Source organism: Aquarana catesbeiana, linkage group LG06 (assembly GCF_042186555.1).
Source record: "Aquarana catesbeiana isolate 2022-GZ linkage group LG06, ASM4218655v1, whole genome shotgun sequence".
NCBI lineage: Eukaryota > Metazoa > Chordata > Amphibia > Anura > Ranidae > Aquarana > Aquarana catesbeiana.
Window position 1 is genome coordinate 58,596,919 of NC_133329.1, and position 118,361 is coordinate 58,715,279.

A 118,361-nucleotide genomic window follows, 5' to 3' on the forward strand; every position below is an offset into this window, starting at 1 on the left:
ACACTTGTTTCTGCTTTGCGTCTGTATTTGTAACTACTTGCAATTGAAATGTGTTATTCTACCTGCAGGAAGGTGGAGAAATGTTGGCTGATGTTCAAGTTTGTGGGTTCAAAGCAATTTACTTATCCCTGAAGAGCTAATAGAAACATACGCGTACCTCAATCAAGACAAGACGCTTTGAAATTCCTACTTCTGTGCGTGCAGATCATGTATTTTTCGAGACTTTAACACAGCCTTTCTCGACTTATCTACCCTGGAGGAAGGCTTGAAATATTTTTTAGATCTCAGGGAACCCAGATGAAAATGATATCTGCAGCTCAAGGTGCATTATGGTCAGTAAGTTGCAGAAGTTTTAACGAAAATAATTAAGAATGTGGCATATGTAGTATATTTGACTCCCACAGCGCATTATTTTTAACACCCTCCTGCTCTCTTAGACAAATACTAATAATTCAGAAGTGCATCAAATAGAAAAGAAGCATTGGTGTAAATAGAAAGATGCCACTTTACATTGGTGGTCAATGAGAAGAATGCCCCTTTACATCGGTGGTCATTGGAGACATACAGTACCTTGTTCCATTGGTGGTCAGTTGAGAAACACCCCCTTATATGGGTAGTAAGTAGAAGAAGAACCCTCTACATTGGTGGACAGTGGACGATTTTCACACCTTAATTGGGGATCAGTGGACCAGTAGACAAATAATAAACAAAAGAAGAACATATGTCAATAGCAAGATGCCCCTTTCTTTGGTAGTCAGTGGAGAAATTACCCTTACATTGATGGTCAGTAGAAGAGAGCCCCTCATGTTGGTGGACTGGAGGTGGTTTTCACCCTGGGGATCAGTGGAAAAGTGGACAAATAGTAAACAGAAATTGTCACAGACATCAATAGAAAGATGCCCCTTACATTGGTGGTCAGTGGAGTAATGCCCCCTTACAATGGTGGTCAGTAGAGTAATGCCCCCTTACTTTGGTAGTCAGTGAAAACATTACCTTTACACTGGTGGTCAGTAGAAAAAAGAGCCCCTTACATTATTGGACAGTGGAAACTTTTCACCCTAAAATTGGGGATCATTGTAGAAGTAAATCCTTACATTGGATGGCAAGTGACAATAATCTGCTTTTGCTCAAGGAAGCCCTAGCAATCTCTAGAGCAGTGGTCTTTAATCTGTGGCCTTTTTCTTGCCTTTATCCAACCTTTGGGGCTCTCTTCCTCCCACTGATACCAACAATGGGACACTATATCTACCACTGATAGGAATGTTGTGGCACTATTTCTCTCTCTGACACCAATGATGGGGCACCATTCCTCCCACTGATGCCAATGATGGCACACTATTCCGCCCATTGATACCAACAACGGGGCACTTTTTTCTCCCACTGATACCAAAGGGGGGCACTATTCCTCTCACTGATACCAACGATGTGGCACTATTTCTCCCACTAATACCAATGATGGGGTACTATTCCTCTCACTGATACCAATGATGGGGCACCATTTCTTCCACTGACACCAATGATGGGGCGCTATTCCTCCCACCGATACCAATGATGGGGCACTATTTCTCCCACTGATATCAATGATGGGGTACTATTCCTCTCGCTGATACCATTGATGGGGCACTATTCCCCCCCCCCCCCCTACTGATACCATTGATGGGGCACTATTCCTCCCACTAATATCAATGATGGGACACTGTTCCTCCCACTGATCCCAATGATGGGACACTATTCCTGCCACTGATACCAATGATGGGACATTACTCCACCTACTGACCACCATCCCCAAGGCAATGTTTCTTCTCATGGATGCTGGGCCTGGGCCATTTTCCACCCCCTCTGGCCAAAATCTACCAGAAGTGCATTTGTGAGGTCAGTCACTGATGTGGACGAGAAGGCCTGACTTGTAGTCTCCGCTCGAATTCATCCCAAAGGTGTTCTGTTGGGTTGAGGTCAGGACTCTGTGCAGGCCAGTCAAGTTCCTCCACCCCAAACTCGCTCATCCATGTCTTTATGGACCTTGCTTTGTGCACTGGTGTGCAGTCATGTTGGAACAGGAAGGGGCCATCTCCAAACTGTTCCCACAAAGTTGGGATCATGAAATTGTCCAAAATGTCTTGGAATGCTGAAGCCTTAAGAGTTTCCTTCACTGGAACTAATAGGCCAAGCCCAACCCCTGAAAAACAACCCCCACACCATAATCCCCCCCCTCCACCAAATGATTTGGACCAGTGTACAAAGCAAGGTCCACAAAGACATGGATGAGCGAGTTTGGGATGGAGGAACTTGACTGGCCTGCACAGAGTTCTGACCTCAACCTGATAGAACACCTTTGGAATTCGGAAAGCCAGTAATTTCCATCGCTAAAGGTTTTTTTTTAAAGTGAAGGGCAACAGGGACATCGGTATCTCAGGACTGGGTGGATGCTGCCTTCCTCAGATGGGGTGATCTGATAGATACTACAAAAAAAAAAAAAAAAAATGGAAGGCGTGCACACCTAGTGCATTACCAATGACATTTAATGAATAATAAAGTTCATAAAAGGTGGGTACTCACAAAAAGCCATTCAGTTGAGCCATAAAAACACACAGTATGGAACCATGTGCCATATACCATCACAAGGTATAAGCTAACATGTTTTGGGGGTGCACCCCCTTCCTTTGGAATTAGAATTAGAATGAATTAGAGTGGAGACTGCGAGCCAGGCCTTCTCGTCCAACATCAGTGCCTGACCTCACAAATGCGCTTCTGGAAGAATGGTCAAACATTCCCATAGACACACTCCTAAACCTTGTGGACGGCCTTCCTAGAAGAGTTGAAGCTGTTATAGCTGCAAAGGGTGGGCCAACTCAATATTGAACCCTACGGACTAAGACTGGGATGCCATTAAAGTTCATGTGCGTGTAAAGGCAGGCGTCCCAATACTTTTGACAACATAGTGTATCGGTATAAAAACCCAGTAACCTTTATAGCTTGCATTCTCTTTGGTGACCACTGGGTGGCAGTATCTGAGCACACAAGTAGCAATTGGTGGCATGCCACCAAGCTGAGTCGCCGTCTCAGCGCAGAGATGCTTCCCAAGTAGCATCATACCTTTTAAAAAAACACACAAAGGCTTTGTTCTAAAATGTTTCTGAAATAAAAACTATTGAGGTTACCTTTTGGTATTCAGACAAAGTCAAACTTTTGTTGTAGTAGTGTAAGGTGTGTTATCTTGCCAGGCTTTTGTTGCCACCTGTGACCCCTGCCTGGGAAATTGACCTTCACGTTTTATCTCTGTGACACCAGGAATCTGTATTCTGTGAATCCGGTCAGGCTGCCTGTAATGTAACATCAAGCTCTGTGCAAGGCTTTGGAGAAGGCAGTGAGCCCCCTAAAGGCCACCTAAAGTATATACTGAATAAAGCCAAAAAACAAAATTGTAATATATTGCAGCTTAGTCATAGTAGGTGAGGTTGAAAAAAGACACAAGTCCAACCTATGTGTGTGATTATATGTCAGTATTACATTGTATATCCCTGTATGTTGATGTCATTCGGGTGCTTATCTAATAGTTTTTTTGAACTATCAATGCCCCCCGCTGAGACCACCGCCTGTGGAAGGGAATTCCACATCCTTGCCGCTCTTACAGTAAAGAACCCTCTACGTAGTTTAAGGTTAAACCTTTTCTCTTCTAATTTTAATGAGTGGCCGCGAGTCTTATTAAACTCCCTTCCGCAAAAAAGTTTTATCCCTATTGTGGGGTCATCAGTACGGTATTTGTATATTGAAATCATATCCCCTCTCAAGGGTCTCTTCTCCAGAGAGAATAAGTTCAGTGCTCACAACCTTTCCTCATAACTAAGATCCTCCAGACCCTTTATTAGCTTTGTTGCCCTTCCTTGTACTCGCTCCATTTCCAGTACATCCCTCCTGAGGACTGGTGCCCAGAACTGGACAGCATACTCCAGGTGCGGCCGGACCAGAGTCTTGTAGAGCGCGAGAATTATCGTTTTATCTCCTTTTTAATGCATGCCAATATTCTGTTTGCTTTGTTAGCAGCAGCTTGGCATTGCTGAGCCTCTCATCTACTAGGACCCCCAGGTCCTTTTCCATCCTAGATTCCCCCAGAGGTTCTCCCCCCAGTGTATAGATTGCATTCAGATTTTTGCCTCCCAAATGCATTATTTTACATTTTTCTACATAGTCCTTAGATACAATGGCTGCATGTGTTTTGTATTTTTCTTTTTCATCTGGTAATTCAGATAATAACACACATCCTGGTCCTTGTCTACCAACTTGCCAACTGCTCCTTAGCAAATAACAGGGTGACCGTTCTGTGCAGAATCACGTATATATATATATATATATATATGATTCTCTACTTTCCAAATAGGGGCGCGCGCCGCTGAGGCGCCACTTCTGCTGTGATTAGTCACAGCAGAAACCGATCAGCGGTTGCCGGCCAATGGATGTTCACCGGCACCCGTCGATCGTCGAGGAGAGAGGCTGGACTGAGCTCTAAACAACGCAGATCTCTGTCCTGTTAGCAGGGATTTCATGGATTGTGTTTCCCTGCAAAGCAGGGAAAGAAAATCTATCAGATCCTTTAGTGAAAGTACAGAACATAGTACACAAAAACACTGGCTAGGCACACATTTATTCTTTTGATCGCCTTAGATGTTTAACCCCTTCCCAATTAGTGTCAGTACAGTGGCAGTGCATGTTTTTTTTTAGCACTGATCACTTTATTAGTGTCACTGGTTCCGACAAAGTGTCAGATTGACCGCCAAAATATCGCAGTCCCGCTATAAGTCACTGATCGCCGCCATTACTAGTATAAAAAATGGTCTAGGTTAACAGCTTGCCAACCGCATCACTTAGGTCAGGGGTAGGCGGCAACCTGGGGCCCTCCAGCTGTTGTGGAACTACATTTCCCATGAGGCATTTGCAAGTCTGGCAGTTACAATTACTCCCAGAGGCATGATGGGACTTGTAGTTCTGCAACAGCTGGAGAGCCCCAGGTTGCCTACCCCTGACTTAGATGTACAGCAGGCAAGGTGGCTCTCCTACGCTGGATCACATAGCCAGTAAGTGAGCAGAAAGTGACCATTCATAGAATGCTGTTGCACTTTCTCCGTGAATGTAGCGTTCTCTGATTGGACGAGCTGGAGAGGCGGGGTGGTATGTCAGGCTCTCAATCAGATAATGCTTTGCATTCATTTAGAGAATGTAAAGTATTCTCCCGAATGGCGCCTGTGCCAATTGGGGCGAATTCCTGTATTTAGTAAGCAGAAGTGTAGCTGCTCGATGCTGGCCCTGTAAGCCAATGGAGATCACTGAAATATTGGTATCTACTTCAACAATTGCCAGCTTCCAGGAGCATCGAGCAGGTGTGGTATATGGATAGTTACATTGGTCCAAGCTGGACCAATGTAACTATGTATTAAAATATCCATAGCTGGAATTCCTTGTTATGGGGGGGACACGTGTTCTGAGAAATTCTGTTTGGCGGAGTACTGTTGCTGTGGCTGCAAGGAAAAGCTTCTTTTTTTTTTTTTTTTTTTTTTTCCTTCTTTTATTAAATGAGTCTCTTAAAGCGGCGCTAGTAAACCGCAGTTGCTGAAAAAAAAAAAAACTTTGCATACTAGCACATTATGAGAGACTTACCTTAGAATGAACCCCCCCCAGCTCCGCGCTGAGAGGGCTGACATCTTCCCCCGGTCTTCCTTCCGGGTTCACGTCCTCCAGGCTACATGGGAAAAATTTGGGTGGCCTCTAAAAAATTAGTCTCTTAAAGCGCTAGTAAACCGCAGTTGCTGAAAAAAAAAAAAAAAAAACTTCCTGCAAGGCAATGTCGTAATGTGCTAGTATGCATTGCCTTGCATATTAGCACATTATGAGAGACTTACCTTAGAATAAAACCCCTCCAGCGTTGCGCTGTCACCGCTGAGAGGGCTGACATCTTCCCCCGGTTTTCCTTCCGGGTTCACGTCCTCCAGGCTACATGGGAAAAATTTGGGTGGCCTCTAAAAACAATGTCAGAGGGCACATGATTTAGAACAGAGGTTGTACCATCATCCAAAACTTAATGAAATAGAGGTTTGGGAGCCTGGTCCCCAGCCGAGGCTCACCAAGGACAAGAAAGGAAGCAAGTGGACAATACAAGAGGGATACAATGGAATATGTAGACAGTCATAAAAATGTAAGAAAAATGTATTAATAGTACATGACAGTAAAATTAAAACAAAGGTGACTTGGTCATAAACAGTGTTTCGACTAGTTTTTGCGGGATAAACCGCTTCATCAGGGAATACATCTGTAATTTAATAGACACAGGATCAATGACAATGTAGTAAAACAAATATGGAAAAATATATACATTGTACAAATGTTTCCATATATGTTTTGACTACATTGCCATTGACCCTGTGTCTATTAAATTACAGATGTATTCCCTGATGAAGCGGTTTATCCCGCAAAAACTAGTCGAAACACTGTTTATGACCAAGTCACCTTTGTTTTAATTTTACTGTCATGTACTATTAATACATTTTTCTTACAGTTTTATGACTGTCTACATATTCCATTGTATCCCTCTTGTATTGTACCGAGATATTCCACTTGCTTCCTTCCTTGTCCTTGGTGAGCCTTAGCTGTGGACCAGGCTCCCAAACCTCTATTTCTCCATGCTGCATGAGTAGCTGGGGGTGCAATGACGTCACTGCCGCGTATGCACGCGGGAGCTGCCGTTTACGGCACTGTATGCCAGACCTTCAGAGCGCATGCACCGGTAACACCACTGGCTGCATGCATTCTGAATGTCTCCTAAACGGCGGAAGTTTAGGAGACATTCACAGTACCTACAGGTAAGCCTTACTATAGGATTGCCTGGAGGTACAAGTGGTAGAACTGAGTTTACTATCACTTTAAATTAGCTGTCTGCAGCTCATTATAGGAAGGGTAACCTTTAAAGATGATCTCCAGATATGGCAATTTTTACGGTTCTCCTGTGTTTAGTAAGCAGCAGGACAGGCACTCAGCACAGGGCCCGGAAGATGGCGGTGATTGCTGTACTAGCAGTGCCTACTACGTTGATCAGTAGCGGCCCGTCCATTAGGGGTGCCGGAGCGCCACCCCCTCGATCCACGGCCGCTATTTTGACAGGACACCGCCACCCCCTAATCATGCATTCTGCCCCTTTCAGGGCGCCTGAATTACAGCGGTAGGGGCGTTTTCTTTGAAGCACCTGATTAGAGCCAGAGGCTCTAATTGGCTTCAAAATAGGGTGGACTCGTGGCACAGAGCCCACCCAGGTGTTACGACAGCGAATGAATATTCGCTATTGAAACACTGATCCTCAATCCGGCCAATCAGAAGCACGTCTGAGACCCTTTTTCCACTTGGCCTGAGGAGAGAGGAAATGGAAGCCACCGCGACGCCCATGGAGAACAGAGGAAGGGAAAGCCGTCGCCGCCACCGAGCAAGGGAAGCCACCGGTGAAGCCCAGGAGAAGCTCTGCCCACCATAAATGGGTTAAGTGCACCAGACCCGACCGGCCGCCACTGACGGTGATCTCCAGCTTACGCAGGTATCCCAGTCCACCAGACCCGACCGGCCGCCATTGACGGTGATCTCCAGCTTACGCAGGTATCCCAGTCCACCAGACCCGACCGGCCGCCACTGACGGTGATCTCCAGCTTACGCAGGTATCCCAGTCCACCAGACCCGACCGGCCGCCATTGACGGTGATCTCCAGCTTACGCAGGTATCCCAGTCCACCAGACCCGACTGGCCGCCACTGACGGTGATCTCCAGCTTACGCAGGTATCCCAGTCCACCAGACCCGACTGGCCGCCACTGGCGGTGATCTCCAGCTTACGCAAGTATCCCAGTCCACCAGACCTGACCGTCCGCCATTGATGGTGATCTCCAGCTTACGCAGGTATCCCACAGGTACGGCGCATATTTACATTGGTCCAAGCCAGAAGAATGCAACTATGTAAGAACTGGCATACCCAGAATTCAGCTTCAACAATGCCAGATAATACAATGACCCAATGCAGCAACTGTTTGTGAATTTCATACCCTGCAGTTCTCCTTTTAAAAGTTTTAAACTTTTTGAAAGCTGAAACTTTGATCCAGGATCCTCCTTTTAACTGGCCAGCAAAGCCCGGGATGAGGAGAGAGCAGTACGGTCATTTGCATCTTCCTGTCTGGCCAGGGCAGATGTTTGGCTACTGTGAAGGGGGTGGGGAGGTGTGAAAACAGGCAATCTGATGCAAGATGGGGCAGACAAATGGTGTCTGAGATGTGGAAAGGGGGTGCAGGTGCAAACAGGATTGTTGTGCGAACAGGAAGATCTTTTTATCTTTTATTCATCTGGAGGGTGGGGTGCAGCTACACTATATTATCAAAAGTATTGGGACGCCTGCCTTTACACGCACATGAAGTTCAGTGGTATCCCAGTCTTAGTCCGTAGGGTTCAATATTGAGTTGGCCCACCTTTTACAGCTATAACAGCTTCAACTCTTCTGGGAAGGCCGTCCACAAGGTTTAGGAGTGTGTCTATGGGAATGTTTGGCCATTCTTCCAGAAGTGCATTTGTGAGGACAGGCACCGATGTTGGACACAATAGCTACCTCCAAAAAGCTTGCAGCACAGGGCGTGGTGGGGGCCTATTAGTTATCCATCGCAGGTGGAGCTATCTCGACAACCATTACCCGAATTGTCTTCATTTGAATGCCTTGCATTTAAATGTAAGTCCCCTTCCCCTGTGTTGTTCCTCCTTATTTATTGACCTCCAAAACCATACCCATTATTTATCACTGAGATGTCAAATCTCACAACTTTCTGCACATTCTCTGCTGATGTTATAATCTTGGGTGATATGAACACTCACGTTCACACTCCCTGTTGCCGTTTTGCGGCTAAATTTCTTCAACTATTGGATTGCTTTCATTTAAAACAATTTGTTGATGTGCCTACACACACCAGGGAGCATACCTTGGATCTGGTCATTACAAATTCTGCTCCTCTTACCAACGTGCAGGTGTATGACCTAGGTGTGTCTGATCACAAGGCCATTTCCGTGGATTTGCCATCCCCATCTAGCCTCTACAAGCGTTAGCGGAATATCTGTTTCAGAAACCTAAAAAACATGAACCCAGAACTTTTGGCAGCAGATTTTCATCATCTTTCCACACTTTTTTTTATCAGCCGACGAAGCAGTGGATTATTACAACAGTCAACTTAGCAGCCTTTTGGACCTCCATGCCCCTGTTAAAACAAGAACAGTCACTTTCACCCGCTCAGCTTCCTGGTTCACAGATCAGATGAGCTTCGTAAGATGAAGGCAGCAGGGCGGGTCCTTGAGTGGCGTTTCAAAGCATCTGGCCTTACTGTCCATAAACAAATTTATCGGGAGCAACGACAAAAATATGCACAGTCCCTCAAAGAGGCAAGATCACAGTTTTATTCCAATGTCATCAGAAACAGTCCAGGAAATTCTCACCTCCTCAAACAAAAATCCCCTCCCCTTACTGCAATTACAGAAGAGCAGTGCAATAAATTTATGGATTTTTTCACATCAAAAATCGCACATATTTGTTCTGCCCTTTCTGGTCCTCCCACTCAAATTGTTCCCCCATCATATACCAGCTCCCAACTCCTAAACTGCTTTCCTGAGGTGTCATCAGAAGAGGTGCAGAATATTGTCAGGAAGATAAAACCCTCCACCTGTCCCCTGGACCCTTTCCCAACCTCTCTGGTAAAAACTAATATCACTGTCCTGAGTCCCCTGATTACTGCTGTTAAAATCATTCCCTCTAAACTGGTCACGTTTCCCCTGTTTTAAAAAAATTCCATTATTAGACCATTGCTTAAAAAGCCCACTCTTGATCCGGAAGTCCTATCTAATTATAGGCCTATCTCCAATCTCCCTTTCATATCAAAAGTATTTGAGAAAGCCGTTGCTACTTACCTTCAGGGCCATCTTAAACATAATAACCTTTTTTGAAAAATTTCAGTCAGGTTTCCGCTTTGCTCACAGTACAGAGACTGTCCTGGTCAGAGTTACAAATGACCTCCTTATATCATCTGATGCTGGCTCTCCCTCCCTCCTCATCCTCCTGGACCCTTCTGCTGCATTCGATACTGTTGACCATGCTATTCTTTTAAACTGGCTCCATCTTACCACTGGATTAAATGATACAGCTCTCAGTTGGTTCAAATCATACCTCACTAACCAGACAGAATACATTTCTCTGGGTCATTTCAAATCAAATCCACATACAGTTACTTGCGGTGTCCCCCAGGGGTCAGTTCTTGGCCCCATCCTTTTTATCCTCTATCTTGCCCCCCTTGGCCAAATTATCAGCCGCCACAAAATTTCGTTCCACTGCTATGCTGATGACACACAGCTATATGTAAATGCAACAGCTGAAACTGCATCTTCACAGTCATCCCTATCAGTACTCACAACCTGTCTGGAGGAGATAAAGGTATGGATGGAGCACAATTTTCTTCAACTAAACCGTTCTAAAACTGATGTTATCCTGATTGGCGCCCCTCACAAGACCAAATCATCATCCATTACCAGCAACACCTTTTCTGGTTCTAACATTCCTTTTTCATCAATAGTCACAAATCTTGGTGTAAAAATGGACTCCGAACTCACTTTTGAGGCCCATATAAATCACCTATACAAGACTTCTTTCTATCACCTCCATAACATCTCTACACTCTGTTTCATTCTCTCCTTCTCAGATGCCGAAAAGCTGGTTCATGCTTTTGTCTCCTCCAGACTGGACTACTGTAACGCACTTCTCATTGGGATTCCTAGAAAGAGTCTGCAGAGGCTTCAGTACATCCAAAACTCTGCATCAAGGATCCTGATGAGAGTGCGGAAACCTGAGCACATTACCCCCATTCTCCACTCACTCCATTGGCTTCCTGTCTCCGCCAGGATTGAGTACAAGGTTTCTCTCCTCACACACCAATATATCCATGGACATGCCCCTCCCTATCTTAAAGAACTTCTCAAACCATTAAACTCAACACGTCACCTCCGATCCACGCACTCAAACCTTCTTCATATACTGAGAACTTGACTCAGGACAATGGGAGACAGGGCCTTTTGTGCAGCTGCCCCGCGCCTGTGGAATGCACTACCTGACACCTTGAAGATAGGACATCTCAAAGGTGTTCTATCTGGTTGAGGTTAGGAATCTCAATAATGTAATTAATAATCCCTCTCTTCATGCCAGGGTACTAGGTATAATCCTAGACTCTGATCTCTCCTTTCAGCCCCAAATCCAATCATTGTCAAAAGCTTGTAGACTTCACCTCCATAACATCTCTAAAATGTGCCCCTTTTAACTAATGAAACCACCAAGCTCCTCATTCACTCCCTTATCTCTCACCTTGACTATGGCAATGCCCTTCTCATAGGCCTACCTCTCCTCTTCAGTCTGTCATGAATGCTGCTGCCAGACTCATCCACCTTACCAACTGTTCAGTGTCTGCCATCCCTCTCCACCAATCCCTACACTGGCTCCCAATCACCCAGCGAATTAAATTCAAAATACCAGCAACATGCAAAGCCATTCACAACTCTGCCCCGAGCTACATCATCAATCTTGTCTCTAAGTATCACCCAAACTGTCCTCTCCGCTCCTCCCAAGATCTTCTGCTCTCTAGCTCCCTTGTCTCCTCCTCCCATGGCCTTCTCCAGAGCCTCTCCCATCCTCTGGAGCTCTCTACCTCAATCTCTCCGGCTATTCCCTACTCTGGCTGCCTTTAGGCGATCCCTGAAAACTCATCTCTTCAGGGAAGCCTATCACGCCTACAACTAACTGAACTTTTATCACTTCCATCAGCTCATCCCCACAGGTATAACCTTTTGTACCACTTGCCCCACCCTATTAGACTGTAAGCTCTTATGAGCAGGGCCCTTTTAAAGTGGTAGTAAACTCATTTTTTGATCTTGTACCTACAGGTAAGCCTATAATAAGGCTTACCTGTAGGTACAGTGAATATCTCCTAAACTTGCAGTGTTTAGAAGATATTCACCTTGGATGCAGCTGGTGAGGTCACCGGGCACATGGGCTCTGAGGGTCCGGCATACCTTGCTGGATCTTCAGAGCTCTGTGCCAGAGCCAAGGGCATGCGAGTGACGTTATCGCAGTCTGAGGCCACTCACAGCTGGAGCCCACCAACCTGGAAGGAAGTCCGGGGGAAAGATGGAAGCGCTGTCAGCAGTAACCGTGCACCGCTGGAGGGCTTCATTCTAAGGTAAATATTTCATAATGTGCTTGTAAGCAATGCTTATGCAATTATGCACATTATGCCATTTTTTTTTTTTGGAAAGCCGTGGTTTACTACCACTTTATTCGTCTTGTATTTTTTGTATTGTAACTGTACTGTCTCCCTTTATATTGTAAAGCGCTGCACAAACTGTTATATAAATCCTGTATAATAATATTTGGTGGCTAGTGGGAGGAATGCCCTTTACATTGGTAGTCAGTGGTAAGAATACCCCTTACATTGGTGGTTAGTGGGAAGAATGCCCCTTATATTGGTGATCAGTGGGAAGAATGTTCCTTACATTGGTGATCAGTGGGAAGAATGTTCCTTACATTGGTGATCAGTGGGAAGAATGTTACTTACATTGGTGATCAGTGACAAGAATGCTTCTTACATTGGTGATGAGTGGGAAGAATGGTCTTTATATTGGTGGTCAGAGGAAAGAATGCTTCTTACATTGGTGATTAGAGGGAAGAATGCTGCCCCCCCCCCAAAAGAAGATGATAAAATACGTTTTTGACTTTTTCCCATTATATTCATAACTTGAAGTTACTTTATACACAGTACATTATGGGGTTGATTTACAATATCAGTAGGGTTGATGTCAGGGCTCTGTGCAGGCTGCTCAAGGTCCTCCACACCAAACTCATCAAACCATGTCTCTATAGTCTTTGTACACAGGGGCACTGTCCTGCTGGAACAGAAAAGAGTCTTCATCCAACTGTTACCACAAGGTTGGAAGAGCATAGTCTTCAATGTATGCTGTTTTAATAACCATGCCCTTTATTGGAAACTTCTGAACTCAATCATTTGGTGGGGATTCCACATAATTTTGGTTTAATGGTCAGGTGTCCACAAACGTTTAGCCATATACTGTCAGGTATCACTTTTTCAGTGTCTGCATTGGAATACCTTAACTTTTGCTATCAATCCCCCTCAGTTGTACTTAACAGAGCATCAGTTTTTCCTTTTGTACCTCAAAAATGTTGAACTTTTATTGCAACATATAAAAAAAAATGTACATCAAGGGAAGCTAGTCGGTACACAAAGGCTGATAAATAATTGTTCAAGGCACTAACAGTAAAGAGTAAGAATAGCTGTGAAATAGTTGGGGACAGGGTGACAAAAACCATACACTCAAATCAATTACTACAAAAAATGTGTCAACTTTAAAAACACAAACCGTAGAATCAGGAAAAGCTTGAAATAGTCTCTTTCTCTTTAATTTAAAAGTGTTTCCAACTACCAATCACTTTTATAATCTCCTCCTCCCTGGACAACTTCATGAGAAAACAGAAGGGTTGTCTATATTATCAGGCAGAGAAGAGAATGTATGGATCTTTCAAATGCTTTGTAGTTGGTCACTTGATTTGTAGAGGTAGACGTGGCACCTAACTTGCATGGTGGCATAGTTCCTCATGTCATGTATGAACTTCTACTTGGAGCTATTCTGCCATTCTAGTAAGTAGACTCTGTTTACCACTGTGTTACCTTCCAGGACAGCACATGAGACAGAGGCTTCTCCCACCAGGAACAGGAAACATATCTCAAAAGTCCTTCTGCAGAACTTGTCATACGCCTGGGGTCACCATATCTGTAATGCTCATGGTCAGGGGCGTTGCTAGGTCTACAAAAGATCTGGATCTAGAGCCCATAGCAGCGTAGTAAAGTCATATGCTTGGGCTGGCATACACATGTATATATGGTAATATATGTGTGTGTTTGCATATCCCCAGAAAGCCCCCCCACTTACATCAGGGTCCCCAGAGAGCCTGCCCTTTAAAATCAGGGTCCCCAGAGAGCCTCCCCCTTGCATCAGGGTTTCCAGAGAACCCCCCCCACTTACATCAGGGTGCCCATAGAGCCTCCCCTCCCCTTGGGGATCCCTGCAGAGACTCGGGGCTATGGGCCCCAGATTCGAGGCTATAGCCCCAAAAGCCACCCCCTAGCGACGCCACTGCTCATGGTCATCCCTCTGAGAGGAGTCACTAGTGCTTTCCCAGAAGAGGACTTGGAAACCTGGAATTAGACTTCTCAACAATGCGGTTTTCAGGACAGAAAGCTTTCTGCCTTTAGGTTAAGTTTGTTTTATTGTATATATATATCTTTAATTTACTCCCTTTTGGCTCTTGTTTACTGCTGACCAGTTCTGCAGTAGTTTTTTTTTTTACAGTGTTTTTGTTCACTCATGTTCCTCTCTTGTGTGGTTCTGGAAACAGTTACCGAAAAATCGAACTCTGGTTTTTAGTACAACTTCCCTCTAAGCAATTTTGCATTGATGTTTTGCCCCAACTTGTGCAAATGAGTACCTTTTTACTTGTCAAATATATGAACTTCAAGATGTTGTCAGGTGTCAAGATGTTGCACCTACTTCCACATCTCAGGTGAATGTCTTATTAGTGTTCGTTAATTAAAGCAAAAAAAGGATTTTAAAGGTGCCACCCTTAACCCCAAAGAAGTGAATATTCGGTTAGTATAAAATTGAAATAATTTTATTCATTACAAAAATTCCTTAAAAATACCTATATCCATAAAAACATTTCAATACAGTTATATATTGCATATTAAAGGCGCTCATTCTTCTAATCCATAGCCCATAGGTATACAATTATAAAGTGATATTCAATATACATTTGATATAACAACTGTATTAGGCAGAAGACAATCAGTCGCTGGTCTCTACACGTTTCACCACGTTTTGGCTTCCTCAGAAGACCATACATATAGCCAAGATCTTGTGACACTATATTCAGATGGGAAAGATGACCCAGGTCGCCTCAAAGTATGGAAGCAGCACATTGCAATTAGGCGGCTAACCCCAAGAGAGCAGTGCATAACACTGTTTCAATAGATGGAGATTGTACTAAAGAGTGACAGGGTCGTGGAGACATGCTGTTGGACCAGCTAACAAATCTTTGAACATTTTAAGCATATCCTAAGCTGCTTGGCTTTCGGCCTTTTTGGGAGAAGGGCTTACCACTCTTGTACAATATCCATCTATTAGAAGTGTTATGCACTGCTGTCTTGGGGTTCCTGTTAGCCGCTTATTTGCAACATGCCCCCTCCATGCTTTGAGGTGACCTGGGTCATCTTTCCCATCTGGATATAGTGTCACAAGATCTTAGTTATATGTATGGTCTCCTGAGGAAGCCAATAAACAGCAAAACCTGTAGAGACCAGCACATAATTGTCTTCTGCAGTCTGGCCTAAAACAGTTGTTGTATCGAAATGTATATTGAATATCCCTTTCTAATTGTATACCCATGGGATATGGCTTAGTACAATGTGTATCTGTTTTAGGGAGCCTCTTATACGTAGTTGCAATAAAATGTTTTTATGGGATATAGGTATTTTGAATTGTTTTTGTAACAAATACAATTATTCATTTTTTTATACTGACCGAGTTCTTCTTTGGGGTCAAGAGTGGCAACTTTAAAATCCATTTTTCTTCATTTTTGCTTTCTCACATGCTCATGGAGGTGGTGTCACTTCAGTGAATTGTGCTCCATCTTCTTCTAATGTTAATTATTAATAAGCCATCCTGACATCTTGAAGTACTCATAATAGAAAAGGAAAAAGTGAACCTTCTCTTAGAGGTCCTTACAGCTCTTGAATTCATTTACGTTTGTCTTAAATGGAGACAAACAATAAGAGGTGGTCTTAATATTGGCAGCTTCTTTCAGTAAATGTAGGCATAAAGGGAGCAAGTGACCACAATAGGATCATGGGAAATATGGTGTATGTCCAGGGCTGGTCCATAGGCACAGGCCTAGAGTTTCAAGACTTCATACCCTTTTGTACCTGACAAATGAAACACCAAATTGTCTCTTCTGTAGTTGCGTTCCAGTTTTGGCCTTAAAAGTCCATCTGACAATGCTGGTGGCTCAGGCTCTCTTGAAGGGTATCTTACATCCAGCCTCCCCCCGTGTAGAGGCGTTGAAGCTGAGCTCCTGAGAACTGCAGTCCTGGCTTGGGCCCAGAATTTGGTAAGAAGTGTTGAAAGCGCACATCAGAGTTTTTGGAGTAACCTCTGCTAGACTCTTCATCTGCTCCAGGAGGAGTCCCAGAGCAGGTTGGGGAGCCGTAATTTCCTGTGCAGCTCATTTCCTGCCCATACAGCCTAAAATCGACTTGTCCATCATAGAGCGGAGCGGTGTCCTGAGAGGCCTGAAACGACGGGGTGAACCTCTGCAAGGAAGGAGGACGAGGGACCACTTGACCCTGAGAGACAGCAGGTTCTGATTGGCTGGTGGGAGAATAAATGATGTGGTTAGGGTCTAGTGTTAATGTCTAATGCTATACAATGGCTACAATGCAAAAGGCATGGGCAGCTGTGGGATCTTCAGTTGGTGATTGTGTGGAGTCATGCAAACTATTCTACAATCATTACAGCTATTTTATAGCACAAATAAAGCCTAGATCTCATCAGCACAAGATGCAGATATGAGTTCTGAAGAGTTGGGTCATATTCATGGGATTTAACTGGAAGTCTTTTTATTTTGATAATCTGGTGGGTCGTACTACCATGTTGCTTCAGTTCTACTCTGAAAAATCCATGATTTCTAAATCTTGCACTGATGAGGTTCAACAAGAACAAGCCCAACAAAGCTTTATATAGTATTGCAAAAATCACTGAGTACCTGAGAATCACAGTGTGTGTGTGTCACCTTTAAAATCCCGTTCTTTCTTTGGTATTTGCATATTTCCGAAAGCTTTGTATAGCCTGAATAATGGCTCCCTAATTTAGGCTTCCTTAATGCCAATGGCCATTACCCACCTCCTACAAGCTACTCACTGGGACATGTCCCCTTCCTGAAATGTAGTAGATCCTTTTTGGGCATTTATGATATGTTAGCACTCAAGAACACCTAGATACAAGTATGTAATAAATCCAATAACCAAAAATTGTGGCACTGCACCTTTTAAATTCAGATCATATACTACTATATATGTATATGAACCCAATAGTGGAAAGAAAAATCAAAGTACATAAATCCACCAAAAATTAAATATAATCAGGTGACACTTGAAATCTTCCAACCACTTTGTGATTTTCACCGCCACCTCAAAAATTAAGCCTCTTACCAAAAAGAAAGATGCCAAAAATTGAGAGGTCAGATAGATGTCTGAGGAATTTAAAACTGGTCCCTTGAGAACGTCTCCTATGACAAAACCCCCTGGGGTGGAACTTGTGCTGACGTCACCCCACCCCCCAGATCGAGCGGCGGCTAGTTTGTTTGCTGTTTTTTGTAAATGTTTCTAAATGTGAGTATCTTTCTCTCATGTCAATAAAGAACATAGTGGTTTTACACTATGAAGCCTTGAAGATCGAAATTTTAACCCGCTGTTTTTTTATGTCTTTAAAATGTGATAATCTCCAGTGGACTTTTCAAGGTCTGTGCATCTGCTGCCTCTATTATGAAGGACTTACATCATGAAGCATAGCATACTACATGAGAAGTGAAGAAGAGCAGAGCTGGGCCCCAAAGATTAAACATAGTTAGACTTTTTTTTTTCGGTACTTACCATGTGTACATGTTGCCAACTCCCGCTGATGGCATCTTTGGGTAGGCCTGTCTTTCTGGAGGCAGATAGGTCTCTGTAGTTTGGGGGTTCATGTCCAGGCTGGCTCCTTGATCCTGATTGGCTGTTATGGGTAGTGTTGAGGGCTCAGTGGCTTCGGTAGAGGGCGGTGTTGGGTTGGGGGGTGTGATGGGGTGGAAGGAGCAGTCAGGACTGGGGAGCGGGAGAGCCAGGCCACTACTGATGTCCAGGGTGGAGTCGCAGGGTCCTGAGTAAAGGGGTCTCTTACATTCAGCTAGAGCGCAGAGTTGGAGTAAAGAAAGCAACAGAGAAGACGAGAACATACAGTCAGTAAACAAATAGACCATACAGTACAGCGTTCAGATTTTCTACTAAAAGAAGAACATCTACTTGACGTTTAGGAAACTCTTTTTGGGTAAACTGTGCCATATATGTCCAATCAAGTCTTCCTGTACAATAGTTTCTTCTCCGATGATCTGCTGAGTATGACTATGCTATCCATCTCACAAGGTGCTTTATTTGGAGATCCACTGGCAGAGAAGTGAACTAGTAAAAGCACATGTGTAAAACACAAGGCCCACGAGCTGACTTTGGCCCACCAGGCCTTTTCATGTGACCCCCCACACCTTTCCTACAGCTGTGGCACCCCCCTTGTCTCCAACCAACCATGTCTCAGCAGTCAGCAGCAGAGAGGAGGACAAAACTCTTCCACCAGATCCTCCGATTCTCAGGGCAGCCGCAGCACCCTCTCATCTCCAACTCCCTTGGTTTTAGCATTGATTAGACTCCGGCAGCTGATTATAGTCCTCCTCCAGACCCTGCCCTTTCTGCTTTCCAGTTCTGCCCCCAGCTTCTTCCCAGAAGCAGCTCAAGGTAAGGGGGGTGCACTGTGATTTAAGGGTTGGTGGGGGACTCTTAACTTCTGATGGTGGGGGGAGTCTTGACATCTGATGTAAGGGGGGAGTGTTCACCCGGCCCTTTGAAGGCAACCGTAATGCTGATGCGGCCCACAATGAAATTGAGTTTGACACCCCTATAAAGGGTTCTTTGGACCCCTTTATCAGTTCCCTTCCACATCCATACCTGGGAATGGAGTGCAGTATATGAAATGCCTACCTGGCTGGAAGGACTCCTGGTCTTGTTCTGTGTTCGCTGGTTTCCTCTTGGCTCTGTTTGAGCGATCTCTGTAATGAAACAATGAGTTTTATTACTTTTGTATCAACGTGCAGTAAAAAAAGAATAATCTCTTCTACATTTGGGTTAAAACATCAAAAACAGCTCCATCGGAAAATATTCCATTCGTGTTTAGATTGCACTGGCATGCTGAACCTACTCTAGAAATGCCAACAGTGTTTTGTGTATCTCTTCCCCCTTTTGCAACGCAACCACACAACACAGAAGGGAGGATGAAGCACAAATGCATGCATGTTGCTTTGCTAAACCTTCAGAAGGTTAAACAGTTCCTAAATATGTTTTTACCCTATGGAGCTAGGTGTTTGCCTAGAGTTCTCCTTTACTTGCAAGAGTACATTTTGGCATCTGGTGCATGATTGACTTTGCACATTGTTGCTGGAAAAAACTATGAGAAACTTGAGGTGTACTTCGTCCCTACCTCTTATTCTTCAGTCCCTCTTCCCGAAACCCTTTTGCAAAGGGGTTGGTCTGGATTTTCAGCTGTGTGATCTGCAAGCAAGAAAGTAGAAAATTGATTTTAAAATTGCTGATAGAATGTCACCAAAAAAGAAGGTGTCCACTCGACCCAGAGGAGGTACCCACCCCCCTCCTTTTCACCACATCAATCCCAACATCTAGAGTGCTAACTTACCATCAAGTCCTATTAGCTCTACTGTGACCCACCTGAGATGACCCCATCAACCTTTTCATAGTGGGACTAAAGCCAGACACCAACAAAAACTTTATCTTCAGTTTTAAATAAATATGGTCATGACTGACCTAGAGTCAAAGGTCAATTATGATAGAGCCCTTTAAGTGCTGTCAGATGGCCACCCACCATAACAGCCGTGACACTTCCTCCCGAAATGCATTGGCTCTTCACATCATCTGTGAACTGTCAATTTCAATAAACAATTTAATGTTAGCCTCGAATGTGACGATCTTCTATACCCAGCACCTCCTCTACACCTATCCAGGGCTACCTTACAGAGCACCTTTCTGTCGCTACCAGAGAGGCAGCAGTCAAGACCCCAGCAAGGCTCACCTACATTAGACCTTCACTGGCTTCATAAACCCTTGAAGGACAACCTAATCCCAGATCACCTCCAGTGATGCCGGACCACATACTAGTCCAACCCTGTCACACACACATTTGATGGGGACACAGACATTCATGAGTATGAAAAGGGGCAAGTGTCAAAAGCAGAACATATAAAGTCCAGATATAATTTTTTTTCCGACTCTTATATCATAAAAAAACAGCATGTTTCTGGGGTCCAAAGATCTTCCCAGTTATTAGAACATGGTGCTATTGAACAAAGCATCTACTGGACTGATAAAGGGGACCTGGCTTAACTGGCACCTCTGGGCATCACCGCTCAGGATCCCTTGGGTTTATCAGTCCAGTGCACACTTTGTTCAACAGTACCAAGCCCTGATCAAGGAGGACCCTTTGAACCACCAAAATGCATTGGATTTTTATATTATAAAAGAGTCTGAATAGAATTAAATCTGGACTTTTTACATTCTGCTTTTTGCATGGTCCTCCATGAACACCCAGTCCCTACTCAAGCAAAGAGATGACCTTTGACCACCACTTCCTGGTTCTTCTGACATCCAGCAAGTAGACAGGAAGTGAGGATAAAATTTCCCCAAGCGGACACAGATAACATTAAGTTCACAAAGGTTATAATATAACATCTGTTGTAAAGAATAATTGGGTTCGGGCTTTAAAACATTCCCTTACACACCTACAAATGTGTTTTCTTTCAATCTAAATTGTCTCATGAGGACGATATCCAACCAGCAGAAGTAATATCTAGAATTACTTTAAAGTTCCGCATTGCAGTTATGCATGAAATTCATTTATTTTGAATGGCACCCCATTGCCCTTGCATTAGAAAAAAGGATCATGTGCAATTTTAGACACGTTTGAGTGCGTTGGCAGCCTATTCATTTTAAATAGGCTCGCTCAACAAGAAAAGACAGCCAAACACGCCCAGGGCTCAGTGGTCCTCATCAGAGGGGTGGCCAAACCAGTCACACATCACATACACGGTCCAATGCCGGTGGATGCAGCCCTCCCCGGATAGGGGTATCCAATGTGGAACTACAAAAACAAAAAAAAAAGGGAAGGCGCAAGCCGCTGGTGCATTACCCAAGTAAAAAAGTATTTATTAAAATAAAAGGAAACCAATAGAATGCATACTGACAAAAGTACAGAGGTGCACAGCATATAAATGGAAGGACACCATGAAGTAGAAAGTGCAAGTGCTTCTACAACCTCTCATTAAGCACGCTGACGCATTTGGGGTGGCAGGCACAGGAGTCAGTAGTTACATTTTATGCAGAAACTACAATGCTCTGCTAGTAATCTGCCTGCTATAAGCTATCCAAAACTGAAATATGAGTTTTTGGGGGTGCTCACCCTTTAACACCACCCTTGATCTCACCTTTTCGTTCTGGTAGGCGGTGACGGTCAGGAAGAGGGTCTCTGGGAAGGTGAAAGATGAACACCCTCCCCATCGGCGGCTGTAGACATCCTGAGCTCGGACGATATGGAAACGGGGCTGGTAGCGGTGCATGGAGTGCAGGATGATCTAGACGAGAGACAAAGTCACAGGACCCAATGTGTATAATGCTTTCAACTTACAAATACCACTGTACTTTATACCCCATCCATACTGATGAATTTCTTATATGTTTATAGTGTATCTAGAGCCAAAACATTTTATAGATCTTTAGTGGGTAATCCATACAGGTGGAAAAATATTATTGTTCATATGCAGTTTTATCTACATCCATCCAAACCACCCTCTGTGCTGGTGCCCTCCCATGCGTGCCTTACATGTCCCATCTGGTCCAGGGTGTTGTTGGTAAGTTTGATCTTGTGGAAGGAGATTGGCTGCTTCATCCAGTGTGACCCAGGGGCCGGAGAATCCGGGTGGATGTACACTCGCTCCGGCAGCCGCGGTTCCGCTCGTCCGCTGGGCTCCCAGTGGTCTTCCTGCCATTTGTAGCGACTGTTGTCCACTGGGACGATGTCGGCCAGAAGGACATACTTACCATCTGGCTCCAGACCACTGATGCTGACCTTACACTGAGGGAACATCCGTCTGCAAGAGAGAGAATGATAAAGGGGAGGAATTAAACATTTTAAAAGGATTTTCCAGCTTCACTTTACTTAATATGTTATAACCCTGGTATAAATCACATCTCTGTTTTGGGTTACATTTCTGGCCACTGCACTGTAAGAAGGACATGGGAATTGGAGAGTTTAAAAGTGGGCAACTGCATTTATCAAAGTGATGAAAGGTCTTACAAGAAAAGTTTGTAAATGTATAGAACAGGCTTTCTCAAACTCTTAACCCTAGAGGAACCCCAAAAATAATTTTAAGGTCTCGAGGAACCCTTACAATTCATCAGGGGTCAATAGAACAATGCCCCTTATACTGGTGGTCAATAGGAAGAATGTTCCCCTTAAAATGGTGCTCGGAATGCCACCATTAAACACAGCTAAAAATATATTTTGTGTCATGCTGCTGGCTTTGCTAAGTGATGCTGAACCTTGAACTCTGTAGGCACCATCAAAAAGGTGGTTCATCAGCCACAGCTCAAGGAACCCCTAGCAACCTCTGGAGGAACCCCAGGGCTCCACGGAACCCTGGTTGAGAATGGCTGGTATAGAATTTAACTAAATATGGATTAAACCCAACTCCAGGCACATTGTGATTTAAAGAAAATAGTCCCCCAGCAGAAAAAAAAAAAGAAGCTGTCTTCTGAAGTACATCTTCTCTGCCACAAGATGTCCTCAGTCTTATCAGTTGAATGACATCCATTGTCATTCGACCTGGAAGAGTGAGGACTTTGTGTGAGTACAGGGTGTCATGGACCCGTCCCCTAAAGGGAAGTCACCATGGCTCCCTGCACCCATAGTGTAATGATGCAGAGATTGACGATAATGTCATCACATCAGCATTGCTTTCTGCATCATTGAGGACCACCAAAATGTCCGGCCTGAAGACTTCTGGAAAAGGTAGGTATATTAAAGGAAGATACGGCCAGAGGGACCTCCAGGGCCAGAGGGGGAGTCTAAATTGGGCTATAAAGTGCATCTATAGCAAAACCTTTTTTTTTGGATGGAGTATGGAAGGGTTTTATTATAACTGTATGGGTCTCCACTTGGGGGATGCACCCTCTCGATTTATCCTGTTGACAACAGAAAGTTATGGGAAATCCCAAATATTACAGTTTTCATAACAATACTAGGAACAATACTAGGATGTGCCACTTTTTTATCTAGGGTGTTTTGATTGCCACCGCATGGTCTAACAATCAATCTCTTTTCTTCATAAAAATACAAGGTGAAGGGACATCTTCCAACAGGAACACCTCTTTCAGCAATGGCTAATAGAAGATTTGTATCTATAACCTTTCTATTTGCAATATGCGTCCCATCGGAGAGATTTATTCTTGTCTCGAAGGCACAACAGGAAGTGAGAGGAAAATCTCTCCACAGAGAGGTAAATCCCCTCCTAGACTATGGTTACCAGGACAAATTGAGAAGGTAAATCTCCCCAACAAGCACATAGACAGCAATAAAAACTTGTCAGAGGACCTAACCTTTCTCTATACTATCCAAAACTAAAATAACTATTAAGACTTTAGGTACTTGAGGCTGCATTCACACTACTGCGAATTCTCAGCATCCAATTCGCATAGCAGGAGATTGTGACTGGCTCTCTATGGAGCCGGTTCACATATCTCCGCAGCGGCTCCGGTGCGAATTGCACAGGAGCCCGGTGCGTCTTTTGGTCCGTTTCAGGTCCGAATTCAGCCCAAAAATGGAGACACTCCGGACTCCTACTGTGATCTCCAGTGTGAACCCAGCCCTAAACTGTGAATAACAGGAGGTAGAAGTGACTTGGTATTCACAATAATCATTATTGGAGGTCCTGGAAACCATTAGAGGTTTGCAGCTCTTGCAGGGTAGGACTTTTGTATTCAATTGTGCAAAACAGGCCCAAAAAATATTGATTCTCCTCCCCCAATTTTTCTCACCTGCCAGATTTAGTGATAATCATTTCCGTTCCAATAGCGTGGAATTGTTTCCAGAGCTCTCTGTTCTCCAGTATCATCTTGACGTTTCCAGGCAGACGAGGTGCATCACATGGGGGTTGCGGCTGCCCAAACCCCAGGGCAGGACCAGGGGGCAATGAGAGAGGCGTGAGCGGGGCGGCTCCCAGAATCCTCTGGGAAGGGTCCAGCGTTGGGAATAGGCCATCATACCTCTGACTAGCGGGGACCTCAAATTCTGCAAAAAAAAAAAAGGCACATTTCATTTCTTAGCACTCTAAAACCAGTGCCAGGACAAGGTAATCTAGAGCCCAGGCAAACATTCACAATTCCCCCCCTCCTCAAGATGTATGAGCAAAAATCAACCCAAAAAATTGAGCACTAAGCATAAATCCCCCGAGTACAAATATGCCCCCCTGCTGAAATACCCCTTCTCAGCATAAATCTTTGCCCCCCCATCCCCCAAATCCCCAAACACAAATACCCTCCCCCCAAAAAAGGTCACCCCCTCCTAGCACAAATCCTCTACCCCTCAAAATTAGAAAATTCAGAAGTTTGAAAATTTGAAGTAATAACTAACTAACTAATAATAACTAACTATTAAATTATAGGTATTGGAATTTCCTTTAAAATTTGGCTGTTAGTCCACGTAACGAATATGAATTTATCCAAAGTTACGAATTATCCAAAATAACGAATGCCGCATCTAAACAAATGGAACGGAATGAATTAATAATTATAATAATAAAAAGTTTTTATTATTATTGTTGTTATTTATTATTATTTCTTTGTTACGTTCTATTCATTTCGATACGGCATTCGTTATTTCGAATAAATTTGTATTCGTTACGTTCTCTAACAGTCAAATTTGAAAGGAAATTCCAATACCTATAATTTAATAGTTAGTAATAGTTATTATTTTTTATTATAAAAGTTATTTTTCCGAATTTCCGAAATTTCGGACTTAGAATTTCCTAATATTCTACTTTACGAATGTTTGAATATTCGAATATTTGAATATTCTAATTTATGAATTTTTGAATTTACGAATATTTGGAAAAATTTGTTAAATGGGTTTTCGTTAATTTGGATAATTTATAAATTTGTTAAAAAACGAATTTGGAACGAAATGAATTGCAGATGTCTATCTCCTAGCACAAATCCCCCCCAAACAAAACAAACGTTTGCCCTCCTAGCACAATTCTCCCCCCCTTCACCACATCACCCCTTTTAGCACAAACCCCCAGAATCCCCCCCAATTCACCAGTCCTAGCAATTTTTACCCCCTTCGGCCCCCCAAATTGCCCCTCCCAACACAAATCCCCCCCCAATCTCCCCACAGTGCCCTCCACCTCACATGAAACCACAGTGCCCAGGGGAACCATCCCTTATCCTGGCCCTGTCTGTAATTGTTATGGTTGGACAGCCCATGGTATATCAAACGGGAGTAACTAGTGTCCTGTAGTTGGGTATTCTAGGGCTTATACTGTTTAAAATTGTTTGGCTATATCAATTACTTTCAACGACCTCTGAATTACATACTTTATCAATACAACCATCACCAACAGTACCGATCGCTTCCTTAGTTTGACTTGGGTCATCACGTGTGATGGCTGGTTGAATTTGGCACAAAATGACCTAGTGCATGCCCAGCATAGACTTTAGGATAAGAGTTAAGGTTAGGTAAAGGAATAGGGTTGTGTTAGAATGAGATTTAATGATATGTAAATCTATCATAGGGTCCCTATAGTAAAGAAAAACTGTTGCCTTGCCTAATATGAGCAAAGTATAGATTCACTTTAAGGGGTATAATTATTAAAAAAAAAAGTTGGAAGAATATCACAGATATTTGCCCAGCCATCATGAATTCTGTCTGTATGTTACTTAATACATTGATTTCCTATGATCATCAGTGACATCTAGTGGCCATAATGTGCTTCTTTCCCTGAAATATCTCAATCAGGAAAATTCCACACTATGGCCACTAGATGGAGCTGATGATCATGGGAAATCAACATTATAAGCAAAATATGGTCAGAATTCTTGATGACTGGGTGCATACTTGTGGCATTCGTCCACTGATTTTTTAAAAATAAAAAAACCTGTAAGACTAATTTTAAGAGTTAAGTGTTTCGATGTGTATAAGGTTTACATCTATATGTTAAGTAAGTGGTTAAGATTTAGTATTAATACTATTTTAGGAGCCGTTGTAATGAGTGTTAAGGGTTCAGGCAGGGTTTACAATTTGGGATATTTTGGTAAGGACACTTGGTGAAGCTTCAGGATAGACTGTACCATCATCTACCATGGTGCTGTACAAAACAACAAAGAGAGTAACAAACGAAAAGATGAACCCATGTTGGTGGTGTTTTTAAGAGCCACTTTTGCTCCACAGATTTCTCCTCTGGTTTTTAATCAATTCCTGGAAGGAAGGAATAGACACTAGGCATTTTCCATAGGCATAACAAACATTAAGGCTAGCTTTATTCAAAGTCTACAAGACTTATTATGAAATGTTCCCATTGTACTTATCATAAGTTATGATAAAAGGGTTGGCCGGTGTTTCATCTGGCAAAGTCCAGTTCTTCTCACAAGCCTCAAGTCAGTCACAAGCTGCTCTGTTTGACAGCTAGGTGCTAAATAGCCCTCATGTCCTGCTAATTGGAACCCTGCAGAGGAGCTATGTTAACGAGATGGGTGGATTCCCTCCTGTTCCCTAATAAATTTAACACAGACCATATACACACAACATCCTAAATATAAAGGAACCTCAACAAATATATGAGAACCATAAGACGAACGTCAATAGAACTTCACTAATATTCAAGGACATAGATAGTATTTCAGAGCTCTACAGAAAGCCACCAAAACCTCATTTATTTATCAGAATCCCCCTAGAAGCCTTCTATAGTCCCCACAACCTCTAAAATGCTCCAGAACCTTCTGTGGTACAGGCCTACTCCTCCTAAAACCTATAAGTACACCAGAACCACACAACTGTATCCCCTGACCTTGATAGACTCTCTGGTTGTACAATAGAACTAAAATAACCAAACTAGAAATAAAACTGAATTCTTGAGAAACCTTCAGCAGAACATGAGGTCTATCGGATCTAAACAGTAGAATAAGAACTTAAACTTATCCCTCTTCACAGGATATCAGGGGTCTACAAAAAGCCATCAGAACCTCATTAATTGATAGTAATCTCCCTAGAAGCTTTCTATAGTCTCTACAACCTCTAAAATGTTTCAGAAGAATCATGTGCAATATGGCCCAACTCTCCCAAAATCCTTAAGCATACCAGAACCAAATCACTGCATCCCATGACCTTGATAGAGTCTCTGATTGTACAATAGAACTTCAGAAAGAAAACATAATTCTTGAGAAACCTCCTGCAGAACATAAGGTGTATCTAATCCAAACAGGAGAATAAGAACATAAACATAAAATAGCCCTCCTCATAGAATCTCTATAATCTCTCTAATATTCAAGAGCATGGTCTACAGAAAGCTACAGAAAGGTCACCAGAACCTCATTCATTTATCAGAATCTCCCTAGAAGCCTTTTATAGTCTCCACAACCTCTAATATGCTCCAGAACCTTCTGCAGAATACCCCAACTCCTTCCAAGGCCCATACGCACATCAGAACCACACAACTGCATCCCATGACCTTGACAGACTTTCTGGTTGTACAATATAACTTCACAAATAAAACTGAATTCTTGAGAAACTACATCAGAACATGAGGTCTGTTGGATCCATACTGGAGAATAAGAACCTAAAAGTAAAATATCCCTCTTCATAAGATCTCAGGGGTCTACAGAAAGCCAATAGAACCTCATTCATTTATAGTAATCTCCCTAGAAGCCTTTTATAGTCTCCACAATTTCTAAAATGCTCCAGAACCATCTGCAATATAGCCCAACTCCTCCCAAAACCAATAAGCACACCAGAACCACACAACTGCATCCTATAGCCTTGACAGATTCTCCAGCTGTACAAAAGAACTTCACAAATAAAACTGAATTCTTGAGAAACCTTCAACAGAACATGAGGTCTATTGGATCCAAACAGGAGAATAAGAAGCTAAACAAAAAATATCCCTCTTCATAGGATCTCAGAGGTCTACGAGGTCTACAGAAAGCCACCAGAACCTCATTCAGTTATCATAATTTCCCTAGAAGCCCTCCACAATCTCCACAGCTTTTAAAATGTTCCAGAACCCAACTCCTCCCAAAACACATAGCACACTAGAACCACACAACTGCATCATATGACCTTGCTAGACTCTGTTGTACAAAGGAACTTCAGCAGTACATGAAGTATATCCGATCCAAACAGGAAAATTAACAACCAGAAGCTCATTCATTTATCAGAATCTCCCTAGAAGAAATCCATCATCTCCACAACTGCATCTAATGACCTTGCTAAACTCTCTAGTTGTACAAAAGAATGTCTCAAATAAAACAGAATTCTTGAAAAACATTCAGCAGAACATGAGGTCTATCTGATCCAAACTGAAAAATAAGAACTTAAAGTTAAAATAAAATACCACTCTTCGTAGGATCCCTCTCCCTATGGAATGCCAGCTCTTGTCATCCTCAATAGACAAAGTGTGACCAACGTTTTGCCTACGTTTGAAGCGCGTCCTAATTTGCCCTTGTCTACATGATCTAAACCTCATCAGTAATTACTTACCTCTAGTTATCTGTATATGGGCACAACATCATTTTTTTTTGCTCCAGTTTTCATATTTTGAGCTCTATAAATTGAATCCCTGTGCTGAGTTCCCGGGCCTCTACACCTGCTGTGCCCTAAATGGGGGTTTCTCACCATCCCTGTGCTGAGTTCCCAGTTCTGCACACCTGCTGTGCCCATTATGAGGGGTCCCACTATCCCTGTGCTGAGTTCCCAGTTCTGGGCACCTGCTGTGTCCATTATGAGTGGTGTCCACCATCCCTGTGCTGAGTTCCCAGGTCTGTACACCTGTTGTGCTCACTATAAGGGGTTCCCACCATCCCTGTGCTGAGTTCCCGGGTCTGTACACCTGCTGTGCCCATTATGAAGGGTTCCCACCATCCCTGTGCTAAGTTCTCAGTTCTGCGCACCTGCTGTGTCCATTATGAGGGGTGTCCACCATCCCTGTGCTGGGTTCTTGGGTCTGTACACCCGCTGTGTCCATTATGAGGGGTTCTCACCATCCTTGTGCTGAGGTTCCAGGTCTGTACACCTGCTATGTCATTATGAGGGGTTCCCACCATCCCTGTACTGAGTTCCCGGGTCTGTACAATTGCTGTTCCCATTATGAGGGGTTCCCACCATCCCTGTGCTGAGTTCCGGGGTCTGTACACCTGCTGTGCCCATTATGAGGGGTTCCCACCATCCCTGTGCTGAGTTCCCGGGTCTGTACACCTGCTGTGCCCATTATGAGGGGTTTCCACCATCCCTGTGCTGAGTTCTGGGTCTGTACACCTGCTGTGCCCATTATGAGGGGTTCCCACCATCCCTGTGCTGAGTTTCCAGGTCTGCACACATGTTGTGCTCACCAAGGGGGGGGGGGGTTCCCTCCATCCCTGCTCAATTTTATAATAATTATTGTGAGAATGTAAGGGGTAGGAACGTTAAGGGGTGAGCGAGAACACAACTTGAAAGTAGATAGAAATAGGAACAGAAACACCACTGGGGCCCGTAAGAGATATAATAATTCAGTTTCATTAAATATCAGCTGTGGATGGATCCGGCCTTTAATTGCAATACTTTCATCTTAAAGTGTAACTATCATCTTCTGTGTTGTGGTCGAAAAGTAGTCTCAGAATGGTCCTTAAATAGTCACATGACTTACAGTGCAGGGTTCCCAAGGCAGATAATAAGCAACACCTTAAAAATGAATTCTGACTTTTATAATAAATTCTAATTATCTTTACAGTTAGTTAAAGTATTACTAAAGGTAAAACTTTTTTTTTTCAGTTTTGGATGGAGTGAAGATGGATTAGAACACCTGTCAGATTTTATTGCCATCTGTGCCCCCGTTAAGGAAATTCATCCTCTCTATTTGTTCTGTTTACCATTATCATTGAAAGTGAAAGTATAAGAAAACCCCAAAATTTTGGGTTGACCCTAGAAAAGTAACAGAGGGGAAATCTTCCAATGGGGACGCTAGTTCTGATGATGGGGGGGTCCCTAAGGAATCCCCCTAATTTGCAGGGATTTCCTCTCACTTCCTGTTTTGGCTATGGGACAGGAAGTGAAGGGAAATCTCCGCAATGGGACACAGGTGGTGAAAAAAAAATCTGACAGAGGTTATAACTCTCCCATACGCTATCCAAAATAGAATAATAAAGTTTTGCCTATAGTTCTACTTTAGATATCAAAAGGTAGAAGAGGAGACTGAGAGGAAGAATAAAATAATAGCAAAGTATAACTTTTCCACCTATAAAAGAGGGTAATATAAACATCCATCCAATCCATAGTACATCAACAGGACCATGGGGGGAGAGTCATAACCAACAGCAATTAGCTGCTACAACAGCCAATAAGGATAAATGCCAATAGAATGATGAAAAAAAAAACAATACAACTGTCAGAATCTCAGACAGTTCAACCCATACCCAAGCCAATTATTCATATAGATTTTCAAACAAACGTTTGTATAAAAAATTCTCATCAGTACAAACGATATTGCCAACAGAGACTTGAATTTCATTCAAAAATATTTCAAAGTTTAGTTCAGTTTTAAATTTCGATTTTGGATTGAATGGAATTTCTCAAACAAAAGGATCATACGCTATTAGAAATTGTCCATCCTACTCCTTCAAATTTTTTTGGTCACTACAGTTGAAAACGATCACCATCATTTGACCTCATTAACTATTAAAAAAATCAAACAAATGTTTCAAAGCTGAAAGTTTTCAAAGGAAATTCTACTGGTGTATGGCCAACTCTATCTGTCCCGCATTGTATATCTAAACATTACGATCTGATTGTATGTACAATCTTCTGTAGATCTACCACCAACTACAAGAGACTTCTTGAATGGGTACATGTTGGATTGTTTGGGTGGGCTCTAATTTTGCACAATTTTGGTAAATCTAAAGGAGAGTGTACAGAAGTGGTAATACATATGGCCAGCTTGTTCAGTTCTATCTTTAACACAGTACAACGCATTGATTCGGTTGGAGGGCTTTGGATTCCTTTAGTCCCGTCTCACCATAACCTGTATGGTTCTACAATCTTTGACAACACATATAAACCATGAGCCGCTCTTAAACAATGCACTTTGATTGGTCCTAAATTGTCACGGTTGTGTTCAAAACTGGTAAGAATGACCAATCGAAATCATTCAACATATGGCCAGAATAACAAGATCAGTCAACATTATTAAAAGGCAAGTTTCCCAGGGACTGGTCCTCCTCGTCAGGGCAGTAATACATCTTTCTGAACAGCGAGGATTTGAGACCTCACCCCAAGAACCATAAATACTGCAGCACTCAACTTCTTGTTTGAGATGTAGGGAAGAGATAGAAGAAGCGAGAGCCCAACGTCTAAATAGACCCCAACATGCTCTCTTACCTGGGTATCTGTAGGCATCATGATGGGCGCTGGTGGTGGGGTAGGTGGGCGGCAGGGAGTGCGGCGGTCTAACGGCATAGGTCGGTCCGTATTGCTGGAATAAATCGGAGTGGTACATGGTCTTCAGAGACCAGGTATCAGAACATGAGACCTTTCCCGGTAAGACCAGAGACGTGCCAACTAAGATCCTTCCCAACTGGTGTGAGGACAACACATTGACTGATCCTTGAAGGCCCAGCCTACATCTTTTGATGTGGGACCCTCCTGCTAGGTGAGAGGGAATGCTGGGGGGAGGTCCCTTCACACATTAGGACTGAATTAAACTTTATTAAGGACCGTTTATGGCTGCCAAGGGGCCTCAGTTTGTCCAGTTGTCAGGAAATGCAGAAATCAGGGACGGAGATAGAGAGACAGGAGGGGGGCCGGGAACCCACCACCAGCCAAGTGCTGTCGGAGTTGGATGACGAGTGCGTTATTCATGAAGAGGATTTGTTACTTTTTAGCATTTAAAAAGATACCTGGTAATTTCAAAGAAAAAAAAAATGAAAAATAAAAAACCCAAAATGTTATAATTTTCTAACAGGTCACTTCTTTATTTTCTTCTTTTTAGAGTTAGGGCCCCTTTGCATTTTGACGCACTAAAACAAGTGTGTCCAGGTTCCCCATAATAAAAATAGTTCCTGTTCCCGTCTTTGCTGTGCAATGCATTTTGAAAAATACATAATTTCTTTCTCTTTTCTGCATTTTAGAGCATTGGGAGGCCCATATATGCCAATGACAACGCATCAAAATGTGTATACCATGGTATAACAAGTATTAACCCGGCTTGGTCAATGGTGGTATGTACATGTAAAAAAAATATATAATTTTTTTTTCTAGAAGACGACTTAGAATCCCCAAACATTATGTATTTTTTTTTCAGCAAAGGCCCTACAGAATAAAATGGTGGGCATTGCATATTTTTATGTCACACGATATTTGCGCAACTGTTTTTCAAACGCAAATTTTTTGGACAAAATATACTATAGTGGATTGTAATGCACAAAAACACAATATAATACCCAATTGTTTGCTTTAATATAAAAGATGATGTTATGCTGAGTAAATAGCTACCAAACATGTCATGCTTTAAAATTGCGTACGCCCGTAGAATGGTGCTCTGACATTCGTGGTGATACCTCACATATGTAGTGCGATGGGCAAAAAAAATTTTATGTTATTTTTATTTACATTTTTTTTTAACGTTGTAACTTTCCATTCGTCAATTCAGAAGCACGTGATACCAGTTGATATTGTCCAATCAGCTCATGCCATTTCTCTTGGTGGGTTGGACTAACTTCTGAAAATATTGTATCCTTCTGATTTGAATCCGTACAATTCGATAATATATATAGAAAATATAACAATCTTCTGGAAAAACTGCAACATTTTTCAAATCCACCTGGACCAATAAATATATGAAACGAATGCCAAAAATGAATCTGTTAAACGTAACAAATATAACAAAACAAACAAATGCATCCAAAACTAAACGAAGTTTCCAGCGTGCACACGTCTAGTCTAGACATTTGCAGAATGAAAAAAAAAATTGTTTCATTTCGATTCATTAACTAACTTATTTTGTTTAGATATATTTGTTTTCTGAAATTGTTTTGTTTATTCGTTTTCTAATTCGATTTGAATTTTTCTGAATTCTACCGAATTTAATTCAATTAGGCCGAAACGTGGAGAAGCACTGTGACCCACTGAGACGCCACATTTCTCAAGGGGTTTTCATTGTTGTGTCAAGTCCCATCCTGAGTCGCAGATTTTTCCAAGATGCTGATATAAGTCTGGGCACTACACTTGGTTCTGTTTCGGCCCGTGTTGGTGTTTTGAATGTTCCCACTCAATGTTTCTTGTTACAGCTCCTACAGTTCTCTATTATATAAAATTCAACAGGGATGGTGGGAACCCCTCATAATGGGCACAGCAGGTGTACAGACCTGGGAACTCAGTACAGGGATGGTGGGAACCCCTCATAATGGGCACAGCAGGTGTACAAACCTGGGGACTCAGAACAGGGATGGTGGAAACCCCTCATAATGGGCACAGCAGGTGTACAGACCCAGGAACTCAGCACAGGGATGGTGGAAACCCCTCATAATGGGCACAGCAGGTGTACAGACCCAGGAACTCAGCACGGAGATAGTGGGAACCCCTCATAATGGGCCCCTCAGGTATACAGACCCAGGAAATTAGTACAGGGGTGGTGGGAACCCCTCATAATGGGCACAGTAGGAGTACACACCCAGGAACTCAGTACAGGGATGGTGAGAACCCCTCATAATGGGCATAGCAGGTGTACAAACCTGGGAACTCAGAACATGGATGGTGGAAACACCTCATAATAGGCCCCTCAGGTGTACAGACCCAGGAATTTAGTACTGGGGTGGTGGGAACCCCTCATAATGGGCACAGTAGGAGTACAGACCCAGGAACTCAGTACAGCAGGGATGGTGGGAACCCCTCATAATGGGCACAGTAGGAGTACAGACTCAGGAACTCAGTACAGCAGGGATGGTGGGAACCCCTCATAATGGGCACAGCAGGTGTACAGACCTGGGAACTCAGCACAGGTATGGTGGGAACCCCTCATAATGGGCACAGCAGGTGTTCAGACCCAGGAACTCAGCACAAGGATGGTGAAAACCCCTCATAATGGGCACAGCAGGTGTAGAGACCCAGGAACTTAGCAAAGGGGATGGTGGGAACCCCTCATAATGGGCACAGAAGGTGTACAGACCTGGGAACTCAGCACAGGGATGGTGGGAACCCCTCATAATGGGCACAGCAGGTGTACAGACCCGGGAACTCAGCACAGGGATGGTGGGAACCCCTCACAATGGGCCCACTGGGTCCCCCTTAGAACTTAGTGCAGAGATCTCACCAATAGCCCCTGAGAGCCAATCTACCAAAAACTGAATAGATCGGATGAACTGATCTTTGAGTCTTGCCCAGGGAGCTTACAATCTAAGTCCGACCAGCAATATCAGTCATTGGTGGGTATGAGGAGTTTGTTGTCCTTATGAACCCCATCCCTGCCAAATAAAGGCAGGTCCTCACAGATGGCGTGGATAACGAGGTGACATGAGGGTGCAGACACCAAACTCCTCTTTGTACTCAAAGTAGCAGGGTGGTGCGAAGATTGTCCTGGCCCCGGTTAACCCCTCGCAGCCCGCATTCCCACACACAGGCACTTGCACGCTGCGCAATGACGGCCAAAATTAGGAGGAATTTAGCAGGGTGACACACAGCCACCTGCCCCTCGCTGCCAGGAACACATTTTAAACAATTTGTCGGAAGAAGCCATTTCCCCTATAAACGCCTCCACGAAAAAAACAAAACAGTGTTGTGATCGATGCGTTCCGTTTTCAGTGGTAAAATATTTTTTTAAAAATGTAATGTTTTCCCTTTAGGACCCGATTACAATAACGTGACGTGGTAACGCGCGAGTTACCGCAACACAAATAACATGGGTTGCTGTATTGCTGTGACATTCATTTTGGATGGCAACCCAACATGCTAAGGCAACACACTTGTGCTGTAGACATGTTCCCCCAAAAAAAATTAAAAAAATGAGTCTCAGATGGGTGTCCCCATTAGATGATTACCTTCACTTCCTATTCTGGTGACAACTCTTAACATTTTGGATTTCCCATCACTGTACCGGTGACAACAGTACAGTGGAGGGTGAATCTCCATAGGCAGTATTGAAAACCTAACAAGGGGGCCAATCATTGTTGACGCCATCCAGAACTAAAATGAACTGGCGATGTATACCCTTTGGGGAATATTTATATAACAGTTAACTTGACATTTACTGAACATTCACTGCAGATGAATCTTCCTGGTACCCATATTTGCCGCCCCCCTCTGTATCATTTCCCCTATCTCCCGATGAACGTGAAACTGGTCCTGCCATGGCATGGGGTGCCCCATAATTCTCTGCATTGCATGCTGGGAGTAAGGACCCCGTGGTGTTCTCAGGAAAGCAGTGCAATTACACAGGGAGACAATTCCAAAGAATGTCAGCAGGGGGCGCAGCCCTGGGGCCGTGAGCACACGCCAGGACCCTATCGCACACCAGGTGGAGCTATTTGCAGTAATTAGCGCGTCATTGCCGCTTTGTTCACACTTTCTCCTTTTTCTCAGTGCTGTGTGTCATGTGACCAATAAAAGACCCCCATCTCGCCGTATTCCCACCTGCAGCACAATGGCCCCAATGATGGCAGGGACACAGGAAAAAAAATCAGTAAATGGCAGAGGAATATTATAATTAAAGAGCAGCTCCACTCAAAACTTATATATAAATGTGTTGTTGATGGAAAGTTGTGTCACATGCTGGCCGCAGTGTAGAGACGTGTCTACCAGACAGGGTTTTTTATTCTATGCTAAATAAACAAATAGAGACCGAAAAGTTTGAAAAAACAAAAACAAAATATTTTTCATAGTTTGTTATAAAATTTTGCAAACGTAATTTTTCTCCTTCGCTGATGGGCACTGATAGGCTGCACTGATGGGCACTGATGAGGCGGCACTGGTGGGCACTGATGAGGAGGCACTGATAGGTGGCACTGCTGAGCACTGATAGGTGGCATCGATGGCCACTGATAGGTAGCACTGATGGGCACTGAGGAGGCAGCACTGGTGGGCACTGATGAGGCTGCACTGATAGGCGGCACTGGAGGGCACTGATAAGGCTGCACTGATAGGTGGCACTGGTGGACACTGATAAGGCGGCACTGATGAGGCTGCACTGATAGGTGGCACTGATGAGGCTACACTGATGGGCACTGATGAGGAGGCACTGATAGGTGGCACTGATGAGCACTGATAGGTGGCATCAATGGCTACTGATAGGTGGCATGGATGGCCACTGATAGGCAGGTCCGGACTGGCTTACCAGGATACCGGGAAATTTCCCGGTAGGCCAGCTGCCCCGGGGCCGCTTTAAACGGCGGCTGCAGTGCTCCCCTCCCTTCCTCTGTCCTCCGGCTCCTCCTCTTGTATAGCACGGAGCTGGGTCTGTGTGTGTAAGGCGGCACTGTAATAAGGTCCCACCCCCCTAGACCGTCTTGTGTCATAGTCTTCTAGATGGAAAACTGATTGAATCAGTGTTCAGCCTGGTAGGCACAGAGGCAGCAATGGCTGGCACACAGAGGCTGCAATGTTGGGCACACAGGGGCTGCAATGGCTGGCACACAGAAGCTGCAATGGTGGGCACACAGAGGCTGCAATGGCTGGCACACAGAGGCTGTAATGGCAGGCACACAGAGGCTGCAATGGTGGGCATACAGAGGCTGCAATGGCTGGCACACAGAGGCTGTAATGGCGGGCACACAGAGGCTGCAATGGTGGGCACACAGAGGCTGCAATGGCTGGCACACAGAGGCCGCAATGGTGGGCACACAGAGGCTGCAATGGCTGGCACACAGAGGCTGTAATAGCGGGCACACAGAGGCTTCAATGGCTGGCACACAGAGGCTGCAATGGTTAGCACACCGAGGCTGCAATGGCTGGCACACAGAGGCTGCAATGGCTGGCACACAGAGGCTGCAATGGTGGGCACACAGAGGCTGCAATGGCTGGTACACAGAGGCTGCAATGGTGGGCACACAGAGGCTGCATTGATGGGCACAACAAGGCTGCATTGATGGGCATAGCGAGGCTGCAATTATGGGCACAGTGAGGCTCCATTGATGAACACCACAAACCTGCATTTGATGGGCACCATAAAGCTGCATTTGATGGGCACAGTGAGGCTGAACTGATGGGCACAGTGAGGCTGCATTGATGGGCACAGTGAGGCTGCATTGATGGGCACAGTGAGGCTGCATTTGATGGGCACTGATGAGGCTGTATTGATCTCTTGTACCATGTCTGCAGTCTCTGACCATCTTTAGTATGATGTCCTCAGTCACTAACCATCTCCTGTACTATGCCCGCAGCCTCTGACACCTACTGTATCATGTCCACAGCCTCTGACATCTACTTTATCATGCTTGCAGCCTCTGACCATCTCTTGTATAATGTCCTCAGTCTCTGGCCATCTCTTGTGTCATGTCCTCAGTCTGTAACCATCTTCTGTACCATATTCGCAACCTCTGACCATCTCTTGTCTTATATCATGTCTGCAGTCTCTGAGGGGGAGTCTGGAGAGAAGTCAAGAGCGGGAGTGCCGCCAGGATGGGGGTCATGAGAAGTAAAACGTGTGGACTGTGGAGAGGAGACTATGGGATAAAACCAGAGTCACCAACCTGGAGCCGTCCCTGCACAGTGCACCTGAGAGGAGGTCAGTGACAGTGCCGCCAGGCAAGTCTGGGGGGGGGGGGGGGGTGAATACAATAATATAAGGGGGTTCTGATATAAAGGTTTCCCCCTCATATCAGTAACCCCCCCCCATTCTTTCTGTGGAAGGTGGTCTCTGGAAACCAGAGTCCCCTCCACGTTCCTGGGGTGCCAATGGACCAATTTTACTACATTTAACTGGAATTTGCTTTATATATATATATATATATATATATATATATATATATATATATATACTTAAAGTGGTTGTAAACCTCAGACATGAAATATGAACAAAGCATACCCCTCTATAGTGTGTACTTGTCTCATTCCAGAGCACTGTCATTTCTGTCTGCTACTTCCCTCCTCTGCTATCAGCATAAATCACTTCTGACAAGTTCTCCTGACACCAATAGAAAAATGGTGACAGGGGAGGGACCTCCAGGTGATTGACAGCCTCACCTATGTTCCCGTGTGCTGTGTAAAGAGGGCGTGCCCCTTCCCTCCAATCAACTGTCAGAGCTCTCCCCACTGAGCTCTGCAGTGTGTAACCTCAGTTCTCTGCCCCTTTTTTTCTAAACCATCAGACAAGCAACACTTTACGGATGTAGAGAAAAGAAGACTACAGATAAATAGGTACAACTTATGTAAGAGGATTTGTTTCATCTCCGTGTATCACCCGAGGCCAGTCACTTCACTGGGTATATGGAAGGATTTACAGCCACTTTAAAGCTGAACTTCAATCAAAATTAAGTGTTGAGATGCATTCTTGGAGAACAACCTACCTGCTTTGTGTTATAGTGAATTGGGCCAACCCAGCGCCTTTCGTTGCTGTCTGGAGATCTGGGAACCTGTGCTTGTGGTGTAAGACCAACATTCCTGGCCACGCCCACAGCAGACTCCTCCCCTATCTCTCACATCCAGAAATTCCTTTTTTTTTTTTAATACAACCTAAGCAGATTCAGCTGTGCCTTGGAAGTAAGAATGTGATTGGATACAAGAAGAGGAAGTGACAGCTCAGGGTTGCAGGAAGTACATACCCAGTGACCCTGTGAGGTGCTCTCTGAATTCTGTTTGCAGTGGGTTACACACAGTTTGCTCTGTGTTTGCAGTATTTGCTTATAGAGCGCTGGCAACTCAGTGATTGGCTGCCTAGAACTGCGCTTAATATATCTAAATCTATGTTTTTAAAGCTCACCTGTTATCTGGTAGAACAGGCTTCCATTACTCACCCCCTTCTGAAAAAAAAACAATCCTGTTTCCTGATATACAAATGACCACCAGAGGGAGCCCAACCTAAATGTAAGAAAATAAAAATGTTAAAGTGACATAAAACATTACTTTCAAACAAATGTTACAATATAACCCATATACTGACAACTACTACTACTAATAATAATTTAAAAAATTACTACTAATAATAATGACTTTCTGACAAATGTTACGATATAACTTTGTTCACTGACAAATAATAATAGTAATATTAATAACTAATAAAATAATGACTATTTGTAATAATTACTTCTACTAATAATAATGCTTTTCGGGAAAAATGGTACAATATAGAGTGCATCCGGAAAGTATTCACTTTTTCCACATTTTGTTATGTTACAGCCTTTTTTTAAAATGGATTAAATTCATTATTTTCCTCAAAATTCTACAAACAATACCCCATAATGACAACGTGAAAAGAGTTTGTTCGAAATATTTGTAAATGTATTAAAAATGTCAAAAACAAAAAAAAAATCCCATGTACATAAGTATTCACAGCCTTTGCTCAATACTTTGGTGAAGCTCCTTTGGCACCAATTACAGCCTCAAGTCTTTTGGAGTATGATACTACAAGCTTGGCACACCTATTTTTGGGCAGTTTCTCCTATTCTTCTTTGCTGGACCTCTCAAGCTCCATCAGGTTGGATGGGGAGCATCAGTGCACAGCCATTATCAGATCTCTCCAGAGATGTTCAATTGGGTTCCGGTCTGGGCTCTGGCTGGGCCACCCAAGGACATTCACAGAGTTGTCCCATAGCCACTCCTTTGTTATCTTGGCTGTGTGCTTAGGGTCGTTGTCCTGTTGGAAGATGAACCTTCACCCCAGTCTGAGGTCCAGAGCGCTCTGGAGCAGGTTTTCATCAAGAATGTCTCTGTACATTGCTGCATTCATCTTTCCCTCGATCCTGACTAGTCTCCCAGTTCCTGTCGCTGAAAAACATCCCCACAGCATGATGCTGCCACCACCATGCTTCACTGTAGGGATGGTATTGGCCAGGTGATGAGTGGTGCCTGGTTTCCTCCAGACATGACGCTTGCCATTCAGGACAAAGAGTTCAATCTTTGTTTCATCCTCTATGGGGAGGAAGAGGAGAAGGGGTCGTATAAACACTGTTTTTCACCAATCAAGGAAATCTGCCAACATCTCAAAATGACTTGTAGAGACAACAATGATACCCCAAATGGGACCTTAGAGGCAGACAAACGAGGCGATAAGACAGTATAGCAAGAGTATAATAAGGGATAACAACATTTTTTTGTTGTACAATCATAAAGCATAAGCATTTAAGCATTTAGATAAATAAAAACAGATCATATAGGGACATGCTGATTAAAAACAAATAGCAAATAGCACCCACTAACTCAAAAATATTGGAGCACCAGGCTGGCCAATATGAAGTATAAGGCCAGATCCTACATGGTATTCACAGAACAATCCAACACGTTTCCGAACAATGTTTTTTCCTTCTTCAGGGAAAGAGAAGAGGGTGCAGGACAATCTACAATGTGATGGTATACAGGTAAGATAAATAATGATTAAAATAATTTTCTACATATCGGATCATTGGACCGATGCTACATGCAATGATTGTGCGTACCACCTGTATATATATATATATTTTATTAACTCAATGGGCATGTGTTTTTTTTTCATCCTGAATAATTATGGATGAAGGATTATATATGGTATATATATATATATATATATATATATATATATATATATATATACCTATATATACACCCGGCACATTTTTGTAAATATTTTATTATATCTTGACAACACTTATATGTGGCAACACTGAAGAAAAAGTAAATATATATATATATATATATATATATATGTATATATATATATATATATATATATATATATATATATTTTTTTTTTTATATTTATTAATTTAATTTTTAACTCAATGGTCTTTTTTCATCCATTATGGATGAAAGATTATATACACTATATATTTATTCTATATTATATACTGTGTATATATATATATATATATATATATATATATATATTTTTTTTTTTTTTTTTTTTATTAAGTCAGTGAACATGTGTTTTATTTCATCCTGAATAATTGTGGATGAAGGATTTTATACAGTATATATATATATATATATATATATATATATATATACCTGTATATGCACCCAATATTTTATTGTATCTTTTCATGTGACAACACTGAAGAAAAAATAAACAAACAAATAAATAAATAAATAAATAAATAAATATATATATATATATATATATATATATATATATATATATATATATATATATATATATATATATATATATATATATATCTCAATGGGCATGTGTTTTTTTTTCGTCCTGAATAATTATGGATGAAGTATTATATATGGTATATAATTGTTATATATATATATATATATATATATATATATATATATATATATATATATATATACCTGTATATACACCCCTCGCATTTTTGTAAATATTTTATTTTATCTTTTCATGTGACAACACTGAAGAAATATATATAGATATATATATATATATATAAAATTTCTTTTTTTATATTTATTAATTTATTTTTTAACTCAATGGTCTTTTTTCATCCATTATGGGTGGAAGATTATATACAGTATATATATATATATATGTGTGTATTTATATTTATATGTCATTTATTTTTATTTTTTCCACAGTTAATATCAGTCCATAGGTATGATTGCTCTAATAGATCAGTATGGCTGGTGTGTGGTGTGTCCAGGTCACCAGTGCAGCACCGGCTAGGTGGCACATGGCTGGGCCCTGAGTGTGTGTGGGCAGATGACACCCCGGTGACACCCCCCCATCTGACAGATGGACCCTGTGCACTGTATTAGTGCCTTCACACACACACATAATGAGTGCCGTTATGGTGCCCTGGTGCTAATTGGTGCACGTTATCACGTGTGAAATCACTCTGATGGAATGGGTGGCGTGGGCCCAGAGTACCGGGGTCATGGCGGGTCTATTCTGGACCCAACGGAGGGATGATATCTAATCACATGACTGGGGTGTAATGGCAATCATTAATTTGAAAACTGCACGTGGGGCCAATGACAACCAATCAGGAGTCTGAAGATAACAAAACTGTTCCTTTAAAAGCATTTTTTGTCTTATTTATGGGTCATCACCAGAATTATTATTATTTTAAGTTCCTTGTAAAGTATGTAATGATATATTCATGTGCTGGCAGCCATATTTGCTCATTATATATGCAGCCTGTTGTGGCTGTGCTTTACCGTTCATCTTTCATATATACATAATGAGTTGTGATTGATCGCAGTTGAATAATCATAGATATAAAGATCACTGGGCATCTCTAGGCAACTCACTAATCCTCGTTTCACACTATAACCCGCATGTGAATCGCACCACATTCCTGTGCAATTCAAATGCGATTCAGTGCTGTGCGATTTGAGCCCATTCATTCTGAGGTTTTTTTTTGCAACCTCACTGCAACCTGAATCGCACGGTCACTTTGTACCATGCAATCCAGTGCAGGCAAACCGCACTGCGTTTGTGATCTGTTTTGGGGTGTCATTGACTTTGACACCCGCAGCGGATTGCAAGGGCAGCAAGATTGCAGAAATGTGCAGAGATTGCGGCGTTTCCCGCACCGCAAATGTGTGAACCTAGGCTAAACCTAAAAAATTTTTCTGTTTTTTTTTACAAATTTTAAACAATCAACATGTGTTTATACATAAATGTTACAATGTTATAAAAACAAACAAACAATATAAGCAAGATATCTTCAAAGTGAATCAATATTACAGTATGATGAGTGAGACCACCAAGCTTTGCGGTTGGCCACTTATGATCGGTGGTAGACATGCGCACTGCCAAAAAATTCCTTCATTTTTGTTTCATTAGTGTTTTTGTTTTTGCTTTTTCGTTTTTCGGGTCATTCGTTATGATCGCCATTCGTAAATTAGAAAATTAGTAAATTCGTAAATTTGAAAATTCGAAAATCCAAAGATAAGAAAGAAAATTCGAAAGAATAGCTAACTGACTAATAATAAGTAACTATTAAATTATAGGTGAGCTATAAGCTCTCTGACGCCATTTTGGACTCCTCCAATGTATTTTCAGGGCTTCATTGCCCCAGAATTGCAACCCCCTATGGTCTTTATTATGGACATTTTTTTAAATGTAATAATAAATGATGTTTAATATTAGAAATGTGCACTGCAGAAAAATTTTAGTTTTCATTTCATTCGTTTTTGTTTTTTTTTTTGGAAATTCGAAAACTCTAAAAATTCAAAAAATTCGGAAATTCGAAAATCCGAAAATAAGAAAGTACGAAAATCCAAGAATTCGAAAGAATAACTAACTAACTGACTAATAATAACTAACTACTAAATTATAGGTATTGGGATTTCCTTTCAAAATTTGGCTTTTAGTGAACGTAACGAATACGTGTTACGAGTTATCCGAAATAAGTGCCGCATCTAAACCAATGTAACGGAACTAATTAATAATAAATAATAATACATTTTTATTATTATTATCGTTATTTATTACTATTAATTTGTTACGTTCCATTCATTTAGATGCGGCATTCGTTACATCGGATAATTCATAACTTCGGATAAATTCGTATTCGTTACGTTCACTAACAGCCAAATTTGAAAGGAAATTCCAATACCTATAATTTCATAGTTAGTAATAGTTAAGTTCTCATTTCAGATTTTTGAATTTTCGGGTTTTCGAATTTCCGAATTTTAACAATTTCGAATATTGGGGAAAAATTTGTAAAACGCGTTTTTCGTTAATTCGGAAATATCCGAATTAACAAATTTGGCGAATTTCGTTAAAAATATTTTTTTAGAACAAATAATGTGCACATGTCCAATTGGTGGTGTGCAGTGACACCTTCCTGGCTGGTTGGATATAAACATTGCTGTGCGGCGCTAGAAGGGAGACTCCCTAAACCAAAAATATACATTTTTACAAATCTTACAAACCGCTTCCTGACCGCTCATGCAGATATACTGTGGCAGAAAGACACGTACAGGCAGATTAACGTACCTGTCCCTTTAAGAGGCGGCTTGAGAGCGCACGTGCGCCGCCGGGAGCTCCGTGACCATGATCGCGAGTACCAAGGACTCGATGTCCGCGGGGATACCCGCGATCGTCTCACGGAGAGGAAGAACGGGGAGATGCTGATGTAAACAAGCATTTTCCCGTTCTGCCTAGTGACACTGTCACAGCTCCCTGTCATCGGGAGCGGTGATCAGCGTCGTGTCACACATAGCCCCTCCCCCCCACACACTTAGAATCACTCCCTAGGACACACTTAACCCCTACAGCGCCACCTAGTGGTTACCCCCTTCACTGCCAGCCACATTTACACAGTAATCAATGCATTTTGAATCGCACTCGTTACTGTATAAGTGTGAATGGTCCCAAAATCGCACAAAAATTGTCCGATGTGACCGCCATAATGTCGCAGTCACAATAAAAATCGCTGATCACCGCCATTACTAGTAAAAAAAAATTATTAATAAAAATGCCATAAAACTATCCCCTATTTTGTAGACGCTATAACTTTTGCCCAAAACCAATCAATAAACGCTTATTGCGATTTTTTTTTTTACCAAAAATATGTAGAAGAATACGTATCGGCCTAAACTGAGGAAAAAAAATGTTTTTTTATATATTTTTTGGGGATATTTATTACAGCAAAAAGTAAAAAATATTGCTTTTTTTTCAAAATTGTCGCTATTTTTTTGTTTATAGCGCAAAAAATAAAAACCGCAGAGGTGATCAAATACCACCAAAAGGAAGCTCTATTTGTGGGGAAAAAAGGACGTCAATTTTTGTTTGTGAGCCACGTCGCACGACCGCGCAATTGTCAGTTAAAGCGACGCAGTGCCGAATCGCAAAAAGTGCTCAGCCAAATGGCCCGGGGCTTAAGTGGTTAACATGTGTTTCAACACAAATATTCATGAATATTACAACGTTATGACATGTTTATTGTATGGATGTTTCTTTGATCAATCTACGTTAAGATCGTTTCTCTGACACGCAGATATGCGTTCGATCGATCAGAAGTGATTAGCACAAATCTGCCATGGCTGACCGATCGTTCAAGAGCTCATTCAATTGGGATCTGTGGTTTATTATTCTGATTTGATTTAATCATTTTATTTGCATTGAATAATCGACTGAATGATCATATTGATATGTGTGGCCAACTTTAGCCTTTCAGATAGATTGAAGACAATGGGCTCCATTCAAAAGCGGTATCTAACCGTATACGATCATGCGGTAAGATACCGCTCAGCGTTTTTTCAAAAAGTTTTTTGGAATTCACTAAAAAAAGCTACTAAAATATTGAGTTATTTTATGAAGTCATGCAGTATTTTAGTAGTGAAAACATGGAGATCTAAAGCCTGGTGGTAGCCGGCGTATTTATTACCAGTAGTAAATACAACCGATGAGTTATCAGCTGTCAGTGGGGTTTGCCAGCAATAAAAATTGGAAAAAAAAAAGGTCTGCCCCCCCCCCCCCCCCCAATACATACCAGTAGGGCCGGGACAAGGGGTGGGCAGGAGGGGGCAGCTGCCCTGGGCACTGTAGTATTATGTGAGGTGGGAAGGTGCCACAAGGAGATGGGGGGATTTGTTTTGAGAGGGGGGAATTTGGGATGCAGCAGGGGGTAGGAATTGTTCTAGGAGCGCAAATTTGGTGAGGGGGTTGCCAGGAGTTGTGATTTGGGGGGATTTGTGTTGGGAAGGGGGATGGGGGGAGAGGATGTGTGCTGGGAAGGGGGAATTGTGCTAGAAGAGGTGATATGGTAGAGGAGGGAGGGAATTTTTGCTTGGAGAGGAATTTATTTGGGGGTGGAGGGGTGTTTCAGCTAGTAGGAATGATTTTGGGGGGGGGATTTATGTTAGGTAGGGGGTTTAGCAAGGGGGGGGGGGGTTGCAGGGAGGAGGGATTTGGAATGCGGGAAAGAGGATGTATAGTATCGTTTTTTTTGGGGGGGGGTTGTGCTGTGGGTATTTGAGGAGAGGATTGGAGCTGAAAGTGGGTATGGGGGGGCAAAGATTTGTGCTGGGAGAGGGGATTTCAGCAGGGGGGGGACTTTTCCTAAGAGGAGGGGAAATGTATTCTTAGAGGGTAAACATGCGGGTTAGTGCTCACTTTTATTTTGGGGGGGGGGGATTTTTGTTGGCACATAATGCTCATACTTGGGGAGGGGGGACACACGGTTTGGTATGTTTGCCCTGGGCTCTAGATGATCTTGTCCCAGCACTGCATACCAGACCTTTATCCAAGCATGCAGCCCGGCAAGTCAGGAAAGGGGGGGGGACAAGCGAGTGCCCCCCCCCATCCTGAACCATACCAGGCCACATGCCCTCAACATGGCGGGTGCTTTGCGAGCGCCCCTCCCCAAAGTACCTTGTCCCCATGTTGATGGGGGCAAAAGCCTCTTCCCTACAACCCTGGCAGGTGGTTTTGGGGGTCTGTGGGCGGGGGGGGGCTTATTGGAATCTGAAAGCTCCCTTTAACCGCTTGCCGACCGGCTCATGCCGATATACGTCGGCAGAAGGGCAGATTAACGTACCTGTACGTTGCCCTTTAAAAAGCAGTTTGCGGGCACGCTGCCGCAACCTCCGTGAGTGTGATTGCGGGTCCTGCGGACTCGATGTCCGTGGGGATACCCGCGATTGTCTCACGGAGAGGAAGAACGGGGAAATGCTATTGTAAAGAAGCATTTCCCCATTCTCCCTAGTGGCAGGACACTGATCACAGCTCCCTGTAATCGGGAGCGGTGATCAGTGTCATGTCACACGTAGCCCCTCCCCCCCACAGTTAGAATCACTCCCTAGGGCTCACTTAACCCCTTCACTGCCCCCTAGTGGTTAACCCCTTCACTGCCAGTCACATTTACACAGTAATCAATGCATTTTTAATTGCACTGATCGCTGTATAAACGTGAATGGTCCCAAAATTGCGCCAAAAGTGTCCGATCTGTCCGTTATAATGTCGCAGTCACAATAAAAATAGCTGATTTCCGCCATTACTAGTAAAAAAAAAAAAAAATAATAAAAATACCATAAAACTATCCCCTATTTTGTAGACGCTATAACTTTTGCGCAAACCAATCAATAAAAGCTTAATGCAATTTTTTTACCAAAAATATGTAGAAGAATACATATCGGCCTAAACTGAGGAAAAAAAATGTTTTTTTTTTTAATATATTTTTTGGGGATATTTATCATAGCAAAAAGTAAAAAATAATGCGTTTTTTTTCAAAATTGTCGCTATTTTTTTGTTTATAGCGCAAAAAATAAAAACCGCAGAGGCGATCAAATACCACCAAAAGAAAGATCTATTTGTGGGGAAAAAAGGACATCAATCACGTCGCAGGACCGCGCAATTGTCAGTTAAAGCGACGCAGTGCAGAATCGCAAAAAGTGTTTTGGTCTTTGGGCAGTCAAATGGTCTGGGGCTGAAGTGGTTAACAAGGGGGCCCCCAGGTCCCGCCACCCCATGTGAATGGGTAGGGGTACATAGTACCCCTATTCATTCACTAAAAAAAGAAGTGATTTTTTTATTTTTTTGCACTAACATACCCCGGTTTCCTCTTCTTCAGCGGGCGGTCCACTTTCAGGCAAAAGTGGTCTTTGCGGCGGATTCACCGCAAGATCATTTTTATCAGTGGCGGGAGAGGGGCCCCCCCGCCTTCCGCCACGCTCCAGTGCCCTCCGCCCATAGCTCTTAAAGGGACATTTTTTTTTTTTTCCAAATGAAATTAGATTTTTTTTTTTCTTAATTGCATTTTAGTGTAAATATGAGATCTGATGTCTCTTTGACCCCAGATCTCATATTTAAGAGGTCCTGTCATGCTTTTTTTTCTATTACAAGGGATGTGTACATTCCTTGTAATAGGAATAAAAGTGACACTTTTTTTTTTTTTTTTTAAAGAACAATGTAAAAATAAAAAATAAAAGGTAAAATAAATAAGAAAAAAAAATAAAAACCGCGCCCCGTCCCACTGAGCTTGCATGCAGAAGCATACGCACACGTGAGTGGCGCCCGCATATGGAAACAGTGTTCAAACCACACATGTGAGGCATCACCACGATCGGTATAGCGAGAGCAATAATTCTAGCCCTAGACCTCCTCTGTAACGCAAAACATGCAACCTGTAGAATTTTTTAACATCACCTATGGAGATTTTTAAGGGTAAAAGTTTGTCACCATTCCACGAGCGGGCGCAACTTTGAAGCGTGACATGTTGAGTATCAATTTATTCGGCGTACCATTATCTTTCACAAGATAAAAAAAAATTGGGCTAACGTTACTGTTGTCTTATTTTTTTAAATTCAAAAAAGTGAGTCCACCCAGTCCCAGGTGTGTTAGAAAAGCAAATAAATATTTGCTTTTCTAATGCCGCGTACACACGATCGGAAATTCGGCCAGCAAAAGACCGATGAGAGCGTTTGGTCGGAAAATGCGCCCGCGTGTATGCTCTATCGGACTTTTGCTGGCCGAATTTCAACCAGCAAAAGATTGAGAGCAGGTTCTCTATTTTTTGGTCGAAAAAAGTTCCTATTCGAAAATGCGATAGTCTGTAGCAATTCTGACTTCTAAGTCTTGTCTTCTAGTTAGAGTTCGCACTGATGGCCTCAATAGATTCTGGTAGTACCTACATCATTTTAGTGCATGGTGGATTCTCGGCAATGTCACCAGTATCTTCCAGTTAGTAGAGTCTGCAATGGCTACCTCAAAGGATTCTTTTAGATTCTACACATTTAATGGTCAAAGGATTCTGGTAGATCCTACATAATTTTAGTGTACAAAGGATCCTGGGAAGCTCACCAGTATATTCCACTTAGTAGAGTCTGCAATGGCTGCACCAAAGGACTCTGGGAGGTCTCTGGTATTTTGTATCCATCAGCTATGCACCATACAGCCAAGATCAGAGGCTTTCATCCCAGGCAGAAAGGGGGACCTGGTGTGATTCTGCTCCTGGGATTGGGGGGGTGGGGCAGTGGACATTTGCACTGTCTTGCTGGGGCAGGTGCAGAAAGCGACACTTGGGGCGTCGGGCAGATTAAAGGGCCCTGCGCACCCAGCAACATCCCAGCAGAGAAGGACCTCTGATCACAGGCTGGGATAACACGACAGAGAGAGAAAGCAAAATACTAAGAGGAAGCTGGGGAGAGAGGACATGGAGAGAGGGGACAAATGGGAAACACTTTGTATTTACACAGGCTACGTGTCACACGGACAGCTATTTATTGTCATCGCTGGGTGTGAACCAAGAAGATGACATCTACATGTCAAATCATGTTCTATACATCTCTGGGATATTAATGCTCCAACTACTGTCTACCCATATGCCTTTAATGGGACGGTAATGGAGCTCTTAGGGCCCAGCGCTCCATTGCATTGCGTTAAGACAATGAATAGGCTGCCAACGCACCACGCCAAAAGAAAAAACACGCATTACTAATGTATTTTTTTTAACAATGCAGTGCACAACAACGCAGAGTATATCTGTTTTGGAGCCCTGTAGTGCATTGGGCTCTATTGTGCAATACATTGGGGTGTCATTCACAATGAACTGCACTGCAACACGCCACACATACAGCAGGTGTATTGCCATGCATTGCCATTTACTTCTTTGCGGTGTGTTACCTCACGTGCGTTAATGCCGATTGAGTCATGCATTAATGTGCATTGGGTTAAGACAGCCCATTGAAATACAACACAACACACTACCATGCATGGAGGGCAGGTGTGTTGGTGGTCCTTTCAAAATACATGGCACCACTATTCAGTAAGACCGTATGTGCATTACCATGTGTTGCGTCAAACACGTTACTCTAGGGAAATGTAAATGGGCCCCAAAACTTCTGCCAATAGATGCCAGATTACCTTCTATTCCTTGGATCTGTTATAGGGCTGCGAAATGTATGGTTACAGCTTGCAGCCCATATGGGGCTACTACATTTACAAAAATTCATGTTACATCCCATTAATTTCAATCAATTCTAAATTGTTATTTTCAACTTTTTTTGATTGCTACTTTACTATTATTTTTTTTTTTTAATTTTTAAAAAAAAATGAGATCAGATATTAAATAAACAATGTACCTGGCGTCAACTGGAATGACCAATCAAAATTCTAAAAAAATTCTAGAATTTTTTCTAATTTCTAATTCTAAAAATAAAGAAAACAGCAGCTGAAAAAGGGATTTGGAAACAGGAAATCAATGTTTTTTGTTTGTTTTGTTTTTTCTTTAGAGAAAGTCCCACATACAATCCGACCGTAATAAGTCCAATCTATGTCGGGTACAATGTATGGGGCAGAATCTCCCAGCAGATGTTGTGGGACAGCTGGGACATTATAGGGACTAAGAGACATTAGAGGAGGGGGGAGGGGGCAGGAAACAAGGTGATAATTGTGTAATGAAGGAGATTAAGTCTATATAAACAGAGAGGGACAGTGTGTACAGACACCCCCCACCACCACCACCACACTATAATATATTCATTATATGTCATTATATACTGCTAATTCTACATCATCATATAGACAGTGTACAGATACTGCACCCCCCACTATATGTCATAATACACTGCTAATTCTACATCATTCTATGGACAGTGTACAGAAGACACTGCACCCAACCACCACTATAATATATTCATTATATGTCATTATATACCCCCCCACTACTATAATATATTCATTATATATCCAACCACTATAATATATTCATTATATGCCATTATATACCCCCCCCCCACTATAATTTATTCGTTATATGTCATTATATACCCCCCACTATAATATATGCATTTTATATACCCCCACTATAATATATGCATTATATGTCATTATATACCCCCCCACTATAATAAAGTCATTATATGTCATTAAATAACCCCCCCCCCACTATAATATATTCATTATATGTCATTATATACCCCCCACTATAATATATGCATTATATGTCATTATATACCCCCCACTATAATATATTCATTATATGTCATTATATACCCCCCCCACTATAATTTATTTATTATATGTCATTATATACCCCCACTATAATATATGCATTTTATATACCCCCACTATAATATATTCATTATATATCATTATATACCCCCCACTATAATATATTCATTATATGTCATTATATACCCCCCCTCACTATAATTTATTTATTATATGTCATTATATACCCCCACTATAATATATGCATTTTATATACCCCCACTATAATATATGCATTATATGTCATTATATATCCCCCCATAATATATTCATTATATGTCATTATATGCTCCCACTCAAAAAAAAAAAAAAAAAAAAAAGTATATATATATATATATATATATATATATATATATATATATATATATATATATATGTCATATGCCCCCACTATAATATATTTATTATATATCATTATATGCTTCTAATTCTACATCATCATATTATGAAGGTAGAAAGTCACAAGAGGTTCAGAGATGAGGAGAATAGATACTATAGATAGATATTCACATTGCAAATTATTAAGTCAAATAACTCATTGGGATAAGTCATAATTGACTTTTTACTGGTCTACCCATGTGGAGTGAATATTGGTTGGGATGGGTTAGCATAGTCTTGTTAGGTGTGGAATGGTTTGGGTGATTCTCACACCATAATTTGTGGTATTTTGTTTTCTTTCCCTTAAAGTGATGAGTACACCTCTCCCAGCTGTATATTGTCACCCCACCCCCTGTATATAACATCCATCCTCTGCCCCCGGGGCTAGACCACACCATGCACAACACGTTGACACTAGGCTGCTGCCTGACCACACCTGCCCCGCTCAGCCGGGATATGGGTGAGTATCTATCTATCTATCTATCTATCTATCTATCTATCTATCTATCTATCTATCTATCTATCTATCTATCTATCTATCTATCTATCTAATTTATTCATCTAGAAAAGCTTTTCTCAACCTTTTTACCCCAGAGGAACATTTAAAATAACTTTCTGGTCTCAGGGAACCCCTGCTTAAATAAATTAATTGGGGGTCATTAAGTAAACACCCCTTTCCATTTATGACCAGTGGGAACTATGCAGGCACCATCAGATGGGAGGTCAATCAGCCACAGTTTAAGGAACCTCTAGCAATCTCTGGAGGAACCCTAAATAAGAATCTCTGATCTTCCTATCTTCTTTCCTGCCTTCCTTCACTTCCTTATTTCCTTCCTTCTCTTTACTTATTCTGTCATTAGATCAGTCAATGAATAAATGCATGCTAATGTAAACCTGTAGTGCTCAACTGAAAAGGTGATTGATGAATTTCCTTACTCCAATTTCCATTATTTAGCGTCTTTTGTGAAACCAAAGCAGACCTGTTTCCCATAGCAATGTTCCAGCCTAATTTGGGAAGGTGATGATGGAATGCGATTGCGATGGGTAACAGTGATCCCTTTTGGGTTGCAGTAGGGGGCAGACATTATCACTTTGTATATGAAGTATTTAGGATCCCAAGTCATAGAGATGGTGATGTAACTTTTTACATTTTTTACTATTCAGGTACAAACCTCCCCCCATCGTCTGGCTACTATTTGCCCCCTCAGTATTGCTCTTCTGCCTTGCCACCACCTACCTCTCCACAGATTAGCGCCCGGCTGGAGAACAAGGAACTGTGGGAAAAGTTCAACTCTGTGGGAACAGAAATGATACTCACTAAAAATGGCAGGTGAGCTACTACCATGGGAAGGAGGCAGGTCACCGCCGTGAGAGGGGGGGCAGGCTACCTCTGAATGAGATGGGCAGACCCCCTCCAAGAAAGGGGCCAGGCCATCACTGAGAGAGGTGGATGGACTACCACCAAAAAAGGGGGACAGGCTACTGCCAAGGGAAGTGGACAGGCTACCACCAAGAGAGGGGAGAGGCTACCGATGAGAGCAGGGGACAGACTATCACTGACCACCAAGAGAGGGGAGTGGGCTACTGCCAAGGGAGGCCTACAGGCTACTGCTAAGGGAGGGGGGCGTACTACTACTCAGAGAAGGGGGGAGGCTGCCACAAAGAGAAGGCAATGGACTACAACCAAGAAAGGGGGAACAAGCTACTACCAAAAGAGGGGAACAGGCTACCACTGAGAGATGGGGATAGACTACCACTGAGAGATGGGGACAGGCTACCACCAAGAGAGGGAAGTGGACTTCTGCCAAGGGAGGCCTACAGGCTACTGCTAAGGGAGGGAGACATACTACTACTCAGGGAGGGGGGCAGGCTACCACTTAGAGAGGGAGATGGACTACATCCAAGAAAAGGGGACGAGCTACCATCAAGAGATGGGGACAGGCTGCCACTGAGAGAAGGAGTTGGACTACAACCAAGAGAGGGGGACGAGCTACCACCAAGAAAGGGGGACAGGCTACCACAGAGAGAGGGAGATGGACTGCATCCAAGAAAAGGGGACTAGCTACCACCAAGAGAGGGGGACAGGCTACCACTGAGAGAGAGAGATGGACTACAACCATGAGAGGGGGGCGAGCAACCACCAAGAAAGGGGGACAGGCTACCACAGAGAGAGGGAGATGGACTGCTTCCAAGAAAAGGGGATGAGCTACCACCAAGAGAGGGGGACAGGCTACCACTGAGAGAGATGGACTACAACCATGAGAGGGGGACGAGCTACCACCAAGAAAGGGGGACAGGCTACCACATAGTGAGGGAGATGGACTGCATCCAGGAAAAGGGGATGAGCTACCACCAAGAGAGGGGGACAGGCTACCACAGAGAGAGAGAGATGGACTACAACCATGAGAGGGGGACGAGCTACCACCAAGAAAGGGGGACAGGCTACCACAGAGAGAGGGAGATGGACTGCATCCAGGAAAAGGGGACGAGCTACCACCAAGAGAGGGGGACAGGCTACCACTGAGAGAGGGAGATGGACTACAACCAAGAGAAGGGGACGAGCTACCACAGAGAGAGGGGGACTGGGCTAGAGGGGTATGAGCTACCATTAAGAAGAAGGGCGGGTGGTTGACAAAGTCATATAAAAAAAGGAGAATGCACTGATTTAGTTACTTTTTATAGTCATTTTTGATGTGACTGTTATGTGCGCTCTGCACTATATTTCCATCACGGCATTATATATATTTATAGATTGGTTACCAGAGGGAGAGAGGTATACCTCTGTAAACACTCCCTGATCAACAACTCCTGATATGTCAGCCAGGCGCAGAGATTACATTGTTTTCAGTGAGCCGGGTCTGTCCCTTACACTGAGACTGCAATGGGCAGCAATGCACAACCATTGTGCAGCACTACTAAGAAGGAAGCAGTGTCTGCATATATAATGAACAAACATACCAGACTCATGTATATTTGCAGACTATATAGAGAAGGTTTTTGAAAACATTAGTAGACATTGATAAGAATAATATGTAATGTACAGTATATGTAAAAAAACATATAAACATTGTAGTGTATTTGGATCATGTTAGTGACGTCGGATGAATCGATCTCACTCCTCTTTCCATCAGGCGCATGTTCCCAGAATTCTTGGTTTCCCTTTCCGGCTTGGATCCGCACCGTCTCTACTCCCTGTGTGTCCAGGCTGTGCCCGAGGGTGAGAACCGCTACAAGTGGAGGGATGGAGTATGGAGCAGGAGCGGCCGAGCAGAACCAGGACCACCAACCCGCTTTTACCTTCATCCAGAATCTCCGGCTCCCGGCCACCGGTGGATGGAGAGACCCATCTGCTTCAACAAGATCCGACTAACCAACAACACCCTGAGTCAGGGGGGGCAGGTAAGAAGTAGGGATGAGCGGAGAAGTTTCAGTGAAATTTATTTTGCTGCAAAATTTTGCTGGAATTTTGGCAAAATTTTGCTGGAATTTTGGCAAAATTTGCCTCTAATTTCACCAGATTTTATGCTTAGGCGAAATTTGCTTGGAAAACAAATACACCTTAAAAATTATTTCTATGCCACTCTGTGAAGTGTTTTGTGTTTATTTCCCCCACTTTGAGTACTTTTCTTCTTCCCTCATTTTGAGTACTTTATTTTTTTTTCTGGTGTTTTCCCTCATTTCGAGTATTTTATCATTATATTTTTTTTCTTATTTTGTTAGTGTATTTAAAAAAAAAATCTAATTTGTTTTATTATTTTTGTTTTTATGTTTTTTCCCCCCATTTTATTTTGGTAATATATAGATTTTTCGGGGCTTTTTTCCCTCATTTTTTTTAGTTTTTATATCTATGTTTTTTTCCTCATTTTATTTGAGCATTTTTAAAAGATGTTTACCTTCATTTTGTTTGACATTTTTATGGTGTTTTATATATTTCCTCCTTTTGTTTGAATATTTTATTGTATTTTATATTTTCTTCATTTTCACTGAATATTTTATTTTTTCATGTTTTTTTTCTTCATTTTGTTTAAGTACTTTGTTGTTCTTTTATGTTTATTTCCTCTTTTTGTTTGGCTATTTTATTGTTTTTTTTTCCCTCATTTTTCTTAAGTATTTTATCCTTTTTTTTCCCCATTTTCGTTTGTTTAATTTTTTAAGTTTTTTTTATTTGCATATATTATTTTTTCATTTTGTGTTAGTATTTTTTTAAATGATTTTTTGTTTTTTTTTATGTTTTTTTCCCTCGTTTTGTTTATTACACTTTTTAATTTAAATTTTTTTTTAGTTTGAACATGTTATTTTTTCATGTTTTTTTTTAAAATGTTATAGTTTTTTTTTAATGTTTTTTTTTTTACCTTATTTTACTTGAACATTTTATCTTCTTTATATTTTATTTCTTTATTTTGTTTGTTTCATCTTTTTAGCGTTTTTTTCCTATTTTTGTTTCAATATTTTCTTTTTCTTTTCGTTGTTTATCGTGGATCCTTAGATTGACTTCTCTCTAGCAGGAATGGCCATAGATGGAACGAAATTTGGGCAGTCCCTGCTGAACCAATCGAATTTTGATCCATCTCTGGCCAGCGTTAGGTTTTATAATGGAGATGCGGTAGAGTGCTCAGCTCTCGTTTTGGGCTCATGTGATGTTTGTGTCTCCCCCAGATGGTTCTTCAGTCCATGCACCGCTACTCCTTGCGCCTCTACATCATCCCCACCTCCAACGGCGGATCACCACCCCGGCCGGCAACTTCCGTCTCCTTCCCTGAGACGTCTTTCATTGCGGTGACCAGCTACCAGAACCCCAGGGTCAGAGAAGTCCCCACCACCCCTCCTTCTTCCCACCAATCTTTACAAGGCCAACTCACCAAACCTATTTGGCCACACCCCTTACAATCTGTACAATCTCCTCGAGACCTAACAAAAAACGATTTAGTCCAAGGGCACTGCCTGATTAGATAAAGATTGGAAACATGTTTTGACCACTTCTCATTGTTACATAGTTGTTGGTAAATCCTAAGATTGGTAAATACTTTGAATTTCCCTGTTTTTACGTTGGCTCCGCACGCGTTTCGTCACGCTAAATGAAGCGAAGCATGCGTGTACAGTGCAGCTCACAGCAAACTCAGGATAGGAATCTAAAGCTTGTTGATTATGGTTTTATTCACAGCATTAGGGCCATCTTTAACCTCTTCAGCCCTGGAAAATTTTAGCAGAGCACTTTTTGCAATTCGGCACTGCATCGTTTTAACTGACAATTGCGCGGTCGTGCGATGTTGCACCCAAACAAAATTGACGTCCTTTTTTTCCCACAAATAGAGTTTCTTTTGGTGGTATTTGATCACCTCTGCGGTTTTTATTTTTTGCGCTATAAACAAAAAAAAGAGCGACAATTTTGAAAAAAAAGCTATATTTTTTACATTTTGCTCTAATAAATATCCCCCAAAAATATTAAAAAAAATTTTTTTTTTCCTCAGTTTAGGCCGATATGTATTCTTCTACATATTTTTGGTAAAAGAAAATCACAATAAGCGTATAGTGATTGGTTTGCGCAAAAGTTATAGCGTCTACAAAATAGGGGATAGATTTATGGCATTTTTATTATTAATTTTTTAAAATTAGTAATGGCGGCAATCTGCGATTTTTATCGGGACTGCGACATTATGGCGGACACATCGGACACTTTTGACAGTATTTTGGGACCATTTTAATTTATACAGCGATCAGTGCTATAAAAATGCACTGATTACTGTGTACATGACACTGGCAGGGAAGGGGCTAACACTAGGGGGCGATCAAGAGCTTAAGTGTATCCTAGGGAGTGATTCTAACTGTGGGGGGGGGGGATGGGCTACCACTGACATGACAGTGATCACTGCTCCCGATGACAGGGAACAGTAGACCTATGTCATGTCACTAAGCAAAATGGGGAAATGCCTTGCTTACATAGGCATTTCCCCGTTCTGCGGGTCCGGCGGGCATGGATACACAGTACACGGCGGGCGCGCGCGTGCCCGCTAGCCCCGCCAAATAAAGGGGAAGTACAGGTAAGCCCATTTGCCCACCGATGCCATTGTGCCGACGTATATTGGCATGCAGCGGTTGCAAGTGGTTAGCACAGGACAAAAGGGGCAGCTGCCCCGGGCCCAGTCATTTTTGCAAGGCTAAAAGCAGCTGCCCCCATGAGCACGCACCGGCCGCACATAGTTGATAAGTGGATTCGGCCCAAGAAAATGTTTGGCAAGGCTCCAATCAATGTTAAAGGCGGCCCTGCATAGCATGCTCCACCCACAAAGATAAAATAATCATAGGATATTATTTAGCGACCCCCAATTAATTTCATAAATTAGTCCTTCCTTCTGTCATAGACCCCTCCCACTTATATTCAAACCCCTCCCCCTTACCCTCCTCTCTCTCTGCTCTCTCCCCAACAGCTCTCCCTGCTGAAGATTGAGGAGAACCCATTCGCCAAAGGAATAAAATACTTCAAAAATCAACAAGAAAGGTAAACGGGTCTTCTATTGTTTTCTGTAATGTGTCTATAATAATAATCTAACTGCCAGATACCAGTGTGGGAATTCAAATTTTAGTTCCCCCCATGTGACCCCCCCCCCCTCGGCTGACCTACCCAGAAACAGGATACAAAAGCTCAGCTCCCATAATGCAATGGGACCCTTCCTTGCTGTGGGGTCACTCAGCAGGCTGTAGTGGAAGAGTCAGCCAACAGACACACAGGGGGGGGGGGGGGTCTATGTATAAGATGTTCACTGAACGAATGTGAGACACATCCACACAACTCTGACGAAACTCGCCCGTATTCCCGTATTCTGTGTTATATAATTATCTTGTATCATTGTATGCGCCATCTAGTGGACAATTTTATTTTTTTTGTTGATTGAGGTACAGTAAAACCTTGGTTTGAGAGCGCTTTGCAAGACAAGCTACATTTTTAAATACATTTTTACTTGATATACAAGCGATGTCTTGATATACAAGTAGCGTCATGTCACAACTGAGTATAAAAGAGAAGAGAGGCGCCTCTAAGTGTAGCAATATGGTTACATTTAATGAAGGTACAACGTTTAGCAACATATTGCTACACTTAGAGGCGCCTCTCTTCTCTTTTATACTCTGGAGCTCCTGATGGATTTTGCTTCTAATCCCCTTGTGGAGGCTTCCATGTGTGGATGGACATTTTATGGTTACACAACCTGGTCACATTGCTATAATCTTTTTATATGGACTATAAACTGAAGGACTTCTGAATAAATGGTTGTGGAACGAATCATCTGAGTTTCCATTATTTCTTATGGGGAAATTTTGGTTTGATATACAAGTGCTTTGGATTTACAAGCAGGTTTCTGGAACGAATTATGCTCGCAAACCAAGGTTTTACAAAAAAACAAATGGCGCTTTATGGCCACTGGATGGCGCTTATGATCATACTAGGTATTTATACCCATAGACAGAATATGGCAGGTTTCTTTGGAGCTGTGCGGATGTGTGTCACATTCGTTTAGCGAACCTCTTATACATAAACCCCACAGTGTGTGTGAAGGTGTCAGGCACTCAGTGTGCATATTGGCTGATCTTCCATTATAAGCATGGGTTTCTTGGGAAAGATATAGGGGTCATTCTTTATCTTTAAAGCTGCAGTTTATTCTGCATGTATTTTGACTTTCCCCTCATACATACTAATAAATGTAAAAAAAAACATATTTTTTTTATCACAGTGATGTCATCACTGGGTCTCTGTGCTTCTCTGTGCAATGCAGGCAGATCATGGTTGGCTTCAAGCCAAAATGTGCATAAAAAAACCAAAACATTGAAATCCATGCGTCCGGCACCCTGCATGTAGATTAGGAGGCTGGACGCATGGATAGGGGGGATGGCGCCCTGCATGTAGATTAGCAGGCTGGACGCATGGATAGGGGGGGGCTGCGCCCTGCATGTAGATTAGGGGGCTGGACGCATGGATAGGGGGGAATGGCGCTCTGCATGTAGATTAGGGGGCTGGACGCATGGATAGGGGAGACGGCGCCCTGCATGTAGATTAGGGGGCTGGACGCATGGATAGGGGGGAATGGCGCTCTGCATGTAGATTAGGGGGCTGGACGCATGGATAGGGGGGGACGGCGCTCTGCATGTAGATTAGGGGGCTGGACGCATGGATAGGGGGGATGGCGCTCTGCATGTAGATTAGGGGGCTGGACACATGGATAGGGGGGGCGGCGCCCTGCATGTAGATTAGGAGGCTGGGCGCATGGATAGGGGGGATGGCGCCCTGCATATAGATTAGGGGGCTGGATGCATGGATGGGGGGGCGGCGCCCTGCATGTAGATTAGGGGGCTGGACGCATGGATAGGGGGATGGTGCCCTGCATGTAGATTAGGGGGCTGGATGCATGGATAGGGGGGGTGGCGCCCTGCATGTAGATTAGGGGGCTGGATGCATGGATAGGGGGGGTGGCGCCCTGCATGTAGATTAGGGGGCTGGATGCATGGATGGGGGGGTGGCGCCCTGCATGTAGATTAGGGGGCTGGATGCATGGATAGGGGGGGTGGCGCCCTGCATGTAGATTAGGGGGCTGGATGCATGGATGGGGGGGTGGCGCCCTGCATGTAGATTAGGGGGCTGGACGCATGGATAGGGGGGGTGGCGCCCTGCATGTAGATTAGGGGGCTGGATGCATGGATGGGGGGGGGTGGCGCCCTGCATGTAGATTAGGGGGCTGGACGCATGGATGGGGGGGCGCCCTGCATGAGCGGCTGCCATTGCTCACAAGAGCTCCCAGCACTGATACAAGCAGTGGGCCGGCTCTTGGGAGGAGCTATGCAAATATCAAAATGTGTTTATGGATGGGTGTTCCTAGGCAGGGTACATCTGCATGCAGGCCGCCCTTGTTTATGCCCACATGTGACGCTGAGCCTCCATGATTAAAAGAACTGGAACCCAATGAATGAAAGGGGCGTGCCAGGGAGCAGTCAGGCTGGGAGGAAAGCATTAGATGACGTTGGACTTCCTCCAGCCAGAAAAAAAGGCGGGGCTGTTATCTGTGTGCAGTGAAATCAGAGTAAGCCATTTCGGTCAAGGAGAGGAGCCGGTACAACTGTGCAAGACTGAAGGGAAGGCCGGAGGTCAGATAAAAAGTAGTTGTAAAAGCTGAAGGATTTCTATCTTCATACAGGGGTGGCCCGTCCATTAAGGGTGCATGGGCGCCGCCCCCCCATCCATGCGTCCAGCCCCTTTCAGGACACCAGAGCATTTTTTTGAAGCACCGATTAGAGCCAGAGGTTCTAATAGGCTTCAATATAGGGTGGGCTCGGGGCACAGAGAGTGTTCTCCGATCCCACCCAGGTGTGTTACAACAGCGAATCAATATTCGCTATTGTAACACTGATCCTCCTCCCAGCCAATCAGGAAGCGGGTTTTGACATCGGTCACACGAATTGGCTGAAAGGACAGACGATCCTATTGGAACGCCAAGGAGGGGAGGAGCTGGAAGCCACCATAGAGAGGACACTGAGCCTCTGCATCACGCTGCCTACCACCCGCCACGATGGGGTAAGTGCAGGACTGACCACCGAACAGCAGGGGGGGGTGGGTGCTGCTCGGGGGAGGGGGTGGGGGGAGAACCAAAAAAAAACTACCAGCCGCCACTGCTATCATGCTTAACAAAAACAACATTATTTCCAAATGGTACTCTAATAACACGCACAGTCTTTGATTTCCAGAAATTTGTTTACAGTTCGAATTCGAATGGAGTTTGATGTAAAATTCGATTCGAATTTCAATTTGAAATTTCGGAAATTCGGATGAATTTTGTTTCTTTATTCGGAGCATCCGGTAAACTTTGTGTAATTCGGGTATTCAGATATATCCAAAACTCTGAATAACAAAAAATTTCAAAACGAAGCGCACATGTCCAACACTAACCCTCCCCCTGACGCTCGAGCACACCAGACCCCCCACCCTGTTTGCCATACCCCCCACACCATACCCCCCACCCTCGCTTGCTCTCTGGCCCAACAGGCCCCCCGTCAGCCCTGCACTTACCCCATGCAGGTCACGGCGACTGCAGCTACCCCTCTCTGTCTCCCCCCGTGTCCCGCCCGTCGCGTCTCCTCCCGGCCAATGGGTTCTCAGGATCCGCTTCCTGGTTGGTTGGGAGGAGAATCAGGAAGACATTAGTGAATATTAATTTGCTAATGACACACAACAGGGTGGGCTGAGGGCGCAGTGCCCTGCGCCCCGAGCCCACCCTTTTTTAAAGCCAATTAGAGCCTCCGGCTCTAATCACGTGCTTCAAAAGAAGAAAAAAACCCTATTGGAATCCATGCTTTCGGCGCCCTGCATCAAGATTAGGGGCCGGGCGCATGGATTGGTGGGGCGGCGCCCCTGCTCCCCTAATGATCCACTGCTTTGGAGTCACTCTGCACACGATCAGTTTGGTATTTTGTATTGCTAGAGAGTTTTTTTTTTTTCTTGGGTGACTCCATGTGATCAGCACAGAGCTAATCAGCACTGTCTAGACAGAGGGTCAGGGGTCCTACAGCCTCATAGGAAAATCAGAGGAGAATAAAAACTCCTCCTATAAGCTTTAACCAGACACTGATAGACAGTCACAAGACTGCTATATACTGCTGATGAGAAAAAGGTATTTAGCAGTTTATATTTACTAAAATAATATAATTTCCATGTTCTGTGTACTGTGTGGAGACCAGATATAGTGAATGCAGAGTCCTGGGTTTAGTAACACTTTAAGTGTAGAAATTTTTGTAATAGCCACTAAGCAAAGCTCTCACTAGCTCAGTGCAATTACTGTCTCTCTTCTAATAACTGATACATTGGAAGGTTGTGCATTGTTTTCAGTGAGTTAGCTGACATAAGAAGGAGCAGTAAAGCACAACCTTTGTGTAGAGCTGCAAAGCAGAAGTATGTAGTGAGCAAATATGTCTTCCGCCACCTACATATATAAGAACAAATTGTACATAGGAATAACATTTTTTCAAATAATAATATGAATCTTTTTTAAATGTATATCTTGAAAGAAATCATAAAAAAAAAACAAAAAAAAAAACTGCACGTTCTTTTTAAGCAGCAATTTTGGCTTGTTCTCTTTTTCAGCCACACACCCAAAAAAAGGATCTGTGGGCTGAAAATAAATGACAGAGACTCAGGTAAGGAATAAATGGCAAAGGCAGGCCTGGACTGTACAGGCAAGCCATTCTGCATCCTGCTTTTGTATTCAAGAGAACAGATTGCATGCAATATGTCTATTGAAAATCATTTTCATGCATTACCAATATTTACCACAAGATGGTGCTGTCATGTGTGTGTGTGTGTGTGTATATATATATATATATATATATATATATATATATATACACATATAGGGACAATGGGGTTCATTTACTAAAAGCAAATACCATATGCAATACAAGTGCACTTGGAGGTGCAGTCGCTGTAGATCTGAGGGGACGATCTGAAATGAGGAGAAGCTCTGCTGACTTCTATCATCCAATCACATGCAAGCAAAAATGCTGTTTTTTTTTTAAATTTTCCTTGCATGTAGTGACAAGTGGATTTGCCTTTAGTAAATCAACCTCAATGTCTTTGTATTTTGTAGCTGATTAGATGGTAAAGGTTTATGCGAGCCATAGATTATGCTATTTTCTTTCCTTCTACCAGTGGCTGGTCATCCATTAGGGGGCATAGGGGCGCTGCCCCCCTAATCCATGCACCCGACCCCTAATCTCCATGTGAGGTGCCGGCGCATGGATTTGAATGTTTTTTTTATTTTTTTATATAAGCTCATGATTGGAGCCAGAGGCTCTAATTGGCTTCAAAAAAATGGTGGGCTCGGGGGGCGCAGAGCACTGCGTCCTGAGCCCACCCAGTTGTGTGACATTAGCAAATTAATATTCGCTATTGTCTACTTGATTCTCCTCCCAGCCAATCATGAAGCGGGTCTTAAGACCCGATTGGCCGAGAGGAGAAGCGATCGTATTGGCCGCCGAGGGAAGGCGGAGGGCGAAGCCGCCGAGCAGGAAGAAGCCAGAGCTGCCTAGATGGGGTAGGTGCAGGCGGTCTGGCGTTTTGACACTGAGCGACTGACTGCGACCGGGGGGGGGGGGAGTTCTGGCGTTGGGTGTCTTGTGTGCCCTCCCCCCCCCCAAATATACAGCATCAGCCGCCACTGGTAAAGGATAATACATGCCTGGAAGTGTTATACTGCCACATGACTTCCATGCACTTAGCATGAAATAATATAACAGTTGACAGGTCCACTTTAGAGTGTGCCTCCTGTGCAGGGAGAACTGTAGACACAGTGCAGTTGCAAAGCTCCCAACTGTCCCTGATTTGGAGCAATGTCCCTCTGTTCCTGATTCCTCCTCATTGGTCCCTCATTTTGGTCTGATCTATATAACTGTATAAAAAATGCACTTTTTACCTATCAAAAAGTGTTTTCCAGTGCTAAACCTTTCATCCAAATTCTAAATTGCTGCATTTGTAAATTCCAAAGAAAATAAGTACCCCCCCCCCCCCGGGGTTACTGTGGGACTTTAAGGGCAAACTTTTGAAGACACAGTATTTTAGAAACATAGAAAAGTTTATTATTTCATAAAACAGTATGACGATCTGAGACAACACCATACACAAAGTAGTACATGATATCCATATATAATATGAGAAAAAAGCACTTATCCTATGGACCGACGCGTTTCGGAAAATTCAGGGTAAATCTTCTTCAGGGTCATGGAGGAGGTGATAGTTGGAGATACTCTGGCATAGAGAAAACAAAGTCTAGACTTCTAGAATACAACAGGGCAAACATTGTGTTAAACATGGAAGCATCACAGACAAAAAACACATGCACATACCAGTGCTATATTCATGGAATGTTTGTTAAAAAGATTGTTGGGATGGCGCTGAATGCTAATGCTAATTCAACGCCACCCCAACAATATTTTTAACAAACATTCGACTCCATGAATATAGTACTGGTATGTGCATGTGTTTTTCGGCTGTAATGCTTCCATGTTTAACACATGTTTAATTCGAGAAGTCTAGACTGTGTTTTCTCTATTCCAGAGTATCTCCAACTATCACCTCCTCCATTGCCCTGAAGAAGGGATTTACCCTGAATTTTCCGAAACGCATCAGTCCATAAGAGAAGTGCTTTTTTTATCATATTATATATGGATATCCTGTACTACTTTGTGTATGGTGTTGTCTCAGACCATCATACTGTTTTATGAAATAATTAACTTTTCTATGTTTCTAAAATACTGTGTCTTCAAAAGTTCGCCAATATAAAGGAATAGTAGTGGTTAAAAAAAAACACTTGAGGATTTAACCAATCATTTTTTTTGTACAATTCTTCTTTAAGGGGGCGTGGCAAGGGGTGTGTCCTATGCCTGCATACTTTTGCTGATAGGTGTCCCTCATTCCCATCTGAAAAAGTTGGGAGGGATGCAGTTGTTGTCTATAGGATGGTTAACAAGCTGTCTAGATCTCACCTTTTATCCCCACATATTTCCAGTCTTCGTGTTTGTGGTCTGCTTGCTGCCCTGTTTCCTAAGCCTCACGTGTAACAAAGTGTCCCGTGTGTCCTTCCAGAATGTAAGCGCTTTAAAGAGAGCGCACAAGTCCCAGTGAGCCCGGCTGGAGGCGACACAGAGGAGTCACAAGTGGTCTCAGAAGAGAGTTCCGAGGAAGCGGAGGAAAAGCAAGAATACGTAGAGGAGACCGAGGAGGAGAGAGCGGAGACACAGCCGCCTGGAAAAGACACTTCAAGAGTCAGCAAGAAAAGAAGTCCGGGAGGGGACAGAAATCCGGAATGCAGGAGAGATCAGGCTGTACATGAGAGCGCAGAGAAAAGAGAAGACGGGGGACAAAGGACGGACATGATTGTACAATGGGGGTCCCTGACACAGAGAACACCATGGCTGCCAACCCCTGCGTTCTCTCCGCTAGCCCTGACACCGTACACTCCCTCCGCCTGTCTGATGGGACACAGGTAACCAGAAGCTACACAGGGTGCTTTGCATCTTTGGAGCTTATTTTTTATATGTTTTAAAAAAAAGAATGTTTATTCATAAATGTTTTCACCTAGGATTATTATTATTATACAGGATTTATATAGCGCCAACAGTTTACGCAGCGCTTTACAATATAAAAGGGAGACAATACAGTTATAATACAATAAGATACAAGAGGATTAAGAAGGCCCTGCTCAGAAGAGCTTACAATCTAATAAGATCAACACATTTTACACCTGAACCCAATGAGAAAAAAATCTGCACGCTGGCATAATATTCAAGAGAGACTGTACTGTCTATTGAAAATAATAGTCAAATGATATTCCTGCATTAACAATATTTACCACAAGATGGTGCTGTAATAAAGCACAGACCATATGTTAAGATCATGTTTTAAAAATGAGTTGCCTGATTAGATGTTGTGTCCATAAAAGAGAAGTGGGGGACTTAAAAAAAAATATTATTATTATTTAAAGCAGAGTTCCACCAAAAAGTGGAACTTCCGCTTTAAGCACTATCCCCCCCCCCTTACATTTGGCATGTAATTTTTTTGGGGGGGGGAGTGGGTGACTTCTTCCGCCCACGGACCGCCTAGGCGACTCCTCCTCTCCCCTAGGCGGTCCCTCCCTCTCGGCAATCTTCTGGGACAGGTCCCAAAGGATTGCCTGTCCACTGGGAGAACGCAGCGTGACTCTCGCACGCACAGTGCGCGCCCGGCCGTGAAGCCGCAAGCTGCCACGGTCGGGTGCCCACAGTTCCAATGGATGCGCCGAGGAGAGGAGAGGGAGAGGAGCGGGGCTTCGTGCGCCCACATCGCGGGACCGTGGAACAGGTGAGTGTCTGTTTATTAAAAGTTGGCAGCTAAACTTTTTGTAGCTGCTGACTTTTAATTAGAAAAAAAGCCTGGAACTCCGCTTTAAGGTACTTATATAGCGCCGTCAATTTACGCATCGCTTTACATAAACAGGAGGTCCCTGAGTTATGAACCTCCGACTTGCGAACAACACCTACTTATGAACGGGAGGCGGAGTCGGCGAGCACATCAGAAAACATCAGAAAACATCATCAGAAAGCAACGTCTCCGCATGCGCTTCGACTTATGAACAAACAGGCAGTCCCTAACCTGTTCGTAACTCGGGGACTGCCTGTACATTGTACATTCATAATGGTCCCTACCCTCAAGGAGCTTACAATCTAAGGTCCCTAACTCACATTCATATACTAGGGCCAATTTAGACAGAAGCCAATTAACCTACCAGCATGTCTTTGGAGTGTGGGAGGAAACCGGAGTACCCGGAGGAAACCCACACAGGCACAGGGAGAACATGCAAACTCCAGGCAGGTAGTGTCGTGGTTGGGATTCAAACCAGCAACCCCTTTTCACTGCTAGGCGAGAGAGCTACCCACTACTCCACTGTGCCACCCTACACATATATACATTCTCACCTAGGTGGATGCTGCATCTTTCCCCCACCGCCTCTAGGACTGAGAACTAAGGGATCAAAGATGGCTGATGACTCAGTATTCGGTCTTCAGTGTGCAGAGAGCCGTGACTGTCAGTCACCGGCTCTCAACTATGTCCCCCTCCAGCACTCACTGGAGCGCCGGGCTGTGGAGGGGGGCGGGAGCGGCTGGTTCAGGCTCCCAGCAGCTCGCTGAGAAGGCTGAGCCAGCTGTCGGTCAGGAATCTAGGTGAATCCCGACATTAGAGTCGGGATCTCTTTAGAGTCTGGACCGGCTGACTGACAACAGTATACTGAATACGGGTCACAGAACCTAAATGCACTCTTGTGATTTACAGGAGAAGTAGGGCCAAAAGAGCTTTGCCCAACTTTTATTCAATTGTGTGCTTATTGTCATCTTTGCATCTCCTTGTTTTTTTGCTTTTCGTGTTGATTACTGTAGAAAACAGAGTTTTACCTGGATTGGCTGAAAAGAGTTATTCATTTTATAGCCTTTAAACCAATTCATGTATATGTATTTCAAATGAATATTTAGCAGTTCTGCTTGTCTCTTTGTCCCCCCCCCCCTCCTCTACACGCTTCATTCTGCTGCTTTTCACATTGTCGCTGTTTGTAGTCGCAGTCATGTGACTGTCTGCTCTTTTATATTTTCCACAGATTTGCCCAGCCTGTACACTCCACTATGGCCCCCTTCCCTGCTCTGCCCCCCGTTCCTCCTCCCGCTGCCCCCTACTTCCTCGGCTCTTGGACTCCATCACCGGGCAGGTTTAGTCATCCCCACCCCGGACTTCCTCCCCAGTTCTTTCAGCAGCAAGTGTGTGTTTCACCCTGGTACCTGTCCCCGCAGATTACCTCCAGAGGACTCTGAATCTAAGAGTGTGGAGGAAGCCTAAGCGCAGAACGATGGACGTATGATGGAATCTGGCAGAGCCCCCTCTGGAGCTGTGAAAACTCTGCTGGGTTAGCAGGACTTGCAACACAGCACCCTGCTGGAGTGATTAGTGGACCTGCCGCACAGCACTCTCCTGGAGTGATTAGTGGGCCTGCCGCACAGCACTCTCCTGGAGTGATTAGTGGACCTGCCGCACAGCACTCTCCTGGCTTAATTAGTGGACCTGCTGCACAGCACCCTGCTGGAGTGATTAGTGGGCCTGCTGCACAGCACCCTGCTGGAGTGATTAGTGGGCCTGCCGCACAGCACGCTGCTGGAGTGATTAGTGGACCTGCCGCACAGCACCCTGCCGGAGTGATTAGTGGGCCTGCCGCACAGCACCCTGCCGGAGTGATTAGTGGGCCTGGTGCACAGCACCCTGCTGGAGTGATTAGTGGACCTGCCGCACAGCACCCTGCTGGAGTGATTAGTGGACCTGCCGCACAGCACCCTGCTGGAGTGATTAGTGGGGCTTGGGGTTTTTTTTGCTGAAGAAAGCTGCTAATTGGTGCGCAGACATGGGATTATGCACCCTTGCAATCCCAGAATCCTTCCGGTTTTCAAAATGGTCTTTACTGAGAAGCCTTCGCTGAGAATAGAACTTCTCCTGAGTCAGGAAGCATGAAACCCAGAGACAGGCAGGCAGGATAGCTTCGTCAGGTCAGCAATGGCAACCCTTGTACTTCACTCAATGTAGGGGCTGCTTACTTATTGGTGGAATTCAGGGGTTGTAGGGTGAGATCTCCCTAACATAATTCCTGATTGTTTTCGTTTATTTTTTTGTTTTGTGTGTTACATTGTCCATATTTTTAAATATATAAAGGGATGGTGGGGGCCCCTTATAATGGGCACAGCAGATGGACAGACCCAGGAACTCCACCCAGGGATGGTGGGAACCTGTTTCAGTAGGCACAGGAGGTGTACAGACCTGGAACTCAGCTGAAGGATGGTGGGAACTCCTTAAACCAGGGTATAGCATGGGTGCAGACTCGGGAACTCAGTACAGGGATGGTGGGAACCCCTCATAATGGGCACAGCAGGTATACAGACCCAGGAACTCAGCACAGAGATCTAAAACTAGAGCCCCTGAAAGATAGAAGCCTGATTGGTGGCTCAGGGGGATAATTCAGTCAGTACTTGACCTAAAGGGACGTCCTGTTCGCAGGTTGTCAGGAAGTGACCGCAGCCACACAGGAGGCCAAAACTGTCACTTTATTGGAAAACTAGAAGCAATTTATTGATAAAGCTCCATATTTACAAAACACAAGCAGTAGCAGCATTGTGTCCTTCAGCATCGATGTTGTTGCTGCTCTTCTTCTTCTGCTGCTGCAGGCTCTTGAGTTTCCGGGTCCCGGGCCCTCTGCCCCCCTTCATATTTCTGTAGAAAGCGGTGCAGTTTGGAGGGGTAATCTGTCATAATGCCGGTGACCCCGTAATCAAAGGCTCGCTGGAAATCTGACTCCTGGTTCAATACCCAGAGGTAGACCTGTAGAGATGGGAGAGAGATTATTATATTGACTGTCTGCATTGCCCACAGCAACCAATCCTTCTTTAGTCAGTCTGACTTGCTGCAGCTTCTAATGCACATTGTGAGAAGCTCACAGTGTGCAGTGAAATCAGAGTAAGTCATTTCAGTCCAGGAGAGGAGCCGGTACAACTGTACAAGACTGAAGGGAAGACCGGATGTCAGATTTCATTTTATTTTTTTCCTCGTATTGCCCCTCCCCCCGGGATGACGGCTCTGTGCACACACCTGTACCAGCTCAATGTTCATGTTCTGTGCAGACGCTTCCCACGCAGGCCTTGGATGACCAGTAATAATTGACTAGAATACTCCATTCCTCAACGATCGCTTCCTTCCTCTGACACGGGTCGGGTCTGCCATAGATATGCAGGCATTTCCAAAGCCACCCATTATCAGCTTTGGTCTTGTGTCTAGGGGTAGCCCAACATTTATAAATGTTTTCACACCTGAATTGAATAGGAAAATGGGTGAAAACTTTTATAAATGGGCCCCTTGGTGTCCTCCTCGCCTTACCTGAATGCCCCGGGCCTGTAGGTGCTTGAAGAGACTTTTCCTCATCATTAATCTGCAAAAGAGGCAAACATGGATCTCTCATTACTTCATCGTAGTACACATTACTACACGTAGTACTACTACAACTGTAGATGTTCTTTAACCAAGTACACAAGTAGAATAGAGGGAAGGGTGGCTGACTGCTGTCCATGACTGTAGCTGAATGGAGATCCAACCAACCCTTTTAGGCAGAGGTCTCTAAACTGCGGCCCTTTTCTTGCTCTTATCCGGCCCTTGGGGCACTATTTCCTTCACTGACACCAACAAAGGGGCACAATTCCTCCCAATGATACCAACAATGGGGTGCAATCAGACCAATGATGGCTCACAATTCCTACCAATGATGGGTCATAGTTCCTCCCAATTATACCAACAATGGGGTGCAATGACACCAATGATGGGGCAGAATTCCTTCCAATGACACCAACATTGGGGCAGAATTCTTTTCATTGACACCAATGATCGGGGCACAGTTCCTCCCAATTATAACAATGGGGTGCAATGACACCAATGATGGAGCACAATTCCTCCCAATGACATTAATGGCCACAATTCCTCCCAATGACACCAACAGAGGGGCACAATTCCTACCAATGACACCAACGATGGGGCACAGTTCCCAATCATACAAACAATCGGGCACTATTCTTCCCAATGTCACCAATAATGGGGCACAATTCCTCCCAATGACACAGCTGATGGGGCACTATTCTTCCCAATGACACCAACAATGGGGCCCAATGACACCAATGATAGGGCACAATTCCATTTAATGACACAACCGATGGGGCACTATTCTTCCCAATGACACCAACAATGGGGCACAGTTCCCAATGATACAAACAATGGGGCACTATTCTTCCCAATGTCACCAATAATGGGGCACAATTCCTCCCAATGACACAACCGATGGGGCACTATTCTTCCCAATGACACCAATGATAGGGCACAATTCCATTTAATGACACAACCGATGGGGCGCTATTCTTTCCAATGACACCAACAATAGGGCACAGTTCCCAATGATACAAACAATGGGGCACTATCCTTCCCAATGTCACCAATAATGGGGCACAATTCCTCCCAATGACACAACCGATGGGGCACTATTCTTCCCAACGACACCAACGATGGGGCCCAATGACCCCAATGATAGGTCACAATTCCATTTAATGACACAAACCATGGGGCACAATTCCTCTCATTGACACCAAAGATGGGGCATAGTTTACTCCAACTAATGCTGGGACATTTTCTACTCCTGAAGACCGCAGTCCGGCCCCCCCCCAAAAGTCTGAAGGACAGTAAACTGCCCTTTATTTAAAAAGTTGGGAGACCTCTGCTTTAAAGGTTTCACATGACAGGACAGGCAGACCCAACCGGGCTGAGGCCTGGGGGCCCCCCCCAGCTGACGGGGCCTGGGTCCAGTAGGGGCGTACCCGTCTGTACCTCCCGTATTGCCATCCCTGTCCATAACCAATAAATCTACAGATACAAAATCATTGAGAGAGCAAGCAAAGATTTTATGCTTATGCTACTTCAACCCGGGCGATATTTTGATGCGTTTCCGAGGATATTTCTTGGTTTGAATGGAAATGGAATAAAGTTGTCAGTTTGTAAAAGTCTGATTGTGTTCAATGTAATTGGATCGTGTGTGGTAGAACTGACTCATTTCTCTTTATTTATTTGATCTTTCAAAGCACGCAAGCAAAAAAAAAAAAAAAAAAAAAGAATGCAAAACGAATCTATTTGATCACGATTTAGAATAAACTGAAAAATAAGCAGCAAATTTGTATAGCTAAAAAAATAAAATAAATAAAAGCCCTCAAATGTGATCCGTATTTCCTATTACATTTGAAAGGTCGATGCAGAGTTGGTTGTGTGTGATCGGTGTTATCGTTCGTTATAAGGTTTGTCTTACCCGTGTGTATATATGTACAGTATACAATCATCTGCTCTGTACAGACCAATAAATATATATTTTCTAAAACTGTGTTTTATTCCTTTACTGGCTTAGCGATCAAAGGCAATCTATTTTAAAGGTTTTCACATATTTTTCTAATTGATCACAACGCTCCAGGCAAACACATCCACCGCGGCCTGCCGCAAGTGCAGGGGCTTCCCGGGATCTGCATTCTGCCCTCCTGGCATACAAATACATAAGGCAAACACTACGCTGTATTTTTAAAATTTTTTTTTTGCTAAATTGCAACAAGCTTTATTGATGCCAGATTAGGTGAGACAGACTCTTTCTTTCCTGTCAGATGTGATTTTGCTTTTGATGCATTTCATCTAGTGGGCTTAACCATAGAGAGTCAGCAAAGGGATCTTATAGGTGACCTCCTATGGGTAAACCCATTGGATCAATTGCAGCAGAGGGTGCCCTCTACTGACGCATTTCACCCAATGGGCTTAAAATGGACGTCGGGACTCATAATATCTAAACTTAGACCTATTCTAAGTCCTATCCTAACTATACTGTAAAGTAAAGATGTTTCTAGTTTCTACTTATCTATACTGAAGGTACTCCGGTCCAGTCACTTGATTTTCCCAGAGGCCGGCTTCAGTGAAGAGAAGAGATCGCCGACAATGGCTGCAGTGCCTGTGTGGTGACATCACCCATAGACTTACTATGGGGCATCTGTTGTCTGCTGTCCCTCCTCTCCCATGAAGCCCGCACTGGGATACAATCATTTAACTGGACTGGAGCGCCCTGAGATTAAGTAAGTACAAACATCTTTCTATTACAACAGCGGTCTCCAAACTGCGGCCCTTTGCTTGCCTTTATCCGGCCCTAGGGCACTATTCTATCCACTGACACCAAGATGGGGCACTATTCCTCCTACTGACATGAGCATTAGGGCACTATTCCATCCACTGACACCAAGATGGGGCACTATTCCTCCTACTGACATGAGCAATAGGGCACTATTCCTTCCGTTGACACCAATGATGGGGCAGAATTCCTTCCAATGAAGCCAACAATGGGGCAGAATTCCTTCCAATGAAGCCAACAATGGGGCAGAATTCCTTCCAATGAAGCCAACAATGGGGCAGAATTCCTTCCAATGAAACCAACAATAGGGCAGAATTCTTTTCATTGACATCAATTATGGGGCACTATTCCTCCCACTGACACCACAGATAGGGTATTGTTTACTCCCACTGAACGCCAGGACATTTTCTACTCCCACTGGCCCTAGTCTCGCCCCCCTAAAGTCTGAAGAACAACAAACTGGCCCCTTAGTTTGGAGACCCCTGCTTTACAGGATAGTTACAATTGGGCTTAGAATAGGGGTGGGAGAAGGTTTAAGCTGAGATAGTATTTTCCTGGACTTCTGCATTAAACATAGGAGGTGATTAAGTCCATCAATTCCCTCCTACGAGGTGTACGGCTTTTTGATAGCGACAAACATAATTATGTGAAAGAAGGATTGTGCAGATAAAGCAGAAGCATACTGGAGGCTGTGTTAAGACACAGAAGGAGGCGCACAGGGTCCACTGGAGTCAGTAGATGACATGGGATGCTCTGGGGGTCATAGGTAGGGTTGCCACCTCATCCCTTTAAACTCGAATACACATTAATGACACAGGTTCTGTGGTTGATTAAGGTGGTAATTAAACTCACTTGGTGCCTTATCTGCATTAAATTAGCCCCAGAACCTTTGTAATTCATAAGTGTTCGGGTTTAAAGGGATGAGGTGGCAACCCTAGTCATAGGACATATGAGACATTGCATAGTACTGGATATTTAGGGGAGTCACAGGTTACACAGGAGTCACTGTATAACACTGGATGCAAAGAGGTGTCACTGAATCATGGGGTGCACAGGAGTCACTGGATCACATTGGATACTCAGGGCTGTCGCACAGTCATGGGGCAAACAGGAGTCCCTGGAATAAAGTTGGACGGTCAAAGGTGTCACAGAGTCACAGGATAACAATGGATAATCAGGGGTGTCACGGAGTCATGGGGCACAGAGGAGTCACTGGATAACACTGGATGCAAAGAGTTGTCTTAGAATCATTGGGGGGGGGACAGCTGCACAGGAGTCCCTGGATGACATTGGATACAGAGTCATGTGACACACGTGAATCATTGAATGATCACATTTAGATGCTCAAGGGTCTCATGGAGTCATTGGGGCACACAGGTGTCAACAGGAATGGTGCAAGGATTTTTGACACCCTAGACGAAACCTCATTCTGCCCCCTCCTGGCTCCACCCCTGACTCCACCCCTTTTCCTTGCCAATGTAAACCCCACCTTTTTAATGAAGCGTCCATCAAATGCAGCCCACCAGCGCCCATCAATGCAGCCTTACCAACGCCCATCAATGCAGCCTCACCAGCACCCATCAATGCAGCCTCACCAGCGCCCATCAAACGCAGCCTCACCAGCGCCCATCAAACACAGCCTCACCAGTGCCCATCAATGCAGCCTCACCAATGCCCATAAAATGTAGCATCACCAGCGCCCATCAATGCAGCCTCACCAGCGCCCATCAAATGCAGCTTACCAGCGCCCATCAATGCAGCTTACCAGCGCCCATCAATGCAGCCTCACCAGTGCCCATCAATGCAGTCTCACCAGCGCCCATCAAATGCAGCCTCACCAGCGCCCATCAAACACAGCCTCACCAGTGCCCATCATTGCAGCCTCACCAACGCCCATAAAATTTAGCCTCACCAGCGCCCATCAATGTAGCCTCACCAGCGCCCATCAAATGCAGCCTACCAGCGCCCATCAATGCAGCCTCACCAGTTCCCATCAATGCAGCCTCACTAGCGCCCATCAAACGCAGCCTTACCAGCGCCCATCAATGCAGCCTCATCAGCGCCCAGCAAATTCAGCCTCACCAGTGCCCATCAATGTAGCCTCACCAACGCCCATCAACTGTAGCCTCACCAGCGCCCATCAAACGCAGCCTCATCAGTGCCCATCAATGCAGCCTCACCAGTGCCCATCAATGCAGCCTCATCAACGCCTATCAAATGTAGCCTCACCAGCGCTCATCAATGCAGCCTCACCAGTGCCCATCAAATGTAGCCTCACCATGGCCATCAATGAATGTTTGCTTGCATTCGTTCATTCCAGAGTCAGGACACAGACCTGCTGATAGTTGCTTGCTGCAAAGAGAAGAGAGTAGAAACCCCCATGGCTGGGCGCCCTAGGCAGCAGGGTGCCCTAGGCGGCTGCCTAGTTTGCCTAGTGGTGGCATCGGCCCTTGGTGTCAATGGATAACACTTGGATGCTCAGGGATGTACTGAGCCCACTAGGAGTCATGGGGTACTCAGAGGCTGGATTGGAGGGCCAAGGAGGTATGAGGAAACAGGCGCCTGTGGCAAGGTTTAGCTGTAGCATGTTAACGCAAAGCCTCGCAATTTCAGGTGGCGCCAATCAGAAAAACAGTTTTCTGAGTGGCAGCAGCGCAGGCAGTGCTGGCAATTGCATGCTGAAGAGGAGACCAGGTGCTGGATTCCCAGAGAGGTGAGTGTGACAGTTGGGATGTTAAATTTGCCATTTTTAAACCCACAAAAAATTTTTATGAGCTAAAAAGTCAGCACACTCACATTAGCACCATGCGGGGGTAGTAAGTGAGCTATCATGGGGAGGAAGGGACAGCTGATTAAACTGTATGGCCCAGAGTCTGTGGGCATCTGACCACCACACCTATATGAGCTTGTTGGACATTTTCTTTCAAGTTCCCCATCCCTACCCTTTTGGTATAACATCTCTTGACACTCTGGAAGCCTCCACTCTTCTGGGAAGGCTTTCCACAAGATTTTGGAATGTGTCGGTGGGAACATTTGTAAAGGTCAGGGTACTGATGTTGGACCTGAGTCGCATTGCATTGCTATTCGTCCCAAAGGTGTTCAGTAGGGTTGAGGATGGGGCTCAGGCCTTCTGAACCGCTAGAGTTCCTTCACACCAAACTGATCAGACCATGTCTTTATGGAGCTGGCTTTGTGCACCAGAATTCAACAATTCGGAGGCGGCAGGGAGTCCACATACTGTCCATACAGAGTACATGTCAGGTATTGTATACTAAGTTGATTACACAGCGTGCACTTACTTGTCCTGCAGACGGACCAGAAACCGGTTCCTCATGAGCTGATTGTGGGGGAAATACGTCCTGTGATGAGACAAGTGTTAGTACCGAGACCTGTTTATCCTGTTAATACAACACAATGGTCTGAATCTAGCCAGGGGAAAGTGAGATGGCCCAGTGCTGGTGTTCATCACCGTCAGGTATTTGCCAATGGACAGGAAACCCCCATACCCAGGGAATGGACCACGAGAGATGATAGCTCAGACTGACCTGTTTATAATGGACGGCATGTAGGTTTCCACCACGGACTCTGGCAACGGCACGAAGGGAAGGAGGCCAGTATAGTAGAGGACAAGGAGGATGATCCCTCGACGGGGTGTGAACATGAAAGGCATGTCGGAGTTCTGGAGACGGAAAGACCAGGATGAGACAAGGAGGACAGGAGATAAGGGGGGGGGGAGCGCAAATAAAATTGGGAATAGTCAGGGGGGTGGGGATTGTGGGCACGGTTCTGTTTGGTGTTTTTTCACCAAACCTAAGAAGCCCGGTATAGTAATCCGTGGTCACATCCCGTCCAATTATTGGCCAGGGATTACATAGAAGTGTTTTGGGTGGATGTGGGGAGGTGAAGGTTGGGGGTGGGGGGTCTGTTTAGTAGTTTTTCTTGGGACGTTTCTTTACCTCCTGCCGACATTTCTTCATGACTGGATCGCTGGTACTGGCCCAGATTGTCCTTTCTGTCCTCTGGTACTTCTTCACCAGGTCTGACACCTACAGGAGCACAGTATAGCCGCATTACATATTCTGACCACAGAGTGGCGCAGTGACCACACTAAGGGTCTGTGCGCAGCATTTTACATGCACCTTTTTAGGTGCAATACTTTTTAACTCTATATAACGTGCATTTTTTTTTTCAATGCGCACAAAGGTGTGAACAGAGGCTTAACACTCTTTTTCATTAAGTACCTTTTTAATCAGCTCATCACAGTCTCGCTTTATCTCTATGTTGATGGGTTTCTCGGGGAATCTCTGGAAGACTTCCTCCAGCAGCGGCATTTGACGATCGTGTCCTGATGACATGTGACCTGAAACACACAAACATGTGACTGTCGGCAATACTGGGAAAGGTCATGTGACTTCTCATCAACTGCCATTGAGTCCTAAGTTGTCCTGTATAGTAATCCGGGGACACATCCCATCCAATCATTGAACAGTGATTGGATGGGACAATGCGAAGGGCTTACAGAAAATAAATAGAGACCATCTTTGATCATGACCAGCCCCAAGGTTGGCCAGCAACAGCTATATGATTGGCCAATGGGAGGCGATAAGGAGTGACTGTGACTTATAACCCCTTATATGTGTGTGTGTGTATTGCTTACATCGCAGTAGCCATTACACACAATGCACCTCACCCAAGCCCATGGAGCCCAGTATACAATTTCTAGCTCAGTTACCCCTAATGCAATTATACAGTTTAAGGCAGTGATGGCGAACCTTGGCACCCCAGATTGTCAGTTAAAGCGACGCAGTGCCGTATCGCAAAAAATGGCCTGGTCATTAAGGGGGTAAATCCTTCAGTGGTTAAATATGTGTGCAAAAAAAAAATGAAAAGACTAAATGAACCCCTTAAACCAGTGATGGCGAACCTTGGCACCCCAGATGTTTTGGAACTACATTTCCCATGATGCTCAAGTACACTGCAGAGTGCATGAGCATCATGGGAAATGTAGTTCCAAAACATCTGGGGTGCCAAGGTTCGCCATCACTGGTTTAAGGGGTTCATTTAGTCTTTTCATTTTTTTTTTGCACACATATTTAACCACTGAAGGATTTACCCCCTTAATGACCAGGCCATTTTTTGCGATACGGCACTGCGTCGCTTTAACTGACAATTGCGCCGTTGTGTGACGTTGTACCCCAAATAAAATTCATGTCCTTTTTTTCCCACAAATAGAGCTTTCTTTTGGTGGTATTTGATCACCTCTGTGGTTTTAATTTTTTGCGCTAAAAACAAAAAAAGAGCGCCAATTTTGAAAAAAAGCTATATTTTTTTAACTTTTTGATATAATAAATATCCCCCCCCCCCCCCCCCCAATAAAAATAAATTTCTTTCTCAGTTTAGGCCGACATGTATTCTTCTACATATTTTTGGTAAAAAAAAATCACAATAAGCAAATATTGAATTTATTTGCGCAAAAGTTATAGTGTCTACATAATAGGGGATAGATTTATGGCATTTTTATTATTTTTTTTTTTTTTTACTAGTAATGGTGGTGATCAGCGATTTTTAGCGGGACTGCGACATTGTGGTGGACAGATTGCAAACCTAACTGACATTTTTTACACTTTTTTGGGAACCAGTGACATTATTACAGTAATCAGTGTTAAAAATATGAACTGTTAATGTACTAATGACACAATGGCAGGGAAGGGGTTAACACCAGGGGCGATCAAATGGGTTAAATGCGTTCCCTGCAGGTGTTTTCTAACTGCATAAGGGGGGATGGGCTGCCTGGGGCAACACACAGATCCGTCTTCCTGCATAGCTCCCAACTGTCCCTGATTTGGAGGGACTGTCCCTGATTTGGATCAATGTCCCTCTGTCCCTCTTTCCTCCTCATTTGTCCCTCATTTTGGTCTGATCTATATAGTTGTATATAAAATGTACTTTTTATCCTTCAAAAAGTGTTCCCCAGTGCTAAACCTTTCACCCTAAATTGCTGCATTTGTCAATTTTAAAAGGCAATATGAAGGAATAGTAATGGTAAAAAAAAACACTTGTGGATCTAATTAACCTTTTTTGTTTTTTTTTATTTTTTTGGTCATTTCCCCTTTAAGGGGGCGTGGTAGTGGGCGTGGCCAATGCCTACATATGTTTGCTAATAGGTGTCCCTCATTTCCATCTCAGAATGTTGGGAGGTATGGATCTGTGTGATCTCCCCTTTCAGAACAGAGATCTGCCTTGGTTTACACAGGCAGATCCCCGTTCTGTCACTGCGGGGGAACGATCGCGGGTGGCTGGCGGACATCGAGTCCACCCCAACCCAGCTGATTGGCTCCCCCCCCCCCCCCACTGGCCAGTGGGCACACGCGCGGGCCCACAAAATAGAGTTCCCGAGCCGACGTACAATGACGGCGATTCGCGGGAACGAGCCGACCTGCCTGCGGCTGGTTGGCAAGTGGTTAAAAAAATAATTTTAGGCCTGAAGATGGAATAAAACCCCAAAGCGTTACATCATTTCTGAAAGCGTTAAAGAATAAAATAGTGGTAGTTTGAATTTTTTTTAATGTCACACGATATTACCGCAAAGGTCTAGGGAACGCAAAATTTCAGTAAAAAAAAAAATACACCAAAATAATTTTAGGCCACACAAATGCAATAGATTACCAAATTTTTGGGGGTAAAATATAAAAGCCAAGGTTGCTCGGAATAAATAGATACCCAACATGTCAAACCTTATGTAGCGCTGGTAGATTTATGATCTACCAACTGGTAAATTTAGTAAATTGCTCGTTAGAGGAGTTAGATTTGCCTCTGTTCCAGCTTGGCTGACGTTGCGTGTGGTTCCACACTGAGCCGGTGGGTGTCGCTGTTACCATTGGCTGGTGTTGGAAAGGCAATGTGTCAAAGCGTATAGATGCTCCTCTGTCCCGGAGACAACTCGGTGGAGGTGGTCCTCCGAGTTGCATTCTGGGAGAGGGTATTTATGGGACAGACGCCATGTTTTGGGGTTCGTTTTACAGCCACCTGCTGGCCCTCCTGGCCGACAGGTATGCGTTAGAGTACCACCTCGTGGTCCTCCTTTCCAGAGGCCCGCGCCGTTGCAGCGCGTGGATGGGCCCAGAAGCATGTCTGGGGCCTACCACAGCAGCCGAGGAATGGTCCTGAGCTGTCTATCCTGAGTGAAGAAGCTGGACAACCGAGAAGATCCTAGGGGAGGACCCATCATGGAAGGATCATGCAGAGTGCTGGCCTGGAGAGGGGCCTGGTGACTCAGTTGGAGGACGTATCCTACAGTAGTTCTACAGCATAGTACTGCCGGGTTGGCTTAGCGGTCCAAGTACTGTGTCTGACATTCACTGCAAAGTTTAATACATCCTGTGGCAGAGGATCGTACGGGTTTATTTCAAGCGAGTCTGTGGCAGAGACTTTTGTTCGTGCTACGTACTGGCTGCTAGGCTAGTGAGAGAGGCCTATCCAGGTGAGCAAAGAGTGTGTCCCACAAGGGGAGTGCATTCAATTACACTATTCAACTTTAAAGGACATGCTCAAGAATCCTAAAGAAAGGTATTTGAGCTTCCCTGTAGCTTCCTTCCTGCCTCTTTCCTGCTACTTCCTTCATTACTTGGTTCAATAAAGCATTGAAAACGTACTCAAGTGTTGGTGCTTTTATTGTCCAGAAGTAAACTCAACGGAACCCTAGACCCGGTGCCGGTGAAGCAGGGGTGTCGAGAGTGAAGGTAACAAGCCCGCTTAAACCACTTAAGGACCAGCCTCGTTTTGGATTTTAGGTGTTTACATGTTTAAAACAGGTTTTTCTGCTAGAAAATTACTTAGAACCCCCAAACATTATATATGGTTTTTCTTCTAACACCCTAGAAAATAAAATGGCGGTCATTGCAATACTTTTTTTTGCACCGTATTTGCGCAGTGGTCTTAAAAGCGCACTTTTTTTGGAAAAAAATCACTTTTTTGAATAAAAAAATAAGACAACAGTAAAGTTAGCCCAATTTTTTTTTATATTGTGAAAGATAATTTTACGCCGAGTAAATTGATACCCAACATGTCACGCTTGAAAATTGCGCCCGCTCGTGGAATGGCGTCAAACTTTTACCCTCAAAAATCTCCATAGGCGACGTTTAAAAAATTCTACAGGTTGCATATTTTGCAGTACAGAGGAGGGCTAGAATTATTGCTCTCGCTCTACCAGTCGCGGCGATACCTCACATATGTGGTTTGACCACCGTTTTCATATGCGGGCGCTACTCGCGTTTGCGTTCGCTTCTGTGCGCAAGCTCGTCGGGACAGGGGGGTTTAAAAAAAATTTTTTTTAATTTTTATTATTTACTTTACAAAATTTTATTTATTTTTACACTGTTTTAAAAAAAAAAAAAAATGGTGTCACTTTTATTCCTATTACAAGGAATGTAAACATCCCTTGTAATAGAAAAAAGCATGACAGGACCTCTTAAATATGAGATCTGGGGTCAAAAAGACCTCAGATCTCATATTTACACTAAAATGCAATAAAAAAAAAAAAAAAAGTCATTTAGAAAAATGACATTTGAAAAAATGTGCCTTTAAGAGGTGTGGACGGAAGTGACGTATTGACGTCGCTTCCGCCCAGCAGTGTATTGGAGACGAGTGAGTGCCATCTTGGCCTCACTTGTCTCCAGACACACCACAGGACAGGACGCGATCGCCTCCGCTGCTGTCGACGGCTCCGGTAAGCGGCGGAGGGCACCGGATCGCGGCGGGAGGGGGGGGCCCCTCTCCCGCCACCGATAAAAGTGATCTCGCTGCGAATCTGCCGCAGGGACCACTTTTATCTGAAACACGGCCGCCGCACGAAAACGGGGATACCGGGTTTATGGCAGCTAGCTGCTGCCATAACAACGATATCCCCGTTCAAAGTTTGGACGTATATAGTCGTGCGGCGGTCCTTAAGTGGTTAAACCAGCAGCTCCACCGAGAGTTATTGCTACACTTAAATTTGCATGGGCCTGTAAAATGGCAACAAGCTTCAGTACCCTATATTTTCTATGGGCAATGCTTTAAAAGCCCCCTATAGTATACTTGTTTTTACATGTGACTGTTAAACTCCGCCCCCCCGTGTGGTCAAACAGTGCGCTTGTCCTGTTTACTTTAAAAATTCAATAAATATATTGAAACAGAAAAGCCCCCTATAGGTCATCAGTTTAGTGTTACGGTGGGGTTTTTAACGCATCTGTAACAAGTGTATCGCAATAAACGTTTTCATGTGTAGGTGCCCCCCACCCCGATGCGTGCGTTTACGTTGGTACGTTGGTATATGTGGGACCTAAAAAAAATTTGGGAGGGATTTTATATGCTTGGGTGTAACTTGAATTTTTTACAATTATCCGCTCCTCATTATACTGCGGCAGGTCGGCTCGTCCCCGCAAATCACCGTAGCTGTGCGTCGGTCCCTTTAACAGACATAGCAGGCGCGTCCGCTGCACAGCGGAGGAGCTGATGGGCGTGGGCACGATGCCCGCCAGCCACCCGCAATCTCTCCACAGGGAACCAGAACGGGGGATCTGTCAATGCAAACAAACAGATCCCCGTTCTGACAGGGAAGTACTGAGTGATCCTGGTGATCAGGAACAGCGATCTCTCTCTCTACTCCTAGTCAGTCCCCTCCCCCCCACAATTAGAAACACCTCCCAGAGAACACATTTAACCCCTTGATCGCCCCCTAGTGTTAACCCCTTCCATTCCAATGACATTTATACAGTAATCAGTTTTTTTTTTAATAGCTCTGATCGCTGTATAAATGTCAATGGTTCCAAAAAAGTGTCAAAAATGTCCGATCTGTCTGCCGTAATGTCGCAGTCCCATTACTAGAAAAAAAAAATGATAATAAAAATGCCATAAATCTATCCCCTATTTTGTAGACGCTATAACTTTTGCGCAAACCAGTAAATATACGCTCACTGCGATTTTTTTTTTTTACCAAAAATGTGTAGAAGAATACATATCGACCTAAATTGATGAAGACATTTTTTTTTTTTTGGATATTTATTATAGCAAAAAGTAAAAAATTGTCGGTCTTTTTTTGTTTATCGCGCAAAAAATAAAAACCGCAGAGGTGATCAAATACCACCAAAAGAAAGCTCTATTTGTGGGGAAAAAAATACATCAATTTTGTTTGGGTACGTCACACAACCGCGCAATTGTCAGTTAAAGCGACGCAGTGCCGTATCGCAAAGAAAAAAAAAAGGCCTTGGTCATTAAGGGGGAAAATCTTCCGGGGCTGAAGTGGTTATACATTTCAGTCCAGGAGAGGAGCCGGTACAACTGTACAAGACTGAGGTGAAGGATGGAGGTCAGATTTAAATAGGAGGTCCATAGGGGGGCCATCAGGACTTACCTGGGAAAAATGTCACCTCCAGAGTCTCCTTATACTGCGGAAGGTCCTGATGGGAAGGAAAGAGAATATATACATTACAGGAAGGTCACTGACTTCTGTCATCTACAACAGGGGTCTCCAAACTTTTCAAATAAAGGGCTGTTTTTTTTGTTTTTCAGACTTTAGGGGGGCCGGACTGTGGCCTTTAGGAGTACAAAATGTCCCAGTGTCAGTGGAAGGAATTTTGCCCCATCATTGGTGTCATTGGGCCCCATTGTTGGTGTCATTGGAAGGAATTGTGCCCCATCATTTGGTGTCATTGGGCCCCATTGTTGGTGTCATTGGAAGGAATTGTGCCCCATCATATGGTGTCATTGAGCCCCATTGTTGGTGTCATTGGAAGGAATTGTGCCCTATCATTTGGTGTCATTGGGCCCCATTGTTGGTGTCATTGGAAGGAATTGTGCCCTATGATTTGGTGTCATTGGGCCCCATTGTTGGTGTCATTGGAAGGAATTGTGACCCAACGTTGTTGTCATTGGGCCCCATTGTTGGTGTCATTGGGAGGAATTGCACCCCATCATTGGGGTCATTAGGCCCAATTGTTGGTGTCATCGGGAGGAATTGCACCCCATCGTTGGTGTCACTGGGCCCCATTTCTGGTGTCATTGGGAGAAATTGTGCCCCTCATTGGTGTCAGTGAATAAAATAGCACCCCAAGGGCCGGGATAAAAGAACACAAAGGGCAACATCTGGCCCCCGGGCCGCAGTTTGGAGACCACTGATCTACAACAAAAAGGTGTACAGCACTACAGGATCAGACAATCTATAGAAATACACTGGTTCGGTCACATGGTCATTACCTCGTATTTGACGTCACATATGTTGACATCGTGTCCCGCCTGCCGCAGCAAATTGTCGTCATGTGACACCACAACCTGCCCGTCCTTGGTCAGGTGACAGTCCAGCTCCAAGAGGTCCGTGTGATTGGCTGTGGCACTGCAGTGGGCAGAAAAAGTTTAACCAATTACAGAGCTGCCTCTGAAAATGACCCCACCCACTCCACACCCCTCGGAGTTATAGGCAAAGAGTGTCATGCAAAGTACAATGGCCCATGGTGGCAAATCAATCAGAAATCATCTTTCCTAGTTCTGATCGCCTTAAGGCAATGAAAGACTAAAAACACAATTGATTGCGGTTGGCTAGATTGTTCGCCGCCGCCCTTTGAACTATAAACATGGAATGCCAGGGCCAAGTAAAGGAATTAAAACAGGCCCTGTCTGCAACTTACAAAAAATTGCAGGAAAAAAGCTCAGAACAATCCGGTACTTGCAACATTTTTCCTGTCCATAAACTATTTTCTATTCATTAGTAAAGTCTTTTCAAACATACTAGTGTGGTTAAATGTGATTATTCCAGGGAGGGTCCGTTCTCTAACACAGCGCCCTCCCTCATCTATCTGTGCTGGCCCAGCTCCTTCACCCCTCCCCTCACCTCCCTACATAACTTATTATATAGCAACTGGGGAAGGAGTAAGGGGGAACACTAGAGTGACAGCTCTGAGTCTTCTGGGGCTGCTGACATCACATCCAAGATGGCGGCTTCCAACAGCAGTCTGAGGGCTTTTGGTGGTCTACACAAGGGAGGATTCTACAGATAAATAACATGTATAAAATATGTTCAGTGCTTATATATTCCTATGGTAAGAGTTTTATTAACATGAAAGCTCCAGGAGGCATTCATAGGGCAGAATGGTAACTCTGTTGCCCATCTGCAATGTTAGAATGAATTGTTATGTCAGGATAGGTGCATGTTACATGACAGTGTTATGTTAGCAGGACCTCCTTTAAAAAACATAGGGCCCTGTACAACCTAACTGATGGGGCCCCCTCGAACTCCCAGAGAACAGCAATGAGGCAGGATGCCAGTGAGAAAGACTTAAAACTTGAGCCTACATACAGAGTGCTTGGGTCAGGAGTATGTAATGTACAGAGTGCTTGGGTCAGGAGTATTTAATGTACAGAGTGCTCAGGTCAGGAGTATATAATGTACAGAGTGCTCAGGTCAGGAATATGTAATGTACAGAGTGCGCAGGTCAGGAGTATGTAATGTACAGAGTGCTTGGGTCAGGAGTATGTAATGTACAGAGTGCTCAGGTCAGGAGTATGCAATGTACAGAGTGCTTGGGTCAGGAGTATGTAATGTACAGAGTGCTCAGGTCAGGAGTATGTAATGTACAGAGTGCGCAGGTCAGGAGTATGTAATGTACAGCGTGCTCAGGTCAGGAGTATGTAATGTACAGAGTGCGCAGGTCAGGAGTATGTAATGTACAGCGTGCTCAGGTCAGGAGTATGTAATGTACAGAGTGCTCAGGTCAGGAGTATGTAATGTACAGAGTGCTCAGGTCAGGAGTATGTAATGTACAGAGTGCTCAGGTCAGGAGTATGTAATGTACAGAGTGCTCAGGTCAGGAGTATGTAATGTACAGAGTGCTCAGGTCCAGAGTATGTAACGTACAGAGTGTTCAGGTCAGCGGTATGTAATGTACAGCGTGCTCAGGTGAGGAATATGTAACGTACAAAGTGCTCAGGTCAGGAGAAGGTAACATATACTGTATATTGCTCAGGTCAGCGGTATTTAATGTACAGCGTGCTCAGGTCAGGAGTATGTAATGTACATAGTGCTTCGGTCATGAGTATGTAATGTACACAGTACGCAGGTCAGGAGTATGTAACGTACAGAGTGCTCAGGTCAGCAGTATGTAACATACAGCGTGCAGGGGTCAGGAAAATGTAAAGTACAGTGTGCATAGGTCAGGAATATGCAACGTACAGCATGAAGGGGTCAGAAATATGTAACGTACAGCGGGCCGGGAGTCTGGAATATGTAATGTACAGCGTGCAGGGAGTCAGGAATATGTAACATACAGCGTGCAGGGGTCAGGAATATGTAACGTACAGTTTGAGGGGCCAGGAATATGTAACGTACAGTGTGTAGGGGCCAGGAATATGTAACATACAGTGTGCAGGGGTCAGGAATATTTAACATACAGTGTGCAGAGGACAGGAATATGTAACGTACAGCGTGCAGGGGGTCAGGAATATGCAACGTACAGCATAAAGGGGTCAGAAGTATGTAACGTACAGCGTGCAGGGAGTCAGGAATATGTAACGTACAGCGTGCATGGGTCAGTAATATGTAACGTACAGTGTGAGGGGCCAGGAATATATAACATACAGCATGCAGGGGGTCAGGAATATGTAACGTACAGCATGAAGGGGTCAGAAATATGTAACATACAGCATGCAGGGAGTCAGGAATATGTTATGTACAGTGTGCAGGGGTCAGGAATATGTAATGTACAGTGTGCAGGGGCCAGGAATATGTAATGTACAGTATGCAGGGGTCAGGAATATGTAACGTACAGTGTGCAGGGGTCAGGAATATGTAATGTACAGTATGCAGGGGTCAGGAATATGTAACTTACAGTGTGCAAGGGTCAGGAATATGTAACGTACAGTGTGCAGGGGTCAGGAATATGTAACGTACAGTGTGCAAGGGTCAGGAATATGTAACGTACAGTGTGCAGGGGTCAGGAATATGTAACGTACAGTGTGCAGGGGTCAGGAATATGTAACGTACAGTGTGCAGGGGCCAGGAATATGTAACGTACAGTATGCAGGGGTCAGGAATATGTAATGTACAGTGTGCAGGGGTCAGGAATATGTAACGTACAGTGTGCAGGGGTCAGGAATATGTAACGTACAGTGTGCAGGGGTCAGGAATATGTAATGTACAGTATGCAGGGGTCAGGAATATGTAACATACAGCGTGCAGGGGTCAGGAATATGTAATGTACAGTTTGAGGGGCCAGGGATATATAACGTACAGTGTGCAGGGGTCAGGAATATGTAATGTACAGTGTGTAGGGGTCAGGAATATGTAACGTACAGTGTGTAGGGGACAGGAATATGTAACGTACAGTGTGCAGGGTTCAGGAGTATGTAATGTACAGTGTGCAGGGGCCAGGAATATGTAACGTACAGTGTGCAGGGGCCAGGAGTATGTAACATACGGAGTGCAGAGTAAGGGCCTATTTACGCACGATGCAGTGGGATGCATTTTTTACTGCACTCCAACTGCATAGACAGTCCAAAATCCATTTTATCCTATGGGAACAGTACACACTATTTCAATGCAGTGCAGTGAACAAAAAAAAGTACAGCATGCTGCATTTTTCTGCACTGCAAATGCACAACAATGCCCTCAAATGTATGTAAATGCACAAAACTGCACTGAAATGCAGTGCAGTGAACATAAAAGCCCTTAGAAGACGGAAGGGACCTCAAAGGAAATGCGCGTTTAGGATAAAATGCACCACAAATGCATGCGAATGTGCTTAAGAAATGCGCATCAAATGAATGTCACTGCGCAGTTTCTGGTGTAAATGGGCCCTTAAAGTTCAAAGAAAGAGGGAACTGTCCCATTCCAAGCCCCAAAGTTATGTCTCGGGTCTTCCACGGCATCAGTGCTGGTTTGTAAGGGCTCACTAGCTCAGTAAACATAGCAAAATTGTACAGTGCATAGTGTTGAGTGTAATTAGTGTAACTGGCGTCTCAACATTAGGCCACACCCCTCTGACGCATTTCACCCTGATAGGGCTTATTCATAGCGGTTACTAGAGTCTAATGACAAGTTAAAGCAGGCCACTGGGAACTGCTGTAAAGTTACAGGCAACTGTTAGAGATTTTTGCATGTTAGAATTTTTTAAACATTATTATCACTAATTATCCAACTTGTCCTGCCCAGTCCCAGCTGTGTGTCATGGATCTCCAACCTCCTGCAAGGTTCTGCTCTTTGAACTGTGTGTGCACTCGTGTCACATGGGCCTCACAGCCACAGGTCTGAGGTTATGATTTCCAGAATCCCAGAGCGATGTAGAACACGATTCTGTAATTACGGTGGTAACCGGTAACTCCTGTCATTACACAAGTGCGGTTTACAAACCTCCACTCATATGTTTCTGCCTTGGGTATTGGCAATGCTTTCATGTCACACATCCCAATGCCTCCCTGAGCATGTTCAGCCTCGTCATTACCTGACTGACACCCAACGAGGAAATCATCCGCCACTCAACCCTCCATCATCTGTGTGCTGCAGAGGTGTAAAGGGGGAGAATTAGAAGAATGCTTCTTTTATTGGTGGTCAGTGTGAAGAAAGCCCCTTACATTGGTGGTCAGTGGAAAGAATATCCCTTACATTGGTGGTCAGTGGCAAGAATGTCCTTCTTTGATTGGTGGTCATGGGAAGAATGTCCTCTTTACATTGGTGATCAGTGGGAAGAATGCTCCTTACATTGGTGGTCAGCGGGAAGAATATCCCTTACATTGGTGGTCAGTGGGAAGAGTGGTGGCCATCAGGAAGAATGCCCCTTGCATTGGTGGTCAATGGGAAGAATTCCCCTCCCCTTTACAGATTGGTTACTTTTTGAAGAGGCAGAAATTGCTCATTGCTCAAGAAACCCCCAGCAACCTGTGGAGGAACCCTGGGTGAGAAAGGCTGTGTAAAGGAAGGCGGTAAAGATAGTCATGTTGCTCAGTCCATGCAGATGACACCAAGCTATGTAGTGGAATAAGGTCCTTACAGGATGTCTCCAACTTACAAGCCGACCTCAATGCACTGGCTATTATGTGGCAGATGAGGTTTAATGTTGATAAATGTAAAGTTATGCGCTTGGGGGCTAAGAATATGCATGCATCATATATACTAGGGGGAGTACAATTGGGGGAGTCAATGGTGGAGAAGGATCTGGGAGTTTTGGTAGATCATAAGCTCAATAATAACATGCAATGCCAAGTTGCGGGTTTCAAAGCCAGCAAAGTCCTTTCTTGTATTAAGAGAGGTATGGCCTCTAGAGAGAGAGATATCATTTTGCCCCTGTACAAATCATTACTAAGACCTCATCTGGAATATGCAGTTCAGTTTTGGGCACCAGTTCTCAAAAAGGATATCTGGGAACTGGAGAAAGTGCAGAGAAGGGCAACCAAACTGATAAGAGGCATGGAGGAGCTCAGCTATGAGGAAAGATTAGAGGAACTGAATTTATTCTCTCTTGAGAAGAGGAGATTAAGGGGGGATATGATCAACATGTATAAAAATATAAGGCAGGGGCATACTGACCATTTGGGCACTCGGGCTCTGCACAAGGGCCCCATGCCACTAAGGGGCTCCATCAGGGTTGTCAGCATCAATAAAACCAGGGACAGTATGTAAAAATCTGTGTTTTTTAAAAAAATCCCAAGATTATAGCTGCCCCGCGTCTCCAGTACCTTTTCAATGTGTGTATGTGTATTCTGTGTGTGTATACTGTGTGTGTGTGTATACTGTGTTGTCCATAATCTATTGCCTGGGGGCCCCATAATCTCCTATTGCCTGGGGGCCCCATAATCTCCTACTGCCCGGGGGCCCCATAATCTTCTCCTATTGCCCGGGGGCCCCATAATCTCCTATTGCCCAGGGGCCCCATGAGTTGTCAGTCCGCGCCTGATATAATGGGTCCATATAGTGAACTTGGTGTTGAGTTATTCACTTTAAGGTCATCACAGAGGACAAGGGGGCACTCTTTATGTCTAGAGAAAAAGAGATTTTATCTCCACATAGGGAAAGGCTTCTTCACAGTAAGAGCTGTGAAAATGTGGAATAGACTACCTCCAGAGATTTTTCTGGCAAGCTCAGTAGATGTGTTATTTCCTAAATGTGCATAATATAACTAGGTACTAACATTCATGGCTTTTTTTCAGCAGGAACGCAGGGTAACGCAGTTCCAGCATCTGCAGCTCTGAATGTATGTAATGGCAAGGGGTGCTGGGGAGTACTGGAGGGTCTATTGATGCTGTCTGCTGGTGGATATATTGTTGCTGGAGGGGATCTATTTTTGCAGGAGGAGAGTCTTTTGTTGCTGGGGAGGTCAGTTGTCGCTGGTGGGGGATCTATTGTTGCTGGGGGGGCTCTTATGCTACTGGAAGACAATCATTTCTGGGAGACATCTACTGTTAAGGGAGAGGTCTATTGTTGCTAGCTGTTCAGAGTCTATTGTTGCTGGGGGTGCTCCATTGTTGCTGGCTACAGGTGATCTATTTTACTTCCTATAATTAACAAATTACTTAGCACCACAAATTGATACTTGGTTCTGTATCCATTACTGAGAGGTGGGTAGGGGGTGGAACCAAGGAATGGCGCTCGGAGGTGGGTAGTGAGTGGAACCAAGGAATTGCGCTCGGAGGTGGGTAGTGAGTAGAACCAAGGAATGGTGCTCGGAGGTGGGTAGGGAGTGGAACCATGGAATGGTGCTCGGAGGTGAGTAGGGAGTGGAACCAAGGAATGGTCCTCGGAGGTGGGTAGGGAGTGGAACCAAGGAATGGTGCTCGGAGGTGGGTAGGGAGTGGAATCAAGGAATGGTGCTCGGAGGTGGGTAGGGAGTGGAACCAAGGAATGGTGCTCGGAGGTGGGAAGGGAGTGGAACCAAGGAATGGTGCTCGGAGGTGGGAAGGGAGTGGAACCAAGGAATGGTGCTCGGAGGTGGGTAGGGATTGGAACCAAGGAATGGTGCTCTGAAGTGGGTAGGGAGTGGAACCAAGGAATGGTGCTCGGAGGTGGGTAGTGAGTGGAACCAAGGAATTGCGCTCGGAGGTGGGTAGTGAGTAGAACCAAGGAATGGTGCTCGGAGGTGGGTAGGGAGTGGAACCATGGAATGGTGCTCGGAGGTGGGTAGGGAGTGGAACCAAGGAATGGTGCTCGGAGGTGGGTAGGGAGTGGAACCAAGGAATGGTGCTCGGAGGTGGGTAGGGAGTGGAACCAAGGAATGGTGCTCGGAGGTGGGTAGGGAGTGGAACCAAGGAATGGTGCTCGGAGGTGGGAAGGGAGTGGAACCAAGGAATGGTGCTCGGAGGTGGGAAGGGAGTGGAACCAAGGAATGGTGCTCGGAGGTGGGTAGGGATTGGAACCAAGGAATGGTGCTCGGAGGTGGGTAGGGAGTGGAACCAAGGAATGGTGCTCGGAGGTGGGTAGGGAGTGGAACCAAGTAATGGTGCTCAGAGGTGGGTAGGGAGTGGAACCAAGGAATGGTGCTCGGAGGTGGGTAGGGAGTGGAACCAAGGAATGGTGCTCAGAGGTGGGTAGGGAGTGGAACCAAGGAATGGTGCTCGGAGGTGGGTAGGGAGTGGAACTAAGGAATGGTGCTCGGAGGTGGGTAGGGAGTGGAACCAAGGAATGGTGCTCGGAGGTGGGTAGGAAGTGGAACCAAGGAATGGTGCTTCTAGGTGTATAGAGGGTGGAACCATGGAATGGTGCTCGGAGGTGAGTAGGGAGTGGAACCAAGGAATGGTCCTCGGAGGTGGGTAGGGAGTGGAACCAAGGAATGGTGCTCGGAGGTGGGTAGGGAGTGGAATCAAGGAATGGTGCTCGGAGGTGGGTAGGGAGTGGAACCAAGGAATGGTGCTCGGAGGTGGGAAGGGAGTGGAACCAAGGAATGGTGCTCGGAGGTGGGAAGGGAGTGGAACCAAGGAATGGTGCTCGGAGGTGGGTAGGGATTGGAACCAAGGAATGGTGCTCTGAAGTGGGTAGGGAGTGGAACCAGGAATGGTGCTCGGAGGTGGGTAGTGAGTGGAACCAAGGAATTGCGCTCGGAGGTGGGTAGTGAGTAGAACCAAGGAATGGTGCTCGGAGGTGGGTAGGGAGTGGAACCATGGAATGGTGCTCGGAGGTGGGTAGGGAGTGGAACCAAGGAATGGTGCTCGGAGGTGGGTAGGGAGTGGAACCAAGGAATGGTGCTCGGAGGTGGGTAGGGAGTGGAACCAAGGAATGGTGCTCGGAGGTGGGTAGGGAGTGGAACCAAGGAATGGTGCTCGGAGGTGGGAAGGGAGTGGAACCAAGGAATGGTGCTCGGAGGTGGGTAGGGAGTGGAACCAAGGAATGGTGCTCGGAGGTGGGTAGGGAGTGGAACCAAGGAATGGTGCTCAGAGGTGGGTAGGGAGTGGAACCAAGGAATGGTGCTCGGAGGTGGGTAGGGAGTGGAACCAAGGAATGGTGCTCACAGGTGGGTAGGGAGTGGAACCAAGGACTGGTGCTCGGAGGTGGGTAGGGAGTGGAACTAAGGAATGGTGCTCGGAGGTGGGTAGGGAGTGGAACCAAGGAATGGTGCTCGGAGGTGGGTAGGAAGTGGAACCAAGGAATGGTGCTTCTAGGTGGATAGAGGGTGGAACCAAGGAATGGTGCTTGGAGGTGGGTAGGGGGTGGAACCAAGCTCGGAGGTGGGTAGGGAAGGAATGGTGCTCGGAGGTGGGTAGGGAGTGGAACCAAGGAATGGTGCTCAGAGGTGGGTAGGGAGTGGAACCAAGGAATGGTGCTCGGAGGTAGGTAGGGAGTGGAACCAAGGAATGGTGCTCAGAGGTGGGTAGGGAGTGGAACCAAGGAATGGTGCTCGGAGGTGGGTAGGGAGTGGAACTAAGGAATGGTGCTCGGAGGTGGGTAGGGAGTGGAACCAAGGAATGGTGCTCGGAGGTGGGTAGGAAGTGGAACCAAGGAATGGTGCTTCTAGGTGGATAGAGGGTGGAACCAAGGAATGGTGCTTGGAGGTGGGTAGGGGGTGGAACCAAGCTCGGAGGTGGGTAGGGGTGGAACCAAGGAATGGTGCTCGGAGGTGGGTAGGGAGTGGAACCAGGGAATGGTGCTCAGAGGTGGGTAGGGGGTGGAACCGAAGAATGGTGCTCGGAGGTAGGTAGGGAGTGGAACCAAGGAATGGTGCTCGGAGGTTGACACAAGAGGTCACTCTGCAGGAGGGAGTTCCTGAACCTATTCTCAGAAAAAAAAAGCCCTGCTAACATTTATTGGTAAAGTTGATCCAGGGAATATCCAGTTGCCTCTCAGGGATCAGGAAGGAATTTTTCCCCTGCTGAAGCAAATTGGATCATGCTTTGCTGGGGGATTTTTTGTCTTCCTCTGGATCAACCGTGGGTGACGGATTGTGCATATGGAGGTTTTCTATTTGTGTGTGTTTTTTTTCTCTCTCTGTAGTTTGGACTGGATGGACTTTTGTCTTTTTTTTTCAACCAGATTAACTATGTATGCTGCCAGTTATGACAACATGGTCATACAACATCATCCAACCAGGAATGGGTAAAATCAATGTGCTTTGTGCCTCATTGACCTGCCTTCGGTGAGTGGATGCTACGCTGACATAACGGAGCAGGGTCATTGTCTATATATGGTGGAAAAACCTTTTTATCTTGGGGCAATGAGGACATTTGGTAAGTGCTCTGCATCTAATCAAAATGCTCTTCTGGAGGGCAATATTGAGGATCAGTGGGGTACATCATTATGTGACATTCAACCCAACCCAGGATGATGCAGGGGGAATACTTGAACACATCAAGAGATCTAGCCTCAAAGGAAGACCTTATGCTGAGATTATTAAAATAAAATCAGTTTATCAAAGACTTGAAACTGTCTTTACTACTCTATAACAACCCATTGGAATCTGAAATCGACTTTCTCATATGGTATGTTGCCTGTGACCTGTTTGGGTGGTTGCCTTCACTTCCTGTGGCATTCTGTCACCACAAAAATATGTCTGAAGTTTTTCTAGTCACAATCTGATTGGTTGCTCTGGGCCATGGTTATTACTCAAGAAGTTTGATTACAAAACAGGACTTGGTCGTGTTATACACATGAACATGAACATGAACAGGTCAACCATGCCAGACCCACTTGTCAAACGCTCCTATGGTGTTCTCGATCCTCTCTCCAGCTCCTGGAAGACACACATAGAATAATTCCAAGGTCAGTTTAATCTCAAAAAATCTTTGTGAATTGAGTTCTATTTATTTTATCATTTACATATCATGCTTTCTTATTTTCCTATAGATACGGTCTCTGCTGTGCTCCTTGTATACAAGTCTGATTTCATCAACCTGCAAAAATACTAGATCAATAAGAATAACACTGGACTGTATCGCTGGCTTGAACATGGTGATCACTTTTTATCATACCTTTCCTCACCTCTTGCCGAGGACTGTATGCACATGTACTATATTGTCAGAAGTATTGGGACGCCTGCCTTTACATGCAAGCACATGAACTTTAATGGCATCCCAGTCTTAGTCCGTAGGGTTCAATATTGAGTTGGCCCACCCTTTGCAGCTATACCAGCTTCAACTCTTCTCCGAAGGCTGTCCACAAGGTTTAGGAGTGTCTATGAGGATGTTTGACCATTCTTCCAGAACCGTATTTGTGAGGTCAGGCACTGATGTAGGACAAGAAGGCCTGGCTCGCAGTCTCCGTTCTAATTCATCCCAAAGGTGTTCTATTGGGTTGAGGTCAGGACTCTGTGAAGGTCAGTGAAGTTCCTCCACCCCAAACTCGCTCATCCATGTCTTTATGGACCTTGCTTTGTGCACTGGTGAGCAGTCATGTTGGAACAGGAAGGGGCCATCCCCAAACTGTTCCCACAAAGTTGGGAGCATGAAATTTTCCAAAATGTCTTGGTATGCTGACGCCTTAAGAGTTCCCTTCACTGGAACTAAGGGGCCAAGCCCAACCCCTGAAAAACAACCTCACACCATAATCCCCCTCCACCAAATGATTTGGACCAGTGCACAAAGAAATATCCATAAAGATATGAATGAGCAAGATTGAGGTGAAGGAACTTGACTGGCCTGCACAGAGCCCCGACCTCACCCCCTATAGAACACCTTTGGGATGAATTAGAGCGGAGACTGCAAGCCAGGCCTTCTCCTACCACATCAGTGCCTGACCTCACAAATGCTCTTCTGGAAGAATGGTCAAACATTCCCATAGACACACTCCTAAACCTTGTGGACAACCTTCCCAAAAGAGTTGAAGCTGTTATAGCTGCAAAGGGTGGGCCAACTCAATATTGAAACCTACGGAGGAAGACAGGAATGCCATTAAAGTTCATATGCTTGTAAAGGCAGGTGTCCCAACACTTTTGGTAATATAGTGTGTGGGTGTATATATATATATATTAAAAAAAAAAAAAAAAAAAATATATATATATATATATATATATATATATATATATATATATATATATACGCACACACTATATTACCAAAAGTATTTGGATATATATTGGGATATATATATTTAAAGTTTGTGTGTGTGTGTGTGTGTGTGTGTATATATATATATATATATATATATATACATACATATATACACACAAACCTTAAATGTATCCTTAGAGGGGGCTGAAGTTGCTGACCTTCTTCTGAAAATGCCAGTGCTTGCTCTAAGTTGCTGACCCAAAGTCCTGGACACAGAGGGTCAGCATGACAGCCAGGTATTTAGCATTTTCAGAAGGAGAAGTCATGCCATCCTTATATTTCCTGGGAATTTTAATGGCACATGTAATGAATGACTGACCCCACAGGAACCTTCCATGACTGTTACAGTTGACAGAGCTGCATAGGAGTGCCCACAGGGTGTGCCAGGTGTGCCTGGGCACACCCTAATCGCCTTGTGTGGTGCATATTCCCCCCTGTTTAGACCACTGATATTTCATCCCCCAAAAAAATGTTATAAAAGAAAATAATTTTTTGGAAAAGAAAATAAACAAAACTACACTGTCCACTGCCCTACTGACACCATCAGTACATATACCCATGCATATTTATTTGAGCTTTCGGGTGCACACCCTAATGCAAGAGGCTGCACACACCTATGCAGAGCTGCTTGACGTTTTTCTCTTTTCGGTGTAGAGGAGTAAGTGAACCCCCCCCCACCACCCACCCACCTACCTGTGGCCAGATGTGTACTCACCTCCTCGGTGGGAGATGTGCCGGCAATTGAAGGGTAGCCTCTTCTTCCGGTGCAGAATGTGAGGATTCTTCAGGAGGTAGTAGGAGGTGGCGGCGTAGCCCCCCAGAACTGGCACCAGGTAGTACAATGAGGGCAGCATGACGTCGGGTGCTCGTGGGGTCGATGATGGGATGATAGGGGGGAGTTCTCCAGGCAGGCAGCGGGGAGGCTCCAATTGGATCCTGGCAGGGAGACGGTCTCAGCAATGATGCAGAAGAAAATAATCATTAATAGGAGCTGAAGGGTGGATCTGTAGAGGAGACGCAGCAGCTGACGAAGAGAACAGAAGATGGAGGCAGGTTAGATGTGCCAGCAGTTAACCCCTGCCTGCCCACCTCTCTGTCCCCTTGATGTCCCCTTCACTTGTCACTCTGCCTGTAATACTGGCTCTGCCTCATTCCCTCCTCCGCCCCCGTCACAGTCATTGCACTGGAACACTGCCTATGACAAACATGGCAAACCGGTGTTTTTTTTTGTTTTTTTTGCGCCGCATGCGACCCTCTGCTATCGGAAATTAAATTGAATTAGACCGCTCTACATTGAGGCGGTGCCCTCTTATAATATTGTGCATCATGTTTAATCATCACGGTAATATTTTTGCAATTCACAAAAAAAAAAGAAAAATGCAATTAACAAAACCAGATGTAAAATAGTTCAAAGTACTCTAATAAAAAATGATATTTGCTGCATTAATCTGTGCAGTGCTGTGATCATCGATAACGTCCGGGATGTCTGGGGAACTTATTGTAGTCCCATGGCTGCACCGGAATTGGACAGTTTAGCAGTTGGCTACTGTATATGGTTTTTCTAGCATGGATGGTATATTGGAGCCTATCTGATCTAAAGTTTATGTGTAAAAATATGTGTACATATTGAAAAATATTTTAAAATCCTATTGATCATTTACCAACTTTTATTTTGTATATGTCATAAATATATATACACACACAGTATATACTCTAGATATAAAATACAAAATATTAATTTTCACAAAGTATGTTGCTTCAGTGTTTTTAGATCTTTTTGTCAGATGTTCCTATGGTATACTGAAATTTAATTACAAGCATTTCATAAGTGTCAAATGCTTTTATTGACAATTACATTAAGTTTATGAAAAGAGTCAATATTTGCCGTGGTGACCCTTCTTTTTTCAAGACCTCTGCAATTTACCCTGGATTGCCGTCAATCAACCTTCGGGGACCACATCCTGACTGATGACAGCCCATTTTTGTATAATCAATGCTTGGAGTTTGTCAGAATTTTGTGGGGGGTTTTTTTGGTCACCCGCCCCTTGAGGATTGACCACAAGTTCTCAATGGGATTAAGGTCTGGGGAGTTTCCTGGCCATGGACCCAAAATGTTGTTTAGTTCCCAAGTCACTTTTGCCGTGTACTCACGGGTGGACTTTTTGACCGGACTGGTCCGACGGAACGAATCCGTCGGTCAATCCGACCGCGTGTGGGCTTCATCGGACCTTCAGCAGACTTTTTCTGTCGAAAATCAGACGGACTTTAAATTTGGAACATGTTTCAAATCTTTCCGACGAACTCGAGTCCGGTCGAAAAATCAGTACGTCTGTATGCTAGTCCGACGGACAAAAAAGGACGCAAGGGCAGCTATTGTCTACTGGCTATCAACTTCCTTATTCTAGTCCCTTCGTAGGTAATCACGTTCATACCAACGGACTTCCGAACGGACTTTAGTCCGTTCGTGTGTGGGCAAGTCCAGCCATCCGAAAGTCCGTCATAACTCCGTCGAAAGTCTGTCAGAAAGACCGTCGGATGTTTGATGCTGAAAAGTCCGCTCGTGTGTACACAGCATAAGTTATCACTTTTGCCTTATGGCAAGGTGCTCCATCATGCTGGAAAAGCCATTGTTCCTCACCAAACTGTTTGTGGATGGTTGGGAGAAGTTGCTCTCAGAGGTTGTTTTTGTATCATTCTTTATTCATGGCTGTGTTCTTGGGCAAAATTATAAGTGAGCTCACTCCCTTGGCTGAGAAGTAACCCCACACATGAATGGTCTCAGGATGCTTTACTGTTGGGATGACACAGGACTGATGGTAGCGCTCACCTTTTCTTCTCTGGACAAGGTTCTTTCCGGATGCCCAAAACAATTGGAAAGGGGATTCATCAGACAAAATGACTTTACCCCAGTCCTCAGCAGTCCAATTCCTGTACCTTTTGCAGAATATCAGTCTGTCCCTCCCATATTTTTCCTGGAGAGAAGTGGTTTCTTTGCTGCCCTTCCTGATACCAGGTCATCCTCCAAAAGTCTTCTCCTCACTGTGCGTGCAGATGCCCTCACACCAGTCTGCTGCCATTCCTGAGCAAGCTCTCCACTGGTGGTGCCCCGATCCCACAGCTGAATCAACTGTAGGAGAAGCTTGCTGGCGCTTGCTGGACTTTCTTGGGCGCCTTGAAGCCTTCTTCACAAATGCAGTGGAAATGTTTTTTATGGGATTCATGGCAAAGAGGGACTTTGCAATTAACTGCAATTCATCTGATCACTCTTCATAACATTCTGGAGTATATGCAAACTGCCATCATAAAAACTGAGGCAGTAGGCTTTGTTAAAATTAATAGTTGTATAATTCTCAAAACTTTTGGCCATGGCTGTATATACAGTAAATGTGCTATATATATATATATATATATATATATATATATATATATATATATATATATATATATATATATATATATACACACACACACACACACACAAACTTTAAATATATATATATCCCAATATATATCCAAATACTTTTGGTAATATAGTGTGTGCGTATATATATATATATATATATATATATATATATATATATTTTTTTTTTTAATATATATATATATACACCCACACCCTATATTACCAAAAGTGTTGGGACACCTGCCTTTACAAGCATATGAACTTTAATGGCATTCCTGTCTTCCTCCGTAGGTTTCAATATTGAGTTGGCCCACCCTTTGCAGCTATAACAGCTTCAACTCTTTTGGGAAGGTTGTCCACAAGGTTTAGGAGTGTGTCTATGGGAATGTTTGACCATTCTTCCAGAAGAGCATTTGTGAGGTCAGGCACTGATATGGTAGGAGAAGGCCTGGCTTGCAGTCTCCGCTCTAATTCATCCCAAAGGTGTTCTATAGGGGGTGAGGTCGGGGCTCTGTGCAGGCCAGTCAAGTTCCTTCACCTCAATCTTGCTCATTCATATCTTTATGGATATTTCTTTGTGCACTGGTCCAAATCATTTGGTATATATATATATATATATATATATATATATATATATATATATATATACACACACACACACACACTATATATATATATATATATATATATATATATATATATCCTTATAACATGTGATTCAAGAAAAAATTCAAATATCAGTGACGGCATAATAAAATAATAATAAAATAATGTAAAACTGTAGATACTAAACTGAAATTATTAGCAATTAGAATGATGGCAATATACAGGACATGAGGAAAAGGAGCATGGAAGGTTGATAATGGTTGTATTCATAGTACTGTTAATCTAGTAAGACTAATAAAATATTCTTATTAGCATATTAGTGATAATATTATAATGTTAATAACTGGGTACCTTCTTTTCCGGTACTAAGATGTGTACAGCTATACTGTCCTAGCACTGGGTACCTTCTCTTCTGGTACTGGGCTCTGTCCATCTATACAGTTCTGGCACTGGGTACCTTCTCTTTTGGTACTGGACTGTGTACATCTATACTGTCCTGGCACTGGGCACCTTCTCTTTTGGTGCTGGGCTGTGTACATCCATACTGTCCTGGCACTGAGTACCTTCTCTACTGGTACTGGGCTGTGTCCATCTATACTGTCCGGGCACTGGGCACCTTCTCTTTTGGTGCTGGGCTATGTACATCTAGACTAGACTGTCCTGGCACTGGGTGCCTTCTGTTTTGGTACTGAGCTGAGTACATCTAGACTATCCTGGCACTGGGTACCTTCTCTACTGGTACTGAGCTGTGCACATTCAGGCAATCCTGGCACTGGGTACCTTCTCTTTTGGTGCTGGGCTGTGTACATCTAGACTGTCCTGGAACTAATTACCTTCTCTTCTATTACTGGGTTGTGTAAACCTAGACTGCCCTGGTGCTGGGTGCTTTCTCTTTTGGTTCTGGACTGTGTACATTTATACCATCCTGGCATTGAGTACCTTCTTAATTGGTACTGGGCTGTGTACATCGACTCTCCTGGCACTGGGTACCTTCTCTTCTGGTACTGGGCTGTGTACATCTAGACTGTCCTGGCACTGGGCACGTTTTCTATTGATACTGTCCTTACCTGGTATAAGTTGGCTCCTCTCTTGGCTCAAAAAAACAAGTTCCTCTCCTGGCACAGATTTCCAGTTCTTATATTGGCGCAGAATCCCAGCTCCTCTGTGGGCACAGAATTTCAGCTCTTCTCCTGGCACAGAATTCCAGCTCCTCTATTGGCACAGAATTACAGCTCTTCTCCTGGCACAAATTTCCAGCTCCTCTATTGGCACAGAATTCAAGCTCTTCTCCTGGCACAGATTTCCAGCTCCTCTCCTGGCAGAGTCCTTCTACGCTCTCTCTCTGGTCACAGCGTATCTGCCCTAGGTTCTTCTCTTGGTACAAAGCAGATTAGCCCCCTTCTCTTTGTCCTGGCACTCTGTTGTGCCATCTTTCTACTTGTTCTCTGAACTGGAAGGGAATTCTGAGCATCAGCAGAACAGAAGAACAGCAATCAGCAGTTTAGGGTCAGCAGTGTGTTGGCCCTGCAGAGGTTCCAGCACTGGACACTGGCCTCTTCTGAGCTCACAGGGCTCAGGTGTGATTTCAGATCTGCTCTGCTGGGTTCCTGGGGCCACGTCTCAAGATACCTGTACAGAAGCAAAGGCTGTTCCCAGGCAGCTGAAAGGTTAACTCCCTATCTCAGTTACAAACACACCCACCTGCATTCTTGGGCAGGTATGTGCCCGCTCACCTGATCACACATGGACAGAACCTGTTTGGGTGGCAGCCTAGGGTCAGGGAGTTGTGACTTTTTCCTGCCCATCCCCTAGGGCAGCCTGCAGATATCTTGATGATAAACTGGTGGGAAGCTGGTATGTCATCAGTTGTTGAATTAATACAGTTATAGGCAAATCCGTGAAATTAACAGCATGTACAGGTGCATGCATGAAAAAGTGTTTTGGGAAGAATACCTTTTTTTTTTTATGTGTTCCCATTCTGGAGATTTCCCATCACTTCCTGTCCTGGAGACATATTGCAGTAAAAGTTTTTTTAATACGTACACATGACTGCGGCTTTATTTAACTTCCTACCCTGATGACGCAGGAGAACAAATAGGGGAAGAAGTTGTGAGCAGGACAAGAAGGCAGGGACAGCAAACGAGCACAATCATAAATTCCTCACGCTGCTAAAATGCTTTCACCACCTAGGGCTGTGACAGCCTGTTTTGAAAGACTGAGATCTAAAGTGGTTGTAAACCTCAGACATGAAATATAAACAAAACATATCCCTCTATAGTGTGTACTTGTCTCAGTCCAGCGCACTAAGTGTCATTTCTGTCTGCTGCTTCTTTCCTCTGCTATCAGCAAGAGTCACTTAAGATTTCCTGACACCAAGAGAAAAATGGTGACGGGAGGGAGATCCAGCTGATTAACAGCCTGAGTTCTTTTCCTGTGCGCTGTGAGAAAGGAGGGGAGAGTCCCTTCTCTTCAATCAGCTTTCAGAGCTCTCCAAAGTATAACTTTAGATCTCCACCCCCTTTTTTCTGACCGCTCAGACAAGCTTTATAAATTCTGGGATGGATATGGAGAAGAAAAGACTGCAGACAAGCGGAGTTAGACTTACCGGTAACTCCTTTTCTGAGAGTCTTCCAGGACAGCCCATGAGACCTAGGATTTCTCCGACCAGGACAGGAAACACATTAACCCCACCAGATAAAAGGCAGTCCTCCAGGCCTCCCCTTCAGTATTCTCGAGAATCATAGGACGTCCCTGCAAAACATATGCATAACACATAATTCAAGACATAACTGGATGGGAATCCGGCTGTCCTGGAAGACTCTCAGAAAAGGCGTTACCGGTAAGTCTAACTCAGCTTTTCTCAAGTCGTCTTCCAGGACAGCCCATGAGACGGTAAACCAGAACTTAGCAGTCTAGGGAGGGACCACTGCCTGGAGGATCTTTCGACCAAACGCCTGCTCCTAAGATAGGAGGTCCAGGAGATAATTTTTAACACAGATCGAAAAACTGGACCAGGTGGCCACCTTACATATTTGTTCCAGTGTGGCTCCAGCACTTTCAGCTCAAGATGCGGGAAAGGCTCTTGAACGCACATTGACAAATGGCAGGGAAACTTTCATAACCCTATAGGATTCAGCAATTGCCTGCTTTATTCACCTGGCTATGGTGGTCTTGGATGCTCCCTTACCTTTATGGGCCCCAGAAAAAAGAACAAATAAAGCATCTGATTTTCTAAAACTTTTGGTGACCTCTAGGTAGAAGAGAAGAATTCTTCCGACATCTAGGAAACTAAAGTTCTTCTCTTTCTCGCCCTTGGGCAAATTGCAAAAGGTTGGCAGCACAATATCCTGGGATTTATAGGAAGGTAGTAGCTACGTTTGGCAAAAAACCTGAGTCCGTTTTTTAACACCACCCTATTGTCAAAAATCGTGAGGAAAGGTTTCATTGACACATCCTTCAGGGGCTCAAAGGGAAAACCCACTAGAGCCTGTAGAACTAGAGACAGGTTCTAGGTAGGACAGGCTCTGGCAACAACTGGTTTGGACCTTGCAATTGACTTAAAAATTCTCGCTATAACAGGTTTTCCAAGAGAGAATACTGGAGAAAAACTCAAAAGCTGCAGCCTGAACCTTTAAGGTACTAAGGGATAGACCCTTGTCTGCACCCTCCTAAAAAAATTCCAGAATTGACGGAAAATCGTGAGAAAATCTCTGATTTTCAAACAACCAAGAGTTAAATTTCCTCCAAAGTTTGGAGTATATAGCTCTTGTAACAGGCTTCCTGTAATTGACCAGGGTTCTGACAACTTGCTTAATATCTTCTCTTCACATACCAAGCCGTTAAGTTCAATGATACTACCTGAGGGTGCGACACCGGACCCTGAGACAATAAGTCCTGTCTCTTTGGGAGGCTGACAGGAGGCTCTGAAGCTAGAGTCTGCAGGAGAGAAAACCATGGCCTCTTGGGCCAAAAGGGGGCTATTAAGATGAGATTTGTTCTCTCTAGAAGAAACTTCTGGAGGACTTCCGGGATTAGTCTGATAGGAGGGAATCCGTAGCAGAGGCTGATTGGCCAGGGACTCGCCAGCCTGTCGATCCCCATAGACTGATCCCCTGGATTTAGGGAAAAGAATCTGTCTTGCTGTTTATTTGGGATTGCAAAAAGATCTACCTCGGGTGATCCCCACCTATTGGCAATTTCTGCAAAAACCTCTGGATTGAGGGACCAATTGTCGTGACACACCTGGTAGCGGTTGAGGTAATCTGCCAAACAGTTTTGAGTCCCTTTTAGGTGAATTGCTGAAATGAAGGCCAGATTAACCTTGGCTCGTGATAAAATTTTCTGGGCTATGAGTCGAAGAGTCCGACTTCTCGTACCCCCTTGCTTGTTGAGGTACGTGACAGTTGTAATGTTGTTGGATCGGATCTGCAGATGGTGTCTCTGACCTCCGCATGAATAGCTTCTAAAGGCCCTCTACACTGCCAGAAGATCCCTCTGATTTGATAAAGCCCTTGCTTCCACCGGGGACCATCTTTCCTGTATTATTGCATTGTATAAATGGGCTCCCCATCCATGGGAGCTTGCATCCACTGTGATTATTTGAGGTACTGAAATGAACCATTCCAGTCCTCTGGTCAGGTGACTTCCACCACTACTACTTCACAGTGGAGGGTAACCGAAAATTCAGATCCAAAGAGCTTGTGGATCCGTCCCAGGTTTTTAGCAGGAACAGCTGCAGTGGCCGTTGGTGCAACCTCGCCCACGGTACTGCTAGAAAGCAAGAGGTCATCAGGCAGTAGCCTTTGAGACATCTCTTAGTGAAACCCACTGGTTGGTTTGCAAAGATGCAATCATCTGAGTCACTTTCAGAACTTTTTCCTGAGGAAGGAAAATCTTTTGATCTACTGAGCAAATCTCGTACCCAAGATATGTTACTCTCTGAGCAGGATTCAGAGAAGGTTTCTCTTTGTTGACTAGCCAGTCTAGCGACCGGAGAAACTCCTGCAGAGTCTGGAGATCCTTCTCTAGTTCTGATGCAACTCTGCCATTAATTGATTTTAGTCTCAACGGTGCCAATGCTTCCCCCAGGATCTTTGTAAAGATGCAAGGAGCCGATGACAACCTGAAGAGCAGCGCCCGGAACTGAAAATGACGGATCTCTGATCCCATTTTCACTGCTAGTCTCAAACATTTTTGGTATGCTGGATGAATAGCAATGTGCAAGTATGCATCCCTTAAATCCAGCATTGACATAAAGCACTTTGGGTAAAGCAGACATGCTTGAAAATGCTGACGAAAGTGTTTGTATTTGATTGAACGATTCCGAGAGCAAAGGTTCAAAATTAGGCAATACTCCCCTGAAGGCTTCTTTATCACGAAGATTTGGGGATAAAAGCCCTTGCCCTGATCTGACTGAGGGACCAGGATCAGGACTTCCTGATCTACCAAGTCTCCAATCTGAAGTCACAGCGTCGTCGCCTTTACTCGATCGCGGGGTGGGTTGGTGAGCAACAACCTTTCTGGTGGCTGGAAATCGAACTCTAGCCTGTGCCCATTGGTCTCTAGATCCAAGATGAACAGACTTGAGGTGACTGCTGCACGCTGTGGGGGGAAGGCCCTCAAACTTCCTCCCACTGGATGGCAAGAGTCATTGTGGCTTGGCAGATTGTTGAGGAGAGAGCTTGGCGGGTTGTTGAAAAGGGAGCTGTGCACAGGAAAAACCATCGTTCTTGGACATCTGCACCTTCTCCTCTTCAATTTCAAGTGTCACATAGATAGCTTTTAACAAGTCATCAACATCTTCTAGACTAAGGACATGGATTACTGGAACCATGTCCTGTGGTCTGATGAGACCAAGATAAATTAATTTGGTTCAGATGGTGTCAAGGGTGTGTGGGGGCAACCAGGTGAGGAGTACAAAGACACATGTGTCTTGCCTACAGTCAAGCATGGTGGTGGGAGTGTCATGGTCTGGGGCTGCATGAGTGCTGCTGGCACTGGGGAGCTACAGTTCATTGAGGGAACCATGAATGCCAACATGTACTGTGACATACTGAAGCAGAGCATGATCCCCTCCCTTCGGAGACTGGGCCGCAGAGCAGTCTTCCAACACGAAGCTGAGGGTAAAAGTGATGGACTGGCTAAGCAGGTCTCCAGACCTAAACCCTATTGAACATCTGTGGGGCATCCTCAAATGGAAGGTGGAGGAGCGGAAGGTCTCTAACATCCACCAGCTCTGTGATGTCATCATGGAGGAGTGGAAGAGGACCCCAGTGGCAACCTGTGAAGCTCTGGTGAACTCCATGCCCAAGAGGGTTAAGGCAGTGCTGGAAAAGAATGGTGGCCACACAAAATATTGAAACTTTGGGCCCAATTTGGACATTTTCACTTAGGGGTGTACTCACTTTTGTTGCCAGCGGTTTAGACATTAATGGCTGTGTGTTGAGTTATTTTGAGGGGCAGCAAATTTACACGGTTATACAAGCTGTATACTCACTACTTTACATTGTAGCAAAGTGTCATTTCTTCAGTGTTGTCACATGAAAAGATATAATAAAACATTTACAAAAATGTGAGGGGTGTACTCACTTTTGTGAGATACTGTACATACTTACCTACCTGCTGCAGCATTGGCCCCAAGCTGCAGCTATCCCCCATTGGTTCCAAGCCTGAGAACTGTGACTGCTGAACTCTCCGTTCTCGGGTCAGCTCGGAGCAGTGTTGACTGTCAGCCACCGTTCTCTGCTCCTACCCTCCAGCGCTCACTGAACACCGGGCAGGAGAGAGGTGGGAGCAGCCGGTTTAGGGAGGACATAGATGATGCGATTTTCTTTTGTTGCAGGAAAGAAAAAAAAAAAAAAATCGCTCAATTCCCCAACCTCCATCAACACAGTCGGTGTTGATAGGAGAACCCCTCCCACGGAGCTCTTGTGTTCTCCCAGCGGTGGGAAGTGGGGAGCTGTCCCTGCTGGCAGAACACGGTGATTATTGCTAATGGACCATTCCCAACATTATTGTTGGGATCCTATCAGAGACTGGAGCGGTTTGGTTACATCAGTGGGCTTTACCAGCTATTGGCTAATTCTGGATCACAGGAGTGCACTCCTGTGACCCACAAAAGAAGTATGACCAAATAATTTTTGGCCATATTTCTCTTTTAACCACCTCCCTCCCAAGGACGTCATATGACATCTTTGACTTTCAGTGGGAATATCTGAATGATGCCTGCAGCTACAGGCATCATTCAGATATCGTTTTCAGCCGTACCATAAGAACGATCATAGTGGCAGTTCTGCCGCTTGATCGTGCTTACAGGTGACGGGAGGGCACATCCTCCCCCTCCCGCCACCATCCGGTGCTTCTCCGGGCTCCCCAGCGCCATCGGGGACCTGGAGAAAGAATATTAGAATATAGAAAGGACAGAGATACTCAACTGTAAGCACCACATCCTGTGATAAAGTATTAAATGGGGGATAAGGGCTGAATTGCCCAGGAGGATGGGGAAAAAGGACTTTTAAGGTGCTGTTTACATCAAAGATCTAATCCAAAAATTCTGTACAATCATATTAAAAAATGAAAATTTTTATTGAGTTAGGTTAAAATGATTAGTGTCTCTCATAGAAAATGGGACATGCTTTTAAGAACAATATGACATTAATGAATATCACCCAAAATTGTTCACATTGGACAATGCAACATAAGGCAACTACTTAAAGGTGCCATGACAATCTGCCGCTCGACATGTTTCGCTCTAATACGAGCTTCTTCAGGAGTTTAAAGGCTGTGATTGTATTGGACTCTATAATGATGGGAAAATAGACAATAAATCAATACAAATGTACAAACACATTGAAAATACATCCAATGGATGAGTAAATTAGCTTATCAGAAAACAAATTGATACAGAGCATATAAATGCATACATGTAAGTAAAAGTTTGGAGAACAGACCGTTCCACCAACTGTATATGAAAAATCATAATTTGTATATCTTACCAGGCTGTAATGCATCAATGCGACATAAATGTTTCAATTGAGTGGCGACATGAGTGTCTCAATAGAGAGGCAAATTAGTGCTAATTTTGAACCGGGAGATTCTATTATACATGTAGGGACATCGCTGCCATAATATGACCACAGGGGAACACAAAGTTATATACTGGCCCTTTAAAAGAAACAACAAGATAGAATTAGTAAAGATTTTCTTCTTCAAAATCATGAGATATCCTCTCAGTACAATGAATTCATATTGAAGTTGTTGTTGTTTGTTCTCTCTAATAACATCTTCCTGTTTGACGGATCCCACTACCTCCAGATACAGGGGGTGGCTATGGGGACCAAGTGTGCCCCCTCCTACGCCAACCTGTATCTGGGGGGGTGGGAACGGGAGTTATTTTCCAGAGACGACATGCAGCAATATATGGAACAAATCCCTCTATGGAGGAGATTTATTGACGACATTTTCTTTATATGGGTGGGTCCCAAAGATCTTCTCTCTTTTTTGGAAAGCCTAAAAATTAATAGATTTAATCTCAAATTCACTGTTGAATTTAGTCAATCCAGTTTGACTTTTCTGGATACTCAAATTTCAGTAAAATCTGATGGTAACATCAGAACCACTCTATATCGGAAACCCTCTGCGAGCAATTCTCTATTGCATGCCACCAGCTCCCACCCAGTTCCTCTTATCACGAGCGTGCCCTACGGGCAATATTTACGAGCAAAACGCAATTGTAGTGATGAGCCTGACTTCGAAAGGGAAGCCAAATGTTTACGCTCACGCTTCCTTAATCGAGGGTATAGCAAAAAATGCCTTAAAAAAGCATACCTCAGAGCTAAAAATCAAAACAGAGCCTCTCTTTTGCATAACATTAGTTATAAAAAAACCAACCCGGGTGTCAGGCTTATCACTACTTACTCTAATCAACATCAACAAACACGTGATATTCTTAAAAAGTACTGGTACTTATTAATGGGAGACGAAAAGGTGGCCAAACATCTAAATCCATATCCGGAGATTACTTTCAGACGTTGTCGATCCCTAAGAGATTCACTTGTACATAGCCACTATGAAAGCCCAAGTGCAAAAATCAAAGAAACCGACAGGGGAAGTAGACCCTGCCATCAATGCTCATACTGTAGATACATTCTAGCCACTCGTAGTCTCTTGTTGCCTAACGGCCACCTGTTCAAACCAAGATTTGCAGTAACATGTCAATCCATCGGTATAGTATACATTATGCTATGCGAATGTAAGATGTTTTATATCGGAAAGACAAAGAGACCCTTTTTTTGCCGCATCAGGGACCATGTTTCCCTTATACAGAAAAAAAGAATGGAAACTCCCATCAGTCGCCATGTTGGTCTGCAGCACAACTTTGACGCTAACTGTTTACATTTTTTTGCCTTGGAACATATTCCTCCGGGTGTAAGAGGGGGAGACTATGATAAGCTCCTCCTCCAAAAGGAGGCACGCTGGATACACGAGTTGTCAGCTCTCCAGCATCCAGGCATGAACGATGCGTTCAGTTTTAAGCCATTCCTTTGAAAATTGGCGCATCTCCAGTTTAGATATAACTCTGTTCTCCCTTGCCCCTTTCCTCCCTTTTTTTTTTTTTTTTTTTTTTCAGAAGATTTTTGGTTTCCCAAACATAACACGATAGTGGATTTAATACTAAAGGATACCCCTTTAGAAAAATGCTTAAAAATTTGTTTTGATGGAATTTTTCTGATGTTGTTTTTCATTGCTCTTTCTTTTTCCTTGCCTTTAAAAGGTCACTAATCACACATATTAAAAAAAAAAATTTTCAATGCTGTACTAATGTGACGTCACATACAGGGGGTCCCCTAGTTACAAACATCCGACTTACAAACGACTCCTACTTACAAACGGAGGCAGACAACAGGAAGTGTGAGGAAATCTACCCCTAGGAAGGGAAATTCTCTCCTGTAAGAGCTATTTTGGGGAAAAGGTACCTCCACTGATGCTTTATCACCAAGGCTTGTTTCCACAACAACCCAAAATTTTCAAAATCCAATTGTCATTGGGACAGAAAGTGAGGTGAAATCTTCTGAACAGGGGCACAGACAGCAAAACAAATGTCACAGGGGTGCTAACCCTTCCCTATGCTATCCAAAAAGCTTAAAAATAGTTTTTTTGGCTGGAGCTACACTTAAAAAATGTACCTGTTCCGACTTACAAACAGATTCGACTTAAGAACAAACCTATAGTCCCTAACTTGTTTGTAACCCGGGGACCCCCTGTATATACATAATTCATGTTAAAATATTAACTATATTCTGTATTATCAATACTGTACTGATCTGGCGTCACATATCTGTATAAGCTATGTTAAAATATTTAATAATAACTAGATTATGACCATATATATTTGTGTATGTTATATTTGATATCATTGAACCTTCACTGTTTTACTTTGTGCTATACTCTGCCAGGCTGTTGCTGTAAACATCAATTAAGGTTTTTTTAACAAAAACTTTGTTTGTTTCTCTCTATGATTGGCAACAATATTCCGGGAATGCTCTTATGTTGGGTTGATCTCTGTCAATTTAGACCACACGGACGCCTGGGGCACCCACTATTTGAGATGTAGAGCCAATCGTCCCCAGAGTGGTGGCCCCCCCCTTTTTGATCCTGGTTGTTGCATTAAATGGGGTGTTTAAACACGTACAAAGAGATACATATGAGCCAGTATTTTTACTTATTGGTTGCTAGATTAGGCGGAATGCTTTAAGACTAGTTTTAATACTTTATACCTTTTCTTTTCCCATTTCCAACATGGCGCTGTCGGCACCCGGATATCTCACGGGCTCAATGAATCCAGAGACATGCGCACTACGCTCCTGGCACGCTACGGACGTCAGAATGACGCCGCCGCGTTCCTCCTCCCCCAGGGCATGACGCGGCCAGCCTCAATAAGCGTCCGCATCACGGCGGCGAAATCAGACGCCGCCGTGGTGGGGGTACATAAAGGCGGTCATTTACCGCCCACAGCTCTGCTACCGGCGCCATTCAATGGAGGCAGCGTGAGGTTCTCCTTAATCTGCATGCCGAACTACTGCCCACAAAGTAAGTTCTCCCTCTACAGCATTACTGTCAGTTGGCAGTGAGCCGCACTTGTGGAACTTTCATGGTCCTTTATACTATATCTTTTCTCCACTGCAGAAAATATCGCGATCGGTTATCGTTTCTGTAGTCACCATTGACTGGTTTGACGAAACTACTATATTTAGCCACATTTATTCAACATATATACCGTGATACTTTTATGCTTCAGGTAAATACTCCTAATTGGCTCTACCCTATAAATACACCTTAAAACGAAATAGGGATGTTTTGAGTCTGATTTTTTCACTCTCAGATAATCCCCCCCATTCCCCCTCCCTTACTAATTCTATCTTGTTGTTTCTTTTAAAGGGCCAGTATATAACTTTGTGTTCCCCTGTGGTCATATTATGGCAGCGATGTCCCTACATGTATAATAGAATCTCCCGGTTCAAAATTAGCACTAATTTGCCTCTCTATTGAGACACTCATGTCGCCACTCAATTGAAACATTTATGTCGCATTGATGCATTACAGCCTGGTAAGATATACAAATTATGATTTTTCATATACAGTTGGTGGAACGGTCTGTTCTCCAAACTTTTACTTACATGTATGCATTTATATGCTCTGTATCAATTTGTTTTCTGATAAGCTAATTTACTCATCCATTGGATGTATTTTCAATGTGTTTGTACATTTGTATTGATTTATTGTCTATTTTCCCATCATTATAGAGTCCAATACAATCACAGCCTTTAAACTCCTGAAGAAGCTCGTATTAGAGCGAAACATGTCGAGCGGCAGATTGTCATGGCACCTTTAAGTAGTTGCCTTATGTTGCATTGTCCAATGTGAACAATTTTGGGTGATATTCATTAATGTCATATTGTTCTTAAAAGCATGTCCCATTTTCTATGAGAGACACTAATCATTTTAACCTAACTCAATAAAAATTTTCATTTTTTAATATGATTGTACAGAATTTTTGGATTAGATCTTTGATGTAAACAGCACCTTAAAAGTCCTTTTTCCCCATCCTCCTGGGCAATTCAGCCCTTATCCCCCATTTAATACTGGAGAAAGAATAGTCCGCCACCGGATGACGACCATAGAGATTTCCGGTGACCAGATGGTTACCAGTCATCTCTATGACCGTCGGAGGCCCGGGTGCGACGTTATGACGTCACGTCCAGGCCACGGATGTAAACAAAACCGCGATCGCGGCTGGTAAGCATGAGATCGTGGATTTTGTCTTCTGATCTCATGCTTTTCAGCCTGGAGGAGAGATGTGGGGTCTTGTGGACCCCACATCTCTCCATAAAGAGGACCTGTCACGAAAGATTCCTATTGCAAGGGATGTTTACATTCCTTGTAATAGGAATAAAAGTGATCAAAAAAATGTAAAAGAAAGCAAAAAAAAAAAAAAAAAAAAAAACAACAAAATTTTAAAATGCCCCTGTCCCCGGTAGCTCGCGCTCATAAGTGAACGCACACGTTACTAAACGCTGTTCAAACCACACATCTGAGGTATCGCCGCGTGTGCTAGAGGGCGAGCAACAATTCTAGCACTAGACCTCCTCTGTAACTCTAAACATGTAACCTGTAAAAAATGTTAAAAGTGTCGCCTATGGAGATTTTTAAGTACCGAAGTTTGGCGTCATTCTATGAGTGTGCGCAATTTTAAAGCGTGAGTTGGGTATTTATTTACTCAGCGTAACACCATCTTTCACATTATACAAACTACTTTAATGTTTTGTTATTTTTTAAATCATGAAACTTTTTTTTTTCCAAAAAAAAGCGTTTGAAAAATTGTTGCGCAAATACCGATAAAAAGATAAAAAGTTGCAAGGACTGCCATTTTATTCTCTAGGGTGTCTGCTAAAAAAAAAAAAATACATATAATGTTTGGGGGTTCTGAGTAATTTTCTAGCAAAAAAAAATGATTTTTACATGTAGGAGAGGAATGCCAGAATAGGCCCGGTATGGAAGTGGTTAAATAAAGCAACAAACCTATTGGGTTTTTTTTTCTGCCGATTTACTGGAAAATGGAAGCACAGATGCAAAAGGCATTGTTTCAGCCCACAGAACAGCATTGTGATTCAGCCTGTTGTGTTGTTTCATGACCAGAGAAGAGAACAGAAAGTAACCGACAATTTCTTTTAGACTATTTTATGGCATTTTATTACATCTCATTCCAAAGGTTGCAGAATTCATTATATCCCCCTCCTGCCAAGAACAGATGGAAAATACTCCGTCAGGTTGTACAGTCATTAACCCCAAAGGGCAGAACTTTGGTGTTTGGCTGCTGCCGATTTTTTGTTACCGTTTTCAGGACTAAGCTTTATTCATAGGATTGGGATTGGTAGACTGGTGGCTATTCCAACCCTCATTAGCAGTTGCTCCTGTGGCTCCGTAAATACTTAAAAAGTAGAGGAAGAGCGGGGTTTTGGGACGTCAAAATGAGGCAAGGCCTGTTAAGGTCCTATGCCTCCATCCCCATCAATATAGAAGAAAAGGCGAGGAATTGGGAATTTATATGAAGCACGCGGTGGTAAACAAATGGATTGATGGCTATAAAAAATATTTATTAGTTCATATACAAATATATATTTAAATCAAATTTTAGGGCAATTTTTTCATGAGAACAGTAATCCTTAGAACGATTTCAAAAACACCACATAATATTAAATTCATGATCCAATAAAATGTCTTTTATATACGTGTTACATAATATCTATATATTACATATACGTTACATATATATTTAATATAATATTTATATAACCTATAACAATAGGTTATGTTACGCCTCACACAAGTCAACTCTCAGTTCTGTTTTCTCCCAAACCTGCTTTCAGTTCCCCGTTTTTTTCTTGGTGGCACTCTTTTTCACTTTCCTTCACCCTCCTCATTCTTTTCTCTCCTTTACTCCTCCTTCCATCTTCTCTTTTTTTCTCCGGCTGCTTCATCTTCACCATCAGGTGTGCATCCGTTTTTTTTATACATTTCACTCATGTTTCGCGGAAGGGAGTTTAACAAGACACGCGGCCACTCATTAAAATTAGAAGAAAAGAGGTTTAACCTTAAACTACGTAGAGGGTTCTTTACTGTAAGAGAGGCAAGGATGTGGAATTCCCTTCCACAGGCGGTGGTCTCAGCGGGGAGCATCCATGGTCTCAAAAAACTATTAGATAAGCACCTGAATGACCACAACATACAGGGATATACAATGTAATACAATCATACACATAGGTTGGACTTGGTGTCTTTTTTCGACCTCACCTACTACCCTGTTTCCCCGAAAATAAGACCTAGCATGATTGTCGGTGATGGCTGCAATATAAGCCCTACCCCCCAAATAAGCCCTAGTTAAAGTCCTTGTAGGTCTTATTTTCAGGGTAGGGCTTATTTTCGGGGAAACAGGGTAGGGCTTATTTGGAGGGTAGGGCTTATATTGCAGCTACATAGTAGGTGAGGTTGAAAAAAGACACAAGTCCATCAAGTCCAACCTATGTGTGATTATGTGTCAGTATTACATTGTATATCCCTGTATGTTGCGGTCATTCAGGTGCTTATCTAATTGAAGCTATCAATGCTCCCCGCTGAGACCACCGCCTGTGGAAGGGAATTCCACATCCTTGCCGCTCTTACAGTAAAGAACCCTCTACGTAGTTTAAGGTTAAACCTCTTTTCTTCTAATTTTAATGAGTGGCCACGAGTCTTGTTAAACTCTCTTCTGCGAAAAAGTTTTAACCCTGTTGTGGGGTCACCAGTCCGGTATTTGTAAATTGAAATCATATCCCCTCTCAAGCGTCTCTTCTCCAGAGAGAATAAGTTCAGTGCTTGCAACCTTTCCTCATAACTAAGATCCTCCAGACCCTTTATTAGCTTTGTTGCCCTTCTTTGTACTCGCTCCATTTCCAGTACATCCTTCCTGAGGACTGGTGCCCAGAACTGGACCGCATACTCTAGGTGCGGCCGGACCAGAGTCTTGTAGAGCGGGAGAATTATCATTTTATCTCTGGAGTTGATCCCCCTTTTAATGCCAATATTCTGTTTGCTTTGTTAGCAGCAGCTTGGCATTGCATGCCATTGCTGAGCCGATCATCTACTAGGACCCCCAGGTCCTTTTCCATCCTAGATTCCCCCAGAGGTTCTCCCCCCAGTGTATAGATTGCATTCATATTTTTGCCACCCAAATGCTTTATTTTACATTTTTCTACATTGAACCTCATTTGCCATGTAGTCGCCCACCACATTAATTTGTTCAGGTCTTTTTGCAAGGTTTTCACGTCCTGCGGAGAAGTTATTGCCCTGCTTAGCTTAGTATCGTCTGCAAATACAGAGATTGAACTGTTTATCCCATCCTCCAGATCGTTTATGAACAAATTAAATAAGATTGGTCCCAGCACAGAACCCTGGGGAACCCCACTACCCACCCCTGACCATTCCAAGTACTCCCCATTTATCACCACCCTCTGAACTCGCCCTTGTAGCCAGTTTTCAATCCATGTACTCACCCTATGGTCCATGCCAATGGACCTTATCTTGTACAGTAAAAGTTTATGGGGAACTGTGTCAAATGCTTTTGCAAAATCCAGATACACTACGTCTAAGGGCCTTCCTTTATCTAGATGGCAACTCACCTCCTCATAGAAGGTTAATAGATTGGTTTGGCAAGAACGATTCTTCATGAATCCATGCTGATTACTGCTAATGATATCATTCTTATTACTAAAATCTTGTATATAGTCCCTTATCATCCCCTCCAAGAGTTTACATACTATTGATGTTAGGCTAACTGGTCTGTAATTCCCAGGGATGTATTTTGGGCCCCTTTTTAAATATTGGTGCTACATTGGCTTTTCTCCAATCAGCTGGTACCATTCCAGTCAGTAGACTATCTGTAAAAATTAGGAACAACGGTCTGGCAATCACTTGACTGAGTTCCCTAAGTACCCTTGGCTGCAAGCCATCTGGTCCCGGTGATTTATTAATGTTAAGTTTCTCAAGTCTAATTTTAATTCCGTCCTCTGTTAACCATGGAGGTGCTTCCTGTGTTGTGTCATGAGGATAAACACTGCAGTTTTGGTTACTGAAGCCCCCTGATTCACTCGTGAAGACTGAGGAGAAGAATAAATTCAATACCTTTGCCATCTCCCCATCCTTTGTAACCAGATGTCCTTCCTCATTCTTTATGGGGCCAATATGGTCTGTCCTCCCTTTTTTACTGTTTACATACTTAAAGAATTTCTTGGGATTTTTTTTGCTCTCCTCCGCTATGTGTCTTTCATGTTCTATCTTAGCCGTCCTAATTGAACCCTTACATTTCCTGTTGCATTCTTTATAAAGTCTGAATGCTGAGGATGATCCCTCAACCTTGTATTTTTTGAAGGCCTTCTGCTTTGCTTTTATATGCATTTTTACATTGGAGTTAAGCCATCCAGGACTTTTGTTCGCTCTTTTAAATTTATTACCCAATGGGATACATTGGCTAATGCCCTTATTTAATATGCTCTTAAAGCAAACCCATCTCTCCTCCGTATTCTTTGTTCCTAATATTTTATCCCAGTTTATGCCTTTTAGCCATCACCAACAATCACGCTAGGTCTTATTTTCGGGGAAACAAGGTATGTAACTATATGTTTATGGGTCACATTGCCAACGTTCATCCTAAACCCACGTATTACTTTTCTCACAGAGGTCATACATGGTTTTACCACCCCCAATTCACATCAGGGTCACTTTATGGATACAGATCCACCATGGATGCTGTCTTTGTTGGTTGTTGTTGCTATGCATGCCCCCCACAGTTCCCAGAGATGATGTCCTCGGTTGACTTGCGGTTTCCAACACTATACCATCAGCACACATATGTTTTCGTAAGTAATATGTAGAGGGGGGGGGGTCCCTTATTCTTATACTGCTTTCATTCTTGACCTTGATAGATTATCTAGACATGTATCACTTTCTTTATTATAGACAGATACTACAGGCTTTCTCCTGAAGAGTGACTGAAAGTCACGAAACCCGTCGAGCTATCAGCTGCCGTATTCTATACCAATCATGTGTTGACAAATATTTTTTATTCCATTCGTTAACATAATACATGTTTATATGACTATATGTGAAATTGTTTGCCATCACGTTTAATATTTTTATCCACCAATGAAAGGGAGTAGCAAGGTTATAGGCTATACAGATACTGTATTATGCAACATGTTTATGTGTATATAAAAGGACATTTTATTGGTTAATGAATATTATGTAATGTTTTTGAAATCGTTATAACGATTACGGTTATCATGAAAAATTGCCCTAAAATTTGATATAAATAATATATATTTGTATATGAACTAATAAATATTTTTTATATCCATCAATCCATTTGTTTGAAAAAGAAAAAGTGTAGCGCTATATTATACTAATGGACATTAATGTGAACCTTTGTGTGAAACACCCGTGTATACATCTATACTCGGTCCTGCTAATCCTGCAGGAATAATTAAATAAAGTAATGTAATAACACCATATAAACAAAAATCTAGTGGTATATAAAAAAATTCGTTACACACGGGTGTTTCACACAAAGGTTGTTGTAACTAATTTTTTTATATACCACTAGATTTTTGTTTATATGGTGTTATTACATTACTTTATTTAATTATTCCTGCAGGATTAGCAGGACCGAGTATAGATGTATACACGGGTGTTTCACACAAAGGTTGTTGTACATCTATATTAGGTCCTACTAATCATGCAAAAATGATTAAAATAATATATTATCACCATATATGTAAAAATTTAGTGGTATACAAAATACATTGCAATAACCTACTATGTAGTAAACGTTAATACAGACTGTATATACACAGTAAAATGATCCCAAAACTTCCACCAAAAATAAGCATATGCGATACAAATTGGGGTGGAATTGGGTAGCGAGTCTCTGGGGTATTGACCGGTTCGTTCAATCAGACGAATGCATCCTGGAGCATAGATATAAATCTCACAGTGGTATCCAAACGTATCCCCAGTAGACTTTTCATATATTCAACAAGGCAGAAAATAGTATAAAATGCCCTTACCGGACGTGGTGGACTCACAGGCCGTTGGCGGTGAGTCGTATAGGCTTACACCGTTTTAATGGTAAGGTTACGGCTACTCTTGGTCCGTAGTAGAGGGTCTTAGATGGATCCCCGATCACGAGCAGTACCATGGGTTCCTCTTCCGATGATCTCATCCAGATGAGATAAAGGGAAAGGGAAAAGAAAGGCTCCACATAGCATAAAATCCGGGTAACCAGGAAGTTTTATTGCATTGATTAAAAAATTCCAATAAAAAAAAAAAAAAAAAATCGGGTTTAAAAGCAAAGTTCATATGAATCAAATGGTAAGTTTAGCGCAGTAATCAGATGGCTGTGGTAGCGTCACACATCCGACGCGTTTCGTCTACCAAGACTTCGACCCCATTCGTCTGATTGAACGAACCGGTCAATACCCCAGAGACTCGCTACCCAATTCCACCCCAATTTGTATCGCATATGCTTATTTTTGGTGGAAGTTTTGGGATCATTTTACTGTGTATATACAGTCTGTATTAACGTTTACTACATAGTAGGTTATTGCAATGTATTTTGTATACCACTAAATTTTTACATATATGGTGATAATATATTATTTTAATAATTTTTGCATGATTAGTAGGACCTAATATAGATGTACACACGGGTGTTTCACACAAAGGTTGTTATAATTAATTTTTTTATATACCACTAGATTTTTGTTTATATGGTGTTATTACATTACTTTATTTAATTATTCCTGCAGG

The 118,361-nt window shown here is 43.8% G+C and overlaps 3 protein-coding genes across 4 annotated transcripts; 1 reads left to right on the forward strand and 2 right to left on the reverse strand.

The window, feature by feature from the left end:
- Window positions 1–16,191: 16,191 nt before the first annotated feature.
- On the reverse strand, window positions 16,192–31,766 carry TBX6 (T-box transcription factor 6). Its single transcript, XM_073634834.1, has 8 exons — window positions 31,649–31,766; window positions 24,064–24,316; window positions 21,851–22,118; window positions 21,456–21,602; window positions 19,442–19,512; window positions 18,946–19,013; window positions 17,812–18,103; window positions 16,192–16,531 (listed from the first exon to the last, which is right to left on the reverse strand). Exons 1-8 carry the CDS (start codon window positions 31,764–31,766, stop codon window positions 16,192–16,194), a joined length of 1,557 nt encoding a protein of 518 aa, XP_073490935.1.
- A 20,310-nt stretch (window positions 31,767–52,076) lies between these two features.
- Window positions 52,077–65,699, forward strand: LOC141147964 (T-box transcription factor TBX6-like). Its single transcript, XM_073635123.1, has 7 exons — window positions 52,077–52,140; window positions 52,845–53,010; window positions 54,812–55,079; window positions 56,337–56,480; window positions 58,106–58,176; window positions 62,800–62,852; window positions 65,296–65,699. The coding sequence occupies exons 1-7, from the start codon at window positions 52,077–52,079 to the stop codon at window positions 65,697–65,699; spliced, it is 1,170 nt and encodes a 389-aa protein (XP_073491224.1).
- A 79-nt stretch (window positions 65,700–65,778) lies between these two features.
- Window positions 65,779–101,205, reverse strand: GDPD3 (glycerophosphodiester phosphodiesterase domain containing 3). Of its 2 annotated transcripts, XR_012245226.1 has the most exons (12): window positions 100,532–101,205; window positions 96,171–96,479; window positions 94,098–94,140; window positions 84,197–84,332; window positions 83,355–83,400; window positions 77,206–77,324; window positions 76,921–77,010; window positions 76,510–76,643; window positions 76,264–76,323; window positions 70,150–70,201; window positions 68,296–69,597; window positions 65,779–68,259 (listed from the first exon to the last, which is right to left on the reverse strand). XR_012245226.1 is itself a non-coding variant. In XM_073635996.1 (11 exons), exons 2-11 carry the CDS (start codon window positions 96,307–96,309, stop codon window positions 69,400–69,402), a joined length of 1,017 nt encoding a protein of 338 aa, XP_073492097.1. In that variant the 5' UTR covers window positions 96,310–96,479; window positions 100,532–101,205; the 3' UTR covers window positions 65,779–69,399. The 2 variants fall into 2 exon arrangements, 1 of the variants encoding a protein (XP_073492097.1); XM_073635996.1 differs by having other exon boundaries at window positions 65,779–69,597.
- Between the last annotated feature and the right edge of the window lie 17,156 nt (window positions 101,206–118,361).

Bases quoted from the DNA above. Each gene is read 5' to 3' on its own strand.
- TBX6 (XM_073634834.1), bottom strand. From the start codon at position 31,766: ATGTACCACTCCGATTTATTCCAGCAATACGGACCGACCTATGCCGTT. The intron at 21,603-21,850 runs GTAAGGCACGCA...TCTCTCGTCTAG, and splicing joins CCCTGGACCAGATGGGACAT to ATCATCCTGCACTCCATGCA. The intron at 18,104-18,945 runs GTAGGCATTTCA...TCTGCGCTCTAG, and splicing joins CCAGGAGTCCTTCCAGCCAG to CTGAATGTAAGAGACCCCTT.
- LOC141147964 (XM_073635123.1), top strand. From the start codon at position 52,077: ATGCACAACACGTTGACACTAGGCTGCTGCCTGACCACACCTGCCCCG. The intron at 53,011-54,811 runs GTGAGCTACTAC...TCTTTCCATCAG, and splicing joins ATACTCACTAAAAATGGCAG to GCGCATGTTCCCAGAATTCT. The intron at 58,177-62,799 runs GTAAACGGGTCT...TCTCTTTTTCAG, and splicing joins TTCAAAAATCAACAAGAAAG to CCACACACCCAAAAAAAGGA.
- GDPD3 (XM_073635996.1), bottom strand. From the start codon at position 96,309: ATGCTGCCCTCATTGTACTACCTGGTGCCAGTTCTGGGGGGCTACGCC. The intron at 77,011-77,205 runs GTACTTAATGAA...GTGCTCCTGTAG, and splicing joins GTGATGAGCTGATTAAAAAG to GTGTCAGACCTGGTGAAGAA. The intron at 76,644-76,920 runs GTAAAGAAACGT...TTCCGTCTCCAG, and splicing joins TGAAGAAATGTCGGCAGGAG to AACTCCGACATGCCTTTCAT.